At 41.6% G+C, this 143411-nt stretch overlaps 1 protein-coding gene and 1 non-coding gene across 4 annotated transcripts; one reads left to right on the forward strand and one right to left on the reverse strand.

Moving 5' to 3' along the window:
- Positions 1-20936: 20936 nt before the first annotated feature.
- On the reverse strand, positions 20937-110813 carry LOC105465631 (neutral cholesterol ester hydrolase 1). 3 transcript variants are annotated; one of them, XR_011619897.1, is made up of 6 exons: positions 110501-110813; positions 39934-40162; positions 37382-37451; positions 27494-27665; positions 24613-25676; positions 20937-21723 (listed from the first exon to the last, which is right to left on the reverse strand). XR_011619897.1 is itself a non-coding variant. In XM_011714167.3 (5 exons), exons 1-5 carry the CDS (start codon positions 110732-110734, stop codon positions 25059-25061), a joined length of 1323 nt encoding a protein of 440 aa, XP_011712469.3. In that variant the 5' UTR covers positions 110735-110813; the 3' UTR covers positions 22273-25058. The 3 variants fall into 3 exon arrangements, 2 of the variants coding, with proteins under 2 accessions (XP_011712469.3, XP_070947347.1); XM_011714167.3 differs by lacking the exon at positions 20937-21723 and having other exon boundaries at positions 22273-25676; XM_071091246.1 differs by lacking the exons at positions 20937-21723; positions 110501-110813 and adding an exon at positions 73021-73507 and having other exon boundaries at positions 22273-25676.
- LOC112423989 (U6 spliceosomal RNA) lies at positions 102017-102119 on the forward strand. Its single transcript, XR_003014595.1, has one exon. It is a non-coding gene; the product is annotated as a U6 spliceosomal RNA (small nuclear RNA).
- Positions 110814-143411: the final 32598 nt, after the last annotated feature.

Genomic DNA, 143411 nt, shown 5'->3' on the forward strand with positions numbered 1-143411 from the left:
TATGAGCCAATTCCTCAAAATAAATCTTTTTATTATACTAAGATAAATATCTCTCTCACACACACACACACACACACACACACACACACACCCCTGTTGGACCTGTTTTCTCTGAAGAACTGAGACTAAAACATATGTGATCTTGGATAAGCTGATTAATCTTTCAATTTCTGGATTCAAAAAGCACAAAATATTGCCAATCATTAGAGAAAATATTTGTGATGTACTTTATATGTATATATAGGCATCCAATATTTTAAATCTGTTATTGTTATTGTTTCCCTCAGGATTTAGAAAGCAATTGTTCCAAAAAATAATTATTTTGCTGTTTGTATTTTAGGTAACATAGAAAATAGTTTGTAAATGGAAGATGAGTCAAAGTAGCTTCAATGAAATATTTTTAAATATGTACAATGTTCTTTCAAAAGCCCTGAAGTGTATCTATAACTTTAAATAATAAAGTCTTGAAAATTAAACCAAACTTTGACATTAGTACTTTATATGCTCCATGTTGCTTCATTGTGTGCTTTGATTTTGAGACATCCTGAATCTTCACTAGGTTTCTGTTTTACCAAACTTGGCAAGCTAAGTCAAGGAGGAAAAGGACATGTCTCTCTATTGATGGACAATAAAGTGTTCCCTCTTGTTTACAGTACTCTTTCTCTATTAGGTCATGCCTATTTGGAGACTGAAAAAAACATGGTATTGAGACTACTTAGAGGGCATTTTAATTTGGCTACATAGAACTTCATGTGCTATTCGGGGCACACATTTATTATGGCCCCAGTGAATAGAACAAATACTGACCACGAGGACAAATAGAACATCATTTATCACATTACACTGGTATCCAACTCTCACTCAGCAGCAAAGCTGGAACAAATAATCCAAGCTTGATTATAATTGACCTGGCTACGGACTCAACCCTAGAAATGAATCTTGAGGGTAGCAGTCACTGAGCCCATGGAGGCAACAGGGCCAGACCCAAGTGAAGTTGTGAAGCCGTGAATGTTGCCTGTTGGTGACCTTCATCTCCTATTTGTATCCTATTTTCCTCCTTTCCAGGCCAACTTTTATTATGTACCTGGTTTCTTTTTTGTGATCTCTCAAAACGCTTTATTCCTGTTGCAGTTAAAGCTGATTTATATTTTGGAATCAGTGGCTTAATATTTTATCCTTTCAGTTGTATTTGTCTTTTAAACAAATTGGCAGCTATAGAGCAATGCCTAGCATAAAGATGCCAATTTGGAGACTTTTAGTTCTATCTCTGCCAATTAGTCAGTACATAGCCTTTCTGGGTCTCAGTTACTTCTCTGTAAAAATCAGGTCAATAAAAATTACCTCCCAAGTTATGGTGAAAATTAAATAATAACAACAGTAAAAAATGTTTGGTAGGATTTCTAGTTTCTGACGCAGCATGTAAGGAGGTTGGAAGACACCACTCTATCCTAACAACAAGTAAAAAGCTAAACTTAAAAATCAACAGCTCCTCCTAGATCCACCAGATAAGTGATGTCATAGGGAAAATCACTTCCCCCAAAATTGGAGTGACCAAGAGGTGTACAGAGAATCACAACACGGCAAACAGAAGCTTGCAAGTAGCCACCCTGCTGGAACCAAAGCCAGAGTAGGAAAAATCTGAACTGTAACTGACGAATTGCTGAAAGTTCAGTGTAGAGAACTGATACGGTTCAGCTGTGTCCCCACCCAGTCTCATCTTGAATTGTAGCTCCCATAAGCCCCACATATCATGGGAGGGACCCAGTGGGAGATAACTGAATCATTGGCAGGCGGTGGGGAGGTTTCTGTGCTGTTTTCCTGATAGTGAATAAGTCTCACAAGATCTGACGGTTTTATAAATGGTAGTTCCCCTGCACATGCTCTCTTGCCTGCCACCATGTAAGACATGCCTTTTTACCTCCTTCACCGTCTGCTGTGATTCTGAGGCCTCCCCAGCCATGTGAAACTGTGTCAGTTAAACTTATTTTTCTTTATAAATTACCCAGTCTTGGGTATGTGTTTATTAGCAGCATGAGAACTCACTAATACAACAACTTTGAGAATTAAAAACTCCAGAGGGACCCAGCTGGCAGGAGGGGGCCTACACTTTTGTTTGTCTCACCTGCAAGAGATCTATCAGGTCAGGAGAGTTAATATTAGAGAAAAATCCCCTTGTGATTCTGGCAGGAACAGGGGAGGTAAAGGAACCATTTTGAAATACACTAGAGCATTTTGTTCTTCTTAACAAGGTCTTTCCTCAGGATAAATAATTTAACGAGAGCCAAATCTGCGGGATTTTTATCAGAGCCTAACTGACCTGGAAGAAAGAAAATGCCCAACTCCAGACTGCTCTGGCCACCCTGTTCCACCAACGGAGAGGTGGGGAGGACTGAGAAGCATGCATGAAGTTCACAATCTAGAGGCATAGACTCACTAAAAGAGCCCAATCACAGGACTACAGAATGCTTCCTACCCCGCTTACACTTTACCACTACACTACTAAGGTCTTGCTTATAGCAGTTTCTTTCACCCAGTACTTAGTTTCTAGCTATCAAGAAAAAATTACACAACATACTAAAAAGCAAATAAAGAGTTTAAACAGGCAGAGCAAGCATCAAAACCAGAATCAGATATAGCAGGAATGTTGGAATTATCAGATAGTTAATTTAAAACAACTATGATTACTATGCCAAGAGCTCTAATGGATAAAGTACAAAGCATGCAAGAATAGATGGGCAATGCAAGCAGAGAGATGGATATTCTAAGAAAGAACCAAAAAGAAATACAAGATATCAAAACACTGTAACAGAAATTTTAAAAATGCTTTTGGTGGGCTTATTAGTAGACTGGACAAAGCAGAGAGAAGAATCTCTGAGTTTGAGGATATCTCAATACAAACCTCCAAACCTGAAAAGCAAAGAGAACAAAGACTGAAAAAAAGAGAATAGAATATCCAAGAACTGTGGGACAACTATAAAAGGTGTCACATATGATTAATAAGAGTCTCGGAAGGAGAAGAAAGATCAAACTACAGGACCCAGTTATATCTTGTCTATTGGAGGAACCAGCCCCCAGTATTTCAATGTACGTTCTTTTCTATTTTCCCTAAGCATTGGCTGGTCTGAGAAATAAAGGGAAAGAGTACAAAAGACAGAAATTTTAAAGCTGGGTGTCCGGGGGAGACATCACATGTTGACAGGTTCTGTGATGCCCCTGAGCTGCAAAACCAGTAAGTTTTTATTAGCGACTTTCAAAGGAGAGGAAGTATACGAATAAGGTGTGGGTCACAGAGATCACATGCTTCAAAGGCAATAAAATATCACAAGGCAAATGGGGGCAGAGCAAGATCACAAGACCAGGGTGAAATTTAGAATTACTAATGAGGTTCCATGTCCTGCTGTGCATGCATTGCCATTGATAAACATCTTAACAGGAAACAGGGTTCAAGAGCAGAGAACCAATCTGACTAAAATTCACCAGGCTGGAATTTCCTAATCCTAGCAAGCCTGAGGGCACTGCAGGAGACCAGGGCATATTTTATCCCTTATCTTCAACTGCATAAGACAGACACTCCCAGAGTGGCCATTTTCGAGGCCTCCTCCGGGAATGTATTCTTTTCCCAGGGCTGTTTCTTGCTGAGAAAAAGAATTCAGTGATATGTCTCCTATTTGCTTTTGCAAGAAGAGAAATATGACTCTGTTCTGCCAGACCCTGCAGGCAGTCAGACTTTATGGTTATCTCCCTTGTTCCCTGAAAATCGCTGTTATCCTCTTCTTTTCAAGGTGCCCAGATTTTCATATTGTTCAAACACACATGCTTTATAAACAATTTGTGCAGATAACACAATCCTCACAGGGTTCTGAGGTGACATACATCCTCAGCTTATAAAGATGATGGGATTAAGAGATTAAAGTAAAGACAGGCACAGGAAATTATAAGAGTATTGATTGGGGAAGTGAAAAATGTCCATGAAATCTTCACAATTTATGTTCAGAGATTGCAGTAAAGACAGGCGTAAGAAATTATAAAAGTATTAATTTGGGGTACTAATTAATGTCCATGAAATTTTCACTATTTATGTTCTTCTGCCATGGCTTCAACCACTCCCTTGGTTTGGGGTCCCTGACTTCCTGCAACACTTGTCTATAAGAAACTCACTTTAAATATAAAGGTAATATAGATTACAAGTAAGTGGATGCAGAAAGATATACCATGCTAATAATAATCAAAGGAAAGTAGGAGCACTATATTAATTTTAAACAGAGCAGACTTTAGAGCAAGGAAAGTTATCAGCAATAACTGATAGCAAAATATTAGCAGATTGCTAAGGAGTTTTGCATGTGTGTTCATGAGAGATATTGCTCTATAGTTTCCTTTAATGCCTTTGTCTAGTTTTGGTATTATGGTGATGCTGGCCTCATAGAATGAAATGGAAAGCTGGAGGTTGCAGTGAGCCAAGATCATGCCACTGCACTCCAGCCTCGGCAAAAAGAGGGAACCTCAGTCTAAAAAAATATATAAACAAATATTAGCAGATTGAATTCAACATTGTATAAAAAGAATTATAGGCTGGGCACAGTGGCTCACACCTCTAATCCCAGCACTTTGGGAGGCCGAGGCAGGCAGATCATGAAGTCAGGAGATCAAGACGATCCTGGCTAACATGGTGAAACCCTATCTCTACTAAAAATACAAAAAAAATAGCTGGGCATGGTGGCGGGCACCTGTAGTCCCAGCTACTCAGAAGGCTGAGGCAGGAGAATGGCATGAACCCAGGAGGCAGAGCTTGCAGTGAGCTGAGATCGTGCCACTGCGCTCCAGCCTGGGCAACAGAGCAAGACTCTGTCTCAAAAAAAAAAAAAAAAAAAAAGAATTATATATTACAACCAAGTGAGATTTATCCCAGGTGTGAAATATTGGTTCCACATTTAAAAATCAATTAATGGGGCCAGGCGCGATGGCTCATGCCTGCAATCACAGCACTTTGGGAGGTGAGGCAGGTGGATCACGAGGTCAGGAGTTTGAGACCAGTCAGGCAAACATGATGAAACCCTGTCTCTAAAAAAATACGCGTGCGCGCGCACACACACACACACACACACACACACACACTAGCTGGGTGTGGTGGTGCACACCTATAATCCCAGCTACTACAGAGGCAGAAGCAGGAGAATTGCTTAAACCCAGGAGGGTTTAAAATCATTTACTATGAAGAGACTTCAAAAAGTTCATAGAAAAATGGAATTTAAAGATAAAAACAAAAGGTAAACTTTATTTCTCAACATAAGCTACATCAAGGTCAAGGCATTTGTGTAACCAATAATACCCACCATTTAGCTCATCCCTAAAGAACTGAGGGTACTGATAATTTAACCATATAACCGTCACCATTTTTACATTATTAATTGAAGAAAAATGACTGCCCTTTACAGATTTTTTAAAGTTAGGAAATAAAAGAAGTCAGAAGGAACCAAGTCAGAACTCTAAGGTGGATGCCTAATGATTTCCCATTTAAACTCTCACAAAATTGCCCTTATTTAATGATAGTTATTCCTCTGAATAAGCAGGGGTATTGTTGTGGTGGAGAAGGACTTTCTGTTGAAACTTTCCTGGATATTTTTCTACTAAAGCTTTAGCTAACTTTCTCAAAACATTTTCATAATAAGCAGATGTTACCATTTTTTGGCCCTCCAGAAAGTCAACAAGCAGAATGCCCAGCACATCCCAAAGACTCTTGCCATGACCTTGGCCTTTGATCAGTCTGCTTGTGCTTTGACTGCAGCACTTTCACCTCTTGGTGGCCATTACCATGATTGTGCTTTGTCCTCAGGATCACACTGGTAAAGCCACAGTTCGTCTCCTATTACAATGCTTTGAAGAAATACTTCAGAATCTCGATCTCACTTTTAAAAAATTTCCATGGAAAGCTCTGCTCTGGTTTGCAGCTGATGCAGATGTTGCTTTTCTGGCCAGAAACATCTGTGGCTGATGGCACCTTTGCCCAAGTTTTGTTCGGGCCTGCTGGGCTCGTTCCACCCACTCGGCCTGGCAAGTTGCATTCAGCTCACGCTACCAGCCTGGACCTCACCCCTCCAAGGAGACTGCAAGTCTGGTGTGGAATGGTGAGGGGTGTGTGAGTGGGCGTGGGGTCTGGCCACTGCACAGTCAGACATGCTGTTGCTGCCATGGAGCAGGCAGCTCCAGGTACCAGCATGGGTGCAAGCTCTCACAGCCTGGGGCAAGGGGTCCAGATCCTCACTGGGTCCCTCTCTGGCCACTCGTTCTGATCTCCTGCTCTGCACCTATACTTAGCAGCTGCAGGGCACCGTGGTCCCCGGTGGTCCTGCCTGAGGGGCAGGTTGTGATGCAGGCGCTGACACCAGCTTGAGGTGGGGTAGGGGTGTGGCCAAACTGCTGTGGCTGTGCCCTGGCTCCAGGAAGGACTACATAGCTCACGGGAGGACCATGGCATCCCCAGCCCTGGCAGCAGCAGCAGGCCTCAATGTGAACAGCATGGGCAAGAGGGGCAGTGGTGGGGCACAACTCCTTGGGGACTTCCTGGGAGCCACTGCCACGCCCAATCATGCTGTTCTCCCACTGGCAGGTGGCTCAGCCAGCCCCATCATGGTGGCCCCTAGGGCGGCGGGCTCCTGGGGGACTCCCAGGGGCAGACTCCAGGGATTGTCTGCCTCCTCCCTGCACCCTCCCCACAGTGGTGACAGGCAAGAGTGGCAATGCAGGGCCAGGCATCCCACCACCACCACTGCTGCTCCTGCGGCCACTGCCCAAGCCTCCTCACTGCAGTCAACTGATGGCAGCTGCTGCGGGACGGCCCGCTGCTGCCATCACAATGGTTTTGGTACCCATTGAATGGAAAGTTTGCTCAACTTTAATTTTTCAGTCATTGTTGTGTAAACTAAACTAATCAAGATGTCTTTGGGGTCAGCTATTGTTCCTGCTGTTAAAATAGTCAGTCCTCTTCCACTGGGGCACACACAAGATTTTTTCTTTACAAACTGATGTGGATGGTCTGCAACTGTGGGCTTCATATTCAACACTGTAAACTACTAATTTCTTTGGGGGCATTGTCCCCATAAAATTTCCATGAAATATCAGTGATCTCACAATTCTTCCACCCAAACATTAACAGAAATTTGATATTTGTTCTTGCTTCAATTTTAGCAGAATTCATGTTGCTCTGACAGGGCCTCTTTTCCAACTGATATCTTATTCCTTCTTAGTGCCTCAAACTAGATCCTGTTTAGACATGTTATAACAAGTTAGTATGAGTTAATTTTGGTGCAAAAAAATTGAAATCCATGTGTAGTTTTTTTCATAAGATGCATTTCCCATAATATTTGTACAGTCCCTTCATTTATTTTGAAGTCTTGCATTGTGATGAACAGCTGCTTTCTTTTTTAGGGCATGACTCTTCCTGGAGAATACATTCACATTCATTTTCCACCTGGTGTTGCTCTTTTTGAAATTATTTTATGATTTCATATGCACTGATATGGGCATTCCCTATTAAATTTTCCATCTTCTGTGCCATGCTTCTATGTTGTTTTAGAGGCACAGCAATTCATTCCACATGCACTCATACACAGACCACAAATTTGCTGTAAACAGTACTGGAGAATGAACAGCAGCACTATTACATAAGTGTTTTCTTAGCCTACAGTGCACAGAATTATTTGTGAACCAGTCCGTAACTTTGCTGACTTCTTCGAGCAAATGTGGCATTAATTCATTAAGAGCTACTGGAGTTTCATCAGCTGGAAGGAATGCTGATGCAGATAAATAATGTGTTTTTAAATCGATGTTTTTGTCATTGCCGTATCATGTGGTCAATCCACTCATCTGAATTTTCTGCCAAACGCATTGGGCTGAATGGTAAAAGCATACTTCATTGGTGACACTCTGAAATTCACTTTTAGAGGCCTTGATTGCACCTAATTTCAAATCTGTCACTATGGTTTGGGGATTCAGTTAGAAATTGGGGATTTTGGGATTTTGACATTTGGGATGGTGGCATCTAGGATTGTGTTTTTTGGCATTACAATTGGCACCATCTCATTATCTGTGCTGGTGAACCGTAGGGTACAGAGCATGAGCTGTGGGTTCAGCCTACAGGCCCTGCAGGCTGGCTATCTTCTATTTGCCCTTCCAGATGCACCCCACAGTACTCTGCCCTGCTGTGGGCCCAGAATCTGACCGATATGACCTGCATGAACAAGTTACCCTAGTTTCTGTTTAGAACATGGAGGCAATGGCAAAAGAATGAAGTCAGAAAGAGAATGTATTACACCATTCTTGCATTGCTATAAAGAAATACCTGAGACAGAGTAATTTATAAGAAAAGGAGTTTTACTGGCTCAAGGTTCTGCAGGCTGTATAGAAAGCATAGTGGCATTTGTGTCTGGGGAGGTCTCTGGAAACTTACAATCTCAGCAGAAGGCCAAGAGGCAGAGAGCATGCCACATGGCAGGAGTAGGAGCATGTTTGGGGAGGTGCTACACACATTTTTTTTTTTTTTTTTTTTTGACACAGTCTCGCTCTGTTCCCCGGGCTGGAGTGCAGTGGTGTGATCTCGGCTCATTGCAACCTCTGCCTCCTGGGTTCAAGCAATTCTCCTGCCTCAGCCTCCTGAGTAGCTGGGATTACAAGCACCCACCAGCATGCCTGGCTAATTTTTGCATTTCGGGTAGAGATGAGGTTTCAGCATGTTGGTCAGGTGAGTCTCGAACTTCCGACCTCAGATGATCCGGCTGCCTCAGCCTCCCAAAGTGCTGGAATTACAGGCATGAGCCACCATGCCCAGCTGGTGCTACCCATTTTTAAACAACCAGATCTCACAAGAACTCACCCATTATCACGAGAATAAAATCAAGGGGATGGTGCTAAATCATTCATGAGAAATCCAAACCCATGATCCAGTCATCTTCTACCAGGCCCTACCTCCAACACTGGGGATTATAATTCAACCTGAGATGTGGTAGGGAAACATAACAAAACCATATCAGAGAATGAAGTTTGGAGAATCTGTTTTCATGCCTCTTTCTCTGTTGGTTCATACAGCTGCCTCCAGGCTTTCCTCACATAGCTACCCTCCTCTCTTAGAGTGGTGAATAATTCCCTTCTTTGTCTTACCAGGCCTCGATGAGGTAACAGCTGCCTGTTACTACTAGTCACAGAGCATCGTACTGCCTCTTGTTGGTTTCCTTAATTGTGCCCACATCTCTGCACAGAGTCCCTTTATTAAATGCTCCTCTTTGAGTTTGCCATCACTTTCCCGTCTGGACTTGACTTATGCACCTCGTGTGCAGGGAGAATACAATGCACCTCAGGTGGGCCTTTCTATCTTAGATCCTTAAAAAATTAGGCCAGGCGTGGTGGGTCATACCTGTAATCCCAGCACTTTGGGAGGCCAAGGCAGGTGGATCACTTGAGGTCAGCAGTTTGAGAGAAACCTGGCCAACATGGTGAAACTCCTCTCTACCAAAAAATACAAAAACTAGCCAGGCGGGGTGACATGCACCTGTAGTCCCAGCTACCCAGGAAGCTGAGGTGGGAGAATCACTTGAACTCAGGAGGTGGAGGTTGTAGTAAGCTGAGATGGCACCACTGTACTCCAGCCTGTGCGACAGAGTGAGAACCTGACTCAAAAAAAGAAAAAAAGAAAGAAAAATATCAAAAAGCCATAATAGAAATCATTTTCTACTCATTTTTTCTGAGTAATTCACCAAGTACTGTGTGACATTTTTTATAGCTCTAAACCATTTTATAAATGTTTACATACATTATTTCCACCAATCCTGTTTATGAAGCAGGTGATCATCAGTAGCAGCTTCACATAACACAGGGGCTCTCAGAATACAGCAGCATGGGTCAGCAATATCACTTGGGTCCTTGTTAAAATGTAAATCATTGAGTCCCACCCCAGACCTACTGAATCAGAAACTTTTGGGGTAGGGCTAACAATCTGTGTTTTAAGAAGCCCTCCAGAGGATTTGAAAAACCACTGATGTAACATGATTACATATGCATTTCTATGTGAGGAACCCCATCCACTACCCCCTAAAACTCCACCCCAATGCAAAGCAATATTTTTTAAAAATTCAGTCCAGTGAGTCTCAAACTGGGGTATATCAATACATCAGAATGACCGTTGGAACTTGTTCAGAATCCCAGTGCTCAGGCCCTAAACTGGACTCACTGAGTCAGAATCTCTGGGGCAGCATCTTACCTGTGAGAACCTCTGTGATATGGTTTGGCTGTGTCCCCACCCAAATCTCATCTTGAATTCTAGTTCCCATAATTCTCACATGTTTTGGGAGGGATCTTGTGGGAGATAATTGAATTATGGGGGTTGTTTCCCCCAAAACGTTCTAGTGGTAGTGAATAAATTTCACGAGATCTGATATTTTTATAAGGGGTTTCCCCTTTCACTTGGCTCTCACCATTTTCTCATGTCTGCTACCATATAAGATGTGCCTTTCACCTTCTGCCATGATTGCGAGGCCTACTCCAGTCACGTGGAACTGTGAGTCCTTTAAACTTCTTTTTTCTGTATAAATTACCTAGTTTCCTCTATGTCTTTATCAGCTATGTGAAAACAAACTAATACACTCTGCTTACTCCATCAGCTCGAGACACCTGAAATAGATTACAACAAGCCAGAAGGAAGAATGCACATCATCTAAAGGGTTAACTGGTTACCACTGAGGATTGGGAACAGAGGTTCTAGGGGAAGATCCAGTTGCTTACAACAGAAAACTCTCTCTTCCCGTTCCAAACCTGCAACAACCTGTAATCGGTCTGAAGGCAGCGCCCCACTTTCCTCAGAGTTGTTGCAGGTTTGGAACAGGGAAAGAGGGTTTTCTGTTCTTCATAGCTGGATCATGTTTGTGGCAACTTTGGATGCAGATAAGGGTATAATGTTTGATCTATTTTGAGCTGCCTGCCCACTCATGTCTCTCATTCTGAGACTACTACCAACCATATCTCCCACTAATTGGGCATATGAGCAGTACCCCAAGCCCCAGATGATTGCACCCAACCAATTTATTGGCTGGCTAGCAACCAATCAGATTCCCTCTCAAAAAAAAAAAAAAAATGCAGTAAGGCCTTGCTATTCAAAGTATGGTCAGCTGACCAGCAGCATTAGGGGAATCCCTGGGAGTTTATTAGAAAATTAGACTCTCTGGCCATCTAGACCTACTGAATTAGAATCTGCAATCTAACAAGGTCCCCAAGTAATTCATATGCCAGTTAACCTTTGAGAAACACTAAGTCTGGGCAGCATGGTGAGACGTTGTCTCTACAAAATAAAAATATTAGCTGGACTGTGGGGGAAGGCTGTAGTCCTAGTTACTTGGGAGGCTGAGGTGGGAAGATTGCTTGGGTCCAGGAGGTTGAGGCTGCAGTGAGCCATGATTGCACCACTGCACTCCAGTTTTGATGACAGAACCATACCCTGTTTCAAAACAAACAAACAACAACAACAAACACTGGCTTAAGAAACAGACATGATAAGTCAGTAGTAGGTTGCATACCCCATCCATGATTGGTTTGTTTTTATACATTTTCGATACATGGAGAGAAAGAGGAAATAGCCTGGGTTCTTGAATTTTCTGTATCAAGCCCTCTGAGGGGAAAGCTTTCCTTTATTTTGTGATCTTGGATGTCCAGGAGATTTTTGGTTGTATCCCTAAGATAAACCTCTCTCTACTTAAGCTATCTTGAGTAAGTGTTTTTTGCAAGAGATAGCTTGCCAAGTGATGAACTAAATCATGACTAAAAGAAAACTAAAATGGATATTTTGCCAGGCGCGGTGGCTCAAGCCTGTAATCCCAGCACTTTGGGAGGCCAAGACGGGCGGATCACGAGGTCAGGAGATCGAGACCATCCTGGCTAACACAGTGAAACCCCGTCTCTACTAAAAAATACAAAAAAATAGCCGGGCGAGGTGGCGGGCGCCTGTAGTCCCAGCTACTCGGGAGGCTGAGGCAGGAGAATGGCGCAAACCCGGGAGGCGGAGCTTGCAGTGAGCTGAGATCCAGCCACTGCACTCCAGCCTGGGCGACAGAGCCAGACTCCGTCTCAAAAAAAAAATAAAATAAAATAAAATAAAATAAAATGGATATTTTGAGTCCTTTTGTAGATTTTGTACAGAGTATTAGTTATGGGTAAACCAACTTTTCTTTCCCTTTTCAAAATAAGAAATAATGAATCGTCATGAAAAATTCAAAGCCAGGTAACAGGCGTGCACACTTGGCCAGCTACTGGGGAGGCTGAGGTGGGAGGTTCACTCAAGGCCACAGGTTTGAAGCTGTAGTGCACAATGATCATGCCGATGAATCATGACTGTGCTCCAGCCTGGGGAACATAGCCAGACACTGTCTCTAAAAAATTTTTTAATAAAAAATTCAAATGTTTCAGAGGGTAGCAAACTGGGGGAAAAAGTTTGTCTTCCCTTAGGATCTCTGTTCCCAGTCCTCAGAGGTAACAAATTAACAACTTTCTATATAACTTTTAATAATTTTCTTGATTTTTTTTTTTTTTTGACATGGAGTTTTGCTCTTGTTGCCCAGGGTGGAGTGCAATGACGTGATCTAGGCTCACCACAACCTCTGCCTCCCAGGCTCAAGCGATTCTCCTGCCTCAGCCTCCTGAGTAGCTGGGACTACAGGCATGTGCCACCACGCCTGGCTAATTTTGTATTTTTAGTAGAAACAGGGTTTCTTCATGTTGGTCAGGCTGGTCTTGAACTCCCAAAGTCAGGTGATCCACCTGCCTCGACTTCCCAAAGTGCTGGGATTACAGGCATGAGCCAGCATGCCCAGTCAATCTTTAATAATTTTCATACGCACCTCTAATATTTTCTTTTTTTCCCTTAGCCCCAATAAAAGAAAATCAGAAAGCAGATTATCTTATCATCAATACACATCTAGGGATATATATGATAATATCTAACATTTGAGTTTGCCTTAACTCAAACCTTTTTAAATTGCCTTTCTATGGCTTTATTTTTAATAGTCCTTAGAGACAAGTAGTAGGACAAACACTATTACTTTCATTGATTCGATATATGGTTACACTGATGTTTAAAGTCACATCCACAGTTCTCATTGAAGTTCATTAAATAAGTAGTTACATGAAAGTTCCTGCTGTATTGCTTTAAAATAATAGAGGACATTATTCAGTAGGTCACATGTCAGGATTTTCTTTTAGAATTTAGTGCTAAGGAAAGATGATCAATGGCCAGGCACGGTGGCTTATGCCTGTAATCCCAGCACTTTGGGAGGCCAAGGCGGGTGGATCACCTGAGGTCAGGAGTTTGAGACCAGTCTGACCAACATGTGGTGAAACCTCGTCTCTACTTAAAATATAAAAATTAGCCAGACATGGTGTCGCATGCCTATAATTCCAGCTACTCAGGAGGCTGAGGCAGGAGAATCGCTTGAACCTGTGAGGCAGAGGTTGCAGTGAGCCGAGATCACGTCACTGCACTCCAGCCTGCACGACAGAGTGAGGCTCTGTCTCAAAAAAAAAAAAAAAAAAAAAAAAAGAAGATGATTAACTCTGAGAAATTGGAAGAGTTCTTCCTGTCTAAAATAAAGACTGAGTCACTGACTATATTTTATACTTTCTGCCTTGACTGCCAGGGTCCTCAGGGTCAAACTGGAAGTTCAACCACAGAAACTGATTTTTCTAGTTAGCATATTTTTGTTCTTGTCTTTGGCTATGAGCCTGATATGGTTTGGCTCTGTGTCCCCACCCAAATCTCATTTTTAATTGTAATCCAAATTGTAATCCCCAGGTGTCGAGGGAGGGACCCGGTGGGAGGTGATTGGATCATGGGGGTGGTTCCCCCATGCTGTTCTCATGATCATAAGGGATTTCTCCCACAAGATCTGGTTGTTTGATAAGTGTGAGACTCTTCCCCTTTCGTGCTCTTCTCTCCCTCCTGACACCATGTAGGATGTGCCTTGTTTCCCCTTCACTTTCTGCCATGATTGTAAGTTTCCTGAGTCCTCCCCAGTCACTCAGAACTGTGAGTCAATTAATCCTCTTTTGTTCATAAATTACCCAGTCTCAGGTATTCTTTATCGCAGTGTGAAAGCGCACTAATACAGAGCTACTATTTCTGTGTCACAATTTCATTATATTTTTTGTTTAATTATAAGCTGTTTCAAGTATTTAGGGGGAGTAAGAAAGAGGTTTAGATAAAATGACTTTTAAAATGGGGAACACAAAGCACCAACAAAAACTTAAATGTACCGAGATATTTACTGGCAGAGCTGGAACTGGAATTATAGTTTCCCAAATTTTAGTTCATGACATTTCCTCTCTTCTACATGAAATGAATGGTGAGGTTTTCCTTCTTAATCATTTTATGTGTGTTTTTAAAAATATGGCAGTTCCACAAACATCACGGCTGGATGTTGTTTGCTGGAACCTGTGCCCCAGCTTTTGAAGGCCACCCCTCCCTGCCTTATTTGTTGTTTTCAAAAGCAGTTTTTCTATAATGCAGTGCTGGGTGCCTGGGGTTTGCCGGCAAACAGAACGAAAAGATAAAGGTCATACATTTCCTGCTATACTAAATGGTCCTTCAAAAATGCAGAACACCATTGTTCTGTTAGCCTTTCTGCAAAGGGATGGCAAATATCTACCTTGAATAGAAGCATGTTTAAAAAAAAAAAAAAACACTTTGGGAAGCAGAGAGGTGAATCATATTTCAACAAAGGATTAATGCAAGTCCTGTTTTGTTAGTTTTGAGAACTCAGTTATTTTTTTAATCAGGTAGTTATGAGAATTTTAAATTCTATTTTATAAAAAACAACCCAACTTAATCCTGTGATGAACTATGACTTTTATTGAGCTTTTACAAAAAGTACAAGAAAGCTATTGATAAATCTTTTCTTTTTTGTAAAAAAAAAAAAAAAAAGAGAGAGAGAGAGAAAGAAAAGAAAAGAAAAAGAATCCAGACAAAACACAAAACACAAACTGCAGCGTATGTGGGATGGCGAATGCCATTGACTGTCAAGGCGCCCTCTACTGGCAATGGCTTTAAGTTTTTAAACATCTATCGTATTGTGGGCTTTGGAATTTCATTCTTTAACCAAATGAGATTTTCAGTACATTAGTAGAAAGAAAACATATGCAGGAAAAAAAGCCCCAGATATTTTCTCTCAAGAATATAAATAAGCAAATATATACAAAAGTATCAGGCATTATTTTACATAGCCTGAAAACTATGCGTTAATTGTTAACAGGAAGAAGAATAATACAGTCAGTTGTTCATCAAAGATTTATTGAGTTCTTACAAGGGGCACCATGTCAGGCATTGGGGTCACAGAGGTGAGGCTGACGTGACCCCCACATCAAGGGTCCTACTCTTGTGAGGGAGTCAGACCTACCTGCAGACAATTAGCATGTCATGTGTGGAGTGCAATGTGAGACCTGAGGAACGACCCCTAAATCCTCCTGAGAAAGGAGTTAGGAAAGGCTCCTGGAGGAGGCTGGCAAAGAAATACAAGAACATACAAAGGCACTCTAAGGACAGGGAAGGGTGTTAGGTAAGAGAACATGATGTGTGTGCGGAACACAAGCAGAACCACGGTGATAAGTTCCGGGTTGGCTGGCTGTACACAGCACGATGTGTAGGGACGGCCAGGAGAGGATGCTATAGAGCAGCAGCTCTCAAACATTTCAGTCTCAAGACTTTACAATTTTAAACATTGTTGAGGACCCTTCCCCTCCCCCACGAAGTGCTTTTGTTTATGTGGGCTTCATTTATTGCTGTTTATTTTTATTTATTTATTTATTTATTTTGAGATGGACTCTGGCTCTGTTGCCCAGACTGGAGGGCAGTGGCGCGATCTCGGCTCACTGCAAGCTCCGGGTCCCGGGTTCACGCCATTCTCCTGCCTCAGACTCCTGAGTAGCTGGGACTACAGGCGCCCGCCACCAGGCCCGGCTAATTTTTTGTATTTTTGGAAGAGGAGGGGTTTCACCGTGTTAGTCAGGATGGTCTCCATCTCCTGACCTCGTGATCTGCTCGCCTCAGCCTCCCAAAGTGCTGGGATTACAGGCGTGAGCCACCGCACCCAGCCGATGTTTACTTTTAAGAAACTGTGGATGGGCATGGTGGCATGCGCCTGTAGTCCCAGCTACTTAGGAGGCTGCGGTGGAGGGATAACTGGAGCCCGGGAGGTGGAGGCTGTTTGCCAAGATTGTGGCCCTGCATGCTCCAGCCTGGGTAAGGGAAGAAGACCCTGGGGGCCGGGGAGGGGAAGGGAGGGAGGGAGGGAGGGAGGGAGGGAAAGGGATTAAAACTGGTAAGTTTGAATTGTAGTTATCAATGTATTTAATTACATGTTATCTTAAGCTCTATTTTATGAAAGATATCCTGAATTTCTCAAATACAAATTAGTGAAAAATGTGGCATTGTATTACATTTTTACAAGTTTTTTTTTTTTTTTTTTTTTTTTGAGATGGAGTCTTGCTCTGTTGCTAGGCTGGAGTGCAGTGGTGTGATCTCGGCTCACTGCAACCTCCGCCTCCTGAGTTCAAGTGATTCTCCTGCCTCAGTCTCCCGAGTAGCTGGGACTACGGTGTGCATCACTACGCCCAGCTAATTTTTGTATTTTTAGTAGAGACGAGGTTTATCCATGTTGGCCAGATTGGTCTCGTACTCCTGACTTCAGATCATCCACCCACCTCGGCCTCCCAAAGTGCTGGGATTACAGGCGTGAGCCACCACGTCTGGGCCTACAAATCTCTTTAATGTCCAGTTTAACTAGAGACAGCTGGATTCTCACACCTGCTTCTGCCTTGGATCTGTTGCAACATCACGTGTCTGTAGCTGCTGGAGGACTCCACTGTGCACTCATGAAAGAAAAAGTGACAAAGGCAAATAACATAGTATTATGAAAATAGTTTAGATTTTGTCGGCTCCCAAGGGGTCCCCAGACCATATGTAAGGAACTACTGCTGCAGAGGTGGGCAGGGGCTAGGTCACGAGGGAGAGCTGGGCATATAACATTAAGTGGCTTGAAACCTGCCAGCAGGCAAAAGGACTTGAAGCTGAGAAATATGTTTTCAGGTGTGAATTTTAATTCATCGTTTTTGCTGCTGTGGAGGGGATACATTTGAGGAACATGAAATTGAGGGAGACAAGAAAAGTAGTTAGAGAGTTATTGCAATTGATTGGGCAAGAAGTGATGACTCAAGTAAAACAGTGTGTCCAGGGATGGAAAAAAATAGGGAATGGTGTTGGGAAATATTTAGGAAGTAAAACTGATTGGGCTTGGTGATTGAAAGTTGAAGGACTGGAGGAAATAAATAAAACTTATAATTCTAGCTTGGGTAACTGAAGAGAAGGTGATACAATTAAATGACATAGGGACCATATAATGCCATGGTACTGCAGGGAAGAAGGTAATGAATGCATTTAGATTGAGGCTTGCTGCCCTGGTGGGCCTAAGTATGGTTCAGGAGAGGCATCTGGAAGGAGGGTGAATGTGTGAATCTGAATCTTGTGCATGCACATATTTATCATCAAACTTGAGTTTAGGGCCCTTTATCTGAATAGGCCCCTTTTATAGGGACACAGGATACTGCTTTTTAAAAACACACATAGGTAAAAATACTTTTTAACTCCAGTTAGTATCACTGACTCTTCCCACCACAACTTCTCCTCCATTGTGATTCCCCACGTTAGATGGCTTGGAGTGGCTACAGGCATTTTGGGGATCCCCTAAGGAAAAACTGAGCTAGGGATACATTTAGCTTGAGTTTAGGATGTATTTGTTACTTGCAGCTGCTTCGGTTAAGTTATTGCTGACTTATCCAGTAGAGGAACAGCTTCCAGGAAGCTCCCATCCTATACTCTGCTGAAGTAGAGGGTGTATGTATTGCAATAGGAACTTATTCAATGGCACCCAGCAAAAGACATTTCAGCAGAGTGTAACAAAAACAATGTTAGAAATGTTTGGGGTCAGAGTGAATCTGAAAAATTCTCTCAATCATTAGACATAAAAAATGTACAAAGAGAATTTTGTTCTTATCAATGACTAATCAAAGTGGAATTCTCTTCTGGAAAGAATTGTAGTGCATTAAAGATGGCTATAGGCCGGGTGCGGTGGCTCACGCCTGTAATCCCAGCACTTTGGGAGGTTAAGGTGGGTGGATCACAAGGTCAGGAGTTCAAATCAGCCTGGCCAACATGATGAAACCTCGTCTCTACTAAAAATACAAAAATTAGCTGGGCATGGTGGCACATGCCTGTAGTCCCAGCTACTCGGGAGGCTGAGGCAGGAGAATTGCTTGAATCCGGGAGGCAGAGGTTGCAGTGAGCTGAGATTGTGCCACTGCACTCCAGCCTGGGTGACAGAGTGAGACTCTGTCTCAAAAAAAAAAAAAAAAAAAAAGTCTTAATCACTCCCTCCATTGTGTGGTAGTGTCTGTTTCCCCTCTCCTTAAATCTGGGCTGGACCTGTAATTTGCTTTGATCAACTGAATATGGTGGAAGTGATGCTGAATAACTTCCATATCTGGACCTTAGAAGACAAAAAGCTTTTCGCTTTTGCACAATGAGAATGTTCTGTCTTGGAATCCAGATGCCATACTTTTAGAATTACAATTCAGAAGGGAAAGCCATGTAAAGGAGATCCAAGGCAGTCAACCAACAGTGAGCACCACTGCCAGCCTTGTAGTGAGCCATCATGGAGGTTCTAGCTCAGTGGGACTCCGAAGTTTGCAGTCCCAGGCAACACCAAGTTTAGCAGATAGTCTGCCAAGCTAAGCTTAGTCCACCCAGAATTCTGAGACAACAAATGACTGTTTTAAATTGCAAGTTGCATAATAATTTGTTGCTTGGCAATAGATAACAAAACCCCTATTGCATCATGTGTAATTTTAACAACTTCTTTGGTGTATGTGGTATGTGTGTACACACACAAAAATTTTTCTTTAATGGAAATCACATGAAGTAGAATTTTGTGATGTTGATATTTGTCAACTTTTAAAACAATAGACAATTCAGTGTTTGGGCCAGAAGGAAAATAAAAGTCAAAGGGGAGTTTTTTGTTGAGAGGACAAATTTGACTATATTTATAGAGCTAAGAGGAGGGAGTAAGTAGAAACAGAGAGTTAAAGGTACAGGAGAGAAGGGAGGTACTTTAGCAAGTCCTTGAGTGGGACAATAATGAATTGGATTAAGGACACAAATTGAAATACTGACTTTGTCCAGAAGGAAGTTAACTTCATTCTGTGAGAGTGGTGGAAATGACGTAAGCAGGAGAGATGTTACCCAGCTTAGTAAACCATTTATCTTAAAGTACAATACTTAAAATAACATTAACCTGCAGCTAAGCAAAATAAGTATTATTTCTTGATTTCATGAATTTAACTGGAACATAAAACATTTTCTCTATTAAAAAAAATGAAAAAAGAAAGAGAAAACCACATCTTAAAAGTGGTAGATTGCTGTTGGTCAGGCATGGTGGCTCACGCCTGTAATCTCAGCACTTTGGGAGACTGAGGTGGGAGGATCATGAGGTCAGGAGATCAACACCATCCTGGCTAACATGGTGAAACCCCATGTCTACTAAAAATACAAAAAATTAGCCAGGCGTGGTGGCGGGCGCCTGTAGTCCCAGCTACTTAGGAGGCTGAGGCAACAGAATGGTGTGAACCTGGGAGGCAAAGCTTGCAGTGAGCCGAGATGGTGCCACTTCACTCCAGCCTGGGCAACAGAGCGAGACTCCATCTAAAAAAAAAAAAAAAAAAAAGGTGGTAGATTGCTTTGTCTGGTTACAATTTCTCAAACTCTAAAATTGACTTCAGGCTAGACACAGTGGCTAACACTGTAACACTATAATCTCAGCACTTTGAGAGGCTAAGGTGGGAGTATTACTTGAGCCTAGGAGTTTGAGACCAGCCTGGGCTACATGGTGAGACCCCATATCTTTAAAAAAAAAAAAAAAAAATGCGGTGGAACACTTATAGAATGTTAGATAGGTCATTCTTTTAGTGCAGCTTACAATGGTTTATTCAACATAGCAAAAACTATCTGCTGAGAAAAATTTAGAACAGACTACAGTTGTGGAAAAAGCCAAAAGAACTTCATTCAAAAGCACTTTTTGCTTTAAAATTTGGTAGTTAAAAACAGGGCTTCCTTTCAGTTGTTTTTGTTTGGAAATATTTACTTTTTAGTCTTAATTATATTTAACATAACTTACTTCTAATTAAAAGAAGGGCAATAATACCCTAATTCTTATAAGTTTAATTTTTCTTGGTGAGGATTTATTCAAAATCAACTTTCTTTTTTTTTTTTTTTTTTGAGATGGAGTCTCGCTCTGTCACCCAGACTGGAGTGCAGTGGCATGATCTCGGCTCACTGCAAGCTCCGCCTCCCGGGTTCACGCCATTCTCCTGCCTCAGCCTCCGGAGTAGCTGGTTCTAGAGGCACCCGCCCCCACGCCCGGCTAATTTTTTGCATTTTTAGTAGAGACAGGGTTTCACCACGTTAGCCAGGATGGTCTCAATCTCCTGACCTCGTGATTTGCCCGCCTCAGCCTACCAAAGTGCTGGAATTACAGGCGTGAGCCACTGTGCCCGGCCTATTCAAAATCAACTTTAAAAAAACCACTCAGGCCAGCTGTGGTGGCTCACGCCTGTAATCCCAGCACTTTGGGAGGCTGAGGCAGGTGGATCACTTGAGGTCAGGAGTGAGACTAGCCTGGCCAACCTGGTGAAAACCCATCTGTACTAAAAATGCAAAAATAAGCTGGGCACAGTGGCACGTGCCTGTAATCCCAGCTACTTGGGATCCTGAGGCAGGAGAATCGCTTGAACCTGGGAGGCGGAGGTTGCAGTCAGCCGAGATCGTGCCACTGCACTCCAGCCTGGGTGACAGAGCGAGACTCAGACCATGTCCTCTCCCTCTTACTCTCCCAAAAAAGAGAAAAACATGGCAAATGGCAGTTACAGCGAAGCAACACACTCAGGAAGGAGGCTTCAAAATCATTTTTTCAAAGTCTACCGTGTGCCCTGTTCTAAGTGCTGAGAAAACAGGAATGGCCAAGAAAGACAAAGTTCCTGCCCTTGTGGAGCTTACAAATAAGCACGGGGAGAAAAGAAAACAAGCACATACAGACAGACATGATCATCAGAAGTGAGACGGAAAACAGCAACAATCAGTGTCGCAATCAGATGAGAGGGCTGGGGGATGGGGAGGGCGGTGGTGACTGGGAGGGTTGGGCAGATTGGCTGGCTGAGGTGGACTTCTCTGAGGCAGGGGCATTTAATCGAAAATGCCAATGAGCCAGCCATGAGAAAATCTGGGAGAGTAGCCTTTCAAACGAAGACACGTGCAAATGATGTCGCCAGCCTCTCTCACTCTGATGACACAAAATGTACGGACAGCACTGAGCTACCATGTGTCCCTATTAGAAATCATATTTACATTTTCAGTCTTTGGGATTTGAGGCATCTGGTACTGATATCCGTATCTTCTAGATGTTTCAATAGGGGGTCCATTAGAAAATCTGGGTTATAAAAAAATTAAAAACATAGGGGATAAAGAGAAAATGAAAATAACAAGAAAAGCAATATTAAAACATACATACAGTTTACATTTAAATGTCCCAAAGGAGATGTGTTGGAGCTGTTTGTGGATCCATCCAGCCAAATAAAACCACACACCAAGAGGTTCTGTTAGGGAAGATGAAAGTAACTATAACAGAATAGGAAAACCAAATTTACACACTTGTATGTGGATCATTTAGAATATAAACAATTTACTCTGAAAAAAAGTTTTATAAATCCCTATGGTATTGACATAAACTAGGCATAATAAACTCAAATGTGAAATCATTAGATTTATTTGTAATGACAGGGTCAGTTTGAGAACCTGTGTTCAGTGATAGTGATGCTTTGGATGAAACAATTCAGCTCAAACTCTTGGCATTATGATCATCCTTTCCTAATATGTGTCTCGAAGGTCCCCAAATAGTCCCAGGGCCTGCCTGGCTTTTATGAATACTCTAGCCAGTCCAAAGTAGGGCAACACATACTGTATCCAGACATGAAACGAATGTCATCAAGGAGGCCACTGAACCACCTTTAAAGGAAAGACAGCTGGAGTACTCCAGTGGGTAGAAGATTTGGAGATAATTGTGGCTAGCAATTTGGCATGCAGAAAGAAGAGAAAAGAACACTGTTTTCAAATGGGAAACAGAAAATGAGACGGGGAAATGAAAGCACATTCCCAGATGGAGCGATTTTATTTCCAAACATGATTCAGAACAGATATATGCTTTGCTACCTCCACACTGGATTTTCATTTTATAAAATATATTTGCTATTAAAATCATTCATAAAATCTACCTTCCCCTTCATAGTGGGAAATAAGCAAAGTCAAAGGTTAAAAGGTCATGCATAAAATAGATCCACCAAGATAATTATATAATAGTCTTAAGTTCTTCACAAATCAAGAAAACATTAATTTATACTTCACTATACAGCACTTCAAGGTTTTTCTTTATATATTAATGTTCATATTTCACAGACAATTTTACAAAAAGATTATCTTTTTTTCATAAAATAGGAAAACAAAGCCACAGTACTAAAAAAAAATCAATCTGCAGACTGTAAACATTTTTTATAAGAATAAACACTAAAAGAACAATGAAACTCAAGTGCTTTATCAGAAACAGTGGTTGACCTCTTTTTTCCTTTACTCCCTTTTCATCTGAGAGAGCCTTTTAGAGATCGGGAATCATTTGTTGCCTGTAATTACTATAGGCTTTGGCTCACAATTCTCGGGAAAAATATCAATTTAAGGAACCCTGTATATACATTTTATTTTCTTTTTCTTTGAGACAGACAACCTCAAAATAAGGTCCAAATATTGGTTCCTTCCAATATATGAGGAGGGTAGTTACCATAGAATAAGAACTAAAATCCCATTTTTTTTAGGAAAAAAAAAAGACCTTCAATGATGTAGGTGTCTGTGTATAAGGAACTACGACCTACCAAAAAACCACCACATAAGAAGAGGCCAATATAATTTGCCAGTCTGACAAGACAGTTGGTATTACAGGTGGAAGAGACCTCAAGGATCACATAATTCAGCTCTTTGATTTTAGGGGGAGGAAAGACGAGGCCCAGAGATGATAAGTGGCTTGCCTAAGTACATTAGCAAGTTAGCTTCAATGGTTATTTTTATACACACACAGGCACACATACATACTGTTGCACTGACTTCTGTTTTGTACATAAAATGCTACTGGCTCATACAATACATCAATAAGTATGCAAATTTTCATTTGTTATTTGATTGCTGGAAGTGGGAAATACTCATTCTTCCCAGGAGTGAAATGGTTCTACTTTCTCTCCGTGGTATACTGTATCATTACTCAGCTCTACTGCTGCTCTCTACAGCCCCTAACAGTAGCATAGATTGGGGAAGAAGGAAGGATGGCAGGAAGGCAGGCAGAGATCCTCAACTCAAATCAGAATTGGAGTGTCTTGTGTCAAAGATGTTCCCACTGGCAGTGAAGACTTTACATGAAGTTAAGCTTGAGCTGTTGAAACTTCCAGACCTGGCTGGAAGGAGGAAATGGGGGATCGAGGCACCACCAGGTACCAGTGTACGCCCTTCACTCAGAACATGAGTTGTGTTCCTCTGACCCTAAAAAGCAGAGATGAGCAGTGTGTGTCCTGCCTAAGCTACTGAACTATAAACTTAGATGACTTTACTAGGTGCAGTCATAGTTTTTAATTATCTTAACTTGTATATGCATATAAACATGAAAATATTTATGCCTATGTTATAGTAGTATTAATAGCTATTATATCATTTCCACAAAATTACATGTGGTTATAACTGTAGGGAAGATTTTAAAACCCTAAGGCAATTTTTTAAAAAATACCATTGTTTTCGATATTTATTATGGACATCTTTCTGAAAAACCTTAAGTCTAGCTATGTATATTAACATTAAATAACTTAAAAAAATAAACAATACATTATATTGTAGCAAAATAGCTCCATTTTAACGCCATATAAGTGAAAAAATTGAGTTTTCAAGAATAGACTAGACCTCTAAAGGTATTTTTCACAATTTTGAACTAATATTAAATATATTTTCTTTTTCGACTATGCCAAATATATTCACGCTGCTCTTGGTACTTTATGTCAGAAGTATTTTTATGTGAAACACTAGGTTGTTTCATTTGTCTGTTTTTACTTGCTCTATAATGAAAAGTTTACTCTAAATCTAAATAAATTTGCTCCCAAAGATCTCCCCACGGAGAAGGGGGACAGCATAACCAAAAAACAACAAAAACCTAATGATATACAGATATCCAGTGCATGCGACTTCATATTTTCTAATAATAGTAGTAGAAAGTAACTTTCAAGTATCCCTGTAATCCAACTGGACTTACAGATAGTGATCTCATAAAATGAATAGTATTCTAGAGGAAGGAAGTCCTTTAAGAAACTTGTTCTTCCTAGAAAATCTTTGCCAAAATTCCCATAGGAAACAAAACCATCCATTCACGAAAAAACAGAGGGTGCTTGGTCCCCTGCACTGACCTGAAAGCGCGCACATTTAACACTGCTCTGAACTCAAGGTTAACTCTAGCAGAATTGAGGAGTCCTTGTTTTCTTATCAGTCTGTCATCCAGAGCTGGAAGAACTGCTTCTAAAAAGAACGTCTTGATGAAGGCAGGACCCAAAGTTATTTCCAGTTCCTAGTCCTGCTTTCTGTAGCTGTAGGTATGAGTATAGTTGGCTAAAATAACAAGAACAGAGAGATTGGCCCACTCTGGGAACCAAATTCAGATGTTTTGCACTTAAGTTAGTCAAATTCATTTTTAAAAATTAGGTTATCATAAAGACTTCAGTTATGGAATAGAGACTCCACAACTCACATGTAGAGGGGGATGAGAGGAAGAATTAGTCGGCTAAAAAGTGCACGTCTTTCCAAAGCAGGTGTAGGAGGTCAAGAGGGTCTCGAGGCTTCTGGAAGTTTTGCTCCTTTACAGGTTTTGATCCAGCCACTTGATGTAACTATTCCTAGTCCGGATTCCCACTGAGAAATTGGTGGGCCAGCTAGTGAAAATCATACATCCGTGAAAGCCATCCTCAAAGTGATCCAGGGTCACTTCCACACCGGCACTCTCCAAACGCTTGGCATACATGATCCCATCGTCTCTGAGGACATCATGCTCACACGTCAGAATGTAGGTCTTTGGGAGGAGCTGCAGCACTGCCTGGTCTGCAATGAGTGGGGCAGAGCGGGCATCCAGCAACTGAGGAAGCTCCTGGACAATCCTGGCATTGCCTGTGGTCTGTACAACAGGCTTGTAGTTCTTTGTGAAGGATGCAGGCAGGAGGGATGTCCAGTTTAGACGGGCCCTGAGGGTAGCAGCCTCTTCCACATCAAGTGAAGTGTGATTGTTAATGATCATTGCCTGCACAAAGTCATAGTTGCCTTTGAAGTAGTCCACCCAATACTTCACCATGACATAGCGGGGCAGGATTGGCGTATTCACATTTTGCTGATAAGATGGTGTGTTAAAATCTAAAGCTTGAAGAACCGGATAAATTAAAGCTTGCAGTTTGAGCTTATTTTTTAGGCTGGCATCTTGAGTAAACTAGAGAAGAGGAAGCAAATGCATTATTTCATTCTGCCTGCCTTCTTTTATAGGAACCATACCCTATAGAGTAGCTTAATGTGTTGCTCTGAATCTGTCAATGGTATAAGTGTTACATTTCTACCAGGCACTGTATAAATAATATAGTTTTAAAAATGATTCTCCATCGTTACCATCACCACCCTATCAAGCTGCTAGATACTTAACTAAGAAAGGTATGATGTTTACAACTCATAGTTTTGAGTGAACCCTGTACTTGTATCTATCTTTAGGCAGTTAAGACACCTGGGTATTATGAATGGATAATGTATGAACCTTCTTTAATTTTTTATTCCCTACAAAACTCCCAAAAAAGGTCATGACTTCCTAGGGAGAAAAAAAATTAGTCCTACTCTTCCAGAAGAGAGGGGCAGAAAAAAGTTAAACAGATTATGAGACTCCTGAGTGTTTCAGTAGGACCTCAGGGTATGTCTTCTGGTAAGCATCTTCATGCTTGGTGAGAGAATTTAAACAGTTCTGGCAATGTACCCTCCATTCTACATAATGAGCATATGCCATAGAGTGAAGTTGTCATGGGAATGTGAATGAGTCCCCTACCTCAACAGATTTCAGTCCCCCCACGCCTCCCCATCGTGTTAATATTGCTCCATTTTGTAATTCTAGTGTGCAAAATTATGTATTTGTCCTGTAACATCTAAAAGAAAGCTAACGAGTCATGAAGCTTCATAGAAAACTAAATGATCTTCAAGGTAACTTTAGCCATACACTTCTGCTTCATACCTGGACTTTAGAAACCCAGGTGAGATGTGACTGCTTTCCAAAACATGAATGGTCAGTAAATAGTACTTTGAATATGTGCCAAAAATTGTATACACATCACCTCACCAAGTCCTTGCAACAGCCCTGCAATCAGATGACATCGTCCTCATTTTTCTGAGGCTCAGAGAAGTTAAGGGACTTATCCAGGGCCCCACAACACTCAAGGGTGAGTCCTGGGTTAGATTCCAGTGCTGTCTGGCTTGAAAGCCAAGTATGTTCTCTCCACTGAGCCAAGACTCTCTTGTGACCACATGTGGATGAAAACCTTGCCAATGCCAAATGGAAAATCAAGTTCTTGAATTACAACAAAAGAGTTAGAAACCAAGGTACCTCATAATTAGAATGACAGATGGTATTTGAGGACACCAAATGAAATTTGGAGGTGAGACGACAAAGATATCTTAAGTTATTTCATCCATAACAGGAAGAAAACGTGCTTTTTCCCAGCTGCCAAAAAAATTGGGGTGCTATTAGAGCTAGACATAGTTTTCAAAGAATTCAATCAGGTGAAACTCATAGTAACTTGTAAGATAATAGTTAAATGGCTGAATTGTTTAATTTTTTTTCTTTTGCATTAAGAAAAAGTTGGGGAAACAAATTTTAAGGTTTTAATGTGGCTCAAAGTTGTAAGGAATAATCTTAGGAACTGGAATTTAAGCAAAAATACTCTGCTTTGCAAGTCAAACATGAAAAAGGAGCAGGGGACACTTGAGTTCCATACATAGCCCTGAGAAGCAAGGGATGTCAGCCCTTCTCTAACACTGACTGTAATCAGGGACTTTACAAAGTCTCATAGGTGACACTTCCTCCAATGACCCATCTTTCTACTTCAGCAAGATCTCTGAGAGCTCTACAAGTGTAATCGCATGAACAATTTGGCCATCTAGTGACCAGCCCACCCAGCTATGCCTTTGCCACACATAATGGAGGGTGTGTTGGTCTGCTGGACCTTATCATGCACCACTCAATCCACCAGCACCTTAGGACAGTGGTGTTACCTGTTGTCCAAGGGCAGCAGCCAGATTTCCACCAGCACTGTCACCAGAAATGCAAATTCTGCCTGGATCAACCATATACTTCTGTAAGACTTCTGGCTTCAGGAAATACTTTGTGGCCCGTACAACATCATGAATTTGCTCAGGAAAATAAACCTTTGGAACTAGCCTGTATCTGTAAAAACAAAAGTTGTATTCATTTAAGGCCTTTGCCAAGTTTTGGGGACATTTAAAGTTTAGAGACAAACTGATTCTTTTAAATCTGGAAATAAATAGATAAGAAATTGATTCAATGGAATTACTGTATTCATATTACTGTATGAAAAAGAAAAAAATAATAAAATATAAATATAAACCATTTTCTTGCAAATCAAATACTTAATTTAAAATGTGATGATTTTGTATTAGTAATAGTACTATTTTTCTTTAAACTATCAGCCACCAAACCATACCTACTTACCACCAAGAACAACCAAAATAAAATTTCAAAGTAAAAGGTAAAAGGTGGACAGAGCTTCATTGCAAAGACATGGATAGCACCATAATAGATTTTAGAATTTTATTTCTGGAAGTCAGTGTTCCATTCATAATGTCTCTGGGTTAAAAGGTGACTTGGCAGCATTAACCACTTCATTGGTCTCTCATTTAATGGTCCATCATTTACTTCATGTAATAAAATTGTACTTCACTGGAGAGGTCCATACTAGCCTGACATTAAAACCAAGCAATGCATTCACTACCTGGAAGACTGTAACTAAAAGGCCAGTTGTTAACCTGCAAAAGGGAAGCTAAGTTTTCCAGACAGCCTAGAGCAGGCCCTCAGGGATACTTCTGGGGCTCCTCCAACTGGCTCCACTTTGCAAGATCAGAATCCTTTGGAATCCTATCTGTACACCTAGCAGAATTCATATCCCTTTAAGACTCCCAAAAAGCTCTGGTTTTGTCAAATGCCCCACCCATAATATTATCTTACACATCCACATTGGCAATCTTGGTTTAGAGTTCCCTTCCACTCCCTATTCTCCCCTTTTGCTTATTAATTCTCACTCATCTTTTAAGCCTTAACTGGAGGGTTTGGCCTCCTCTAGGTCACCTTCCTTGGTCATATCTCCACTTGCTTCTGGGCTTGAACTGGCTAATATTCCTTGATATTTCTATGTGCCAGGGTATGTCACTCACTGTTCTTACTGGTTTATTTGAAAAGTATTTGTGTTTTTCCTAAAGACTGTGTTCTCTGATATCAGGAACTATGTTTTATTCATTACTGTGTTTCCAGTATCTGCCAATGTGAGGGGCACATAATCATCCATCCAATAAATCTCTTTTGAGTATTAACATACCTTCGTTTTGCAAACGAAGAAACTAAGGCATACAAAAGTTACTTGATTTGTAAAAACTCAAAAACAGACCAAAATTAGGTAGGATAAAAGCTAATTACCTAATTAAAACCTAATAACAATCAGTGAAGACTCAAACTTTTGATTTCCATCTTACAATTAGCATACTTATTTTCACAAACTAATTTTTTCTAAGCTACTCTAAATAAGGACATTTATTTTCTACCATCTAAAATCCAGCCAACTGGACTGGGAGCGGTGGCTCACATCTGTAATCCCAGCACTTTGGGAGGCTGAGGTGGGTGGATCACTTGAGATCAGGAATTCAAGACCAGCCTGGCCAACGTAGTAAAACCCCGTTTCTAATAAAAATACAAAAAAAGGGCCAGATGTGGTGGTTCATGCCTGTAATCCCAGCACTTTGGGAGGCAGAAGCGGGCAGATCACCTGGGGTCAGGAGTTCGAGATCAGCCTGACCAACATGGCGAAAACTCATCTCTACTAACAATATAAAAATTAGCCAGGCATGGTGGTGGGTGCCTGTAATCCCAACTACTTGGGAGGCTGAGACAGGAGAATTGCTTGAACCCAGGAGGCGGAGGTTGCAGTGAGCCAAGATGGCACCACTGCACTCCAGCCTGGGTGATAGAACAAGACTCCATCTCAAAAAAAAAAAAAAAAAAAAAAAAATTAGCCGGGCATGGTGGTGTGCACCTGTAATCCCAGCTACTTGGGAGGCTGAGGCATGAGAATCACTTGAACCCAGGAGGTAGAGGTTGCAGTGAGCTGAGATCATGCCACTGCACTCCAGCATGGGTGAAAGAGTGAGACCATGTCTCAAAATAAAATAAAATCCTGCTAGGTAATTAAACATCTTGACATTCATAAATGGACAAATGTTTGAGAAATACATTGGTAAATAGTGAATGTGGATCTGGTCACTCTGGAATTACCACATTTTGAAACTAAATGCAATAAAAAAATTCCCTTAGTGGAGGTGGAGCTTGCAGTGAGCTGAGACTGCACCACTGCACTCCAGCCTGGGCGATAGAGTGAGACTCTGCCTCAAAAAAAAAAAAAAAAAAAAAAAAAAAAAAAAAAATCCCTTAGTGTTTGCCATATAGCAGATAAAATAAGCTTTCAGATTTCTTATTTTTCCATCTGGGGTGGTCAATTAATCATGCAAAATGTTTTTTTTTCCAGTTGATTTTTCACTATATATGAAAGCTGCTGCTATATAATTCCATTTGAGCAAAAAAGTAGAATTACACAATTTTGTCCACTACATGACATAATTTCATATGATTCTATTTACCTCTAGTTCTTGGGGTGGGGGGGTAGGGTCTCAATTTTTAATCTTCAGTATTACCAAGCTGAACTTTTAATAAAAACAAATGTACTTCATGACTCAAGTTGTAAAAACAAAAGTTATTTCATTTCAGCAATATCCCACATATCACAATAAACTGGTTGCCCAGGTGGTCAGAACATATCCACTAGTATCCATACATCAAATAAGTTGAGTTTTTAGATGTTATTTCAGAAAAGGTCTGAGAGACTTTGATCAAAGGAAACTGGTAATCTAAAAAAAAATGCTACTGCTCAATCTTCTCAATTAATAATTGGCTTATATAATAGGATAAACACACTTAAAAACAAATAGGTTATGATGCAAGAGGGTTCCTGGTACCATAAAGATCCATGGCCTAACCCCTCCCCTTATCTGATTTCATGCTGGAAACATTCTTCAGTTTTACTCAGTAAAAATGGACACTTTTGGCCAGGCGCTGTGGCTCACCAGCACTGGGAGCAGTGTAATCCCAGCACTTTGGGAGGCCAAGGTGGGCGGATCACGAAGTCAGGAGATCGAGACCATCCTGGCCAACATGGTGAAACTCCATCTCTCCTAAAAATACAAAAATTAGCTGGGCGTGGTGGCGGGTGCCTGTAGCTACCCGGGAGGCTGAGGCAGGAGAATTGCTTGAACCAGGGAGTCAGAGGTTGCAGTGAGCCAAGATCGCATCACTGCACTCCAGCCTGGTGACAGAGTGAGACTCTGTCTCAAAAAAAAAAAAAAAGGAGAAATTTTGTAGACTGGAGAATACCCTGAAAGTAGATATTTATTAGGTTACCTGGTATAAGATGAACTTTCGGTCGGCCGCGTTGGCTCACGCCTGTAATCCCAGCACTATGGGAGGCCGAGACGGGCGGATCACGAGGTCAGGAGATTGAGACCATCCTGGCTAACAGAGTGAAACCCCGTCTCTACTAAAAATACAAAAAAAAAAATTAGCCAGGCGAGGTGGCGGGCGCCTGTAGTCCCAGCTACTCGGGAGGCTGAGGCAGGAGAATGGCGAAACCTGGGAGGCGGAGCTTGCAGTGAGCCGAGATCGTGCCACTGCACTCCTGCCTGGGCGACAGAGCGAGACTCCGTCTCAAAAAAAAAAAAAAGGAACTTTCAAAGTAGTTTGAAATTCACCTAATAAGTATATCAAAACGTTGTAATATCTAGACACAGAAAGCCAAGGATCAGGAGGATATTCATGGGTGGTACAGCCAAATAACGCATACATAAATGTATCTGCTGTCTGCTGCTGGTGCTCAAAGTTACGTCCCTGCAAAGTAGTGAAAGAGGGTTCTGATATTCAATATTTAAAAACTGCAGATCTTAAAGCACCTGATACATAAATACCAAAGATGTCATATCATATTAATACTATGGATGCATATATATTCCTCAATTTGCCCAACTCACATCAGGGAGAGGATGACTCTGCAATGCCAAGTGGATTATCTATTTTTATCACTGCATGTACCTCCCACTAGAAGAATAAGCTTTGGTGTAAATTCAGGCATGAGGTTTAATCAAATTAATGTGTAGAGTCTATAAAAATGACCATATTCCTGCTGGGTGACGTACGTTGCCAAATGTTCTACAGATGTATGTCGCTCAAATCTCAAGCAAACTTCTGGGTTTAAGGATGAGAATGTGAGGCTCAAGGAAAATGTGTAACTTGTCTATAACAGCTAGAAGCGGCAGAACTGGGATCTGAACTCACAACTGACTTCAAACCTATGCCTCTCTTCCTTTAAAGCCCTGAATGACACCAATGTGTTAAGAGGGTTGAAATGCGCATTCTTCCTCAAAATAACCTAACCTGGAAGCCACGTGTAAAACCTTCTGCTATGGAAAGGACACCAAGTTTTCTTCATATAGTGCCAGTTAGGTGAAAGATACGTGCGGCATTCTGGAATAAAATTATACTCCTATCAGATTCAGCAGCAGAGAGGATAAGCCTCACTCCTTTTCCAGCTTTTTTACTTTTCACCATCACCCAAGAAAATCTCAACAGATTCATTTTGGGAACATAAAAAAGTTAATATTCCCCACTGTCTTGGGGATATTTTTAGTAGGGGATATCCAAAGCAAATCAATAATTAAAACCAGATTGTGCTCTCTGAGTGAGACAACTCCAGAGGGAAAATCTATTTACTCCGCTAACAGAAGCTTCCTTTCTACTGTTGCATCAAGAGGTTTAAAAAAAAAAAAAAAAGCTTCCTTTCTTCCCTGCCCCCTTTATTTTTATTTTTATTTTTTATTTTTTTGAGATGGAGTCTCACTCTGTTGCCCAGGCTGGAGAGCAGTGGCGCAATCTCGGCTCACTGCAAGTTCCGCCTCCTGGGTTCACACCATTCTCCCGCCTCAGCCTCCCAAGTAGCTGGGACTATAGGTGCCCACCACCACACCCAGCTAATTTTTTGTATTTTTAGTAGAGATGGGGTTTCACCGTGTTAGCCAGGATGGTCTCACTCTCCTGACCTCGTGATCCCCCACCTCAGCCTCCCAAAGTGCTGGAATTGCAGGTGTGAGCCACTGCGCCCAGCCCCCTGCCCCCTTTAAGGGACAGTCTTGCTCTGTCACCCAGGCTTGAGTGCAGTGACATCATCATAGCTCACTGCAGCCTCAAGCTCTGGACCATAAGCGATCCTCCCACCTCTGCCTCCCTAAGTGCTGGAATTACGGGTATGAGCCACTGCATCCCACCCAGAAGCTTCCTTTCCATTGAAGAGACATATAATAAAATTGTGCTCGAGGGGAAGGAATGTGGATGAATGATTGTTTCTCCAAAACTGCACCACTGCACTCCACCCTGGGCAACACAGTGAGACTCTGTCTCAAAAATAAATAAATAAAAAATAAATAAACTAGAGGTAAAAAGGTACTCAATTATAGTTAAACTGCACCAAAGTTTGTGAATATAAAATAAGGCCTTTCTAGATTATATAAATGAGGATACACCTGCGTACCTTAGATATAAGATAAACATTGTAATGTATTTAACAAATACTTATTGTGCAATTAATATGTAAAAATAGCATAGCGTTGTAGAAGCTGCTGAGTAGTAGGCATGGCTTTTACCTAGTTTTTGTAACTCAAGGACTTTACCTATTGGTTATTTGGTCTGTCTCCAGACCCTTGTGCCAGCATGAGTGACATGAATCATGGAGTCCCAACTCCTGGTGCTCATATGAGGTGATTACATTACCAAGGCTGCTGGAACTCCTGCCCACCAGCTTCCTCAGATAAGAACCTTCCCCAATGCCACAATCCACATGAAAGAATAGCAAAGCCATGACACCACTACCCACTCTAGAGGGCCTCAAGGCAAGGAACTGCTGGCTCTAGACAGCCTCTCTTCTAGAAGGTGGAGGTCCAGGAGAACCAAGGGTCCACCGTCCTCCTAAAGACTCTCAGAAACATCCACCCTTACTTCTGTTTTCCTCAGTTGTCCCTCCATCTGTCTTCTCTCACATTTCATTCCCTCACTGCTCTCTGCCTCCTCCCTCACCTCTCAAGCCCTCTTATTACACCACTTTGGTCTTCCATGACCAATCCACTTCTCTAATGAGGTTCTGCTCATCCTTAGGGGTTTGATCCAAGCATCACTTTCTTTAAGACACCATTTCTGACCCTTTAAATGAGGTAAGATCTTGCCTGTTAGATGCCTCTATTACTACTTGCCCTTCTACTTCCCATCACTTATCACACTTTTAACATTACTTATTCAAGGTCTTTTTCTTCTAGATCATAAACTCTATGGCAGGAATTAAGTCATTCTTACATTGTTATGTCACCAGAATTTAACACAGTAACTGACACAAAACAGGAATCCAATAAATATTTATGGAATAAAAGAAAGAAGAAAGAAGTGAGCCACTGAGATCCAGCTCTGAACATACTTTGCTTTTTTTTTGAGACAGGGTCTTGCTCTGTCACCTAGGCTAGAGTGCAGTGGTGCAATCTCAGCTCACTGCAGCCTTGACCTCCCATGCTCAAGCAATCTTTCCAACTCAGCCTCCCGAGTAGCTGGGACTACAGGCATGTACCACCATGCCTGGCTAATTGTTTTTTAACTTTTTTGTAGAGATGGGGTTTTGCTATATTGCCCAGGCTGGTATTGAACTCCCGGACTCAAGTGATCCACCTGCCTCAGCCTCCCAATGTGTTGGGATTACAGGTGTGAGCCACTACATCTGGCCTGAACATCGTTTCCAAGAGAAACATCATGATCATATAATGTTGGCTGTACCTCAACTACAGCATAGGTTATAAAGTGTCCTTGGGTAAGCCTGAATCCTGACAAGGATTACTATCTCACTATTTCTCCAGAAAAAAAAAAAAAAAAGTACTGTGAGTTCCAAACATGCTGATAAATAAATGTGTAAGTTGACCCTTTCATTCTATAGGCTAGATAGAGCAATAATCCTCCAGACTCATCTAGTGCTTTTGAATATCTGAACCCCTTTTATATCAATTGTCTAAAATGATTCTCGTGACAACTCTCTGCAGTCATTATCCCAACTCAGCATGCATTTACCTAGCATGCACACTCCAAGCCTTGCACTGGGTTCTGGAGATGCAAAGGAAGGAAGACGTGATTTCTGTTTCCAGGAGTTCACATTCTTTTGTTTTTGCTTTTTTTGTTTGTTTGTTTTGTTTTGTTTTGTTTTTGAGACCAAGTTTCGCTCTTGTTGCCCAGGCTGGAGTGCAATGGCGCGATCTCGGCTCACCGCAACCTCCACCTCCTGGGTTCAAGCGATTCTCCTACCTCAGCCTCCCGAGTAGCTGGGATTACAGGCATGCACCACCATGCCCAGCTAATTTTGTATTTTTAGTAGAGACGGGGTTTCTCCATGTTGATCAGGCTGGTCTCAAACTCCCAACCTCAGGTGGCCTCCCAAAGTGCTGGGATTACAGGCATGAGCACCACGCCCAGGCTTTGCTTTGTTTTTTGAAAAATAGGGTCTATGTTGCCTACGCTGGACTCAAACTCCTGGGCTCAAGTAATCCTTGTACCTCAGCCTCCCAAGTAAGGTGCACCACCATACCTCGCTCTTTTCCCAGTAGCTCACATTCTAAACATACAGGAAGGGTTCTCAACCCCATTTTGCACATGAGTTTAAGTGACCTGCTTGAGGTCACAGTCATGAGTGATGGAACTTGACTGCCGTACGCTGATGTCTCCCATCTGGATACCACGTTGTAAAGATTAAGAACACTGCAAAGTTAAAATCAAAGCAATTCCTTCTAAATTTTAGCCCTTTTCAAAAAAAATCTTCTTAAACATGTCTTATTCTTCTGTGTCTTATGATAAGCCTGACAATACCCATTTTACTTGAGACAGATGCTGATAAGGGGAGAAGGGAATGGAGGAACGGTTTAGGGCATGTGGCCAAATAGTGATATTGAACCCCAGAGGGTAAGCCCTGTGGTGAATGGAAAATCCGCATGATGCCAACTGAAACAGGCCCAGCTTCTCTCCTTTTCTCAGCCCTGCAAGGAGCTGGGGCTACACAAGAAACCAACTGAACGGCCCCTGAAGCTTGTTCCTCAACATCAAGCTGTACGGCCTTGTCTGCTTAAACATCCCCTGTGCTTTCCTCTGGCCAGCTGCCCAGGCCAGCTGCCCAAATCACTTCCTTGAAGGTTCCTGTATTACCAAACTGCACTGACAACACTTGAGTAATCTGGGAGGCCTCAAGGAGAGTCCGGAAAGGCCCAGGTGCGGTGGCTGCTTCCTCAGCAGATTTGGCTCCAGCTATCTGGACTCTAGGGCTTTTGGGTGACTCTAGGGCTTTTGGGTGACTCTAGAGCTTTTAGGTGGCTCTAGGGCTTTTGTCCACATGGTCAGAACTGTCTCAGTGACTCTGAGCAGTCCCTTCCAAGAGACTGCAGAACAGATCTGCTTAAATCTGGAGTAGGAGCAAGGAGGTGATGCACCATGAACAGGAGAGCAGCTGACAGAGAGGCAGAGGGAAGAGGAGAACTGAATGAGCCTGGGGCAAGGAAAAGTGGTTGATGTCATGGCCCTGCCACTCAGCATTATAAGCTTCCTTCAACAGTGGCTTGAAACTGGATCAGAAAGGTCCAGAGACCTCGGGAACTATCTCACTTACTCCCCTACCCCATCTATGTGACGAGCTAGCTATCTGGCCTTATGCACATTACTTAGCTTCTTGGGTCTCAATTTCCTCACTTATGAAAAAGATATCAAAATATCTTGGATGTTTTATATGAGAATGAAGATGCTTCATTCGTTCATTCCATATTTACTGAATGCTCACCATATGCCAGGAATATTTCCAGGCACTAAAGATTCAGCAATAAACAAAACAAACAACAATCCTGAAATGTTTGCCTTTATAAAATTCATATTGTCTATTTCCACTTATTACAATAAACATGTAATAAGTCAAATATGTGATTTGTTGGATATTGATGATAGCTTCGGAGAGAAATGAAACAGAGAAATGTGGGTTGCAATCTTACAAAGGCTTGTCATACAAAAGGCTTGGCTGAGAGGATGGTATCTAAACAAAGACCTAAAGTAGAAGAGACACATGTGCAAAGGCATTCGCACAGTGCCTGGCACAAAAAAGACAGCGTGATTTTTGTGTTTTATTATTATCATCATAATTGTTATAATTATTATTCACTTTCTTCTTAGTTGCCCAGAAAAGTGGCTTATACAGGACTGATAGAGACAACTCAAAACATTAATATTACTACTATTACTACTAACTACACCAAAAAAATTTGTTGAACACATATTTCTATTCCCAAAGTCCAAGTCACAGAACCTGACTCTAAGAGAGTAATTTTTTCAACTCTTGGCTGTAAAAGAGATTCTCTTAAAATCCTTACTACTTTTTAGATTTAAAAAGTTAGTATTAAACTTATATGTTGCAGGTAACTGATTGCATACTTCTCTAGGTTTTTAGTTAATCCTTTTTTCAGAAGTTTTCAGAACTAAATGTGAAAAGGTAATTTGAAGTGTTATAAAGCTAGTTCAATAAATTTTGTTATATCAGAAATCATTTTTCTGATTATGCTGAGTGTGATTTTGGGCAAATCACTTTGCCAACTCGAGACCTTTATTTTATACTTTATCACTTGTAAAACAAAGTAACAAAGTAATTCTAGATAACTAAACAAAGTTATCTAGAATTCCTTCATAAGAAAAGTTTTCTATGACTAGCATTAATTACTTACTCAATGGAGACAATGACAGCATTCAATTCCTCAGCCATTGCTGTACACAGCTCATCATAATACCTGATTTCTAAAAGACACAAAGGGAACAATTATTACAAAACAGGTCATTTAATACTGTTCACTCTTAAATTCTGCTAAGTGTTAATTGTTTTTAGGCTTGGAGCTAATACTGAAAACAAATAATAAAAACCAAATGTGAACAAGTGATAAGAGTTACATGTACATGTGAAAAATTAAATCTGATTTCTAATAACATGCAACTACTATAAATAACAGGAAATGCATAGTTTAGTTTTGAATATATTACCATCTAAATATTTATTTCATAATGGACTATATGAAATGCACCAAATTGATCCTGATTTTATAGCTCTTCAAATGTATATACCTTTCTAAAAAATCACAGCAAATAAGCAGTCTCTTCCTTAGAATCATGCAATTTTAGGCTGGGAGTGGTGGCTCAGGCCTGTAATAGCACTTCAGGAGGCTAAGGAAGGAGATCACTTAGGGTCAGAAGTTTGAGACCAGTCTGAGCAACATAGCCAGATGCTGCCTCTATTAAAAAATGTTTTTAAATTAGCCAGGCATAGTGGTGCACGCCTGCAGTCCCAGCTGCTTGGGAGGCTGAGGAACTTGAGCCCAAGGGTTTGACGTTACAATGAGCTGTGATAGTGCCACTGTACTCTGGCCTGGGTGACAGAGTGAGATCTTATGACTAAAAATAATAAACCAATTAAAAAATGTTTTGCTTTTTTAACACTTCATTTGCTGCAGTTTAATAAAGTGATCGGTTTGAAGAATATGGTATTCTCTTTAAATGAACACATTAAAAACCAGAATTTTAGAGAAGTCTTAGCATTTCTTAGAGGATCCAAAGGTCTGCAGTAACAGAACCAATTTAATATGTAAGAATTTAATCCTGCTGGGCGCGGTGGCTCACGCCTGTAATCCCAGCACTTCGGGAGGCTGAGGCTGGCAGATCACAAGGTCAGGAGACTGAGACCATCCTGGCTAACACAGTGAAACCCCGTCTCTACTAAAAATGCAAAAAATTAGCCGGGAGTGGTGACAGGCGCCTGTAGTCCCAGCTACTTGGGATGCTGAGGCAGGAGAATGGTGTGAACCCAGGAGGTAGAGCTTGCAGTGAGCCGAGATCGCGCCACTGCACTCCAGCCTGAGCGACAGAGCAACACTCTGTCTCAAATCCTTAGTTGCTCTCAGTAAATTGAGATCTATATTGTGCCAACTGAGAGACAAATATTTCCTTATTTACAGGGTTACCGAGGCAGTCTTAGAATCAGAAGTTTAAGAATTACATAGACACCTGTGACCTCCACCTGCTCAAGTTCTCCTCGGGCAGAAGTGATCAGTCAAAATTATGCAGAAAAGGCCAGGTTGACTCTTGTAATCCATCCCATTTCTGGCACCCATACTACCTGTCCTCCAGTACAGTGTTTCTCCTCGCAAGCGTCCAATGCTACAGACTCAATCTCTTTGAAGGCAGAAACTCCTTCTTATTCATTTTTGTATCCCAACACCCGAGCATACCTTAGACGGACCAGTGGTCCAGACTTGCCCACAACTGTTTGAGCTTTTGCACTGAAAGATCTGCAGCCCAGCAAACCCCTTGGTCTCAGGCAAACCTATATACTCATGAACAATTATTGAAAATGTGAAAAAAAAAATCACTGAATAAAAGAAAAAACAATGGATATGGAATTAAATAAGATTACTAGAAAAAGTTATACCTTTTGACCTTTGTTGCTTTAAAAAAAAATGACATAATGATAAAATCAACAAAACAAGTTGTCATTGCTTTTAAACTAAGGGGATGCCAAAAGCTCTGGACTGAAGATGAGGAAGTAGCTCTATGACCATTATTAGCAAAGACAAGGCCCCAACTTCCGCCTTGGGAGGCTCTCTTCTGGGCGGCTCTATTTGGCTGCCTGCCATTTTGAATGTGTTCTAGTCATGAAAATCATCCAAATCTAAAGAAAATATTCTTGAACTTTGCAATATTGTTTCCTTTGAATGGTTGCATACATTTTATATTTTAACCTTTGCTTTCATAAGCAGATAAAACATTAACATGTGTATTAAGGAATACCTGGTCTATTTCATAGAAATATATCTTCAAAACACAAGTTGGCAAAAGAGGCACAGATAATTCCCCATATGCATGCCTGGTGAAACTTCACCTTGTTTTGGTGCAGAAAGCTGTAACAGCACTGCACAATAAGTCTGTGATTTAGATCATAGGAAATATTTTAAAACAGTCTACCTGAATTAACAAACAAACCAACAAGCAAAGAACTTTTACATAGGATAACCATATAATTTATCACCCAAACCAGGACCCTTTTGAGAGTGAAAAGGGGGCACTAGTAATAATTTTGCTGAAATTAGGAGTAACAGGGAGTAACAGGGACCATCCAGGGGAACCAAGATAAATGGTCCCCTTCTTTCCCACTAAGAAAACCAAACTCAATTACACATCTCCCGCAAGGCCAACCAGAACAACAAACCATCTGAAGGTGACCAGGACGTACTTGCACTTGCCAAGGCCCAGCCTCCTCCGTGGATATAAACAACACTGCGTTTCAGCGGTTCTTCAGGCTTCGGAGGGCCTTCAAACACTCTGACTTCTACACCATCAAAGTCCGTGTCGGTCACCTTCACTTGGGCAGAAGACCATGCACTTTTTTTGCCAAAAGAAACAATGATAAAGTTCAGTGCCAGCAGGTGATGGCTCAGTCCCAGGTAGTGGATCAGGTTACTCTGCAGGGCGAGGGAGGAAATAAAGAGGGAGAGCGCATGTCAACTTGGCATCACCAGAGCTGCCCTCACCAACCGAGTGTCTGATTTCCTACAAGCAACTTCCACTGGACTGGAGGGCTCATTGAGCCCTTTTAATACAAAAACCAATTGTATTTACCTTTTGCTTTTGGAGTTGACAAAATATTTTCATACACGAGATCTCCTCAGGTATTATCAGTCCCATTTTATTTAGAAGGCTTAGAAAACAACTATGCTTGCTCATTTCATTTAAGTGGTAGTTCTGGGACTCAAACCTAAGATTAGGTTTGAATTCCCGGATTCAGTACCTTTTTTTCCTAAGTAAGTATATCACAGTTCCAATAACGTACTAGGAGTGAAGAAATAATATATTTTATTTCAATGCAAATAAGAGGAAAATTTTCTATTTACTATTTCTTTAAATTCCTTTGTAACTTATATATTTGAGTGTGTCTCATTATTTAATTTCTTTAAATTGCTTTGTAACTTCAATATATTTAATTGTATCTTTAAGTGTGTCTTGTCCTTTTGAAAGGAGTGTGTGAGAAAGAAGAAACATGGTCAACTGAGGCCCTGGCATTTAGAAGCAGATCAGCTCAGATATAACCAGAAGCTTTTTAGAAATGTGCAGCAAAGACTCTACTGCCTGATGGTGTCTTCCCTTCTGAACCCTCAGGGTATCAAGCTCTGCATTAAGTGTTCACAGAAAGTTATTTGGTTGCAGAAGGAACACAGCAAGGAGACCTAATTTACCCACCAAGCAAAGACACTTCTGAGTTTATTCCCTTCTCTCCACTTTCCCAAGTTCATCAGGAAGGGGAACAGCTGGAGAGTTAACAGTGCTCTTTTGTAGACTATGAAACAGAACACTGGTGATTAATGATCATAAGATCAAAGAAACAATGTTGCTAGCAGAAATCAGGACTATATGATGTCTGCAATATGGCACCTTACAGCTTCTCTGGCTGTGCACAGGGCACGACAGTACACCTTGAAGAGGGTCCCTGTGTGTTCACTGCCTCAGCCTTTGGGCAAATTCCTGAGCCCTTTACCCCAGTGTACCATATAGACATTATAACTGTGTGTGTATATATATATACACACACATATATATATCTCCTGTCATGAAAAGAGTTAGAAAGCACTATATTAAGAAAGCATTAGCAAGTGTTAATGAAAAACAAGAACAAGAGGCAATTAATCAAACAATGAACAGCTATTTCAGGAATTCTTTTAATATCATTTGCTGGCAAGTATAAGCAGCAGCAGAGCAAATGAATATTAAGAAAATTCAACTTCTACATGTGCCCTGACATCAACTGCCCAGTTTACTAACAAGTTAAAACTGTCCATGTTTTGATAGTAATTTATGCACGTGTACATGCACGTATGTGTGCACACATGTACCTGCACAGAGGATTCTAACCATCAACTTAAGTTCTTTGGTAAATTGGAAGAAGACAATCACCATTCGAGTTTTGTGATAAAATGTTAGTCTAATTTAGAGAATATTGAGATCTGCCAGGGAACAGCTAAGAATCACTGTATTTCCAAAGTTTCTAGAGTAGATATAATAAACCCTTGTTAACACCATTATCAATTAATAGGCAAGCTCCATTCCACTTGTCACAGGACAAGTAGTTTGACCGGCACGAAACGATGAAATATGAACAAAGAAATGGCAGACCTGGCTCTGTTATATTATCAACTGTACTTTTCTTTTTAATTAAATGAAGACTTTCTTAAACATCTGAGACAAATTATATGAGCTTCTTTAACTATATGAAGCTGTAAAACAAGTGAATTGTCTTTATATGACAGATATGAGAAGACTGTACATTTTACAAGAGAACCCGCCTCGAGTTTCCTTTATGTAATGCCTGCTTGAGTACATGCAGTTTTGACTCAATGTGTTCATACCTTTTCAGAAACATCTCTCCACATTAGCTTATGTTTTGCTTGCATTCACAGAATACCTAAAAAACCATCTGCATTGTTTACAATAGCAACACAGTGGTGTGGGGGTAGAAGTGCTGATTAGAAAAGGGACAATTTGGCTGGGTGCAGTGACTCATGCCTATAATCTCAGCACTATGGGAGGCCAAGGCAGGCAGATCATCTGAGGTCGGGAGCTTGCGACCAGCCTGGCCAACATGGTGAGACCCCATCTCTACTAAAAATATAAAAATTAGCTGGGGCCAGGCACAGTGGCTCACGCCTGTAATCCCAGCACTTTGGGAGGCCGAGATGGGCGGATCACGAGGTCAGGAGACAGAGACCATCCTGGCTAACACGGTGAAATCCTGACTCTACTAAAAATACACACAAAAAAATTATCTGGGCGTGGTGGCGGGTGCCTGTAGTCCCAGCTACTCAGGAGGCTGAGGCAGGAGAACGGCTTGAACCCGGGAGGGAGGCAGAGCTTGTAGTGAGCCGAGATTGCACCACTGCACTCCAGCCTGGGCGACAGAGTGCGACTCCATCTCAAAAAAATAAAATAAAATAAAATTAGCTGGGCATGGTGGCACATGCCTGTAATCCCAGCTACTTGGGAGGCTGAAGTAGGAGAATCACTCGAACCCAGGAGGCAGATGTTGCAGTGAGCCGAGATTGTACCACTGCACTCGAGCCTGGATGACAGAGCGAGACTCTGCCTCGAAAAAAAAAAAAAGGGGGGGGGGGGACAATTTGTTTATGCAGTGTAAAAGACAGGAATATGAATGGGTAGGTGGATGAGTAGAAAAAGAATTTAGAAAACTGCTATAAGAAAGACTGTGCTAATATTTACAATTGTATTGATAAATTAGAATTATACTACAGCCAATATTGAGACTGTCTGAAAACTTGAAAATGGATATGAACAGTAACCTGTTGTTAATTACTTTTCTTGTTACTATTATAAATAATAGCTATCACTGCCTGAGTGCCTACAGTGAGTGCGAGGGTAGGTTGCTGAATTCTGGCTACTATTCTGTGAGGTAAATACTACTATCTTGCTTACAGAGAGAAGAGAAGAGAAGCCTAGACATTAAGGAGCCAGTATAGAAGCTGGATTTCTAAAACCTTGAGGGGGCTGCAGGACTTACAGAATTGCCCTAGAAATGCTGGTGTAGATAAATGTGGGCCATGGAAGCTGCTCTGAGCCCTATCCAGTATGGGATAACATTTGCATGTCTATGTGATATCAATGATAAACTTGTGAATATTATCTAACTTTTTTTTTTCCCTCAAATACCGTTCCCTTAACTCTTCACATTACTCCCCTCCTACCATACTGCCCAGAAAATAAATTCAGTAGCCACACCTTTCTATAGTTGTTACTTCTTTGAAGGGATATGAGAAAAAAGCAAAGAAACAGGAGTGAGTTTCTTCCTTTGGATTTTTAAAAACCTGTATCTTCTTTTTTTGTTTGTTTTTTGTTTTTGTTTTTGAGATAGAGTCTTACTCTGTTACCCAGGCTGGAATGCAGTGGCGTGATGTCGGCTCACTGCAACCTCTGCCTCCCAGGTTCAAGCTATTCTTGTGTCTTAGCCTCCCAAGTAGCTGGGATTACAGGCATGCACCACCGCCTCTGGTTACATTTTGTATTTTTAGTAGATACAGGGTTTTGCCACGTTGGCCAGGCTGCTTTCAAACTCCTGGCCTCAAGTGATCCACCTGCCTCAGCCTCCCAAAATGCTGGGATTACAGGCACGAGCCACTGCGACTGGCTGAGAATCTTTTAAAAAATAGGCATTGATTTAGAGGATTACATGATGAATAAGTCTCCTAGAATAGAAAGTGATTTCCCAGGCTAGATGGTAGAAGAGAGGAAGAGAAAATGTTGCAGATATGAAGTGAGGGCTGTATGGATAAATATCTGGGAGCCAGTGAAAAAAGAACCCTGGGGTGCAACAACTCCCAGATAGGTCTGTGGAATCTGAAGCAGCTGACTGTGCCTCATGCCCAGACAGAACCCTGGAAAGCGGCAAGACCTTAGGGAAGAGTAGATGCAAGGTATGTCTAGAAAGATAGTGCCTCAAATGGCCTTAGAGCCCCAGGCTCCAGCTGGTGAAGGAAAAACAGAATGATTCTGCATGCCCAATGAAAGCATAAATGTAGCAGGCTCTGCATGAATGTCTTGCAGATGGACCTAAGACAATCTATCTTTTCTCCACAGCCCATTGTATGTACCCAAGAGTTCAATAAGAATATAAATGATCTGAAAGATCTAATGGATCTGAAAGATCGACTATCTTACAGATAAGAACAAAGGATATCTCAGGACAAACTGTAAAGATCAAACACCAAGGATCAGGTAGAACAGTGATGTGGGGTGAGGATGAGTGATATCCAGATGGCTTCCCCAAACCACAATGCCTCAGCACTGCAAAACCTAAAAGAAAATAGTGATGAGTGGGAATTCCTAAACTCACTGGGAATAAGTTTCTGCCTAAAGGATGTAGCCTTAAAATATGTATCAAGTTATATTTCCTTGAGCTTATGAAATCAGATTCAGATTCACACAAGTAACACTCTGGAAGTAACAAAGTTTCCTGAAACCTCTATTTCTTATATATATATATGTGTGTGTGTGTGTGTGCGCATATATATACATATATATGTGTGTGTGTGTGTATGTGTGTGTATATATATATTCTTTTTTTTTTTTTTTTGAGATGGAGTCTCGCTCTGTGGCCCATGCTGGAAAGCAGTGGCATGATCTTGGCTCACTGCAACCTTTGCCTCCCTGGTTGAAGCGATTCTCCTGCCTTAGCCTCACAGATAGCTGAGATTATAGGTGCCCACCACCACACCTGGCTAATTTTTGTTTTTTTTTTTTTTTTAGTAGATACAGGTTTCACTATGTTGCCTAGGCTGGTCTTGAACTCCTGACCTGAAGTGATCCACCCATCTTGGCCTCCCAAAGTGTTGGGATTACAGGTGTTAGCTACTGCACCCAGTCTCCTGAAACCTCTTTAGAAGTAGCAGAGAAACTCCAGGAGAACACAGAAGCAAGCCAAGTTTTAAGTGCAATGGGCTGTAAATTATTCCATCTTGGCTAAAGTAAGCTAGGGCAATGCTAGCGGTCTTAAAACTTGTCTCCATAACCATTCCAGCGTCTAGGGGAAGAATTCTGCCTAATGAGATGGAAGGGGATAAAGGTTACTCGTTACGCCTCAGTGGAACCAGACAAAGAAATACAGTGGGGCACTGGCTCCCTACCCAGGTCTGATGGCTGAAGATCAAATGACAAACAAGAATCAAAGGAAACCAAGCAAAACTGTGCTCTGCTTATGAATATATAAATTAGTTATGTTTATATATGGAGTTGTTCTGTCTTGATTAAGTCAACATATAAATTGTGAAGTATATCCTATGGGCAGATAACTTTGTAGGGGAGAAAGAGAATCATCGGAAACTTACAGTAATAGAGGAGAACCAAGGCTTGCAAATGAATAGCTGATGCTAGTTAGCTAAGCAGTAAGTGGTAAGAAAGGCCTAGATAAAGGGTTGCACAAGCTCAGAGAAGAAAGGAATCACCTCTGTCTGGGGATGAAATCCAGTAAGGTGTCTAGCCCTGAATTAGGTCTTAGAGGATGCCCCATCATAGGTATGGCTAACAAGGAAAAGGGCTGGAACTAAGGTGCAAGTATTGGAAAGTGGTTTGTTTTTGTTGTTGTTCTGTTTTTGTTTATTTGGCTTTTTTTGTTTGTTTCTTTTTTTTTTTTTTTTTTTTTTTTGAGACGGAGTCTCCCTCTGTCACCAGGCTGGAGTGCGATGGTGCGATCTTGGCTCACTGCAACCTCTGACTCCCTGTTTCAAGCGATTCTCCTGCCTCAGCCTCCCGAGTAGGTGGGATTACAGGCCCACGCCACCATGCCCAGCTAATTTTTATATTTTTAGTAGAGACGAGGTTTCACTATGCTGGCTAGGATGGTCTCAATCTCCTGACCTTATGATCCTCCTGCCTGGGCCTCCCAAAGTGCTGGGATTACAGGCATGAGCCACCGCACGTGGCCTGGAAAGTGTTTTAACTCAAACGCCTATGGGTAGGTAAGGTATACAAGCAAAATGGAGGCAAGAGGAGCATGGCAATAACAGACTCAATCTAAAGGAGGCATGTGTAGCACAGAAGTCAGCAGCATAGACTCCAGAGCCAGAGCACCTGGGCTAAAATCCAAGCTCCCTCACTTACCAGCACTGGGCCCCCGGGCAAATGATCAAACCTCTCTGTACCTCAATCTCCCATCCAAAAATGGAAGCAATTATACACATGACCTCAAAAGGTTGTTGTGAAGACTGGAAACTAAGGCACCTGGAACAGTGCCTGTCACATAAGAAGCCCTTTTTTTTTTTTTTTTTTTTTTTTTTTTCTTGAGAACGAGTCTCACTTTGTCTCCCAGGCTGGAGTGCGGTGGCGTGATCTCGGCTCACCGCAAGCTCCACCTCCCGGGTTCACGCCATTCTCCTGCCTCAGCCTCCCAGTAGCTGGGACTACAGGCGCCCGCCACCACGCCCGGCTAATTTTTTGTATTTTTAGTAGAGACGGGGTTTCACCGTGTTAGCCAGGATGGTCTCGATCTCCTGACCTCGTGATCCGCCCGCCTCGGCCTCCCAAAGTGCTGGGATTACAGGCGTGAGCCACCGCGCCGGGCCAAGAAGCCCTTTTGAGTCAGTTATCACCGATACTACACCTCTGCTCCAGAAAATCATTGCGTTAAAAAGTGAGCCCAGCGACAGATATTCCAGTGTTTCTAGGGAAGCTGAGACTATCATTTTTCCTATTATGCACATTTGTTATTAGTACCACATGGATTATCAAGTACTGAAATTGTTGCAGGTTAAAAAAGTGATCTTTAAAAAGCTTATTTATATGGTCATATTTAAGGGGAAGGAGGCAGCTAGGGAAGAACCAGCAGCACACTGATACCCCATACACATTAATGACTTTGCATCTGGTCAAGTTTCAACATGAGCCAGCAACATCAATACTTAAGCATCAATTCTAACTCGCTACCCAATTCGTTCTTCACATTTGAAGGTTTGTATTCTATGTCAGTGACTCTCCAATTTTTCCACTACGGTCATTTCATTCAGTCCATCAGCTTTTTAATTCTCTTTATATTTTGCTCTAATTGTGCCTATTATAAGAAAAAAAAATCTATAATCTCACGGACCATTTATTTAGCTGCATGAAAATATGAGAATTTAATTAAAATATTAATGTTTAATGTTCAATTAAGAGATGGACCTTAAAGTAGAGGTATGGAACCCAGCCTAGGAGAGAAAAGACAGAGGCTGTCCAAAGGGACTGCCTGGACACAGTACCAACAGAGGTGAATTGAGTGTTAATGAAGTAAAGATTCCAATTCACTCAAGTCACCTGAAAGTAACAGTTTCCTGAAACCTCTTTAGAAGTAGCTGGGAAATCCAGGAACACACAGAATTGTGTTAAGGGCCTTATGGGCTGCAAATTACCCTGTCTTGGTTAGCTGAAATAATCTAGAACAGTTCTAGAGGTCTTAAAACTTGCCTCCATAACCATTCCAGGATCTAGGGGAAGAATTCTGCCTAAGGAGATGGAAGGGGAATAAGGATACTCATTATGCCTCAGTGGAATGAGACAGTAAAATCTGGTGGCACACTGGCTCCCTACCCAGGTAGTTGGTTCACGTTGAAACTTGACCAGATGCTAACTTATTTATGTGTACGGAGTATCAGTGTGCTACTGGTTCTTCCCCAGCCTCCTGCCTCCCCTTTGATACATGATCAGAAGGCTGGAGAAGGAAAGAAGGTTGGGGAAAGGCAAACAGATGTTTCTGGTCATGGGGCAGTGTTCACGCTTTAGCCCTTTGCCCACCATGCTGACCTAGTAAGGACAGAAAGAGAACCTGCAAGGCATCAAAGTCCCCTTTCCCATTCTCAACTAGAATACAAGGTCGAAAACATACCTTCACTTGCTAAGGGCTAGATCTCTATTCCAACCCAACTCTGATCAAAGGACAGGGATGTTTGAGCACCATTTCTGGGAGGATTTAGGCCACACAGTAAATTCCACCAGAGAGGGAAAGTTAATTTGCTCAGGTAAAGTTGAATAAAATAAAAAAAATGGAAGCTTCGGAAACACCATCACTTAAAGAGCTGGTGAGCAGGACAGGAAGAACCAATCAATAAAAAACAAAAAAGGACAAGAGGGGGAGTGAGAAAAACAGAGAAAAGGGACAAATTGTTAGTGTGGCAACAGAAACAAGAAACCAGAGATATTAAGGGGGAAGAGATTTCAAGAAAGCAGGTTGTCAAATGTCTGCAGAGAGGCCAAGTAGGTCATTGGTGTTGGCTATGGGTTCACTGGTGAACCTATGAAAGACAGTCTCATCCAAGATATGGGGCTGAAAATCATATTGTAATGGCTTGCAAAGTGAGCAGGAGTTGAAGAAACAGAGAGAGTAAATGCAGACAGATTACGTCCACTGTTTGTAGAGATAAGGAAGGCACTAGAATAGTTGGGAGAGACTTGAGTGTGCTTCTTGGGAAACAGCTTGTCAAGAGAGAAAGAAAAACTTACAGAGGTAAAAAGAATTGAGTGAATTGAGATCCTAGAGGAAGGAGGACATAGGCTCTGGAAAGTAGATGGAAGGGAGAATTCATAACAGGAATTTATAGGGGGCAAGGAGGCAAAGTGAGAAGATATATCTCTAAACAGAACTTGATTTCTGTGGATGTCAGTTCTATCTTTGTCACAAAGAAGATAGTGACATTTTGGCCAGGCACGGTGGCTCAGGCCTGTAATCCCAGCACTTTGGTAGGCCGAGGGGGTGGATCATGAGGTCAGGAGATCGAGATCATCCTGGCCAACATGGTGAAACCCTGTCTCTACTAAAAAATACAAAAATTAGCCTGGCATGGTGATATGCACCTGTAATCCCAGCTACTCGGGAGGCTGAGGCAGGAGAATCGTTTGAACCCAGGAGGCAGAGATTGCAGTGAGCCGAGATTGCACCACTGCACTCCAGCCTGGCAACAAAGTGAGACTCCAGCCAAAAAAAGAAAAAAAAAAAGTGACTTTTCAAAGACTGCCCTCTTTGAAGGGAACCCATTGCAATCTGGCTTCCAGCCCCATCTCTCTGATGAAACTATCCTTATTAGACTCACCAATGACCCCTGACCACAATGCCAAAGCCGATGCCAATGACCTACTTGGCCTCACTGCAGATATTTGATAACTTGTGCTTTCTTGAAACTTTCTTCCCTCTTAACTTCTCCAGTTTCTTGTTTTCTTGCCACATTAACAATTAATCCCCCACTCCTCCTATTTTTTTTCTTTTTTTTTGGTCTTTTATTGATTGGTTCTTCCTCTCCTGACCACTGGCCCTTTAAATGATGATGTTCTCAAAACTTCCATTTATTACTTCATTCAACTTCACAATTCCTTCTTTCCTTGAGCAAGCCAATGTACTATCGTGGCAAATAGGAAGTATTTACCAGCAGACTACTAAATTCAAAGACTATGACCTGTATTCTATACTAATTTCTAGTCCCTGATCTATCTTTCTCAAGCTTCCACCCATATTTCCAACCATCTCCAGGATCTAATCTATAAGCTCCTCAAAATTAATATGGCCTACTCTCCCTTCTCCACTCCCAGAGCAATTAACAACATAAATTCTCAATTATCTGACCATAAGTCTAACTTCTAAGCTAGAAACCTTAATACCGTCCTCAGCTTCTTATCTCACATGATTTCCAATCACCTCATCAAACCCTATTAACTCCACCTGCCAATGTTTTCTGATCTAGTTCTACCCCTAGCTCCACCCCCGCTCTCGCTGCTGCCTTGGCTAAGATGCTCATTATTTTCTGCACTTGCCTGATAACTTGAATTCTAGATAACCCTCTTTCTCTATAACTTGCTGCATACTGCTGTCAGAGTTTCTACCCTGAAAGGCTGATCACATTACCTGCCTGCTTAAAAACTTCTGCTGACTTCCTGTTTCTTACAGGAAAAAAAGAAAAATCTAAAGTTGGCATTCCAGTCTGGTCCCACTCTACATTCCAACCTCATTTCTCACCCTACCCCTTGCAGTCAAGCATAACTTGCCTAACATTTTTCATTTTTTTTAACTTGCTATTCTCTTTGGCAATGCCCTTCACTGGTATGCTGAAATCAGCTTTTGCTGGGTTTCACAAACCAACTGATAAATTCACAGGAATTTTGCAAGTCAGTTTGTCAGAGGTATGTGAACCAGAGCATCTCTGTCTTGAATAGAGGATGGGTAAAATGAGTCTGAGACCTACTGGTGGGTCTGGAATTTTTGGGTTCTTGGTCTCACTGACTTCAAGAATGAAGCCATGGACCTTCGTGGTGAGTGTTACAGTTCTTAAAGGTGGCGCATCTGGAGTTGTTCAATCCTTCTGGTGGGTTTGTGGTCTCGCTGACTTCAGGAGTGAAGCTGCAGACCTTCACAGTGAGTGTTACAGCTCATAAAGGTGGCAGAGACCCAAAGAGTGAGCGGCACCAAGATTTATCATGAAGAGCGAAAGAACAAAGTTTCCAAAGCACAGAAAGGTACAGGAGCGGGTTGTCACTGCTAGATCAGGCAGCCTGCTTTTGTTTCCTTATCTGGCTCCACCCATATCCTGCTGATTGGTCCATTTTACAGAGAGCTGATTGGTCCATTTTACAGAGAGCTGATTGGTGCATTTACAATCCCTGAGCTAGACACAGGGTGCTGATTGGTGTGTTTACAAACCTTGAGTTAGACACAGGGTGCTGATTGATGTGTTTACAATTCTTGAGCTAGACACAAAGTGCTGATTGGTGCATTTACAATCCTCCAACTAGACATAAAAATTCTCCAAGTCCTCATCAGATTAGCTAGATACAGAGTGCTGATTGGTGCATTTACAATCCTCCAGCTAGACATAAAAATTCTCCAAGTCCTCATCAGATTAGCTAGATACAGAGTGCTGATTGGTGCATCCACAACCAGCTGCTGGCCTGGGTGCTAAGCCCCTCACTGCCCAGGGCCAGTGGCACTGGCTGGCTGCTCCGAGTGCAGGGCCCGCCAAGCCCGCACCCACCCGGAACTTGCACTGGCCCGCGAGTGCTATGCACAGCCCCGGTTCCACCGGCACCTCTCCCTCCACGCCACCCAACAAGCAGAGGAAGCTGGCTCCGGCCTTGGCCAGCCCAGAGAGGGGCTCCCACAGTGCAGTGGCGGACTGAAGGGCTCCTCAAGCATGGCCAGAGCAGACACTGAGGCCAAGGAGGTGCCGAGAGCAAGCGAGGGCTGCTAGCACATTGTCACCTCTCACTGGGCTGCATTCCCAGATGGTTAAGGCATTCTAAGTCACAGGATGAGATAGGAGGTCAGCACAAAATACAGGTCATAGAGACCTTGCTGATAAAACAGGTTGCAGTAAAGAAGCCAGCCAAAACCCACTAAAACCAAGATGGCAATGAGAGTGACCTCTGGTGGTCCTCACTGGTACACTCCCACCATCACCATGACAGTTTACATATGCCATGGCAATATCAGGAAGTTACCCTGTAAAAGGGGAGGCATGAATAATCTACCCTTGTTTAGCACATAATAACCATAAAAATGGGCAACCAGCAGCCCTTGGGGCTGCTCTGCCCCTGAGTAGCCATTCTTTATTTCTTTACTTTCCTAATAAACTTGCTTTCACTTTACAGACTTGCCCTGGATTCTTTCTAGAGTGAGATGCAAGAACCCTCTCTTGGAGTCTAGGTTGGGACACCTTTCTGGTAACAAGTTGACATTATGTCAGTGGCTTGAAATTGGCCAGGGTGGGAGTATTTACATCATGGAATCAGCAAGTGCTACAAATCAGGGTGTAGACTTGCTCAGGTTCCAGGCCTTTGGTGGATCCCCATCTGGCTAGGGATTTTTCCTACACCGGTCCTTCTTCCCTTATTTATTTTACTTAGCATTATTTTTGTAGAGGAAACCTTTTGTCCCACATGAGGGCATGCGTGGACCTAAAGGGTTCTATGGGAGCACAGTGGCACTCTCTACACACAGCAAAGCACTGGATGGAATTTTTTTTTTTTTTTTTTTTTTTTTTTTTTTTTTTTTGAGACAGAGTCTCGCTCTGTCACCCAGGCTGGAGTGCAGTGGCCGGATCTCAGCTCACTGCAAGCTCCGCCTCCCGGGTTTACGCCATTCTCCTGCCTCAGCCTCCCAAGTAGCTGGGACTATAGGTGCCCGCCACCTCGCCCGGCTAGTTTTTTGTATTTTTTTTAGTAGAGACGGGGTTTCACCGTGTTAGCCAGGATGGTCTCGATCTCCTGACCTCGTGATCCGCCCGTCTCGGCCTCTCAAAGTGCTGGGATTACAGGCTTGAGCCACCGCCCCCGGCCTGGATGGAATTATTAAGCCAACCTGTAAAGCACAAAATAAGTATGCAATAGTAGAACAAAAGGCAGATAAACGTGTAAAGGAATTGATCTAGGTAAGTTAATTTACTTAGGCCTCGGAACCTGGCTTTTAATCATCTGCACACAGGACTGCTCTCTCCAGGGGGCAACCATGTTAATTACCCACAAGATGTGTTGACTCAAAGCCTTTGTCATTAAATCTGTACTAAATAAATGCCTGTAGCACCAGCTTGTCAGGGCTGTGGCTGCTGACTCTTTACAGAACCCTCCTTGGTGTCTGTGAGCAGCCCGGTCCCCTAGCCAGGCAAAAAACCTGTGTCTGCATACATTTTTTCATCTGTCACTCAGCCACGGTCTGTGGGTCAGACCTAGCACATGAGTACATTTATTCTCAAACCTACATCATAAAACTAGAAGATTTTACATCTGAAATTAATGTTTAGCTTCCCATATTTACCCAAAGGGAAACTAAGGCCCAGAAAGGATTTGCAACTTTCCTGGGCTCAGTGCCTATGGCAGCATAGCTCTATGCTTGACCACTCTGGATCAAGCAGCCACCTCCCTCATTCCCCTTTCCTTCAGCTCTTCCTCAACAGCACATCACTCTCTTGAGCCTTCCCTGGTAATAATACAAGAGTTATTAAAAAATAATTTTTAGGCAGATAGAGAGGGTAAAAGGAGTTCTTGGTAAGGCTTTTTCCTTTAATAAAAGCAACCCCTGAACCATTTCTTTCTTTTTTTTTTTAGACTTTAAGTCCTAGGGTACATGTGTACAACAAGCAGGTTTGTTACATATGTATACATGTGCGATGTTGGTGTGCTGCACCCATTAACTCGTCATTAACATTAGGTATATCTCCTAATGCTATCCCTCCTTCCTCCCCCCACCCCATGACAGGCCCCTGTGGGTAATGTTCCCCACCCTGTGTCCAAGTGTTCTCATTGTTCAATTCCCACCTATGAGTGAGAACACGCAGTGTTTGCTTTTCTGTCCTTGCGATAGTTTGCTCAGAATGATGGTTTCCAGCTTCATCCATGTCCCTACAAAGGACATGAACTCATCCTTTTTTGTGGCTGCATAGTATTCCATGGTGTATATGTGCCACATTTTCTTAATCCAGTCTATCATTGATGGACATTTGGGTTGGTTCCAAGTCTTTGCTATTGTGAGTAGTGATGCAATAAACATATGTGTGCATATGTCTTTATAGCAGCATGATTTATAATCCTTTGGGTATATACCCAGTAATGGGATGGCTGGGTCAAATGGTATTTCAATTTCTAGATCCTTGAGGAATCGCCACACTGTCTTCCACATTGGTTAAACTAGTTTACACTCCCACCAACAGTGTAAAAGCTTTCCTATTTCTCCACATCCTCTCCAGCACCTGTTGTTCCCTGACTTTTTAATGATCGCCATTCTAACTGGTATGAGATGGTATCTCATTGTGGTTTTGATTTGCATTTCTCTGATGGCCAGTGATGATGAGCATTTTTTCACGTGTCTGTTGGCTGCATAAATGTCTCCTTTTGAGAAGTGTTTGTTCATATCCTTTGCCCACTTTTTGATGGGGTTGTTTTTTTCTTGTAAATTTGTTTAAGATCTTTATATATTCTAGATATTAGCCCTTTGTCAGATGGGAAGATTGCAAAAATTTTCTCCAATTCTGTAGGTTGCCTGTTCACTCTGATGGTAGTTTCTTTTGCTGTGCAGAAGCTCTTTATCTTAATTAGATCCCATTTGTCTACGTTGTCTTTTGTTGTTATTGCTTTGGGTGTTTTAGTCATGAAGCCCTTGCTCATGCCTATGTCCTGAATGGTATTGCCTAGGTTTTCTTCTAGGGTTTTTATGGTTTTAGGTCTAACATTTAAGTCTTTAATCCATCTAGAATTAATTTTTGTATAAGGTGTAAGGAAGGGATCCAGTTTTAGCTTTCTACATATGGCTAGCCAGTTTTCCCAGCACCATTTATTAAATAGGGAATCCTTTCCTCATTTCTTGTTTTTGTCAGGTTTGTCAAAGATCAGATGGTTGTAGATATGTAGTATTATTTCTGAGGGCTCTGTTCTGTTCCATTGGTCTATATCTCTGTTTTGGTACGAGTATCATGCTGTTTTGGTTACTGTAGCCTTGTAGTATAGTTTGAAGTCAGACAGTGTGATGACTCCAGTTTTGTTCTTTTGGTTTAGGATTGTCTTGGCAATGTGGGTTCTTTTATGGTTCTATATGAACTTTAAAGTAGTTTTTTCCAATTCTGTGTAGAAAGTCATTGGTAGCTTGATGGGGATGGCATTGAATCTATAAATTACCTTGAGCAGTATGGCCACTTTCACAACATTGATTCTTCCTATCCATGAGCATGGAATGTTCTTCCATTTGTGTCCTCTTTTATTTCGTTGAGCAGTAGTTTGTAGTTCTCCTCGAAGAGGTCCTTCACATCCCTTGGATTCCTAGGTAAGTTGGATTCCTAGGTATTTTATTCTCTTTGAAGCAATTGTGAATGGGATTTCACTCATGATTTGGCTCTCTGTCTGTTTTTGGTGTATAGGAATGCTTGTGATTTTTGCACATCGATTTTGTATCCTGAGACTTTGCTAAAGTTGCTTATCAGCTTAAGGAGATTTTGGGCTGAGATGATGGGGTTTTCTAAATATACAATCATGTCATCTGCGAACAGGGACACTTTGACTTCCTCTTTTCCTAATTGAATACCCTGTATTTCTTTCTCCTGCCTGATTGCCCTGGCCAGAACTTCCAAAACTATGTTGAATAGGAGTGATGAGAGAGGGCATCCCTGTCTTGTCCAGTTTTCAAAGGGAATGCTTCCAGTTTTTGCCCATTTAGTATGATATTGGCTGTAGGTTTGTCATAAAAATCTCTTATTATTTTGAGATACGTCACATCAATAACTAGTTTGAGAGTTTTTAGCATGAAGGGCTGTTGAATTTTGTCAAAGGCCTTTCCTGCATCTATTGAGATAATCATGTGGTTTTTGTCTTTAGTTCTGTTTATATGATGGATTATGTTTACTGATTCGCATATGTTGAACCAGCCTTGCATCCCAGGGATGAAGCCCACTTGATTGTGGTGATTAAGCTTTTTGATGTGCTGCTAGATTCAGTTTGCCAGTATTTCACTGAGGATTTTTCCATCGATGTTTATCAGGGATATTGGTCTAAAATTCTCTTTTTTTTTTTGTTGTGTCTCCACCAGGCTTTGGTATCAGGATGATGCTGACCTCATAAAATGAGTTAGGGAGGATTCCCTCTTTTTCTATTGATTGGAATAGTTTCAGAAGGAATGGCACCAGCTCCTCTTTGCACCTCTCATAGAATTTGGCTGTGGATCCGTCTGGTTCTGGACTTTTCTTGGTTGGTAGGTTCTTAATTATTGCCTCAATTTCAGAGCCTGTTATTGGTCTATTCAGTGATTCAACTTCTTCCTGGTTTAGACTTGGGAGGGTGTATCTGTCTGGGAATTTATACATTTCTTCTATATTTTCTAGTTTATTTGCGTAGAGGTATTTATAGTATTCTCTGATGGTAGTTTGTATTTCTGCGGGATTGGTGGTGATATCCCCTTTATCATTTTTTATTGCATCTATTTGATTCTTCTCTCTTTTCTTCTTTATTAGTCTTGCTAGTGGTCTATCAATCTTGTTGATCTTTTCAAAAAAGCAGCTCCTGGATTCATTGATTTTTTGGAGGGTTTTTTGTGTCTCTATCTCCTTCAGTTTTGCTCTGATCTTAGTTATTTCTTGCCTTCTGCTAGCTTTTTAATGTGTTTGCTCTTGCTTCTCTAGTTCTCTTAATTGTGATATTAGGGTGTCAATTTTAGATCTTTCCTGCTTTTTCTTGTGGGCATTTAGTGCTATAAATTTCCCTCTACACACTGCTTTAAATGTGTCCCAGAGATTCTGGTATGTTGTATCTTTGTTCTCATTAGTTTCAAAGAACATCTTTATTTCTGCCTTCATTTCGTTATGTACCCAGTAGTCATTCAGGAGCAGGTTGTTCAGTTTCCATGTTGTTGTGTGGTTTTGAGTGAGTTTCTTAATACTGAGTTCTAATTTGATTGCACTGTGGTCTGAGAGACAGTTTGTTATAATTTCTGTTCTTGTACATTTGCTGAGGAGTGCTTTACCTCCAACCATGTGGTCAAATTTGGAATAAGTGTGAAATGGTGCTGAGAAGAATGTATATTCTGTTGATTTGGGGTGGAGAGTTCTGTAGATGTCTATTAGGTCCACTTGGTGCAGAGTTGAGTTCAATTCCTGGATATCCTTGTTAACTTTCTATCTCGTTGATCTGTCTAATGTTGACAGTGGGGTGTTAAAGTCTCCCATTATTATTGTGTGGGAGTTTCAGTCTCTTTGTAGGTCTCTAAGGACTTGCTTTATGAATCTGGGTGCTCCTGTATTGGGTGCATATCTATTTAGGATAGTTAGCTCTTCTTGTTGAGTTGATCCCTTTACCATTATGTAATGGCCTTGTCTCTTTTGATCTTTGTTAGTTTAAAGTCTGTTTTATCAGAAACTAGCATTGCAACTCCTGCTTTTTTTGTTTTGTTTTGTTTTCCATTTGCTTGGTAGATCTTCCTCCATCACTTTATTTTAAGCCTATGTGTGTCTCTCCACGTGAGATGGGTCTCCTGAATACAGTACACTGATGGGTCTTGACTCTTTATCCAATTTGCTGGTCTGTGTCTTTTAATTGGGGCATTTAGCCCATTTACATTTAAGATTAATATTGTTATGTGTGAATTTGATCCTGTCATTATGATGTTAGCTGGTTATTTTGCTCGTTAGTTGATGCAGTTTCTTCCTAGCATTGATGGTCTTTACAATTTGGCATGTTTTCGCAGTGGCTGATACCGCTTATTCCTTTCCATGTTTAGTGCTTCCTTCAGGAGATGTAAGGCAGGCCTGGTGGTGACAAAATCTCTCAGCATTTGCTTGTCTGTAAAGCATTTTATTTCTCCTTTACTTATGAAGCTTAGTTTGGCTGGATATGAAATTCTGGGTTGAAAATTCTTTTCTTTAAGAATGTTGAATATTGGCCCCCACTCTCTTCTGGCTTGTGGAGTTTCCGCTGAGAGATCCGCTGTTAGTCTGACTGGTTTCCCTTTGTGGGTAACCCGACATTTCTCTCTGGCTGCCCTTAACATGTTTTCTTTCATTTCAACCTTGGTGAATCTGACAATTATGTGTCTTGGGGTTGCTCTTCGCGAGGAGTATCTTTGTGGCATTCTCTGTATTTCCTGAATTTGAATGTTGGCCTGCCTTGCTAGGTTAACGGAGTTCTGCTGGAAAATATCCTGAAGAGTGTTTTCCAACTTGGTTCCATTCTCCACGTCACTTTCAGGTACACCAATCAAATGTAGATTTAGTCTTTTCACATAGTACCATATTTCTTGGAGGCTTTGTTTATTTCTTTTTACTCTCTTTTCTCTAAACTTCTCTTCTCACTTCATTTCATTTATTTGATCTTCAATCACTGATACAATTTCTTCCACTTGGTCGAATCCGCTACTGAAGCTTGTGCATGCATCACGTAGTTCTCGTGCCACGGTTTTCAGCTCCATCGGGTCATTTAAGGTCTTCTCTACACTGTTTATTCTAGTTAGCCATTCATCTAATCTTTTTTCAAGGTTTTTAGCTTCTTTGTGATGGGTTCAAACTCCTCCTTTCACTCGAAGAAGTTTGTTATTACCGATTTTCTAAAGCCTTCTTCTCTCAACTCATCAAAGTCATTCTCCATCCAACTTTGTTCTGTTGCTGGCGAGGAGCTGCAATCCTTTGGAGGAGATGAAGCACTCTGATTTTTAGAATTTTCAGCTTTTCTGCTCTGGTTTCTCCCCATCTTTGTGGTTTTATCTACCTTTGGTCTTTAATGATGGTGACCTACAGATGGGGTTTTTGTGTGGATGTCCTTTTTGTTGTTGTTGATGCTATTCCTTTCTTTGTGTTAGTTTTCCTCCTAACAGTCAGGACCCTCAGCTGCAGGTCTGTTGGAGTTTGCTGGAGGTCCACTCCAGACCCTGTTCGCCTGGGTATCACCAGTGGAGGCTGCAGAACAACAAAGATTGCAGAACAGCAAAGATTGCAGAACAGCAAATGTTGCTGCCTGATCCTTCCTCTGGAAGCTTCATCTCAGAGGGGCACCGACTGGATGAGGTGTCAGTCGGCCCCTACTGGGAGGTGTCTCCCAGTTATGCTACTCGGGGGTCAGGGACCCACTTAAGGAGGCAGTCTGTCCATTCTCAGATCTCAAACTCTGTGCTGGGAGAACCACTACTCTCTTCAAAGCTGTCAGAAAGGGACGTTTAAGTCTGCAGAAGTTTCTACTGCCTTTTGTTAAGCTATGCCCTGCCCCCAGAGGTGTAATCTACAGGGGCAGGCAGGCCTTGTTGAGCTGCAGTGGGCTCCACCCAGTTCGAACTTCCCAGATGCTTTGTTTACTTAGTCAAGCCTCAGCAACGGCAGAGGCCCCTCCCCCAGCCTCGCTGCTGCCTCGCAGTTCGAACTGGGACTGCTGTGCTAACAGTGAGCAAGGCTCCGTGGGCGTGGGACCATCTGAGCCAGGTGCAGGATATAATCTCCTGGTGTGCTGTTTGCTAAGACCATTGGAAAAGTGCAGTATTAGGGCAAGAGTGTCCCAGTTTTCCAGGTCCCATCTGTCATGGCTTCCCTTGTCTAGGAAACAGAATTCCCTGACCCCTTGTGCTTCCCAGGTGACATGATGCCTCGCCCTGCTTCAGCTCACACTCCGTGGGCTGCACCCACTGTCCTGTACCCACTGTCCAACAAGTCCCAGTGAGATGAACCTGGTACTTTAGTTGGAAATGCAGAAATCGTCCGTTTTCGGCATCATTCACGCTGGGAGCCATAGACTGGAGCTGTTCCTATTCGGCCAACTTGGAACCTGAACCATTTCTTTTCTAACAGAAAAACAACTTGAAGAGCCAGTCTGGCAAGCTTTGATACACAAATACTGGCTATTAGAAATTGTCCACCCAATATGGTGACTCCTGCCTTCTTCTTGTCACGGGGTGTGCCAAGTGTCATGGCCACCTCCTGATAACACCATGTGTTCAGAACATCATGGCAACCTACATTTGCATATTAAAGGGCTAAGGTAGGAGGACCAGGTGTTTTGCAGGCTACATAAATGACACACCTGGTCAAACCAATCCCCTGGGCCCAATGCAAAGCAGACACTGCCTCCTCCAGCATCCCAATATAAGTAACCACCTTTCCGCCACATGCTGAGTTTCTCTTTTTTCTAATCCCCCCTCCCTTTGTCTCTGTATGGGGGAGCTGTTTTTCCCTTCCTTTCTTCTTGCCTAATAAACTCTCCACTCCTTAAAACCACTCCATGTGTGTCTGTGTCATTTTATCTAAACTGGCGCGAGACCAAGGACCCTGGTTTTCCTCCAGTCATCAGAGCCGTATCATTTTGGTGCATTGGCCAGGAATTCATTCATTGGAGCGGTGATTATGGAGCGAATCTCAACCTCAAATCTGTCCTTTAATCTCAAGGTATCCTGTTGCAAAACCTTCCTTCTTTCCTGCTTTCTCTGTCTGCAGTCTCTTACTCTCTGTGTGTTGAATGTGTGAGAATTTTTACAGCCTAGGGAAGTAATCCTGTTAGGTAAGATCAGGAAATGCTGTAGACCCGGGATATAGCTCAGAAAAATGCCATTTCAACCTTCTAGGAACAGAGTTCCCCTTTTCCATCTCCAACAGTGAGATTACTCTCTAGTAAGTCTCTGGGTAGCCCATGATATTTCTAAGCCAACATCGCCACCTAGTGGAAATAGAAATCCTCTTCATAAGACACATTGCTGGCCCTTTGTTGTACACTGCAGTCTCCTTTCACACCACTAAAAACCAGGCTTTAGGCTACTTCTGCAAACAGGAGAGCTCTCTTTTCAACAGTTAGGAGTAAGATGTCTTCTGTAGCCAAATTTTTGTCTCAATACTGTCCCATCAGCAAGGAAAATGGCCATTCGGTTCCTATGTTTTTTTAAGGTACCTACTCTGTCTCCAATTAAGACAGTACTTAATCAGTAAGGGGATTTTAAGTACGGAAGTTAACCAGAACCAGTTTTCTAGGGGTAAATGTTTTAGCATGGGGCAAAATAGCAGGCAATCTAGCACATTGCTCCATTAAAGACGGGGGCTCAAAGACAACACAGTCTCTCTGGAGACTGTGGGAGTCTCCAGAGAGACTTTTTTGGGGAGCCAGGCAGATCACACAGGTTTAGGAAGTCAAAGGGAAATCACAGAAGGCGGATGACCTAAGGTTGTGCAGGTAAAACATGGTTAGTCCCATCACTTAGTTCATCTGGTTCTATGGCTTGGAGGACCATGTCTTCAACCATGGGTGGCGTATTTAACTTGGTGCCAGAACCCAGGAGCCAGGGAGGGAAAACAGTTGAACACTCCCTGTCTTCTCCTCCACCCTAGGTCACACAGAAAGGAAGACTAAGAGGATGCTTTTATTCTCACTTCTTTTTCTAGATGGGTATCAGATTTTCTTCAGCTTGCATCCCTCTGGAGTGCACTCGACAGCACTGGAACATTTCCTTAACCTAAGGACTTTAAAGGGAAAAGCAATTCATTTTCTTTTATACAAGGGCATGGCATTTTTACTAAACCTTTGCCAAACGTTGTAAGATCAACCCAGCTCTTTTAGCAATCATATTGGGCAGTCCCAGGGAAAATAGTTCCCCAAAAGTTAAAGAAGCAACTTCCAGGGGAACCATCTGAGGATCCCCCTTATTTGGGGTCCCTTCAAGTTCCCTGCTCATGACAAAACCTTAGGCAAATAAAAGATGACGTAGGCCAATGTTCTCATGACCCTGATAGGTAAATAGAAGCTTTCCAAAATTTACCTCAGGTATTTCACCTCACATGCAGGGATGTTATTCTGCTCCTAAACCAGACCCTCACTGCAGCTGAAAAGCAGGTAGCTCTGCAAGCAGCACATAATTTCAGAGACGAGCAATATATCTCCTATAATATACCAAAAGGGAAGAAAGCAGGTAAGGAAAGCAAAAAAATAGCAGAAACACCATTCCCAATAGGGAGGGAAGCAGTTTCAGTAAATAACCTTAACTGGAACCCCAATAGCTCAGGAAACGAATGTAAAAGGAAGCCTTTTTTTTTTTTTTTTTTTTTTTAAGACACAGTCTAGCTCTGTTGCCCAGGCTGGAGTGCACTGGCGTGATCTCGGCTTACCGCAATCTCCGCCTCCCAGGTTCAAGCGATTCTCCTGCCTGAGCCTCCTAAGTAGTCAGGACTACAGGTGCGTGCCACCACACCCAGCTAATTTTTGTTATTTTTAGTATACAAAAAGTACTTTCTTCTCTCTCCAAGTGGAATATTACAATGATGGCTATAGCTTCAGCCTTCATCAGCAACCACGAGGAAAAGACAGAGGCCTTGGGTCTAATATCTTTGAGACACTGAATTGACACCAATGCTTCATTCGACTTCTCATTTTGTGAGAAAAATATTTAGAGAAGTATTTGGAGAAGTCCACTGTTAATGAGTTTTCTGTTACATGCAGGAAAACATGAAACTAATTGATACTAGGTAGATATAGAGAACGCACAGACATATATATTTTCACTCCAGAAAGCAGAGTGTGAGGAAGCTAAAGATAGCTAGGTATTAGGTCAGTGTAATGAAAAATGCAATGATGGAGCTTTACAAAAATGAATGGGCTTGCTAAAAACATAGCGACTTCTGTACTAGCAGTTCAGTAAAGTCTGCAGGGCAACATGCCAGCTACATTAAATGAGGTCTGCCTAGGAAGCAGTGGAAAAAAATATTATGTGAACTTCTAAGGGTTATTCATTTAATCTCTAAGATGCTATGGCTGAGTTTTTTAAAGAATAATTGTATTTGCCTATTTCATGTTATAGTAGGAATTTTCCCTAAGGAAGTAGAACTATTTTAGCTCAGAATGGTAATATTTCTTCTAAAACTTATCAGGAAACTAGAAGGAACGTTTTGTGGATGTAGCTTTCCTAAAGGTCATGCAGAACTTCCAGGTATTACAGATTTGGAAAGATGAATAATAGCCATTTCAGTGGTTATTGTTTTATTTTAATTTTTTAATTATTATTATTTTTTGAGATGGAGTTGCCCAGCCTGGAGTACAGTGGCACGATCTCAGCTCACTGCAACCTCCACCTCCTGGGTTCAAGTGATTCTCCTGTTTCAGTCTCCTGAGTAGCTGGGATTACAGGCACTTACCACCACACCCAGCTAATTTTTGTATTTTTAGTACACACGGGGTTTCACCATCTTGGTCAGGCTCGTCTCAAACTCCTGACCTTGGGTGATCCACCTGCCTTGGCCTCCTAGAGGGCTGGGATTACAGGTGTGAGCCACCGTGCCCAGCTCGTATCATTTTCGAAGGACTTGTATAGCGCACAGAATGGTTTCTAAATAATATCATCCATAATATTAGTTGATAGTCCCTTCATAATTCTAAATCCAGCATTTTTCAAAGCATTACCAATGAAGGGGAACTTTTAAGATGAAGCTAAATATATATATAAAAAAGAAAAGTGAATTACTGCAAATTACTATACATATTATAATTTGAAATTTTGTTAATATTGTCTAAGACAAATCATCCTTTTGGGATATTTTTTCTCCATACTATTCAAACTACCCTTCATCCTATAATGGCAGACATGGCCTAATGATTCTCATTTTTAATCAACAGTGTTGTCAGACATTTCAATGATTCTGAACGTAATATCATGACATTCAGGGCCAGAGACCAAGCATTCTCTACTTGCTCTCAGCTGAAAGCAAAGAGGTTCTCAAGAGCTGTCAGCCTTTCTCCTTTATGCTCTGAAAGCCTCCTAAACTTGTCAGTTTACTTCCATTACACTTTTATTGAAAACGATGAAAGAGAAAAGTTACTACAGTGTTTATACTTTTAAAGTGAATGTCTTTTGTAATAAGGTAGAAATATCACAGAACCGTGGAATGTTGGGATCGGAGGCATGTTTGGGATATCACCAAGTACAATAGCCACATCCTGCCTATGAGGAAAGCTGGAGGGGCTAAAGGACCTCTCAAAGCTACACATGTAGAGTCAGCAGCAGAGCAGATCTTAAAGCAGCAAGTGACTCTCATGGACATCAGAAATCACACTCTTGCTTAACATGCAAATGAATACAGCTATTTTTATAAAATACCCCCCGTATATTGGCAGTAATTCTAAATTCTAGTCATTTTTTAACCATTAGAGAATAAGATTAGAAGCCTCAGTAGTTAATGGTGATAATAATTTCCGTTTTATATGGGGTTTTATGGTTCACAAATATATTTTATAAAACAAGTTTGTAATATTTCATTTTCTCATATTGAAGGCTCTTAAAAGAAATAACCAAAAACCTATGTTATTAAAATTTCATATGTAAAATTATAGTCGAGAATAATGGAAGATTTTTCCCCTTATCTTTGCTCTCCTAGATAGTAACCAGATAAATGACTTCCCAGAGAAATGCATAGAGTCATATAAGATAAAACGTCTCTTTTCTCCATTTTACTCAGAGTTCGATGATGAACTATGACTGGATATTGAAATAATCATTCTTTTATCCTTTGTAGTAAGGCTTACTTTATCCAGTGGCAACATGATCAGACAAGCAGCTCTCAGATGTGACAATATTAAATTCAATCTTAGCAAGCAGCTTCTCAATTTCACACTTGTGGTAGCTGGATTGACCCAACTATTTTTTGGAGGTTAAGGGAAACTTTTACATTTACAGAACACCATCCTTCAGAAACCAGAACGTAGGATTTTGTTATCTCACAGAATTTTATGGAGATGGAAAGATCAGTTAGTATTTATTAAATTTTAGAACACAATCAGATGGAGGGTTTAGGAAGAAGTAGATATGATTCCCTAATAATTCACTTTGAGTTTTTCACTTTGATCCTCAAAAATGTGTGAAACTTGGGACTTTTACTTAGCATACCTTTTGGGTAAAATATTTTCATTGTGCCAGTTCCAGGCTCTTGGTTCTAACACAAAACCCCTGCTACACACACATATACACACACACACATATATATGATACCTGTATATACACCTGCTACATGTGTATACACCTATATATACACACCTATATACATATATACACTGTATATACTATATATACTATATATAGCATATATAGTGTATATATATAGCATTACTATATATACTATATATAGCATATATAGTGTATATATAGCATATATAGTATATATACACTACGTAATACACCTATATATACACGTAGCAGGTGTATATATAGGTGTATATATATTTACACATGCACATATCAGATGTATATAAATGTAGCATGTATAGATACACATACACACACGCAGACACATACTTGTTACATATATATTTACACATGCACATATCAGGTGTATATACATAGCATATATATACACACATGCACACAGGCACATACTTATTACAGATATATTTACAGATGAACATATCAGGTATATATACGTAGCATATACACATACACAGGTACACACATACTTGTTACATATATATTTACACATGCACATATCAGGTGTATATACGTAGCATATATACACACGCACACAGGCACACACATACTTATTACATATATATTTACACATGCACATATCAGGTGTATATACGTAGCATATATATACACACGTACACAGGCACACACATACTTCTTACATATATATTTACACATGCACATATCAGCTGTATATACGTAGCATATATATATACACACACACGCACACACAGGCACACACATACTTATTACATATATATTTACACATGCACAGAGGCACACACATACTTTTTACATATATATACAGTCAAGTGCTGCATGATGGCATTTTGCTCAAGAACAGATCGCATATATGAGGGTGGTTCCACAGATTCTGATGGAGCTAAAAACTCTTATAACCTAGTGGCATTGTTGTCATTGTGACATTGTAGTGCAATTACTTAATTTTTAAAACAAATTTAGTGTAACCTAAGTGTACAGTGTTTATAAAGCCTACAGTAATGCATTGTAATGTCCTAGGCCTTCACATTTGCTCACTACTCATTCACTGATTCACCCAGAGCAAATTCTACTCCTGCAAGCTCCATGGTAAGTGCCCTATACGGGGGTAGCATTTTTAAATCTTTTATATCATATTTCGCTGTACCTTTTCTATCTTTAGATACACAAATACTTACCATTGCATTGTAATTGCCTACAGTGTTGAGTACCAAGTTTCACCAAGTATTAGATATGCAAATACTTACCACTGCATTGTAATTGCCTACATGTTGAGTACCGTTTCACCAAGTTGGACAGGCTGGTTTCAAACGCCCGACCTCAGGTGATCTGCCTGCCTCAGCCTCCCAAAGTGCTGGGATTACAGGAGAGAGCCACCGCGCCCGGCCAGGAAGCTTTTTTAAATATGCGTTTTAGAAAGCCTACAGAAAACCAGGGCCAAACCTCTCAATTACTCTAAACTGTCTATAATAGACCAAAAACCAGATAAGAATCCTGTGGCCTTTATAGAAAGGCTGAGAGAGGCACTAACAGAACACTCCTCCTTTTTCATCCCCTGAGTCAGTGGAGGGACAGCTCATCCAGAAGGATAGGTTTATCACATAGGCAGCTCCCAATATTAGAAGAAAACTACAGAAGCAAACTATAGGACCAAATAGCACCTTAGAGAACCTCATGCAGGGGGCCACTTGGTCTTTTATAATAGGAACTAGGAGGAGGCCCAAAAGAAAGAGAAAGCTCAGGAGAAGGACAAAGGTTCCAGCAGCAGCTTTGCAGGCTTGCAAAGTCCAGGAGCCCCAAGATGCATCCGTTAGTTGCTATCAATGTGGCAGGCCAGGGTATTTTAAAGAGGAATGCCCAGGCAGCAAGACGAAGCCACCTCAACCCTGTCCAGCCTGTGGCAAAAGCCAATGGAGACAGAACTCTCCCCAGATACGGAGGTCACTGGGTTCAGGGCCAGTCTCGCAGATGGTCCCACAGGACCGGGGGCCCAAACCTCAGCTCCGGCGGCTCAAACTGCCGTCATAGCACAGGAGCTCCGGGTGATACTGGAAATTGAAGGAAAGGAACCAGACCTCCTTCTAAACACCAGGCCCACTCTCTCTCTTTTCTCCTCTCTAATCCAGGCCTCCTCTCTTCCTGTAGCACAACTGTAAGGGGCATTTCAGGAAAAACTCTAATCCAATATTTTTCTCAACCTTAGTTGTGGTCAGGAGAACCTATTTACACATGCTTCCAAGCCACTGTCATAATAGCTCTACTAGTCAGAAAAGCCTCCAAGTTAACCCAAGGAAATAATTTAACTGTTTACACCCCACATAATGTGGCAGGATCACTGTCCTCTAGGGGTAGCTCTTAGCCATCAAATAGCCGGTGAAGCAAGAAGTACCTAAAGCAGGAGCGGTATGTACTCTCCCGGAACACAAGCGCCCAACTGGCTGAGCTAATAGCTCTTACAAGAGCACCTAAATTAAGCAAGGGAAAGGTGGCTAACATTTATACTGACTCCAAGTATGCTTTCCTAACGTTCCATGCTCGTGCTGCCATTTGAAAGGAAAGGCATTTTCTTAACACTAATGTATCTCCTATCAAATATCACCAGGAAATTAGCAGGTTATCTTGTTTCTCTTCCATGAGAGACAGCAGGGATGTATTGTAGAGAACGTTGAAAGGGAACAGATAAGGTGGTCAAAGGAAATAGATTAGCTGATCAGGCAGCCATGCAAAGGCAAGGAAGCCTCAAGGCACTAACACATTTGAGCCCTTCTAATCTAGGAGGGCACCATTTTAAAAGAAATTAAACCTCAGTATTCCTTTGCAGAAACAGAACAGGCCACTTCTCAGCCCCATAGTTTTCAGCCCTCAGGATGCCTACAGTCAGGATGGCAAACTCTACTTGCCAGCCTGCAGCCAATGAAAGTCCTTAAAATCCTTCACCGAGCTTTTCACTTGGGAAAGGATAAAACTTATCAGTGTGTTCAGAGATTGTTTTCAGGCAGAAAACCTCTAAACTGGCTAAGCATGTAACCTCTCTCGCTCCCTTCCAACAAGAATTAACACAACCAGCAGAAGCCCAACCCCAGGAAATAAAACCTTTATTTAACCCAAGAAAGTTGGTATTAATAGAACATCTTAAGCTAAAAATTATAAAAGATAAGTGAGTGGGCTGGGCACTTTGGCTCACGCCTGTAATCCCAGCACTTTGGGAGGCCCAGGCAGGCAGATCATGAGGTCAGGAGTTCAAGATCAGCCTGGCCAACATGGTGAAACCCTGTCTCTACTCAAGATACAAAAGAAAATTAGATGGGTATGGTGGCACGTGCTGTAATCCCAGCTACTCAGGAGGCTGAGGCAGAAGAATCACTTGAACCCAGGAGGCGGAGGTTGCAGTGAGCCGAGATCGCACCATTGCACTCCAGCCTAGGCAACTGCGCGAGACTCTGTCTCAAAAAAAACAAAAGTGAGGGCTACTCATCTTACTCAGTCCCACCTTTCCCCCAACAGATACTTTTTTTCATTTCTACCCTTTCCTGTCAAAATTTGCTACCAAACAGTTGAACTTCTTTTTAAGGCATATTCGCAGGGAAATTTTAATTATACATGGGATTGCATTTGTAACTTTGTAAATCCCCAAAGGGAAATGTTATATCTTGGCAAGTAGTTTTAAATGAAAATTATTTACTATGCCACTCTTGTGGAAATTGTTATAGTCACGCTACTATTTGCAATAGAACTATATACACTGTGGCACCCACAATGTGGAATTCTGGTTGTAAAATTCTAATTGCTGTAATATTTTGCCTGATTATCATCCTTATAACAGGATTAATAATTGCAGGAGAAATTTAGTCAAGGTTATTTTGCCTATAGCAGGAGTAATAGTTACGGATAAAAAGCAAACATAAAAGTTTTACTATCATTAAGTTTAATAGGACTTTTTACTAAAGGTTGGTAATATAATGCACTCTAAGCTATGAAAAAAAGGTTATAAAGAAATAAATTTTATTTAAGAAAGGATTTTTGGGCCGGGCGCGGTGGCTCACGCCTGTAATCCCAGCACTTTGGGAGGCCGAGGCGGGCGGATCACGAGGTCAGGAGATCGAGACCAGCCTGGCTAACACGGTGAAACCCCGTCTCTACTTTAAAAATACAAAAAACTAGCCGGGCGAGGTGGCGGCGCCTGTAGTCCCAGCTACTAGGGAGGCTGAGGCAGGAGAATGGCGTCAACCCGGGAGGCGGAGCTTGCAGTGAGCTGAGATCTGGCCACTGCGCTCCAGCCTGGGCGACAGAGCGAGACTCCGTCTCAAAAAAAAAAAAAAAAAAAAAAGAAAGGATTTTTGTGTCCAGGTGCGATGGCTCACGCCTATAATCCCAGCACTTTGGGAGGCCAAGGAGGGTGGATCACTTGAGATCAGGAGTTTGAGACCAGCCTGGCCAACATGGTGAAATCCCAGCTCTACCAAAAATATAAAAATTAGCTGTGTGTTGGCCGGGCGCGGTGGCTCACGCCTGTAATCCCAGCACTTTGGGAGGCCGAGGCGGGCGGATCACAAGGTCAGGAGATCGAGACCACGGTGAAACCCCGTCTCTACTAAAAATACAAAAAAATTAGCCGGGCGCGGTTGTGGGCGTCTGTAGTCCCAGCTACTCCGGAGGCTGAGGCAGGAGAATGGCGTGAACCCGGGAGGCGGAGCTTGCAGTGAGCCGAGATCGCGCCACTGCACTCCAGCCTGGGCGACAAAGCCAGACTCAGTCTCAAAAAAAAAAAAAAAAAAAAAAAATTAGCTGTGTGGTGCCTGTAATCCCATGTACTCAGGGGAGGCTGAGGCAGAAGAATTGCTTGAACCTGGAAGGTGGAGGTTGCAGTGAGCTGAGATCACACCACTGCACTCCAGCCTGGGTGACAGAGCAAGATCCTGTCTCAAAAAAAAAAAAAAAAGAAAAGAAAAGAAAAAAAAGAGAAAAAGAAAGAAAGGATTTTGTGAGTTGATGGGTGCAGCAAACCAACATGGCACATGTATACCTATGTAACAAACCTGCATATTGTGTACATGTACCCTAGAACTTAAAGTATAATTTAAAAAATTTTTTTTCAAAAACAAAAAAAGGAAAGGATTTTGTATGGTAAATACTTGTCCTAAAAGGAAATGACTGATTTTTTAAAGAAAGGATGTTTAGAATGAGTCAGAAAAGTTTAAGTATGTTGTAAGAGGGTCTGTGAAAATCATGAAAAAATTTAATCATTAAAGGAAAGGATTGTCAAAATTAACGCTAAAGTTATTTTAGACATCCAGTAACGTATTTCTCCCAATCATATTGCAAGTTATAAAAATTGCCTAAGCCTAAAGTTATTCTCTAATGGCAAGTCAAGGGAGAAATGTATGCTTTTCTCAAGGAAAATGTTACTTTTATGTTAACGTTTCTGGTAATGTACAGCGACATCTAGTGGAGTCAATCCAGTATTGCACTCTATTGGTATATACTAATACGTACCAAACTCTTAACTGTCAGTTATGGTCTATAAGACCCCCACTAACGGTGGTAATCTTAATGCTTTTATTCTCACCCTATATTATAAACCTTCTTGTAAAACTTCTCTTTTCGCCTAGAAGCAATCAAACTCCAAATAGTACTGCGAGCAGAACCACACACGGACACGCCATTCTTCCAAGAATCCTTAGATCAACCTCAGGAGAAGACCCAATTGCTGCTCATCAGCATGCCCCTTTTTAGCAGGAAGTAGCCACAACGAATCATCAGCCAGCACCCCCTAACAGCAGCTAGCTTTGCTTCTCTTGAGGGGGGAAATAAGACAGGTGTTACTTAAAAATAATTTTTAGGCAGATAGAGAGGGTAAAAGGAGTTTTGGTAAGGCTCTTTCTTTTAATAAAAGCAAACCCCTAACCATTTCTTTTCTAACAGAAAAACAGCTTGAAGGGCCAGGCTGGCAAGCTTTGATACGCAAATGCAGCCCGTTAGGAATGGTCCACCCAATATGGCGACTCATGCCTTCTTCTTGTCATCACGTGTGCCAAGTGTCATGGCCACCTCCAGATAATACCATGTTTTCAGAACATCACGGCAACCCGTATTTGCATATTAAAAAGCTAAGGTGGGAGAGCCAGGTTTTTCACAGGCAACGTAAATAACAACCTGGTCAAACCAATCCCCTGGGCCCTACGCAAACCAGACACCACCTCCTCCAGCATCGCAATGTAAGCAGCCACTTTCCCGCCACACACGGGGTTTCTCTTTGTTCGAATCCCCCCCCCTCCCCGCGCCCCCCGTCTCTGTACCAGGGAGCTCTCTTCTTCTTCCTTCTTTCTTTCTTGCCTAATAAACTCTCCACTCCTTAAAACCACTCCACATGTGTCTGTGTCGTTTTATCTAAACTGGCACAAGACCAAGGATCCTAGTGTTCCTCCAGTCATCGGAGCCATATCATTTACACCTCTCTTGGTCCTATTCCTGTCTCACTCTCCATTGCCTTCCATATGCAGGCACATAAATATGAGACTTTTAAAAAATCAAGTTTGTGCTCACATCTTTGTTACCTACCACAACAACTAGATTCTGAGCTCCTTCGGAAAACTGGGTCTTGGAGGCCAAATTTTTTGCCAGTGCCTTATGTACACAAGGTCATAAACAAATACCCTTCCTGAGACTACCCAAGCTGCTAAAAGCCTCCCTTGATTGTCAGGACAGCAGCATTTGTTTTCATTTGAGTGTTCTAAGTAGCCGCTGACTAAAAGCATCAAAAAAGAATTAAACTTCTAAACAAAACCTCCCATACTCCCTTCTTTGATATGACAATTCAGAGCTTGTCCACTCACGCCCTGTGACTTCAGAAGTGTGTTACACAGGACACTCCAGAAGTTGGGTTAATCTGCTTTTTACGAAGTGCAGGAAGTGGCAAATTAGACACCACCTTTGAAAAAATGGTTTCTTAAATGGCACATAAACACAAAAGATACAAGGTGAATGATTTTTATAGATATCTGCAGATATCTGAAGAGCCAGATTCAGATGATAGTAAATTAAGTATCCTTTTGTACACATTCACATGGTGATCATGACAAGTTATTGCCTACTATTTAAAATACATAATAATAAACCATGTACTCTTTTGAATGGCCCTTTACAGTTGACCTTTTGAACTTTCACTTGTGTGAATGTCACAAGGACTTGTCATAGGAACAGCAGATGTTACATTCATTGTATGCTCATTTGGGTCTAAGAGAAGTAAATATTTTGATCAGGATCATAAAGCCCTAAGTGACAAAACAAGCGGTTGGGGGGGCAGCGGTGGGGGGAGGTTCACGACTGTAATCCTAGCACTTTGGGAGGCCGAAGCAGGCAGATCACCAGGTCAGGAGATCGAGACCATCCTGACTAACACAGTGAAACCCCGTCTCTACTAAAAATACAAAAAATTAGCTGGGCGTGGTGGTGGATGCCTGTAGTCCCAGCTACTGGGGAGACTGAGGCAGCAGAATGGCATGAACCCGGGAGGAGGAGCTTGTAGTGAGCTGAGATGGCATTGCTGCACTCCAGCCTGGACAACAGAGCAAGACTCTGTCTCAAAAAATAAAAATAAAAATAAAAATAAAAGCAAGCACCAGAACTCTCAGAAGTTCGACTGATCCTGACCCACTGCTCTGAATATTATCAATCAGAGCTCTGATTAAACAGAAACCTCTCCTATTACACAGGTTTTGCTGCATTTAAGATAAAAAGATTTAAAATCAGGGTAGGGAGGGGAAGTAGGTCATGAAATGTATCCCAAATTCTACCCCACTGGCAGCACATTCTCTCTGCCAGCTGATCTGCTGGGCTGGTTAGCAGGAACGGTTTGCCTACATAAACAGTGTCTGAGAAAATTAGCATCAGTACCAAAGTCTCTACAACCAGCAGTTTCAAGTTAATGCAGGTCAGTCCCTCCTTGGCCTGAGGCATTACAAGACAGGATGGCCTGCCAGTTCCAGAGGCAAGAAGGAAGTCACTGTGTGTTGGGACAGAATCTGGAATCACAAACAATGGGGCGTTTAAATCTACACCAGGAGCAGCTTCTTGTTTTAACAGATTCAGGACATTGGAACAAGTCACTCCTTCTAAACGTTTAGTCTATTAATAGATCCACAATTACAATAAACTTGTTTAATGTCTAACAAACTAAGTCTAAATCAAATATCTATACAACAATTGAGATCATTATATGGTCTTCCTGAGGAGAATATACAGATAAAATACTCCACCACAAGGAAAAGGGTCCATATTTATTTTTTACCTACTCATTCAAACATTATAAATTTAAAAAAAAAATTTATATATTAAATACACCTTAAAGGGGTACAACTGCAGGCTTCCTACCTGTGTATATTGTGTGGTGGTGAAGTCTGTGCACCCATCATCCGCATAGTGAACACTGTACCAAATAGGTCATTTTTCAAGCCTCACCCCTGCTTGAAATGCTTGTTCCCTGGTGCCAAAAAGAAATAGCACTTGAACATACATTTAATTTACTCAGCAAGGCCATTTTCACTTCCTGCAGAAAGGGTACGCTTGCCAGCAGTTTTGTCACGAGAGTACACCGAACAAAGGAGACAGGGTCATTTGTATCCTGACGCGTTCACCCTACTGCTGTGTCTGGTTTCCACTGGCTGGAACGGGACCTCACATTTGGTATTTGTCCCAATTGGCTAGCAACTTAGAAATTTTTAAAAGAGGCAAAGGCAGAGGAGAACAAAGGAAGAGGAAGTAACTTGTGGAATGCTGAGAAAGGTAAAAACACCTTTAAATAAGGAAGAGGGACAGCTATGACCTAATGCTTGCTTGGACCACTATAAACATGCCAGGGAAAATATTCAGGCTAAATTGTGGGAGCTAAGAACATGAAATATATTGATTTCTTTATTATGGTTAGCAGATACTTAAGAATGTTAGCACAGATCTTTGAATAAATTTTGCTTTTAAGAGAAGTTACTACTTATTCCTAATTAGATGGGGACGAAAGTCTTTGAAGACGAACCTCTACTTTACTTTTTACACCCCCATCCCCCACCTTTTATAGTCTCCAATGTCTATAATATTCCATTCTGTATGTCCCATACACCCATCATTTAGCTCCCACAAATTCATTCAGCAAACATTTGAGTGTTGCCCACCAGACACCTAAACAGGTACAGATAATACAGGGGTTATTAAGACATTATTTTAGCTAGATACTAAGGGTAAAGGTTCTTGGTGGAAATTTTCCTGTAACAAGAAACAACCCCTGAACCATCTCTTTTATAACAGAAAAGGTGACTTGAAGGGCCAGGCCAGCAAGCTTTGATATGCAAATGCCAGCCATTAGAAACTGGCTTCACTCAATATAGTGATTCCAGCCACCTTCTCCTTGTCACCAGTCGTGCCAAGTGTGATGGCCACCTCCAGATAACACCATGTGTTCAAACATCATAGACTCACCTTTGCATATTACTGGGCTAAGGTGGGAGGGCCAGGTTTTTTGTAGGCTACATCAATGACACACCTGGTCAAACCAATCTCCTGGGTTTTAAGAACTAATTCTTTTCTTATCTCTATTATTATCACTACTCAATCAAGTTTCCAGTCCAGGGCTACTCAAAGGATGGTCCAAAGACCGGCAGCATCTGAATGCAAATTATTGTGCCCTAACTTTGCATACTGAGTTAGAACCTCTGGGGCAGACCCAGGAGTTTCTCCAGGGGATTCTTTTGCACATTAGAGTTGAGAAACATCAGCCTAGTCAATTAAAGGTGTGAAAGAGACTCTTGTTAGGCAGTGTTTGATCTTACCAATTTTCTTTGCCAAGGTAATGGGTAAGGCATCTTGGGGTAACACTGCTAAGAGGATGACTTGTAGTGACGAAACTCGGGTAGAATGTATGAATCACAGCTGGTGGCCTCTCTCAGGCTTGAATGGTCCCTCCCCTGAACTCCTCACCCTTCAAGACACCACCTCTGTGAAGCTCCCCTCCGGCTACTACTCAATTCTCAATAGACAATTGACCTCTTCACGCTCTCCATGTCAAGTGGAAGGTTTGGTTTGTGTGCACCTTCCCTGTAAACTCACTGAGGACAGACACCAGGTTGGAGTCATCTCAGTATCCAGGCACCCAGGATGGTGGACAGCCATAAATTGATGGGGAGGAGCATGAGCCCTGCCCCAAATCTCAGGGGACCCACGAGGCATCTACTTTGGTGCCACATGACAGCCTCCTCTGGGGATGACACTGGCATCACAGGCCCACCCCTCCCCATCAGCCACTTTACACCCTTGCATTTCTCTAACCTGGCAGACTCAGGAAACAAGGGACCCACAGATTCAAGCCAGAAAGCTGTAGAGGGAATCATAGAATAAGTGGTGCACTGAGTGAAGACTGACAGCACATCAGAGTGGTCAGACAGCAGAGTGCCCTAGGCTGTGTAAAGAATTGTTGCGGGAAGTCAGGGACCCCAAACGGAGGGACCAGCTGGAGCCGTGGCAGAGGAACATAAATTGTGAAGATTTCATTTTAATATGGACATTTATCAGTCCCCAAATAATACTTTTACAATTTCTTATTCCTGTCTTACGTTAATCTCTTAATCCTGTTATCTTCATAAGCTGAGGATGTACGTCACCTCAGGACCACTGTGATAATTGTGTTAACTGTACAAATTGATTGTAAAACATGTGTGTTTGAACAATATGAAATCAGTGAACCTTGAAAAAGAAGAGAATAACTGAGTTTTAGGGAACAAGTGAAGACAACCATAAGGTCTGACTGCCTGTGGGGTCAGGCAAAAAGAGCCATATTTTTCTTCTTGCAGAGAGCCTATAAATGGACATGCAAGTAGGGAAGATATCGCTAAATTCTTTTCCTAGCTAGGAATATTAATATTAATACTCTGGGAAAGGAATGCATTCCTGGGGGGAGGTCTATAAATGGCCACTCTGGGAATGTCTGTCTTATGCAGTTGAGATAAGTACCGAGATATGCTCTGGTTTCCTGCAGTACCCTGAGGCTTATTAGGGTGGAGAAAAACTCCACCCTGGTAAATTTGTAGTCAGACCAGTTCTCTGCTCTTGAACCTTGTTTTCTGTTAAGATGTTTATCAAGACAATATGTGCACCACTGAACATAGACCCTTATCAGCAGTTCTGCTTTTGTTCTTTGCCTTGTGATCTTTGTTGGACCCTTATCAGTAGTTCTGCCTTTGCCATTTGTCCTGTTCCCTCAGAAGCATGTGACCTTTGTTAGACCCTTATTAGTAGTTCTGCTTTTTGCCCTTTGCAGCATGTGACCTATTCCCTGTTCTTACACCCCCTCCCCTTTTGAAACCCTTAATAAAAACTTGCTGGTTTGAGGCTCAGGTGGGCATCATGGTCCTACCAATATGTGATGTCACCCCCGGCGGCCCAGCTGTAAAATTCCTCTCTTTGTACTCTTTGTCTTTATTTCTCAGCCAGCCAACACTTATGGAAAATAGAAAGAACCTACACTGAAATATTGGGGGTGGGTTCCCTCAATATCTGGCACGCCAACATGGTTTTCTTTTTCCTAGGTGCATGTGGGAACCTGATTCCCTTTGGTAGGTGTGGAGAAACATTCATTGGTCCGGTCCACAGAAACGCTTGTTTGGCTCCCTGACGATTGGTGAGTTGTCTGTGTATTGTCCGGGGTAACTATGGGTCACACAGAGTCTAAACGTTATGCTTATCTCTGCTATATTAAACTCCTGTTAAAACAGGGGAGAGTTCAAGTGCCCATGGAAAATATGGTCACCCTATTCAGGACAGTGGAGGAACACTGTCCTTGGCTTCCTGAGAGGGGAATGTTAGATGTGGAACTATGGGATCGTGTTGGTGCAAAACTCCAGGAACTGGTCCCGACAGGAAATTATGTTCCCGTCACTGTTTAGGGTGATTGGGCCTTGGTACATGCCATCCTAATGCCATACCAATCTTGTGACCCCTGCAGTTACCACAGTTTTTTGAATCTGGTGACCCTCTACCTCTTCCTCAGCTTTCCTCTCCCACTCAGCCTGTTATCTGCTCAGCCTCTCCCTTCGCCTGCTCCTCCCTCACCTGACGATACTGAGGATTCAATATCTAACTCCGGTGACTTTGGCTTAATGTCACCCCTGGATGACCTTATTTATTTTCACAAAGAGCTGGTACTTGTAGCTCCCATGGCCCTGACTCGGACAGCCAGGGACCATATCTATGCTAACTCTTCACTCTTCAAACCTTTGCAGCCTTTGCCTCCGGAGCCATCTAATGGCTCTGGGACCAAACTACAATTTACCTGTAATTCTGCAGGCCCTCCCCAGTCCACCACAGCCCCTCACCCTCCTGTCATTTCAGTCCCTCCACCGGTCACTTTGCCATCCACTCTACCTTCTTCTCTGTACCCTTCTTCACTCATGGACACCCCTGCCACTCTGGTTGCACAGGATTGGGACAATAATTACCAGTATGCTTCTGCCTCTGCCTCTTCTGCTCCCCCAATGCCCCTTTCTCACGCTCTCATACTGGTCTGACCGCCTCAACCTCAGTTTCCCTTATCCACACATACTTTTCCTGTCACTTCTATGCCAACTCCGTCTCATGCGCCTGTTCTTGAAATTTCCATGCAATGCTTATTACGCCAGAACAAAGAAAGAAGTGGATCAGAGGTGTGGGTTTATCCAGTTGCACTAGAACCTCCCAATGCTCACGGGATACAAGTGCGTCGATATGCGCCGTTCAATCTTACCTTTATAAAATAATTCAAGGATGCTTGTACTCAGTATGTTCCTACTTCTCCATATGTTAAAATGGTATTACAGACTCTGCACTGAGGTTGTTTTGCTTCCTTTAAACTGGGATCTTTCGGCAAAAGCTGTTCTAACTCCATCTCAGCATTTACAATTTTGTACCTGATGGTCAGAGGAGGCGTGTCTGCAGGCTCAGCTAAATCGGGCTGATGGCATTCCAATTACTCAGGCTCAGCTCACAGGCTCCAATAATTACTTTGACACTACCGCCCAATTAGGCTTTGATGCTTTCACCACAGAACAAGTAACAAAGGCGTGTAGGCGAGCTTGGGATAAATTACAGACCAAGCTCCTGTTTCCTTTACTACTGTTAAACAGGGTCACAATGAACTGTATCCCGACTTTCTGGCTAAATTACAAGATGCTGTTGAAAAATCTGTCTCTGATGAGCGTGCTCAAAGTATTCTCCTTCATATGTTAGCTTTTGAGAATGTGAACCATGAGTGTAAAATGGTCATGCGCTCCATCCAACGACAAAATTTACCTGATCATGAGGTGTTGCCTGCATATATTAAAGCTTGTGAAGGCACTGGATCGGAGACTCACAAAGCTATTCTGTGGGCATGGGCCACCAAGGACGGCAACCAAACTGGCTCAACTGATTCTTTTCTTGGAGCCTGCTATAATTGTGGTCAACTTGGTCATGCTCGAAAAAATTGCAGTGTTAAAAACTTAAAGGCGGGCAAGCCGGCTCAACAAACATGGCCAAATGCTCCTGCTACTGTTTGCCCTCGTTGTCCTAAAGGTAAACATTGGGTAAACACCTGCTGCTCTAAGTCTGATATAAAACTAAAGTTATCACAGTTCATACTGGTCTCATTAATTCTGATTCCTTCGATGAGATTAAACTTATGGTGTCTGCCAAGGTTCCTGTTTCCATTCCAGCTGATGAGTCAATTGCTCAATTACTTTTACTACCTAATATTGTTTTAAACAAAGGAGATAAGACACAGGTCCCTGGGATGGGCTCCGGCAGTAAAAAAAAGTCGCTTATTGGATTAATATAATTTCCAAAATTCTCCCTAAATGAAGGCAAGCCAGGGTTATGGAAAAACGCCCAGACCAATACCTGAGAACCTGGAACAATTATAACGTGGGGAAGAGGGTATGCTTGTGTTTCACTAGGAGATCATCAGTCCCCTGTCTGGGTGCCCACTAGGAGACTTAAACTTCGTGTGAATACTGACAACGAAAACCACAGGGAAGAGACACTCACATCAGAGACCGCCCTCATACCTGGTGAGATTTGTGCCAACTCCTCAAAAACTGGCATGCCAAATCAAAATGGGTCTGGTTCGATACTCCCTAATGGCAACGGAGACCCCTCTAACTAATCCCACTTCTCTTAATTCCCTTTCTTTTTCTCCTTATGAACCTAAAACTCTCACCATTTCTATTAGCCTGAAAATAACATTCCCCTCTTCTCTTTCTCCTTCAGCACTGGATCTTGCTTACAATAGGTTTTATTTAATAATTCTCCTCTTTGTACTTTCTGTCTCACTATTTTCCCCTCAAACTGATTTACCTGCTACACAAAATTATTCTTATTGGGCTTATGTGCTTTTCCTCCACTTATTCGACCTCTCACCTGGATGGATGCTCCTGTGAAAATCTATACTAATGATAGTGTGTGGATGCCTGGAGCTACAGATGACCGTTGCCCTGCTCAACCAGGAGAAGAAGGCACTGCATTTAATGTTACTATGGGTTATAAATACCCTCCTCTGTGCCTCGGACATGCACCTGGTTGTATCCATCTAGAAACCCAAGTCTGGGCTGCTTAACTTCCAGAGAGATGGGGAACGGGGACATTTGGTCTCCAGCCTCTCCCTTTCTCCTTTAAGACAAATGAAAAGGGGAATAATAGGAGATACCCCATACTTTCAAATATGAATCTGTAGGAAAACCATGTCCTAAAAATTTTGAGGGCCCATCTAAAACTTTAATTTGGGAAGACTGTGTTAACTCACATGCAGTAGTATTAAAAAATGACTCATATGGTTTAGTAATAGACTGGGCACCAAAGGGCTATTTGAAAAACAATTGCTCCTCTGGCAGATGGGAATGCCTGGAGGCTACTTATTTTATTTTTTATAGGAAGGACGAGGATCATCATCCTACTTTGCATAGGAGGTTCAGCTCATTCTTTTCCTTAAAATGGGAAGATAAGGGCATTACTCCCCTGAGGCCTCGTATGATATTTCCCATTCTGAGCCCAGAACACCCAGAACTTTGGAAACTGGCTATGTGATCTACTTCCTATTCTTACACCCCCTCTTCTTTTGAAACTCTTAATAAAAAACTTGCTGGTTTGAGGCTCAGGTGGGTATCATGGTCCTACGGATATGTGATGTCACCCCCGGTGGCCCAGCTGTAAAATTCCTCTCTTTGTACTCTTTCTCTTTATTTCCCAGCCAGCCGACACTTAGGGAAAATAGAACCTATGTTGAAATATTGGGGGCGGGTTCCCCCAATAAAGAATGACTGACACTTAAAAATGACTAATGACTTTATTGACAGCCTGCCTAGCTTGGTGAAATGTCAAGTCCTTGCCCTCAAAAAGCTGTAGAAGAATTCCATGAGATTGAAGCCAAATGTGATGAGACATTTCAGCCTCTGGAAAAAAAAAAAAAGTATGACACTTATAAGCCTTTACTTACCAAGATACATGAACTCACTGGTGAAATAGAGGGGATATGCATGGACCCTAGAGGCTTGTGGCCCTGAGGAGGACCAAGAGGTACTGGGGGAGAAGAACGGGGAGGAAGAAGGGGAGGAGGAAAAAGTGAAGGTGGAGAGACATAGTGAGAATTTCCTACTCTGAGATGTCTGATGACACCAACAAATAAGAGGAGAGAGAAACTGATGATGAAGAAAACAAAGAACTAAAGTGTTTTTAAAAAATATTGGCAAGCTTTAAAAAGACTCAGTTTTTAATTAAAATACAATATAAGCCTATTCGGATGTTCTTTAAGTAAGGCAATCAGATCCTGTCTTGCCCCAAATTTTCAAATTTTCATTTTGAACACAATAAACATATCCAAAGGTGAAAATAACGAGTTTAACTTGAAACTATTGTTTCATGATCTCTTCTGTGAGGATTTGCAAATTGAGGCCTTTAAAGGATGCCAAGTAGATATGAGGAATGCCACTTCGAAACCCATACATCACACCATTACACTACACATGGAACACCCAAACCAAGACTGAACACATTCAGCTGTGAGCAGTGGCTCACACCTGTAATCCCAACACTTTGGGAGGCCGAGGCAGGTGGATCACCTGAGGTCAGGAGTTTGAGACCAGCCTGGACAACATGGTAAAACCCTGTCTCTACTAAAAATACCAAAAAAAAAAAAAAAAAAAATTAGCCAGGCGTAATGGCAGATGCCTTTAATCCCTGCTACTGGGGAGGCTGAAGCAGGAGAATCGCTTGAACCCACCCAGGAGGCAGAGGTTATAGTCAGGGGAGATTACACCACTACACTCCAGCCTGGGCAACAGAATGAGACTGTCTCAAAAAAAAAAAACAAAAAAACAAAAAAAGACTGAACAACACACCTTTTTCAAAGAAAAATTATGCCCCATAACTGAGCAGATAAACACATTCCCACTGCTTAACTCTCAAATTCCTTTAGCCCTGAATTTTCCTAGGGCAGAAAAAGCAGAACCCAAGGTAAACACTATCTTTCCTAATCCAGACATCAGCTTTACATTTCAGGGAATGCTGGAATAGACAGAGCCTGTGGTGGAGACCATGGCACTACTGTTAATGACCCCAGGAAAACTGCCATTTCAAGTTCTGAAGAAGGTTCCGAGTTTAGGGAAACAACATGTTGTCGAGGCCAAAGCAACTCCATCTTGGATGCTAATCTGTCATGTTGACTTATGATTAACCCTAGTCCTGGGAAGGCCTATAAGACTTCCAGTTTATCTACTGTTTACCGTAAATCCAGCCCTTAGGTCAGAACAACCTTAAAGTGACTGTACTTCAATTGTCCTACACATCATCTCTTCTGAATCACAAATACTCTTTCCCTATTATGTATAAGTCCTGGGTCTGGGGGGTAATGGCACAGGGATCCACCATCTCATCTTGCCACCACCTGAGACAGAGACATGGCTTCCATTCATAAGTGTCTATTAAATGATTAAATGGTTCTTTCTGAGAAACTGGATATGTCAGCCTCTTTCTTTGGTCCCTCAGCTTCCACAGACTTTGGGGGTAGGTTTGCACAGGCCTCCCCACTGCAGAACAATGCTTCAGTGATGTATAACCTGTATGTTATCTTCAACACTCCTATTTATTATTTATAATCTCATGTTTAGGTGTTTTCATAGTAGTGTCTATTTAGGAAAAACGAACAAAATGCGTAAGTATGAAATCATTGTACGTAGCATTTTAGAAGTATTAATGCTCTGGAGGAGACACAGAATGCAGCAAATTCTCTAAAGCAGGTGCATCCCATGTTGTTACGTCGTTTGATCCTTGTGAATGCTTTGTCATGTAGCTTTTAGAATATTACTGTGAAAATTATCAGTACTCTTCACTGAAATGAATGTTTGGGATAAATATGTACTTGAAGAACAAGTGTGTGCCCCTGTCACCAGCTAAAAAGTAGAAAGGATTTAAGCTTGCTTGCATTAGCTATGCTTTCATTATTTTGCTATGTGAGACATATTCAATATAAGATAGTTTGCCAGATAGTTACAGGATCATGCCTGTAAACCCAGTGCTTTAAGAAGGGGAGGCAGGAGAATCATTTGAGCCCAGGAGTTCAAGACAAGCCTGGGCAATATATTAAGTCCTCTGTCTCTACAAAAAAAAAAAAAAAATAGAATAAAATAAATCATCCAGGCATGGTGGCTCACACCCATAGTCCCAGCTACTCAGGAGGCTGAGACAGGAGAATTGCTTGAGTCTGGAAGTTGAAGTTATAGTGAGTCGTGATTACGCCACTGCCCTCCAGGCTGAGTGATAGAGCGAGACCCTGTCTCAAAAAACAAAATAAAGTAGTTAAGGATCAATCAGACTTGGGAAAATATAAACAAAGGTGTGCATAATCAAATTGAACTGCTTGATAGACTGGCATATAGCAGTTAAGAATTTTCAAGAAGAATATATCTAATGTAAAGACTCTTAGCTTCTTTGTAGGTTTTGAACTGTGTGTGACCCAGTGATCTGGTAAAGAAATATAAGCATACGGTTATTTACCACAATAGTTTTACTTAATATTATCAAACATTTTCCTCTTCTCATACCATGAATTCAGTTAACAAAGTGACTAAACATATTTTCTTTCTGGCAAAGCCTTGCTGAAAGTTACCATTTAATCATTCTTTATAATTTCTAATGAATAAGATTATTAAATAAAAATTAATGACGGAGTGAATGTTTACATGGGCAACTGTTCTGTCTTTGAAGCTAGGTGCCCATCCACATAGGTCATGAGGAAAACTATGTATTTGTTCACTGCTTCACCCTAACACTACAACCCCTTGCATACAGTGTATTCAACACACGCTTGTGGAACAATGAATATGGAATAAAGGAATGTCCATAATCACTTAAAAAAAAAAATATATATATATATATATATAGTACTTGAGAAAGAAATACAGTGGTGCTTCCCAAATATCTGAAACTATTTACTAAGACATGTATTGGTATGTCTTATAGTTAAGAGATTACTAAGACTAATTTTATTTTACCAAATACCCAAGAAGAAAATCTAACCTAGCAAATGGCACAAGATTGCAAACAAAAATTGGAAATGGCTTACTAAAGTGCAACTATACAGGCACTACACAAACTAAAACAACATAAACCTGGATGAAACAATCAAGTAAATCAATTCCTCAGGAGAGTTAATAACTCTATCTATATCTGATGAGTTTAGTTGTGAAATTAAGCCACACTGACGTAAGGAGCCAATCGAAAGGACACCATCTAGTCTTTGTGCAATTCTGTAGAGAAATCCTAGTAGTTGGAATTCACAGTTTAGCTGAGTATCATTAAAGACCCATCTTTTGGGCCAGGCACGATGGCTCACGCTTGTAATCCCAGCACTTTTGGAGGCTGAGGCAGGCAGATCACTTGAGGTCAGGAGTTCCAGACCAGCCTGGCCAACATGGTGAAACCTCATCTCTACTAAAAAAGCAAAAACTCGCCGGGCATGGTGCTGTGTGCCTGTAACCCCAGCTACTCGGGAGGCTGAGGCAGGAGAACTGCTTGAGCCTGGGAGGCAAGGTTGCAGTGAGCCGAGATTGTGCCACTGTACTCCAGCCTGGGTGACCAAGCAAGACTCTGTACCTGCCCCCCGCCAAAAAAAAAAAAAAAGACCCATCTTTGGGCCGGGCATGGTGGCTCACACCTTAATCCCAGCCCTTTGGGAGGCCAAGGCAGATGGACTGCCAGAGCTCAGAAGTTTGAGACCAGCCTGGGCAACACGATCAAACCCCATCTCTACTAAAAATACAAAAAGTTAGCCAGTTGTGGTGGGTATATGCCTGTGGTCCCAGCTACTTGGAAGGCTGAGATGGGAGGATGGCCTGAGCCTGGAAGGCAGAGGTTGCAGTGAACCAAGATCACACCACTGTACTTCAGCCTGGGACAACAGAGTGAGACCCCATCTCAAAAAAAAAAAAAGAGACCCATCTTCACTGGGCTCATAATGGGCTTCTCTTGACCTAATAATTCTCTCTAGTCTAGGTCTCAGCCTTCATTTCCTCATATATCTTTCTTCAATAAATCCCTTCCCTAAGGCTTCAATCTTAAACTGGATGCAAATGAAGTCGTGTAATTTTAAAACCCAAAGGGCCCACAAATATAGACTGTCTTCTTGGAAACTGATGCCCAGAGAGATGGGTGACAAGCTCTGAGTCACCCAGTTACAGACACGTTCAGACAAGAATCAGGGCAGCAGGTTCCTACTTCAAGATTCTTTCATTACATCTCGATTGAAAATAGTTCCAGTTTATCTCAATGCTTCTGCAACCTTAATTTTTTTTTCTCTTCCCCTTCATCAACTTAACTTTATACTTATTTTGATTTTTTTCTCTCACTTTTCTGTTCCATCTGTCCCCCCAGACCTAGAAGTAGAGCATCATTATAAATCCTCACCACCTGCAACCTTGTTAGACAAGTATGACGACCAGATCTCTAACCTCTCTTTGACATCTCTGGCTTTCCAGGCTTTTGTTGCCTTTTTACAAACTTAGAATTTTAGAATGTTAGAGCTGGAAGGAAAACTACAGGGAAGCCTCTCCCAAACATTCTATAGAACAGCAGATGGAGGAGACAACTTTGCAATGAGAGCAGGCTGAAGAGTTCTGAGATCTATGATTCACTCAGCTTGGGAAATGCTGCACGGCAATTCTCCTCTCAGAGATTCACAATGTATGTCAGCTTTTGAAACACACTGACAAGTCCTAGCAGGAGCAGAGAAATTTACTTCACTCTGCTTAAACTTTAGTCTTTTCACAACTCTTCACATCCCTTGAGACTGCTTTGGGAAGGCCTTGCCTAGCTCCCTTGTTTTACAGATGAAGACTGAGTCCATCCTTAACATGAGTAACCAATGTCCTGCTCTATATGTTGGGACCAGGGCTCCAACCCAGCTGAGTCCCAGCCCAGAGCATCCTCTTGAAGTATTTCTCCTCTGCTGGATCCAGTTCTTTCTGGTCTTCCACACACCAAATACCCAAGACTTCATCTGGTACTACACATAGTGTATTCACTTAGTGACTAGTGTTCAAATAGTGTGAACTAGGTTCACAAGGTGTCTATTCGTGTCGGGGACAGAATGGTGGATGCTTGCTCTTATTTCAGCTTGATCTCACATCCAATTATGTAAGACATAGGGCTGTACTGATTTTGCTTACATAAGTTCTATGTGATACTCGATACTGGGATGTGGACATGCAAAGCCATCCCAATGATCTGAGGGGTTCCAAGGGACTAAAGGAATAAGCCCAGAGTACCCTGAAGGAGATTTGAGGTTAAAGGCTCTTCAGATGGGCGTCCTAGGTTTTATGCGAAAAGTGGTGTGTGATCCTGGACCCTTCTAGAAATTTGGTAGTACATGCTAAACTTTCCACACTTCCTTTGCATTTTCTCCTAACTTCATAACCTACTTCCCTTTTTCTCGCTTTTCCTATTGTATTTCTCATACCAAGTTTTCCTAGTTGATTCTAGAGGCCTTAATATGCCAGGAATCAAGGTCTCTTCCCCATTTTTTCTAGAGGGAGGGAGAGCTAGGAAGAAGTAACATGAAAGGGTTTTAAGCAAGTGGAAAACATGCTTTGCCTAAAAAGAAGTGGGCTGGTATTTACACAAACTGCTTGCTGCTTTTCTGTTTGGGCATCTCCTGAACAACTGTATACTTAACGGAAAATAACGGTGAGAATTAAAGGGTGGGTGTCAGAAGCTTTCACTGATGAGAGATAGCCTGTACTCCTTTAATCCAACCAAATAGGCCTACTTGCCAAACATGCAACTTGGTTTTGTGGATGGTTATTTTATTCTCACCTCCTACCCATGCCACCCCCTTCCCTTAGCCCCCGGGTGATACTATTCTGACCCATTCTTCAAGGTACAGCTTTAATCTGAACCTTCACAACACCACCCTGGCTCAGTTTTCACCCCTCAGAGTTCACAGCCTTGATAACTGCACTGCCCATTTGAAAATTACTCACATACTGACGGCCTCCTAGCATCTCTAGGCTCATGTTCCTGTATTATTTTTGCTCGCTGTACAATATCTTTCATCTTCTCAAATAGATTCTGAATCTCTCAAGCACAGGAACCACATGGAACACTTGTGAAAATGAAAAGAATTCAATACATATTTGTTCATTACATGAAAGATTAAATGAGCTTCCTGTAGAATATAGGTCATAAACTCATGTCTTCAAGGGCCAGGGCAACTAATGGAAATGAGTAAAACAGGTGTAATATCAGGGAATAGGGAGTCTTGTGGTAAACTAGAGAAACAATACCCTCAGAAAGCAGCTGCTGCTCAGCCACAGGCAATTATGGGACATAGAGATGCTGGCCTAGTGTTGCCAGACGGCAATTTTTCAAGAGAAGTAGAAAGCCCAGATTTTGTGAAATACCTGTAACTTTCAGTGTTAGCAATGAGTTAAAAAATGTTTAATATGCAATGTCAGCCAAAAATAACATGTGCAGGTCAGTCTCTGGCTGTTTGAAAGTTTGATCACATCTTTTCATACAAACAATAATATGCATAATTGACAGTGTTCTAGCCCCTAACCTGGACAACAAACAGAACCAAGGCATAAAATTAGAAGTTTGATTGTTCAGTTTTAAATTTTAAATTATGTTAATGCATAGAAACAGTTTAATTAGAGAACAATGAAAATGGACATGGAGGCCGGGAACAGTGGCTCACGCCTGTAATCCCAGCACTTTGGGAGGCTGAGGCGGGTGGATCACCTGGGGTCAGAAGTTCGTGACCTACCTGACCAACATGGTGAAACTCCGTCTCTACTAAAAACATAAAAATTAGCATGGGGGTGGGTGCCTGTAATCCTAGCTAGTCAGGAGGCTGAGGCACAAGAATCGCTTGAATCTGGGAGGCAGAGGTTGCAGTGAGCCGAGATCGCATCAGTGCATTCCAGCCTGGGCAACAAGAGCGAAACTCCATCTAAAAAAAAAAAAAAAGAAAGAAAGAAAGAAAAAAGAAAATGGACATGGAGATTACGGAGACTCTAAAGAAATTTATTGGATCTTCTCAAGGACTACAGAGCTGATGCACTTGTTTCTTTTAAAGATTTCTTTTCCCTTCAAAACAGATTTTATTTTCCTTGATTTGAGTATAGTCTTGTCAGAGGTAATTATGGTCACTCTTGAGGGAAATAACAAAAGAAATGGAAGGATTAATTTTTCTGAGATCATTACTGGATTGGAGTTAGAAGATTAAAGGAAAATAGATTAATGAGATTATATCATATTTATATATAAATATATGTATTTTTAATATCTTTATATCTATATGAAAGTCTAAGCTGCCTAAATGCTGTCCTCCTCACCCTTCACCAGGATAGCACTATCTACACTCAAATACCAGGAAGTAGGCTATTTATAACTGGGTGTTATGATAGGTGTCCAGTACTGTGCTAAGGGTCACAGGCAATGTACAAGGTGTTGGCCCTTGTCCTTGGAGCTGACAGGTTAAACCGTTGGTGGTAACTTACAGACGCTCTGGACATGCAGGATTCTACAACCCAAGCAGGGCTGGAAGCAGACAATCCTCACGCACACTGAAAAACCAAAGCAACTTTCAGAGCACGTAAACATCTTCACCTTTGCAAACGAGCTGGGAATTCACATATGTGATCTCATGTGGCTACTAATGACTAAAGTTTTGTTTTAAACAGCAGAACTGTTTTCAGAGACTTTGGTTCACTCCTTGACTACCCTTAGCGGGGACAAATGCTCCTTGCCTGAAGCTGAATTTGATTTCTGGAAAAGTCAAAGTTCTTCTAGATAATAAGTTGTGGTAAAGCTGAGGATTTCACTTTGTTCATAGCAAGCAAGACTATAAAGCAATGAGACTGATATTCACATGTACCTCATAAAATGACTTGGAGTAACTTTTTTGGGGGGTGGGGGGTGGGAGGAACAGAGCTTCGCTCTTGTTGCGCAGGCTGGAGTGCAGTGGCGCCATCTCGGCTCACCGCAACCTCCGCCTCCCGGGTTCAAGCGAGTCTCCTGCCTCAGCCTCCCGAGTAGGTGGGACTACAGGCGTCCGCCTAATTTTTGTAGTTTTAGTAGAGACAGGCTTTCACCATATTGGCCAGGGTGGTCTCAGACTCCTGATCTCAGGTGATCCGCCCGACTTGGCCTCCCAAAGTGCTGGGATTACAGGCGTGAGCCACCGTGCCTGGCCCTTGTATTTCAAAATTAGCCGGGCGTGATGGCACCAGCCTGTAATCCCATTTACTTGGGAGGCTGAGGCAGGAGAACTGCTTGAGCTCAGGAGGCGGAGATTGCAATGAGCTGAGATCGCACCACTGCACTTCAGCCTGGAGTGACAGCCTGGGTGACAGAGCCAAACTCCACCTCCCCCTCCCCCTGCCCCCCAAAAAAATCCCCTGTATTTCCTTTTTCAGGGTAGTATAGTAAAATTGGAAAGACTGTGAGAGTAAAATAGACCATTTTATAATCTCTTTGTAGCCACTTGCCAGCTGTATGAGGTTGGGGAAAATATTTAAAACCTCTCAAGCATTTTTTTAAATGAACATTTCTTTAAGAATGTAGAGTATGAATGCAGGAATTATGCTTGCTTACTGCTCTTTCCCCAGAATAGTGCTGGTGCAAAGCGATATGCAATAAATATTCATTGAAGGAATGAACAAGAATTTTAATGTCAACTCTTTTCAAAGAGATTCCAATTAAACAAGGTAACCATTTAAGCTACTGAAGTAAAATCAATTACAATTGTTCTGGAAAAGCGTGTAGCACAACCAACATTCTTGCACATTGCTATTAGCCATATAAATTGGAAAATAACTTGGAAATATGTAATAGGACCTGCAAAAATATTTACAGCCTTTGATCTAGTAATTCTACTTTTTTGGAATTTTTTTGAGGAAAAAAATCCTAAGAAAGAGATTGCACAATATGTTCACTGTAACATTATTTATGGTAGCAAGTAACTAAACAGTCTAAATTTTTGGCAATAGGAGAATAGGTTTAAAAATGACACAAGCTCTAATGCATCCATTACAGAAGATGGAAATAATATGCAGTAATTTGACAAATCCTTCTGTTAGAATTCTAATATTAGTAGTGCATATTCAACCTAACAAAAACAAAACATATACACAAAAAGAAACAGGGTATTAAGCTGAGATTATAAGTGATTTATTTTCTATTTTCCAAAATTTCTATAGCATGATTATCTACCTTTCATAATAAAATAATTCAGTTCTAATTTGCCAAAGAAATTATGCTTCTGTGGGGAAATTTTTAAAGCAGCTATGACATCCAGGGATCGTGGAACTTAAACATTCTCTACTCCCTGACATCCACATACTGCCCAAACACCTTTACCTACTCATATTCCTATATTTTGCTTCTTTGTACACACTTTGCTTACACAACTTGTCTGTCTTGCCTGGGCAGTAGATACTTTCTTCAAACAGAGAGAGGGCTGGACAGTAGGATTCCATTTGTTACTGGAATTTCTTCTGCTTTCCCTCATGATCAAACCCCAGTCCATCCTTCAGTATCCATGTCAGACATCCCTTCCTCTGTGGTGCCCTATCCAACTCATCCCTCAGACCATCACTCCTGCCTTCGTGCTTTCTAGTTTAAGCTTCTACTTTTAAAACTTGTTGCATTATCATTATGAGCTTCTAGATATCTCCTTCATTTTTGTTCCCCTAGGTTTAGCACACACCTCTTACATAATTTGTGTTCAATATAATTGTGAAATGAATGAATGTATTGCTGTTTCTTTCCTTTCACCATTGCTGCTAAGTTCATGCCTTCTGAAGAAGCAGGCAGCTTATCCCTTACCACTTTCCACTTTCCTGCTTAGACTCTTCCAGGGCAAACGCAAGCACTTTTTTATTTATTTATTTATTTTCTTTTTGGAGACAGGGTCTTGCTTTGTCGCCCAGGCTGGAGTGCAATGGTGCAATCCCAGCCTCCCAAAGTGCTGGGATTAGAGGCATGGGCCATGGCGCCCGGCTGCAAGCACATTTTGTTGGTCAATTTCACGGATGCTGCCTTATTTAAGAAATGGGATGCAGAGACTACTTCCTGTCAAGGTGTTATCACCAATACCTTCTCTACTGTAAAAGCTGTCCAGGGACTTTCGTTCACTCATCAATCTATTCACTCACTCAGCAAATATGTGTTTACTTTGTGCCAGGTACTTTTAGGAGCTGGGCATACAGTGGGGAAGTCCACAGACAAGCCCCTCCCCTCCAGAGCTTTCAGCCAGGCAGTGGAGATGGAATTACTTAGGAGTAAACAAATCCCATGACAGAAAGAACTGGCAAACAAGGTTAAAGAAAGAACAGGGTGTTGGCTGGGTGAGGTGGCTCACGCCTGTAATCCCAGCACTTTGGGAGGCTGAGGCAGGTGGATCATGAATCAGGAGATTGAGACCATCCTGGCTAGCACAGTGAAACCCCATCTCTACTAAAAATACAAAAAAGTAGCCTGGTGTGTTGGCGGACGCCTGTGGTCCTAGCTGCTTGGGAGGCTGAGGGAGGAGAATGGCGTGAACCCGGGAAGTAGAGCTTGCAGTGAGCCAAGATCATGCCACTGCACTCCAGCTTGAGTGACAGAGCAAGACTCCGTCTCAAAAAAAAAAAAAAAGAACAAAAGAAAGAACAGGGGGTAGTGAGAGGAGATGAGAGGGAAACTAGACTGGGTAGTTAAAACAAGAGGTCACATTCTCTAACCATAGACCCACCCCTTTTGACAAACATGCAAGAAGCGTTTGTTTCCAATAAGGCACCATAGCTGCCAACAACTGCAGTGTTTGTTTCAAACTTTAAACAAAGAACGACCTTCTGAAATAATACATTAGGAACACAGCAAGAAAGACAGACTTAAAGAAGTTTTTGTTAAAGACAAAAAGCTACTAAAACCAAACAGAAGAAAAACCTCATTATTTTCAATCAAATTATATATTTGGCCACCAGGAGTTAAATGCTACTCTACTCTAAGGTTTGTAACAGAATATTTTTATTATATTTCCTTCTTCTTTTTTTATTTTTGAGTCAAAGTCTTGCTCTGTCACTCAGGCTGGAGTGCTGTGGCAGGATCATGGCTCACTGCAAGCTCCACCTCCCAGGTTCACGCCATTCTCCTTCAGCCTCCCAAGTAGCTGGGACCACAGGTGCATGTCACTACGCCAGGCTGATTTTTTTTTTTTTAAATTTTTTGTAGAGATAGGGGGCCCCACTGTGTTGCCCAGGCTGGTTTCAAACTCCCGGGCTCAAGTGACCCACCTGCCTCGGCCCCCCAGAGTGCTAGGATTACAGGTATGAGTCACCGTGCCTGGTCTAGAATATTTTCAGTAAATAGTTTCAAGTTTATTTCACCAAGTAGTACTTACTCTTGATATTGGTTGTGTGCTTTCATTATCCTATTATTGGCTTATTAAAAGTGACCCCAATTAAAGCAGTGAAATAGATCTAACAACACAAGGCAGGCTAGTCCCACCCATGGTTCAGTCATGTAAAGATCTCCTTCAAACTTTGATACTTTTGGAAACTCCACAGCGGTAGCTTCCTGTGTGTGCCATGCTCTTCCACCTCAGACTTTTGCACCTGCTGTTTTCACTTCCTGGAATGCTCTTCCTATTGAAAGAGTGCTGCTTCTCATCCATTCAGACCCAGCTCAGCCAGCACTTCCTCTGGGTTCCTCTGAGTTCCTCAGACTTACAGGGGCTTTCTCCGACCTGGCTCCCATAGCACCCACTTTGCACCACAAACTGAAGCCCTCAGCATATTTGTTTGAGATTGTCTACGTCTTGGTTTTTCAGAGTATGAGAAGCTCCAGGACTCTGCAGTGTCTGACATATTCTGGGTAACCAAAAAAATGTCTGCTGAAAATATGCTGGCACTTTAAAAAATGAATAATGCATCTTTTTCCTCCATAAACAGAAAGAGGAAGAGCTATAACAAAATATAAGACTATATGTTTAAGTATAGCTTCAATATCTATAAAAAGACTCTGAAAGTAAACCATGTGCACATAAAGCCACAAGGACCAATCTGTATTTCAGCAACTTTAATGATTACAGGTGTGTCAAATTTTAACATGCTACCCATGATTGCTTCCCAATCTTCTAAAGCCTGAATATGAAAAAACAAAACAAAACAAAAAAAAAAAAAAAAAAGGGAGGGGATGGTTAGAGTTGGGGATGAGACAAAGACATTTAACCACTCACAATACCGAAATGGAAATCCAACTCTTTGAAGCAGTTAAATTCTATTTTTTGCTCTCAAAACATGCTTTGAGAGAGACAGAAACCATGTTAATGATTTTGGAGTAATTGAACATCACTACCAGCGAGGTTCCTTCTGTAGACATGATCAATAATACTATCTTTCTTTTCATCCATGTATTAAGCTTCATTTAATTGAACAATTCAGAATTGGGCAATTTTAATTAGCTATGTGAGGAAATAAGACTGACACATTACTGGTTTTGGTCAGTAGAAACCTCTGGCTGCCAAGAACCAAATTTGGCACATGGAGTATCCTGTAAAATACTGACCCACTGTCCTTAACAAAAGTATAGTATGTGTATTTAATTCTTAAATGTTTTTATTTATTTATTTTTTTGAGACAGAGTCTCACTCTGTCACCCAGGCTGGGGCAGTGGCACAATCATAGCACACCCCAGCCTCAACTCCTGGATTCAATCGATCCTCCCCCCCGCCCAGTCTCCTGAGTAGCTAGGACTACAAGCACCTGCCACCACACCCGTCCAACTTTTGAAATTTTTTGTAGAGACGGGTCTCACCACCTTGGCCAGGATGGTCTCAAACTCCTGGGCTCAAGCAAACTTCCTGCCTCATCCTGCCCAAGCGTAAGCCACAGTGCCCAACCTGTATTTAAATGTTATACAATTTTAGAACTAATAGGATTTAATCTAAAATGGACTAAGTTTATTATTAATCTGATGAGAAACATTTTTTTGAGACAGACAGAAAAGGCTACTTAGCCTGCAAAGAGTCCAGATTGTAAAATATGTTTCCGCGTTGATGAACCAACTGACATTAATTTAGTTAGCTGGGGAAAGATATATATGTGTGTGTATATATATATATGTGTGTGTGTATATATATATGTGTGTGTGTGCGTGTGTGTGTGTGTGTGTATTTTACTATTTAGTTCATCAGTAATTTCCATCGGTAACTTCCACCTTGAATTTTAATCACAACCTATAAAGCATATTTTGACTATTTCTTGTCAGAAATGATAGCTCAATATCAACATTGCCAAAGTCAAAACGTCGGTTTGGAAGACATCGTTAACACCACTCCAACAGACAGGTTACAGGTCGAGACACTGAATGGAAAGGCACAGATGCCTGGAGTGCACTTGTGGAGTCCTGACAGGTCCATTGCAGTCCTCAGGTTCCTCAGCTTCTCAGGAGAGTTCATTACAGCCGGCCCCGCCCTGCTGGCAGTGCTCTGTCTGGGCTTCTCTGATGTCCTCTTCCCAGTTTTTTCTTGTTTTCCCAACTTCTGCTTTCTCCAAGGCTCCACCTCTTCTCGGCAGCTCTAACACTACTCTTCATTCAACACTGGCTCCTCAGGGGATTTCATGGATTTCCAGGGTTTCCCTTATCACTGACCTGCCAACAAATTTCTCCCTATTTCCTATATTTCCTTTACTTATTCATCTCATGTTTTTAGCACTGGATTGTAGCTCCAGGAGGACCAAGTGCTGCTTGTCTTGTGAATTGCAATATCCTAGTACTACCACATAATAATTGCTCAACTAACAAAAGATAGAGAGGCCATGGTAGATTTCCTCAAATATGGCGGTTAACTGAAGACACCTGTCTTTCATAAAGTCAGAAGCCAAAGTCATCTTTTCCATACTCATAGGCCAGATCTCGAAGCCCCAGAGTTGTCAATCATTTGAGCAAATCTAAAGCCCTTTGTTGAGGAAAATATCAACCCTGCTTGTAAGTACTTCTTCACATTGAGGCAAGATCACCCGCCATTAGGACTAGAATTCAAGTAAAGCACTTTAATTTTTATAACAAAATGTCATGTCAACAACTTTGCCTAAGGTACCTACAGTCTAAGGAATTCTTCACAGTTGACATAAAATTCTAAAATGAACTGATACCTTGGCAAAGCCCAGTGGAGCTCCTTGATATAAGACAGTGACTAAGAGGAGATTTCTGCAGCTTTTGGAGCACTACCTCCAGACAGATTACCTGGAGTGGAATTTTGGCTCTGCCACTTACGGGGTATGTGACTTGGGCAGATATTTAATTAACCTCTCTGTGCCTCAATTTCCTCATTTATAATTTAACAACAATAGTACTTATGTAACAAGGCTGGTATAAAGATTGGGTTAATATATTTAAATCATAATTAGAAAAACGAGCTAGCAGCTGGGCGTGATGATTCACATCTGTAGTCCCAGCACTCTGGGAGGCCAAGGTGGGTGGATCACTTGAGGTCAGGAGTTTGAGACCAGCCTGGCCAACATGGTGAAATGCTGTCTCTACTAAAAATGCAAAAATTAGCTGGGCGTGGTGGTGCACACCTGTAATCTCAGCTACTTGGGAGGCTGAGGCAGGAGAATCGCTTGAACCTAGTAGGACAAGGTTGCAATAAGCTGAGATAGTGCCACTGCACTCCAGCCTGGGTAACAGAGTGAGCCTCTGTGTCAAAAAAAAAAAAAGAAAAAAAAAAAAGAAAAAGAAAAATGAACTGGCTATGATGATGATGATGATGATTCATATATCCAATTAGAACATCAGCACACTAAATCCATGGACTCTAAAACTTTAACTTTAGGAAGAGGTTTTGAGTGCTTGTTATATGCCAAGCACTGGGTTAAGAAACTCATATACACAATTACATTTGATCCTTATAAGCCTTGAAGGAGGTACTGTCATTATCTTCATGTTCACAGATAAGATACTAACACTTACAGATGTTAAATAACCTGCCCAACTAGTCACAAGTGCTAAAGCCAGGATTTAAACCTAATAGCCATAACCAACAGCAGTCCATGTTAAGAAGCTCTACACCTACGCCAGGTGCGGTGGCTCATGCCTGTAATCCCAGTACTTTGGGAGGCCGAAACGGGCAATCACGAGGTCAGGAGATCGAGACTATCCTGGCTAACAAGGCGAAACCCCGTCTCTACTAAAAATACAAAAAGTTAGCCAGGCGTGGTGGCTGGCGCTGTAGTCCCAGCTACTCGGAAGGCTGAGGCAGGAGAATGGTGTGAACTCAGGAGGTGGAGCTTGCATTGAGCTGAGATCACGCCACTGCACTTCAGCCTGGGTGACAGAGCGAGACTCTGTCTCAAAACATAATAATAATAGTAATAATAATAATAATAATAATAATAAATCTATACCTGTATAGAAATCCCAAAACCTGAAAGCAATAGCAGATTGGCAAGAACAATGGTGACAATAAGAGAGAGAAAAAAAAAATTACCATTGTAGTTTAGTGTAGACAACTGACAAAAATAAGATTGGGACTAAATATATTTCTCGTGTGCCAAGTACTGGTCCAAGTGCTTTACATATTAACTAATGTTTGATGATGATGACAACAAACAATAAAACTTTATTCACATCTTATGCAATCTTCATAACTTTTCAGACTGAGCATTTTAATCACTTGCTAGATCAGTAAACAAACCCTTAGGTTATGTTCTCTGTTCAGGGCGACTAGTTGGGCAGGTTATTTAACATCTGTAAGTGTTAACATGACATTTTGTTATAAAAATTAAAGTGCTTTACTTGAATTCTAGTCCTAATGGCGGGTGATCTTGCCTCAATGTGTTGCCATGTTGCCCAGGCTGGTCTCGAACTCTTAAGCTCAGGCAATCCACCCGCCTTGGCCTCCAAAAGTGCTAGGGTTACAGGTGTGAGCCACAGCACCCAGCCTATATACATCTTTAAAGCAAATACTGAGGCCATTGGCTTGAGGTTGTCACTTTAACTAGAGCCCCTAGGTAAGCAGGCCAAAACCCAATTCAACATAAACAGTAAAATAAAACTTAAGCTTAACCTATCAGAAACCACTAACTGACCTCTAGCCACTGGATCATATCCAAATAAGGCAAAATGCCTAGCTGTAGCCAATCAAGTAATTTCTCTACCTCTCTTGGGTGTTTGGTCTATAGAATCTTGCTGTTCACCCTGCAGAGTGCAGCTCTCTTGGCTCAAATAAACTGTTATACTTTTTTTGTCTCAAGTTTCTTTTTTTAAAAACAGTATTAGCATCCTCCAGGACTAAAATTTGTAAACACATAATACACTTTTTCCCTATGTGATGCATTCTTAATGTGGATCATACAACTAGCCACAAAAGAGCTGAGAGTGGAGGGAGAAGAGGGAGAAGGGGAAGACAGAAGATTGAACGACCATAACAGGAGACTGCTGAATACAGCTGAAAGAGCTATGGGGTCCAGCAGACCTTGTTCACAGCCAACTCCACTAAGCAGGCCCATGTCTCTGAACAAGTTACTGAACTTTGTTGAGCCTCTATTTCCTTTCCTATAAAATGAGAACATTAACTACTATTTTATAAAGTGGTTGTGTTTATAATTCTGCAAATGCATCTATTACTATGTAGATATCTGCCAGCAATCTTATTGTTAAAAGCTGATCTTTTTCTAAAAGCAGAATTTTTTTTTTTTTTTTTTTGAGATGGAGTCTCACTCTGTCACCCAGGTTGGAGTACAGTGGCGTGATCTCGGCTCACTGCAAGCTCCGCCTCCCGGGTTCAAGCGATTCTCCTACCTCAGCCTTCCAAGTAGCTGCGATTACAGGCACCCGCCACCACGCCCGGCTAATTTTTGTATTTTTAGTAGAGACGGGGTTTCACCATGTTGGCCAGGCTGGTCTCGAACTCCTGATCTCAGGTGATACCCCTGCCTCAGCCTCCCAAAGTGCTGGGATTACAAGCGTGAGCCACTGCACCCGGCCTCTAAAAGCAGAATTGACTTGCTTTGCAAAGAAAGTTAAGGAAGCCTGGATAATTGCTGTCTGGCCTTGCCTCTCACAAACAAGGAAGAACTGTGTGCAGTGAAATGGAAGTGCCTGAAACCTTGGGACAAAGTGACTTTACCTTGGAAATGATGCATATACCAGAAACAGTGAGATAAACATCTTCCACTTTTTAAAAAGTAGATTTCAAAGAGTTCAAAGAAAGATAGTTTGAGTCTCAGGGCAGGGACAACATTATGGGACAGGCAGCTCAGAAAAGGGTCTCAGTCTCTCATGGGGTATTCATCAACTACCCTATGCAAGGGGAAAAAGAAAAGGCAGATGACTATCAAATACGGAAAATCACCAGTGTTCTTTTAAGGAGATGGCCTATAACTAACATTTAGTTAGAAACAGACACATAATTCACGACAAATTTGAAAACAAGCAAAAATCTATTAAAACATGAGGAAGTTAGAAACCCAGAAAACAGTGAGGCTTGCAAAACACAGTTGTGAAGGACAACACAAAACCATTTTTGTCTACGTTCAGAGTCAGAAGCGCGTGGAAGCACAGGGCCTGCCCCATGTGACAGACGCAGTAACACAGTGATAATGCAAGCAGAACCATGAATTCCTAATTTCTCTTTAGTTTCTCTATCACGAATGGTTTTCAAACAAAAACAAAAGTCCTAAAGCAGTAAGAGGAAAATTATGTCTATGATAGGTGAGAAAATTTATGATTTGGTGGGGGAGCCTGTACATAAGTAGCAACATAAGCAACATCTAAGGGCCATAAAAGAAAAACTAAACGCTAGCAGAGTGTTGAGAAAGAAATTAAGGCTGAGGCAGGGCAGTGAGAGGGAAGGAGATGGGGAAGTTCTCAAAAGAGATGATTTCTGAGTTGGTATTGAAAGATGTGTGGGATATTGGCCAAAGTAAAAGGGTGGGAGGGCATCTGGGACAGAGGGGACAACAGGAGAAGCGTAAGCAGATTCACGAGCTAAACTGTCATCTATGACACAGTGAGGCTGCAGTCAGCAAAATGGTGCCAGGTTGTAGCAAGCACCAAGTGCCAGCCAAAGAACTTAGCACTTTTATTCTACAGGGGATAGGAAGTGTGGGTGGGGTGGAGGAGTGGCAACTGGAGGATTAACAGTCAGACTGGAGCACTCAGGGCTGGTAACAATCATTTCACAACCTTGACGTGATTAGGTCTAATGTGTGCAAGTCAAATAAATGCAGCCTGAGCATCGTCCTGGTTTGACTGAGAATCATTCAGGTTTAAAACCATTGTCCTGAGCCAAGCATGGTGCCTCATACCCATAATCCCAGCACTTTGGGAGGCTGAGGCAGGAGAATCTCTTGAACCCGGGAGTTTAAGACCCACCCTGGCAATATAGGGAGACCTTGTCTCTACAAAAAATACAAAAATCAGCTGGGCATGGTGGTGCGTGCCTGTGGTCCCAGCTACTTGGGAGGCTGAGGTGGGAAGATTGCTTGAACCTGGGGAGGCAGAGGTTGCAATGAGCCAAGATCATGCCACTGCACCCCAGCCTGCGCCACAGAGACCCTGTCTCAAAACAAAGAAAAAAACACTGTTGACCTAGCATGATTATTAATAGCAGTCCCTGCTACTCTCAAAGATGTCCTGGTTTGGACAATAAATTATATGGCTACCTAAATACATGTAACTTGGGGACTATCTATCTGTGTTTAATATCAACGATAACAGACATACATTTTAAAGTTACAAACCAGGAAAAGGTAAGCTTCCCAACAGGTATTCTACCAATGGATTACAGGTGGGGCACTAGCTATCAATGTTTAAATATTTTATAGAGGTAAAAACTTAAAGCCATTTTGTCTAACTATACAGAGTTGAATAGTTGGCATCAGAGTTGGCATTCTATTTGAGAATCATTTGTGTAACTCTTTATAAATCTTGTGAATTCTGTTATTCAAGCTCATACAGATTCCCCCAAAATTGCTTCCAGAATCCCCAGTATACAACACAAATGTAACTGTTTCTGACACGAAAAATAGTAAGCAGCACTGATGTAGATTAATTGTGGAAGCTCAAAAAAAAAAAAAAGAAATCAGGACAAAAAATTCACTAGTGACTAAGTTATCATGAGTGTCCTCACAGCATAGCCCAGCAGGGAGGGCATGAAACTAAGAGACCATGAATTTCTATTGCAGTTTCCATTTCGCCAGTATAACTGATCACAGGTTTAAAAAAAAATTTTTTTTAAGAGACAGGGTCTTGCTCTGTCACCCAGGCTAGAGTGTAGTGGTGTGATCATACACCACAGCCTTTACCTCCTACGCTGAAGAGGTCCTCATTCTCCCCAGCAGCTGAGATTACGTGCCACCACATCCAGCTAATTATTTTTTGGCAGAGACAGTCTTACTTTGTTGCCAAGGCTGGTCTTGAACTCCTGGCCTCAAGGGGCCTCCTGCCTTGGGACTACAGGTGTGAGTCACTGTGCCTGGCCCTGATTATATGATCTTGATGATGTTCTTGACTCTTTCTGAACCTCAAGTTCCCTTAGCTGACAAATGGAAATAACAATGGCAACCAGTCATTTATTGAAAAAAAGAAAAGAGGTGATATTAGTAAAAACCTTCATAAAATCTAGAGTACTTTATAAACATGAGGTATGCTAAAAAGTTATGTTCTTTAAGGTCTCATTTCTCTCAGGGATAGCCTCTTTTTCCACTCGCCACTGGTGTCCCTCAGGGGCACCCTTGGTAGAATCCCCCAGATCTTTCTCTCACTCCAAACACCTTTGTTTCAACTACTTCTGCCACTATCCATTTGCTGACCACTCCCAAATCCATATCACCAGCCCAGCTCTGTCTCCTGAGCTCTGGATCTGTATATGCAGCTGTTTATGAACAGCTATCCTTGACTAGTCAGCTGACATTTCAAAACAGGGTCCCAAACTTTATACTTTCACCCCTAGGTCTGCTCTTGCTCCCAAATCAGGGTCATGGTCCCCATTCACCCAACTATTCCAGAATCTGTCCCAGGAGTCATCTTTGACTCCTTCCTTTCCACTGCTCCATACTCTCCCCTCCAACAGCAGCTCTGATCAGCTGTCTTCCAAATCAGTCCCACTTCATTAGTTCATGCTCTCACCTGAATTAGCATTTCCTAAATAGTCTTTTGCGTTTTTTTTTTTTTTTTTTAAGATGGAGTCTCCCTCTATTGCCCAAACTGGAGTGCAGTGGCACAATCTTGGTTCACTGCAACTTCCACCTCCTGGGTTCAAGCGATTCTCCTGCCTCAGCCTCCTGAGTAGCTGGCACTACAGGCGCACACCACCACGCCTGGCTAGTTTATATATATACTAAATATATATATATATATATTTAGTAGAGACGGGGTTTCACCATACGGGCCATGGCTGGTCTCAAACTTGTGACCTTGTGATCCGCCTGCCTAAGCCTCCAAAAGTGCTGGGATTACAGGCGTGAGCCACCGCGCCTGGCCCACTTTTGCTTTCTTACATTCCACTGTCTACACTGCCACTGTGAAGGACTATTCTAAAACACAGTTTTGAGCATGTGACTTCTCTGCTAGAAGACTTTCAGTTGCTCCTTTCTTGTCCACAGAGCTCTTCCTCACCTGACTGGTGCTTCCCTTCTGCCTCCCTCTCTGACCTTTGAACTTTAAGCTTCAGTCAGTCTAAACCACTTGTAGTTCCTCAGCTATACCATTCCCTCCCACTAGAACCTTCACATACTGCTGCTTCTGGCTGGAATGCCCCTTTCACCCTTCTCTTCTCTGGTTTCTATTATAAGGAAATCTAGCACAGATCTAAACTCCTGAGTTCAGGAGTAACACAGGCTGGAACTGAATTCAGGCTCTACCTCATATAAACTGTGTCACTTTAAGCAAGTCATTTTTCTTTGCATTTCAGTCTCCTCCTTTGTCACATTAAGAACACCTATACCATGGGCTAAACTAACTGCACACAAAGCACATAGCACAGTATCTGCCACAGAGTAAATGCTCACTATATGCTCAATAGATGTTATTTTTACTGTAAGCACTCAACCTTGACATCTCAGACTAGACACGTTTCCCCAGTCCCCAGGTCCACTTTAGATGTTTCTTCCAAGACTCTTGCAGCAACCCACAGATGCCTCTATCATAATTCAAGCACCCACCTTATCACTGGCAGTTGGTTTATCACCCCTCACTTGACTGTAAGCTTCTCAAGATTAGGTATCTGCCTTACACATTTCTGTTTTACCAGACCAGCCCCTTGCCTTTGTGTTCAGTTAATGTTTATTTAATACGTGATGACTTCCAGGGTTTTAATTTTATTAAACACTGAAAGACAGCTTGTTAAAATTTCATAATATAACACACCTTTGATTAGGCAGGCAATATAGTCCAGTTTTTCACTTGACAATTCAATTACAGGTAAGCACAGTGACTCATGCCTGTGATCCCAGCACTTTGGGAAGCCAAAGTGGGAGGATCACTTGAGCCCAGGAGTTTGAGAACAGCCTGGGCAACATAGCAAGACTTTGTCTTTCCTAAAAAAGAAAAAAAAAGCCAGGCATGGTGGCACGCACCTGTAGTCCCAGCTACTCAAGAGGCTGAGGCAGGAGTATCCCTTGAGCCCAGAAGTTCAAGGTTGCAGTGAGCTGTGATCACACCACTGCATCCCCACCTGGCTGACAGAGCGAGACCTTGTCTCTAAGAAAAAAATAAAAGGTAAAAAAAAAAAATAATAAAGTCAATTACATTTCTTCATTCTATACAAACATAAAATGAAGGAGAAGTGGTAGACAGTTCCCACATAATTTCATTTGGCAGCAAAAATAAATACATGGTGCTCACTTCAGCAGCATATATACTAAAATCAGAACAATTCAGAGAGGACCAGCATGCCTCCTGCAGAAGGATGACACATATTTGTGGTGTTACATATTTTCTTTTAAAAAGTAAATATGGCTGGGCGTGGTGGCTTACACCTGTAATCCCAGCACTTTAGAAGGCCGAGGTGGTTGGATCACCTAAGGCCAGCAGTTCGAGACCAGCCTGGCCAACATGGTGAAACCCTGTCCCTACAAAAATACAAAAAAAAAAAAAAAATTAGCCAGGCATGATGGCAGGTGCCTGTAATCCCAGCTACTCGGGAGGCTCAGGCAGGAGAATTGCTTGAACCTGGGAGGTGGAGGTTGCAGTGAGCCCAGATGGCACCATTGCACTCCCGCCTGGGTGACAGAGCGAGACTCCATCTCAAAAAAAAAAAAGTAAATATATGTTATTTTAAAAGAAGCAATTGTGCATAAAATGAACATTTAAGAATGATTAACTGTACTTTCACATCATAGAAATGTCTCAGATCAAGCTCAAATTGCATGGTAGAGATAGGATGTCCCATTAAAATAATGAGGGTATTTCTATGCTTAGGGCTATGTTTGTAGAAGTGCCAGAAAAAATAAAAAGGAAACTATAAATTGGGCATTATCTTACACACCTGGTAGCTGAATCAATCTGACCTTAATTTTTCATAGGTACTATCTGCAGAGACCAACTCAGGTTGTTCACCTGTCAGAACTAATACTGATTAAATAATGCCCCCGACACTATTCTTAAAACCTTTTGCTGCCATATGTTTAAAGAAAAATCCTAGCAAATCAGCTAAAAATTGTGGTTAGTGAAGTTACAATGTGCATGAAGAAATAGGCATCATCACAATTTCTGGACAATCATTATTTACTGATGTTTTAAAGTTAAATTTACCTGACAACAGTAAATATTCCAGTTCAAAACTGTTATGAAAGAGGTTAGCACGTTGGAATTCTGCAGTTTCCAGCTGAGCTGTCATTTAAACCACACCCACACAGCCCAAAAGCACATCATGCACAGAGAATTCAGGTGAGGTGACATTAAGTCTCAACAACTTTGGGGACATTTGGCATGATAAAAATCCTTGATCAACTAGTCCAAAAGCACTGTCACCCATAAGAAACAGGGGAACACGCAGCACAAATACCTATTTCAGCACTTCTTTTACATTATGTCACTGAAAAGATTCATAGTATAAGCAGTAGTAAGTTAGAGAATAATCAAGACAAGCCAGGCTCATGCTCCGAGCTCCCTTGGGACACCATTATTACCTTTAGTCACATTTTCCTTCCATCATTCAAATGCCCACCTTAACACCGGCAGTTGGTTTATCATCCCCCACTTGACTGTAAGCTTCTCAAGTTTAGGTATCTGCCCTACACATTTCTGTTTTGCCAGACCAGCTCCTCACCTTGGTGTTCATTTAATAAGTGACGACTTGCAGGGTTTTAATTTTATTAAACACTGAAAAAGAGCTTGTTAAAATTTCATAATATGACACACCTTAGATTAGGCAGGCAATATAGTCCGGTTTTTCACTTGAAAATTCAATTACAGGTAGGCACGGTGGCTCATGCCTGTGATCCCAGCACTTTGGGAAGCCAAAGCAGGAGGATCACTCTTCAGAAGAGTTTATCACTCTTCTAAACTATACATTCTAAACTCCCTCCTATGAGATTTTGTAACTACACCTGTTCTACACCTCTCAGCTCCTAGCTTTTTAATAGCTATATATTAACATGACTTCTCCATCCTACTAGACTGTGGTTTCTTCTAGGTCACTTTAGTGTCTCCCTAAAGCTTCATACAGGATTTCAATTCATGTTAAGTCTAGGTAACTGAGCACAAAGCATGGCACTATGATAGCTATATCAGGGGATCCGGTAAAGTCTTTTTAAAAGAAATTCGGTTTTCCTCATAAAGCAAATACTAAAATATACATTGATATGCATATGCACATCAATTCCACTTTAGAAATAGAAAAATTATCCCTGGGGGAAAAAGTTATTTTTTTAATACATTTTTTGTAGAGATGGGGAGGCTGGCACCGTCTCACTATGTTGCCCAGGCTGCTCTCGAACTCCTGACCTCAAGTTATTCTTGCACCTCAGCCTCTGTAAACTCAGCTGATAGCAATAACCTAAGCACATTCTGAGAATGACCCTGTAGGGCTGACACACCTAAATGTGTGTTCTGAGCTAGGGAGTCCCCAAGTGCCCAACCCAGTGATTTTTTCCTTATATATGATAAACATGTGAGCAATCCCCACCATGGAACATGGGATGTGTGGGGAAAAGAAAGAGAGATCAGCCTGTTACTGTGTCTATATAGAAAGAAGTAGACATAAGAGACTCCATTTTGTTCTGTATTTGAGATGCTGTTTAATCTGTGACCCTACCCCCAACCTCGTCCTTGTAAGAGACATGTGCTGTGGTGACTCAAGGTTTAATGGATTTTGGGCTGTGCAGGATGTGTCTTTGTTAAACAAGTGCCTGAAGGCAGCTTGCTCGTTAAAAGTCATCACCATTCTCTTAATTTCAACTACCCAGGGACACGTACACATACACGGCCAAAGGTCGCAGGGACCTCTGCCTAGGAAAGCTAGGTATTGTCCAAGGTTTCTCCCCATGTGATAGGCTGAAACAATGCTGCTAAAAGGTTTATGGAGATATTTACATATGCATATCAAGACATAGCATTTTCTTTTGAACTTATTCATGTCACAGAGATCTTTGTCCATATGTCTTACTGCTAATTTTCTCCCTTCGATGATCCTATTGTCCTGCCACTCCCTTATCTTTAAGATGATAAAGATAATTATCAATAAATACTAAGGGAACTCAGAGACCAGTGCCGGCTTGTCCTGCCACTCCCTTATCTTTAAGATGATAAAGATAATTATCAATAAATACTAAGGGAACTCAGAGACCAGTGCCGGCGTGGGTCCTCTGTAAGCTGAGCGCGGGTTCCCTGGGCCCACTTTTTCTTTCTCTATACTTTGTCTCTGTGTCTCATTTCTTCTCTCAAGTCTCTCGTTCCACCTAACGAGAAACACCCACAGGTGTGGAGGGGCAGGCCACCCCTTCAGGGATGTACAGGGGATCGGGGCCCTGAGTTTTGGGTTAAATGAAGGTTGCCAGGTGGAAGTCATTAGGGGGAGGACATCAAGTGACAATGCTATGTAAACTGCATGTTTGCAGGCCGTTGTGGTTTTCCTGCCCTGCCTGCCACCACTGTACTGCAGAAAGACAGATATGTTGTCCAGCCTGCTGCCAATGGTCCATTTCTATATATAAAGTAGTTCTTTTGTCCAGCCCACCACCACTGAACTCTTTCCCTTGTTTGTAAGCCCCTAATAAAACCCTATGTTTTGGCTGGGCACGGTGGCTCATGCCTGGAATCCCAGCATTTTAGGAGGCCAAGGCTGGTGGATCACCTGAGGTCAGGAGTTCAAAACTAGCCTGGCCAACATGGCGAAACCCCATCCTTACTAAGAAGTACAACAATTAGCCAGGCATGGTGGTATACACCTGTAATCCCAGCTACTCCGGAGGCTGAGGCACGAGAATCACTTGAACCCAGAGGTGGAGGTTGCAGTGAGCTGAGATCACGCCACCGCACTCCAGCCTGGGTGACAGAGTGAGACTCCATCTCAACAACAACAACAAAAAACATGTCTTGTCTGCAGGCTCTGGGAATCTTCTTCAGCCTCTTCAACCTGGTGCCTTCACTACTGAGGTTAATGGGGGTTTGGCGCAACAGTGTCCCAAAGTGCTGGGGTTACAGGCATGAGCTACCATGCCTGGATTAAAGAAGTTTTAAAATAATTTATTACTACATGTTCATTTTAGAAAATCTAGAATATACCAATATAAAAACTGAAGATACAACCTTATGGCCCAGAAGAAAAAATCATGTTTTAAATTATATCTTTCTGCTTTTTCTATACAAACATAGATACATGTTTTGATATATAAATAGTGTATACGCTATTTTGTAGCCTTTTCCTGCTTAACACATAGTATACATCTTTTGCAAGTCATTAAACATTTTACAACCTAAATTTTTTTAACTGCCTAGTATTCCCAAATATGAATTTACCATTATTTAGTCTTTTACTACTCTTAAATTTTTTCTTTTTTCTTTTCTTTTTTTTTTTTTTTTTGAGATAAAGTCTCACTCTGCAGCCCAGGCTAGAATGCAGTGGCACCTCAGCCTCCCAAGTAGCTGGAATTACAGGCGCGCGCCTGTAACTGAACTCCTGACCTCAGGTAATCTGCCCGCCTTGGCCTCCCAAAGTGCTAGGATTCCAGGCATGAGCCACCATGCCCGGCCTTCATTCGTTGAAATGGTGCTGCAAATAAAAGAAAAAAAGATTGCTGAATGTTCCTTCACGTTTATTATAAGTGGCAGTGCTTTTAGACTAGTTCAACAAGTTTTTGGTTTATCTTTGTCTTATGGTGCTGATGAACAAATTTTTTAATCCTGTAAAATGTTTCCATCTTTATAGCTAGAGGTTTGCCTATATCCATCATTACTTACCATAAATTCTATCTTAGAGGGATTATGGGGTCAAAAAATAAACACACTGCTAAGGCTTCTGATGGATATTGTCAAACCGTTCTACAAAAACGTGGTTCTAACATATATTTTCTCCAGCAGTGTACACTTCTCAGTATTTTAACCTGCACTGAGATTACCATTTAAAAAAAAAAAAAAATCTGTCTGCATAGCATTTAGAAATCAGCCTTCAGGACTTCCCCAGACTCTCTTCTTTTGTTCCTCTAGTCTCCTGCTGCCTGGTCATCTAAATTACACCTCTGCCCTTCACAGAGCTCCTTTTGTTCGTGCTTTTCCACTGCTCACGTCTTCTGGTGGCTTTGCTATAACACTGAAATTTGCCTAGCTAGTATTTTATCCCCTTAGGGCCAAAGTATCAACTAATCTGATGAACTAATCCATGCTAATGCAAAGGGGCTCATTTTCAGCAACACGTATGCAATATAACATGCAGTTTCAGGAAAATATATTGTCTACAACAGCAATGCCTTTTATCTTATAGAGCATTGGTTCTCAAGTTTTGCTGCAATTAAGATCATCTGGGGAACTTTTCTTTTATTATTATTAGTATTATTATTATTGAGACGGAGTCTCGCACTGTTGCCCAGGCTGGAGTGCAGTGGCGATCTCGGCTCACTGCAAGCTCCGCCTCCCGGGTTCACACCGTTCTCCTGCCTCAGCCTCCCCAGTAGCTGGGACTACAGGCGCCCGCCACCACGCCAGGCTAATTTTTTTGTATTTTCAGTAGAGACGGGGTTTCATCGTATTAGCCAGGATGGTCTCGTGATCCACCTGCCTTGGCCTCCCAAAGTGCTGGGATTACAGGCGTGAGCCACTGCGCCCGGCCGGAACTTTTCTTAAACACTGCTAAGAACATTCATCTCCCAGAGATTCTAAGTTTGGTATGTGGTGTAACCTGAGCATCAAGTGTTTTTTTTTTTTGTTTGTTTGTTTGTTTTGTTTTAAACAGTTCTTAGGTGATTCTAACAGCATTTGTGTTTGAGATGAGTCAGAGAGAGCCTAAGTAGTTTCTCCTTAGGGACTATGGGGAACCCCAACGAAGAAAAGCGCAATGAACATAATCTCAATCATCTGACTCACTGTACAAGATAAAGGAGATAAAGAGTAGTAAAGGGTGAAGTATTTGCCAATGACAACAGAATAACATTCACATTTCTTGATGGTAGGCGGCTGACGCTGTGTTAGGAAATAGGCTGAGCTTAATCTCTCAAACAGCTTCAATAGATTTTGTAATTGAGCCAATCAATTCGAACTAAAATTATTTGAGTAACGAGGTTGACATCATGCTATTTATTTACTTATTTATTGATTTGAGACAGAGTTTCACTCTTGTTGCCCAGGCTGGAGTGCAGTGGCGCGATCTCGACTCACCGCAACCTCCGCTTCCCAGATTCAAGCGATTCTTCTGCCTCAGTCTCCCAAGTAGCTGGAACTACAGGCACCTGCCACCAGGCCTGGCTAATTTTTTGTATTTTTAGTAGAGACGAGGTTTCACTTTGTTGGTGAGGCTGCTGGTCTCGAACTCCTGACCTCGTGATCTCCCTGCCTTGGTCTCCCAAAGTGCTGGGATTACAGGTGCGAGCCACCGCGCCAGGCCATGACACCATGCAATTTAGTAGTAGCGCTCCAGGTTTCAACTATATAAATTATTTCCAGTTTATATTTATTTTATTGCTTCAAAAAAGGTGAGCATTCTTATAGATGTTCCCACAATCCACAATGAACCCTTTGGGACAACTAGAAGACTCACTACAAGTACCAGGCACTTAAATACATTACTAGACCTTACAGCAAAGCTACAAGGCAGATATTGCCCTGTTTTACAGGGCAAGCTCAGGAAGATTTGAGGTGACACTGGTAAATTGCTTTATTGGGTAGAATATGTTTCCATCTGAATAATGATCTTTCTGATATTTCACAATTTAGAAGAGAAGTGGTAAGAGCCATTTCTCTGCAAATCCACTCCTGAGCCACAGTGTCAGGTGAGAACACTGGTTACCTCATCTATTACTGACTTCAGGTTACACCCACTATCATTCTCAAGCGCCACCTGAGGGTATACTCTGTGGCGGACCTTACACAGCCTTGTCCTTGATAGGTTGGCAAGCCTAGCTGGGAAAGAAAAGCTTTTCTCCAAACCTAGCTTGTCCGAGATTACTTATGATGGAAAAGACTTCTTTGGTGACCTGAAAACTAAGAATAATCTCTGCAACCAACACAGGAGTTTGATCTTTTTCCTGTTTTCCTATGTTTAAGCTATTGTAGAAGACTATTAGCCCACCCAGGTAAACACCAAGTAAACATCACTGTTCCTCAATCTTTGAAGGGTATTACTTTCAAATTACATAATTTCATGGGGGAGGAGAGGGATTGCAGGGCTTCCTACACCAAGACTGACTTTATTGACACCAGTGCTAAAGAAGGGGATGATCATTTTCACCATGTCAACATTATAGGAAGCAGGAGGAAAGGAAGGGGGGCAGAGGTCTATAGTTTCATAGACCTTTCGTAAGAGAGAAAAAGAGCTTTGGAGGTGAGAATGTGGCTGAATTCAGGAAAAGCAAATCCATGTTAGGAATGTGCTACAATAGCTACAATACCCTAGTAAGGGGACTTTTCACAGGATAAAGTCCCACAGATTATGTAATCCTACACATAGTGAATGGACAGGGAACAGGAATATAAACCCTCTGGGAAAATCATGATTTTTTAAAAATCAGCTTTCTCAGGTTGAAATGATTTTTTTTCCTCTTTCTCTAGTTGTCATTTCTGAAAGAAGGAGTTTATAAAAATATTCTAAGATTAAAGCCCAAGGTTGTGAGGAGGGAGGAGGCTTAGTTTTGGAGAAGGTTAGAGTTTAGATAGAGCAGGCTGCTCAGAAATACTGTCCAATCAGAGGGCTCAGCCTTGGCTGCAGACTGTAGTTTAGATTTTAGATTCTCTGACACTAAAAATAATGCCTCTTACCATGGAATAAACCAGAGACAGTTACATTTTCCTGTCCATGGGAGGAATGAACACACACCCATGATACAGTGGAGAGAAATGCTACCCTCTCGGGTTAAGGCAGGTAACCTCACTCAGGAAAAGGTTATCTAACAGCCAAGGACATAAAATAAATGCTGTAGGGCAAGCAGAAAACATGCATCATGCAAACCAGGGCTGCCGCCTCCTCACCTCCTTTCAGCCAGCCCAGCCTCCCAGTCCCCGTTCCTGGGCTGAGCTGAGATCTGCCTCAGGTGAAACGCCTCCTCACCTCCTTTCGGCCAGCCCAGCCTCCCAGTCCCCTTTCTTGGGCTGAACTGAGATCTGCCTCGGGTGAAACGAGAAATCCCTCAAGTGCTTGGATGGAGAGCCCTGCCTGCTGTGTCCCGGAACGGAGCCCTCCACAGACTGGGGATACTGGGAGACTGCCCTTGCCTGCTTCTGCTTCTAAGGTGGCTGCATTCCCAGGAACCAGAGCCTGCTTTTCCCGAGCTCTCCTAAAAACATTTAACTCACTCTCTGCCGGCCCCTATGGGAGAAAGACAGTGTGGAGAAGAGTGTTTTATAAAATGCTGAAGGATTTGCCTTTTGACGTTGCAAACCAAGGAAGAGGAAGATATTTAGGACAGACGAAGGTTTAAACAGTTGTCATATTCCATTCAAGCACTTCTTCCCTGTCACAAACGCAGACGGGGAAATGCAGACCTAGCCCGCTGCTGGCAAGGAGGCGAATGCGATACCCTGAAAATTCCCGATTGGACCACCTTAAAAAGCGATAGCCTCAATGCATTAGGAAAAACCTGCGTTTTCGTGGAACCCGGCAGAGGAATTTTGTATCCCCTTCAAATATTGCGTAAGAGGAGGAAGAGAGAAGCAGCGCTGGGCTGCACCTCACCACTTGCTGTGCACCCCGGAAAGTGGCGTCCAGCAGCATCAGCTTCCAGGGGTCGGACACAGAGCCGGGCAGCGGGATGTACACGTAATAGGCGGCCAGCGCCACCAGGGCGGTGAGCAGGACACAGGACGACCTCATCTTCCCCCGGCTCGGCTCGCCAGCGGGTTGGCAAAGAGGAAAGGACGATGCCACCCGGGGACCTCCGGCAAGTTTCTGCCCGCGGCAGCTGCTCATTCACGCGTTTCTTATAAGCCCAGGAGCCAATCAGAGGCTGCGTCGGGAGGAAGTTGGAGCGCGGACGTGCCCCCTCTACGGTGTCCTTGCAAAGTGTGGCAGTCACTCCAGGTTTGAGGAAGGCGCTGTCGCTGCGGTGGCGGTAGCACAGCGGACCCTGGAGGACACTGGTTTGTACTGCATGCGTGTGAGGATGGCTTTGCTCCTGGAGGGTCTCAAATGGAAAATAGTTTCAGTGTGACGAGTCTCTGGACAAAGCAAGTGGGTCATTCTGACTCAGAGTACTGAGAAAGGAAATAAAAATTCTGTTTTCTGGAGCCAGACTTGGAGTGGTTTGTAAATTCTAGCTGATATATGGCAAAAGAAGATATTAAATTCTTCTGGCTCAAGCAATGAAAGACATCTAGCACCCACGTCTTGTTTCTAAATCCCATGCTCCAATAAAAGGAACCGCGGCTTTTTGACACCACCTCTGGAGAAAAGGCTGATACCAGGGCTGGTGCTGTAAAGTACAAGATGAACCTATTGTGCTAGAGATGCGGAAGCGCTCAAAAAATGATAGGAACTGGTCAAAGGTCCACAGCTGCCAACTTGAAGAGTCTTCTAGTGGCTAAACCTGGGATAATTTTACCATCAATATGAATCATCATAATGGATTATAACCCATTAATTAAAATAAAACTCAGCAATCTATATTAATATAAATAAATGAGGAAAGAAGAAAGGCTTTTCTTAAAATAGAATGCCAACTAGTAACCACGGAAAATTATAAATGAATGCTAAAACTAGAGGGTAAAAATTTGACACAGAATTTTGGTTCTTCATCGGAAGATCTCTCCACAAATTACTACAAAGGGAAAAAATAAAACTTTTTATTGGAGAAAATTGTGGATATCACCTAAAAAAATCTTTCAGTGGGTCAATGGTAGCAGAAATACATTTAAACCCAGATTTCTTGTTAATGATTGGGGGTGAAGAGGGGTGGGTGAGTACTGAATGGGAGAGAGAAAACTTCACTAGCAAAATTTCAACCAGAAATCCAGAAGGAAAACATTTAAAGACCTGTTTCAAGAAAGTGGTAGGATGACAACTCCAAACTTATTGATGAAGGTCTTAAAACACCTCATATATATAATTATGCATCTTAAGATAGTAATTTTAATTTAATCTAATCAATAGAAGTGAAATAACCATAAATTTGGTTCTGATAATGATATTTTTAGGAAACAGTTGGCTTCCTCTTCAAAGTTGAAGGAAAACTGGTAAGAAGGGCACACTTTCATGGTATTTCAAACAAGTTCTCTCTCTGTTTTTTTTGGGGGGGTTGTTTTTGTTGTTTTTTTTTTGTTTGTTTGTTTGTTTTGTTTTGTTTTTGAGATGGAGTCTTGCTCTTGTCGCCCAGGCTGGAGCGCAATGGCATTAGCTCACTGCAACCTCCGCCTCCCAGGTTCAAGCAATTCTCCTGCCTCAGCCTCCCGAGTAGCTGGGATTACAGGTGCCCACCACCACATCCAACTAATTTTTGTATTTTTAGTAGAGATGGGGTTTCACCATGTTGGCCAGGCTGGTCTCGAACTCCTGACCTCGTGATCTGCCCGCCCTGGCTCCCCAAAGTGCTGGGATTACAGGCATGAGCCACTGCTTTTAAGTTACTGGTTAAGCTCATAATTCTAGACAGATAGGAATGTTTATGTTTAGGTTTGTGTGTGAGTATATGTGCAGAAAATTAGAAGCTAATCCTTTTTTTTTTGAAATGGAGTCTCTCTCTTGTTGCCCAGGCTGGAGTGCAATGGCGCAGTCTTGGCTCACTGCAACCTCTGCCTCCAGGGTTCAAGCCATTCTCCTGCCTCAGCCTCCCAAGTAGCCAGGATTACCGGTGTCCTCCACCACGCCCGGCTAATTTTGTATTTTTAGTAGATACAGGGTTTCACCATGTTGGCCAGGCTGGTCTTGAACTCCTGACTTCAGGTGATCTGCCCACCTCAGCCTCCCAAAGTGCTGGGATTACAGCTGTGAACTACCATGCCCAGCCAGAAGCTAATCTTTATGGGTGATCAGAAATAATCCTGGAGATATAAACCAAGCTGACTACTGGATTTAGTTACATTACTTGCTTTCAGGAAATCTGCAAAATAAATTCAAGTTTTATTTAGTCGACAATATTTTTCTCCTAGATTTTGACTATATGTTCATGAAAACATAGATCTTAGAGCTAATGAAAAAACCGAACCGAACCAAAAACAAACAAGCAAACAAATCCAAAAATCCCCACACCTAACTCAGCTTTCCCTCTTCCACTGGCAGTAACACTCTCAGTGTTATAGATGAGCCTCTTGAGGATTAGCACAGCCAAGCAGCTTGTTCATATTCCTCTAGTTTGTAAGTGACAGTAGCAATATTTATTTCTGCCTCTCAGTGAAGTGTGACTTCGCTTAAGCAGTACACTAAGAGATAGAAACTAAGAAAGAACAAAGAAACTGCAGTAATTCTCAGATCAGAAATCTGAGAGCCTCTGTAGATCTGAGAGTTTTTTTTAATGAGACTAATTTGAGATAAACATAAACACCTTCATCACTTGTTGTTAATACTTCATTCATTCAGCAAACATACCTGGCCCGCATTGGGAAATAAAGAAGTTGTGTAAGGTCTCTACTTACCTTAGGTCTCTCTACTCTTTGTTTGTATATGCTTGGAGGGTGGGAGGGTTCAGGGGAGGATATAAGCAAGATACAAAAGGAAGAGCCAAACAATAAAGAAACAAACAAAAATTAATAAGCAACATGCATTAATTTGCCTTGCTATGAAGTAATTCTATGGTAAGCACTTTGAATATATTCACTAATTTAGCTTCATAACGATTCTACGAAGTAGGTACCATTGTTACTCTAAAAGCAGACACTGAAAGATGAAGTGCTTTGCCCAAGCCATCCAGCTGGTATGTGAGCCCAGAGTCTGAGCCTAGCGCTCATGTGCTTTACCACTCAGCTCTACTGCTAAGTGGTTAAAAATGAAGAGAAAACGGCTGGGCATGGTGGCTCATGCCTGTAATCCCAGCACTTTGGGAGGCCAAGATGGGCAGATCACCTGAGGTTGGGAGTTCGAGACCCACCTGGCCAACATGGGGAAACCCTGCCTCTACTAAAACTACAAAAATTAGCTGAGCGTGGTGGTGGGCGCCTGTAATCCCAGCTACTTGGGGGGCTGAGGCAGGAGAATTGCTTGAACCTGAGAGGCGTAGGTTGCAGTGAGCCGAGATTGCAGCATTGCACTCTAGCCTGGGCAACAAGAGTGAAACTATATCTCAGAAAAAATAAAAAAGAAGAAGAAGAAGAGAAAACAGAACAGGGTGTCTGGGAGCTGCTTTAACTTGGGTGAGAAAGGGGCCTCTTTAAGGAGATGCCATTTGAGCTGAGATCTGCATAACAGGAGAAGACTGCCATGCAGGGTTGTGGCGGTGCAGGGAACAGGTGCAGAGGCTCTAAGGTGCTAACCCCATCAAGGAACGCTAACAGCTAGTGAGGCAGGAGTAGTGTGGAAGAGGTGGCGGGACAGGCTCAGTCACAGAGGTAGTATAGGTGCAGAAAAGCAGATCATTTAGGACCACATAGGCCGTGTTAAGGAGTTTGAATATTCTGGTGCAATGGGAAGCAATTGGAGGTTTTGTAACAGGGAAGTGACGTGATCTTATCTATTCATATATTTAAAAAGGAGCACAACAGCTGCCATGTGGAGAAGACCTGTCAGGTGGCTTTTGCAGTAATCCAGATGAGATACGATGGTGGCCTGGAGCCACAGTTAGTTTAACAATGGATTCAAGGGGACAGATTTGGGGTATATTTTAGAGATGGGGGAGATAAGACATACTCATAAATTATGAACGATGACAAAAAGAGTCAAAATACTGTGCTTCTATGGCAATAAGGTATAGTTTGAGTGCAGCAATTGACTTTTCCGTTTTTATGGAATTGTCTTAGATTAATTTTTATTAGCATCTAAATATACGACACAGCAATATCATTGCTTAACAAAATCTTTACTTTTATCACTTGAAATAATTTTCCCAAAGTGCCATATATTACACCATGTAAAGTGGTTTTCTTCATCCAAGACAAGCAGAACTTTAGTTCAACATTTATTGAGTTTTGCTATCTGTAAGGCATTGTGGTAGATGTTGTCATGATGAAAATATAGTTCTTTTCCCTGTGAAAAAGTGCTCTAGTTAGAGAGAAAGTCAGGTAAGTAGATAGTTTCAAATATGTACAAAGTTCAGAGATGTAACACAGAAGAAGTCAAAATTAATTCTGTTCCAGAAAAATGAAGAATAAGAAATACTCAAAAAATACTCAAAAATGGCGATGACTGAACAAGTTTTGCAGGCTGAAAAGGAGTGTGTGTACAGGCAGACAATAAGTGAGACCATCCCAAGCAGAAAGAAGAGATTATATGGGAATTCTGAAGTGTGATGGGAGCAGAGAACTACATGTAGTTCAATATTTCTGGAGCATCAGATGCAGGGAGGTGGAGCGTAATGAGAGTATAACCTGAGAGTTAGAGATCACATAATGGAGGGCCTCCTACATATGTTACATCATTGAGGAGTTTGAACATTATCGTTTAGGCAGTGGGGAGGCGTTGAAGGGTGTGCATTAGATCACTCTGGTAGAGGGTATGTTTGTGGGGAGAGAATGAAGCAGTTGGGAGGATGTTGCTTTTTTGTTTGTTTTTGTTTTGCTTTTTGGTTTGTTTTTTTGGAGATGGAGTCTCGCTCTGTTGCCCACATTGGAGTGCAGTGGCGTGATCTCGGCTCACTGCAACGTCCACTTCCCAGGTTCAAGCAATTCTCCTGCCTCGGCCTCCTGAGTAGCTATGACTACAGGTGCACGCTGCCATGCCTGGCTAATTTTTGTTGTTGTTGTTGTTGTATTTTAGTAGAGACGGGGTTTCACTGTGTTGCCCAGGCTGGTCTCGAACTCCTGAGCTCAGGCAATCCATCCACATCAGCTTCCCAAAGTGCTAGGATTACAGGCATGAGCCACTGCGCCCGGTCAAGGATGTTGCTTTCAAGGTGTCCAAGATAGAGATGGTATTAGCATAAACTTGTATCAGGTGATGAAAATGAGAACAAAGAGTCAAAAGATACGTGAGAGGTAGAATCGAGAGGACTTGTAAAGGGAGAGTAAAGGAGTCAAGATGAATTTCCAGGTCACTTGCTGAAGCAGATGGGAGAATGGTGTTGTCTTTTCAGAGATAAAAAATGGTAAAGGGTGAAAGATTTAAGGGGAAATGATAAATTCAGCTTGGAAGAGTTAGGTTTGAGGTATCTATAAAAGATTTAAGTGGAGACAGTGCATAGGCTCCCAGACACAAGCTGGAGGTGTAAATGTTAATCTTCAGCCTGTAACTGAAGCCATGACAATGAATGAGACAGAAGCTCTGTGTGTCTGTGTCTGTGTGGGTGTGCACGCGTGCACGCGCACGCGGAAGGATCTAGGGTTGGTCAGAAGAAAAGCAGGCCAGAGGGCGTTGGCATATACTGGTTAGGAGAAGGAGAAGGAAAAGTTGACAAGAGGCCAAGAGGAAGTGGTCAGAGAGGGGTCTGTCTGAACTAGAGGCATGGAGCAGTGGTGAATACAGAGAGGCAAGGAAATCATTGAGAAGTTAAATTGACGGAATTTCCTAATTGGATTCTTGAAAGGGAGAGGGAGAGAATGGAGCCAGTAATGTCTTCAAAGTTTCTGGTTTGGGCAGTGTCATTAACTGGCATAAGAAATATCAGAGACAAAGCAGGTGAGGGGATAAAAGAATGGGTTTAGGCCGGGCATGGTGGCTCACACCTGTAATCCCAGCACTTTGGGACGCTGAGGCGGGTGGATCACAAGGTCAGGAGATCAAGACCAGCCTGGCCAACATGGTGAAACCCCATCTCTACTAAAAAATACAAAAATTAGCTGGGTGTGGTGATGCATCCCTGTAATCCCAGCTGCTCAGGAGGCTGAGGCAGGAGAATCACTTGAACCCAGGAGGCGGAGGTTGCAGTGAGTCAAGATCGCGCCACTGCACTCCAGCAAGACTCCATCTCAAAAAATTTAAAAAAAAATATGAGTTGAGTCATTGAGTCATGTGATGTGCTCCAGGTAAAGTACCCTGATGGAGATGTCCAGTAGACCATTGAATTTAGAGGTTGGACCCTTACAGGAGGTGTCAGGGCTATACTTGGAAACAGCCAAGATGGGTAACCCAAGTATCATAACATATTAAACTACTTATACAAACTATATAATGCAAAGTGTATGATACAAGTATATTACCAGGGACACATGATGTATCAAACCCTGAAACAAAGCATCAAGCCATTAATATAAACTATGTAAGTATAAAATACAAAGACTGATACAAAGTAATAAAAGTCTTTAAACTCTTTTTGGTCTACTCTGCATTGTATTCAGCAACATTCTCTGGTCTAAATGCAATGTTGACATTTAATTAAGGTCTAAATCACTACATGATATGTTTCAAAAAATGGCTTGTCAATGACTACCTTTATGTGTCTGCTCATTTTGCATAACGCCCTCTACTGGTTATGGTTTGAAGCTCATACTTGATCTTGCCAACCAAAACGGTATTATACTCACTTAACAGAGAAAATCTAGGGTTGTGTTCAAAGAATAAAATGAATATTTTCTCTCTTTTTTGAAACCAACCTGTTATATCGTCACCCCAGAGATTTATGAGTTTATAAAAAAATTCATCCTGGATCAGCCCGGACCAGGCTGAATTTTTCCTGGAGTCGGCTCATGGCAACTCCAGGAAAACCACAGTGTTGCTTCCTGAACTGGAGTATCATATTGCTTCCTCCTCCCACCATAAACACACATTGCAGGGACCACTCCTGGTACCTCACCTCCCAGTTTCCTGCATCTTGCCCTCAGTGATTAGTTTAGTTTCATTTGACTGCTGTAACAAAGTACCACAGACTTGGTAGCTTAAAACAACAGACATATAGTTATCTTAAAGTTCTGGAGGCTAAAATCAAGGTGTTGATTTTAGGCGTTGGTATGGCCAATGTGTTGACAGGGACTAAGGGAGGATTCTTCCTTGCCTCATCCTAGCTTTGGAGGTTGCTGGAAATCCTTGGTGTTCCTGGGCTTGTAAATGCCCCCAGTCTCTGCCTCTGTCGTCCCATGGCTGTCTTCTCTGTGTGTTGGTCTTTCTATCTGTTCTCCTCTTAGAAAGACATCACTCATAGAGGCAGATCTCTTGAGGTCAGGAGTTCATGACCAGCCTACCCAATGTGGTGAAACCCTATCTCCACTAAAAATACAAAAAATTAGCTGGATGTGGTGGCAGGCACCTGAAATCCCAGCTACTCGGGAGGCAGAGGCAGGAGAATCACTTGAACCTGGGAGGCAGAGGTTGCAGTGAGCTGAGATTGTGCCATTGCACTCCAGCTCGGGTGACAAGAGTGAGACTTTGTCTCAAAAAAAAAAAAAAGAGCAAAGAAATGAAAGAATGGCTACTCCATAGGCAGAGCAATGGGTTGCTTGACCAAGTACACTTAGAGTTATTTCTTGATTATATGCTAAACAAGGGGTGGATTATTCATGAGTTTTCTGGGAAAGGGGTGGGCAATTCCTAGAACTGAGGATTCCTCCCCATTTTAGACCAAAGAGGGTAACTTCCTGACATTGCCATGGCATCTGTAAACTGTCATGGCGCTGGTGGGAGTGTCTTTTAGCATTCTAATGTCTTATAATTAGCATATAATGAGCAGTGAGGATGACCAGAGGTCACTTTCCTTGCCACCTTGGTTTTGGTGGGTTTTGGCCAGCTTCTTTACTGCATTGTGTTTTATCAGCAGGGTCTTTGTGACCTATTGTTGGGAAAAAAGCTGAGTATTGGGAAGAAAGCTGAGGCAGGGCTTGCATGTCTGACATAAGGTCCCCTGGAATGGGTCTAGACTTGCTGGCTCCTTGCTTCTAGCCCTCCTAGGCTCCTAGATCCATTGTATTCCCATTATCTCAAGTAGCAGAACATGTTCCATATAAATGCTAAACCGTCACCACTGTAGATCATGTGCCTGCCCTTTTGACCTCCACATTCTCACCACCTGTTTCTTTATTGGATTACCAATAAATAGCGTGGGCTCCCAGCCCTCAGGGCCTTCGTAGCCTCCACAGTCGCAATGGTCCCCTGGTCCCACTTTACTTCTCAAACTTTTTCTCAGTCCTTTGACTCCACTGGACTTTGTCACCCCCACGACCTGGTGTTGGGTCTGATCACCCCAACATTCCTGGCACCCAATGTGGGATGACAAAGCCCCTGGTGAAGGAATGCTAAAGTGTGTGAAAGCGGAGGATGCATCATCAAAGGACACCCGAGGACGTCTAAAAGAAGCTCAGTGGGAAAGCTGAGCACTCGGAAGAATCAGGGTAACAATGGGACAAAGTGAAAGCAGACATTCTGCTTATTTAAATTTCTTAAGGCATTTATTACGAAGAGGGGGAGTGATATTTAGTAATTTGTTATCACTCTTTAGTGCAGTAAAGCAGTTTTGCCCATGGTTCCCAGAACAAGGGACTATGGAGTTGGATGAATGGGAGAGAATTGGCAGAGATTTTAAAAAAGCATATAAAGATGGAGCAAAATTTCCAGTCTTGGTTTGGTCAATGTGGGCACTAATAAAAGTAGCTCTTGAGCCATTTCAAAGCAGACGACGAGGCAGATTCAGATGCAGAAGAGGACAAGTGTGAAAAACTAACTTCAGATTCTGAATGTGAGGAACAGGAAATGGAGGAAAATAAAAGAAAGGGAAACTGAAACTGAAAAACGTATGTTTTACCAGCCTGTTGCCTCTACCTGCTGAATTAAGTGAAAGGCCACCTCCTGTCTCTCCCCTTAATGGGTGAGAAGATGAATTAGCTACAAAACTTACTGCTCCCATAGTTGCAACATTAAAACCTGGAGCAATTGGTGGTGCTATACAAAATTCTATTCAAAAGGCTAGAGCCAAGGGAGAACTTGAAGCATGGGAATTTCCGGTAACTATAATCCAGCAGGGAGAACAGAATATAGCTAATTGGACCACCTTTCCTTTTGAGATGCTCTCCTACCCAGCTTACCCCCATGCAATACAATCTCCAAGCCTTGGCTCCTTGGCCAGGGCCTTAGAACTGATAACTCAGTACTTTAACAACTGCAACTGGGTCTACAACAACATAATAGATCAGGATGAAAATGAATTTAGTAAATCAAAGGGAGGCGCATATTCCTATAGTGGCAAATGGGGGCAATGAGCAAACATCCTTCCACTGTGTTTCCAAAATCCATCTACAAAGGAGAAAGAAAAAGAGATATACAAGTAGTTAAAGAAAAAACAGTATACCCTATTCCTTTAAAAGCCAGGTTAAATTTAAAACCTATAATTGATAATTGAGGGTCTTCTCCCTGACCCTATAATACTCCAATACTACCTTGTTGTCAGTGTAAACAAGGGTGTAGCCCAAAAGCACTGAGACCACTGAAAACCAGTAGCCTTCCTATCAAAAATCCTTAACCCAGTAACCCGTGGATGGCCCAAATGCATGCCATTGGTAGTGGCAACTGCTTTGCTAACAGAAGAAAGTAGAAAAATAACCTTTAGAGGAAACCTTATTGTGAGCACACCTCACCAGTTCAGAGCTATCCTAAGAAAAGAAAGCAAAAAGGTAGCTTACTAACTCAAAAATCTTAAAGTATGGGGCAATTCTGTTAGAAAAAGGTGATTTAATATTAGCCACTGAAAATTCCCTTAACCCAGCAGGTTTCCTAACAAGGGATTTAAATCTTACTTACCATACAAAGGTCCGACCAGACCTAGGAGGAACTCCCTTCAGGACAGGAGGATAGATGTCTTCTCCCAGGTGATTGACAGGAAAAAACCACAACGGGTATTCAGTAATTGATAGGGAGAGTCTTATAGAGACAGAGTTAGAAAAATTGCCTAATAATTGGTCTGCTCAAATGTGCGAGCTGTTTGCACTCAGCCAAGCCTTAAAGTACTTACAGAATAAAAAACTCTATCTTAATCCTGACACAAAAGGTTACCTACACCCTCTCTGAGATAAATTTGCCTAAGAATTGTTGTGGAGTGCATCTTGATGGGGCAGCTGGGTTGTTATGAAATACTCAGGAACCCAGCCCAGCTCTAGAACTTGCCTCTGACCCCAAAGGCAATGTTGGGCATGCTGGTAAAGGACCACTAGAATTCAGCAGCCCAAACCCCTTTCTTTGTGGTCAAGAAAGGTGGGAACACAGCTGCAGAACTGCTACATCAGTAAGCATAATGAATCCGATAAGCAGAGGTCCATGGGTGGTTACACACCCTGGAAGGGAATAAGGATTAGGTCCATAGAGGACACTCTAGGACTAATGCTCATCAGAAAATGACTAGGGTGCTGGCATCCTTATGTTCTTTTTTTCAGATGGGAAACGTTCCCCACAAGGCAAAAACGCCCCTAAGATATATTCTGGAGAATTCGGCCCAGTCAGAGTGTATGCACCTTTTTCCCTCTCAGATTAGAAACAAATTAAAATAGACCTAGGTAAATTCTCAGCTAATCCTCATGGCTCTATTGATGTTTTACAAGGGTTGGGACAACCCTTTAATCTGACATGGAGATATATAATGTTACTGCTAGATCAGACACTAACTCCAAATGAGAGAAGTGCTGCCATAACTGCAGTCCAAGAGTTTGGTGATCTCTGGTATCTCAGTCAGGTCAATAATAGGATGACAACAGAGGAAAGAGAACAATTCCCCACAGGCTAGCAGGCAGCTCCCAGTGTAGACCCTCACTGGGACACAGAATCAGAACACGGAGATTGGTGCTGCAGACATTTGCTAACATGCGTGCTCGAAGGACTAAGGAAAACTAGGCAGAGGCCTATAAATTATTCAGTGATGTCCACTATAACACAAGGAAAGGAAGAAAATCCTACTGTCTTTCTGGAGAGACTAAGGGAGGCATTGAGGAAGCATACCTCTCTGTCACCTGACTCTATTGGAGGCCAACTAATCTTAAAGGGTAAGTTTATCACTCAGTCAGCTGCAGACGTTAGAAAACACTTCAAAAGTCCACCTCAGGCCTGGAGCAAAACTTAGAAACCCTATAGAACTTGGCAACCTCGGTTTTTTATAATAGAGATCAGGAGGAGCAGGTGGAACGGGACAAACAGGATTTTTTAAAAAGGCCACCACTTTAGTCTTGGCCCTCAGACAAGCGGACTTTGGAGGCTCTGGGAAAGGGAAAGGCTGGGCAAATTGAATGCCTAATAGGGCTTACTTCCAGTGCAGTCTACAAGGACACTTTTAAAAAGGTGTCTGAATAGAAATAGGCCCCCCTCATCCATGCCCCTTATGTCAAGGGAATCACTGGAAGGCCCACTGCCCCAGGAGACAAACGTCCTCTGAGTCAGAAGCCACTAACCAGATGATCCAACAGCAGGACTGAGAGTGCCTGGAGCAAGCACCAGCCCATGCCATCACCCTCACAGAGCCCTGGGTATGCTTGACCATTGAGGACCAAGAGGTTAACTGTCTCCTGGACACTGGCACAGCCTTCTCAGTCTCACTGTCCTGTACCGGACAACTGTCCTCCAGATCTGTCACTATCCGAGGGGTCCTAGGACAGGCAGTCACTAGATACCTCTCCCAACCACTAAGTTGTGACTGGGGAACTTTACTCTTTTCACATGCCTTTCTAATTATGCCTGAAAGCCCTACTCCTTTGTTAGGGAGAGACATCCTAGCAAAAGCAGGGGCCGTTATACACTAGAATTAGGAGAAGGAAAAAGGGTAAATATTTATACAGACTCTAAATATGCTTACCTAGTCCTCCATGCCCACACAGCAATATGGAGCGAAAGGGAATTCCTAATTTCTGAGGGAACACCTATCAAACATCAGGAAGCCATTAGGCCCCAAAATTCTCCTTGCCTCTGAATCTACTTCCTCCAATCCCTGCCTAAAGATAATTTTATGGGGAAGAGGATTTGCTTGTGTCTCTCCAGGTGACAATCAGGTGCCTGTGTGGGTGCCCACCAAACATCTGAAGATCTATCATGAGCCACAGCATCTAGTGGACCCACCTGAACAGCACAAATTGAAGGTTTGAAAAGCCTCAATTTGCTTTCCCTGTGCCTTCTGTTAGAAGGGGTCTGTTTCTCATTATCTGTGGCCTCCTGGCTACAGCCACAAAAGTTTTTGCTTCTGTTTCAGTAGATTTACTAACATGGGGGTGGGGGTATGCTTGTGTTTTTGGAGGAGATTAACAAACCGTGTGGATGCCCTCAAGATGTCTATGACCATAGAACAGGAGATAGGAGTGACCCATGGATCGCAACCATGGACCGGGTTCCCCCAGTATGAGCCATGAGCCAGTTGAATCTGAATGTGAAGATGGAACAAGGACCGACTGGAGTCACAATGCTTAACGGACCGATGCCTTCTGACTCAGCTCTTCTCTACCCTGAATAAAGAGACCCTAATAGTTAGGAAGGAATGTCATCACTCCTATTCAGCATGACGAAGTTACAGAAGACGGACCTGCATCCTTCTGCAACCCCTAGGATTAAAGGTCCTCTTGTAAAAGGGAAAGGGGGGGTATATGGGAAGCATTCAAACCAGAGTGATTCCAGTTTGAAAAATTGCTAAGAAAAATGAAGTTGGATCACCAACCGGCAATTAAGGGCTGCACAGCCTACAATTGCCTTGCTTAATTAAAAGAAGCCACCTTTTATGCTAGTAATAATGATAGTAACAATGATACCTTCTCTTTTACAAAAAAGAGAAGGGGGACATGTTGGGAAAAAGCTGAGTGTTGGGAAGAAAGCTGAGGCAGGGCTTGCATGTCTGACATAATGTCCCCTGGAATGGGTCTAGACTTGCTGGCTCCTTGCTTCTAGCCCTCCTAGGCTCCTAGATCGATTGTATTCCCATGATCTCAAGTACCAGAATATGTTCCTTATAAATGCTAAACCGTCACAGCTGTAGATCATGCACCTGCCTTTTTGACCTACACATTCTCACCACCTGTTTCTTTGTTGGATTACCAACAGTGTGGACTCCCAGAGCTTGGGGCCTTTGCAGCCTCCACAGTCCCGATGGCCCCCAGTCCCACTTTACTTCTCAAACTGTCTTTTTCTCAATCCTTTGACTCTGCCCGATTTCATCACCCCCACGACCTGGTGTTAGGTCTGATCACCCCAACAACCCATATTTTGTGCTACCCTCTTATCTCATCCTATGACAAAGAATGCCTAACCTCCTGGGAAGGCAGCCCAGTAGGTCTCAGCCTTATTTTTCTCAGTCCTTATTCAAGATGGAGTTGCTGTGGTTCAAATGCCTCTGACACTCAGAGCTTTGTTGTTGAAAATTGAATTATATAGTGTACTTTTGCTTTTCTCTTATTGAAAAATAATCCTACTCTGTTATTTTTTGTAAGGTTTTGAGGTAATTTAAAATTCCACCTCTCTCCATCAGAGAGACAGGGACTCTTGTCCCTTTTATTCATTGCTATATCATGGATGTCTAGAATATTGCCTGCACATGGTAGGTGCTTAAATAATATTTTGAATAAATTAATACTATGAAGCATTGGTAAATTCACTCAATTTTAATGAATGAATTAAATATCTTCAAATTTAATGATAATTGTCTTTATTCAGATTTCTGAACAATATATTTAGAGAAATAACTTTACAGAAAAAGACAAGTGAAGAAAAAGAATAAGAAGAAAAGCAATGGATAAGCAGGAAAAGAGAATAAAAAGGAAAAATTTTAAACTCCTATTAACTCCCCCAGAAATATTGATTTTATTGATTATTGTTTAATAGGTGAGCCATCTGACTCTGCGTATGCCTTGTAGTGAAAATGTTTGGGACATATGAATGAGATATTTTTTTACATATACATCATAGTGGGCATTGGCATACCTGTGGCCTCTCAGAATCTTTTGAACACTCTTTCTAAATGTTGGTAACTTCCTATACTGCAAATGCTAGCTCTGCAAGCAGGATGCTATAAATCTCACTTTCCCAGTCTCTCTCTCAGAACCCAGCATGTCCCCTGGACCTTGACTTAGTAGAATTCAAGTAAGATTTGACTCCAAAGGAAACACTGTGATTTCGCAGAGTCTGTCAAAGGTGCAGAGTCTGATCAAGAGGTACAAAACTCTCAGCAGCATCAGAAGCAAAAGGTCCTGGCGGAATAGTCTGTGTTCACTGTTCCCAGAGGCTCTGTGTACAGTCTCATGATGGCTTTAGGGAGTGCATGATTGTCCCTATGATTTTTTGTTAAAACTTGCTTAAGTTGCCAGGCATGGTGGCTCATGCCTTTAATCCTAGCACTTTGGGAGGCCGAGAAGGGTGGATCGCCTGAGGTCAGGAGTTCGAGACCAGCCTGGCCAACATGGCGAAACCTCATCTCTGCTAAAAATACAAAAATTAGCCAGGCATGGCAGTACATGCCTGTAATCTTAGCTACTTGGGAGGCTGAGGCAGGAGAATCACTTGAACCCAGGAGGTGGAGGTTGCAGTGAGCCAAGATCATGCCATTACACTCCAGCCTGGACAACAGAGCCAAACTCTGTCTAAAAAAAAACAAACAAACAAACAAAAAAAAAACTTGCTACAGTTATTTGGTTCTGTTGTTTATAACCAAAAGCCCTGAGATAACCATTCACAGTATAAATTCACACTGATGATTTTTAATGTTTTGTAAATCCAGCCCATTTAATATATTTGGATTCCTTTGAATAGACAGGAATTACAACATAGATACATTTGTTCTTTCTCCTTTCTATTCATCTGCAGGTCTACATCATTGCATTTCCATAATTAATGAATGCATAGGCCTAACATAAAATACAAAGTATTACATATGCACAAAATAAAAATATATACGGAACCTGATGCATATTTTTGTTCATATTTTCTAAGAAGACAAAATAAACACAATGGTGAGGCATTGCTAGGAACTCACAGAATTGCAAAATAGGGTTGTGAAAGGCAGCTAAGAGAACAGGAAAGATCACCAGCATCTAGTCCTAGTTCAGTTATGGACCAATCATGTGATCTTGGGCCTCCTGGACCTCAGTTTCCTCATATGCAAATGGTAGGGTTGTGCTAATAATAATAGCTATTATTTATTGAGCACGTGCTTTGCCAGGCAAGTTAAAAGAGAGGTAAGTAATGTTATTATCCCAAACTAAGAGGAGGAATGAGAGGTGAAGTAACTTGCCCAAAGTCACTGTTAGACAGTGCAGAGCTGGGCTATGGACCCAGACATATTGCTACCAAAGTTTTATTCCTGAACATTTAGAGTGATTCCATATCTTTGCTATTGTGCATAGTATTGGAATAAACAACCACTAGGATTTTTTAAATACTTGCAGACAGATATTTAAGTTCAAATGCTCTTATTGTGCACTTGGATGCCACAACAATGTTAAATTCCTATTAAAGTTTCTAAATACTTGTCAATTTCTGTACTCGTGAACTGGTAACAATTTGCATACTGATTCTGGTCTATAGATCATACTTTGAATGGTACTGTTATTAAAATACTTAAAGTTATTGCATAGTATGAAGAAAAACTAATTTGTTAACAATTCTGTTGGGGATATAAGACAGCCCTGTTCAAGGGCCGTCTACTCTCCATTCAGTGGCTGTACTAATCTTACTGCCTTGAGAAACAAGGCAAACTCTGCTGTAAGTATACTATACTTTGTTATAAAATCAGCTCCTCATACCATGTTACTGATTATAGAACTGTTACAATTGTAGAACCAAACTTTATCTTATTCTCTGGCATATAATCACTCATCAGAAAGTCTTCCATTTTTGTTTGCCCTGTATCTCACATACACACCTTCTTTTTTCTTTTTCTTTTTAAAACTTTTTTTATAACCATATTTTAATTTTAATTTTTTTTTTTTTGAGACGGAGTCTTGCTCTGTTGCCCAGGCTGGAGTGTGGTGGCACGATCTTGGCTCACTGCAAGCTCCATCTGCCAGGTTCACGCCATTCTCCTTCCTCAGCCTCCCGAATAGCTGGGACTACAGGTGCCTGCCACCACGACCCGCTAATTTTTTATGTATTTTTTGTAGAGACAGGGTTTCACCACATTGTCCAGGATGGTCGTGATCTCTTCACCTCATGATCTGCCTGCCTCAGCCTCCCAAAGTGCTGGGATTACAGGTGTGAGCCACCGCACCCGGCCTTTAAAAAAATGTTCAATAGAGACAAGATCTTGCTATGTTGCTCAGGCTGGTTTCAAACTCCTGAACTCAAGCAACCCTTCTGCCTCAGCTTCCCAAAGTGTTGAGATTACAGGCATGAGCCACCAGGCCCAGCTACTTTCTTTTTTATTGCCATTACCCTTGTTCATGTTCATAGGCTTATGAGTCCTATACTATTACAAAGATCATCGTGATAGTCTCTTTGTTACGAGTGTTTGCTTCATTTTCTTTTTTTCTTTATTTTTTTCGAGATGGAGTCTCACTCTGTTGCCCAGGCTGGAGTGCAATGGTGCAGTCTCGGCTCATTGCAACCTCCGCCTCCCAGGTTCAAGCGATTCTCCTGCCTCAGCCTACTGAGTAGCTGGAACTACAGGCATGTGCCACCATGCCTGGCTAATTTTTTGTATTTTTAGTAGAGACAGGGTTTCACCATGTTAGCCAGGATGGTCGTGATCTCCTGACCTCGTGATCCACTCACCTGGGCCTCTCAAAGTGCTGGAATTGCAAGCATGAGCCACTGCGCCCGGCCTGCTTCCTTTTCTTCATTTAGAAGATGAAGTGAGCAGAGACTGATGTCAATGCATTCTCTAGCTCTAACATTCCATGATTTATCCCCACTGTGCTTATTGATTCTGCTTTGATCTGCCCAAGGACCGAAGTTCCACATCAGTGTCTATGCCACAAAAAATTCATAGGAAAGGCAATACAGCCTGGAGGTCAGCAGCTCAGATTTGAAAGGTACAAGCAGGTCCAATATGCTGACAATCCAGAATCTGTAATCTTGAGTAATCTGCATTGACATTTTTTGTTTTTTACATTTAGAATTATAACCCTATAGGTAACTAATATTTCTGTAATCATATTAATATAATTAATATTAGTATAATTTAGGATTAATGTAATAAATCCTAAATCAATTCTATTAATATTAATATAATTAATATTTCTATAATCCTAATATTTAAGATATTAATCATAAATATTAATTAGGATTAATATTTCTCAATCCTAAACAGAATGAGAAATAATGAGAATAGTGTAGAAATAACAAAAATCACAAATTTAGGCCGGGTGCTGTGACTCACACCTGTAATTCCAGCACTTTGGGAAGCTGAGGTGGGCAGATCACTTGAGATCAGGAGTTTGAGACCAGCCTGGCCAACATGGTGAAACCCCGTCTCTACTAAAAACACAAAAATTAGCTGGGTGTGGTGGTGGCTGCCTGTAGTTTCACCTACTAGGGAGGGTGAGGCAGGAGAATCACTTGAACCCAGGAGGCAGAGGTTGAAGTGAGCCAAGATTGTGCCACTGCACTCCAGCATGGTGACAGACGGAGACTGTCTCAAAAGCAAAAACAAAAACATCACAAATTGAAATCGGTGTTATTAATACTTTTTAACTGCTTGAGGTATAAAAGTAACAATAAGTTTTATAATCAATATGTTTGTATTTTTTAGCTGGTTAGATGTGTATATAATATTTAAGATAACCTGTAAGACTTGCGATTTTAATAATTATGAAACGTATGTGCTTCAATGTTTACATTAATCAATAATGTTTAAATTTAATTTGTTTTTAGTATCACGTAGTAACTCATGTTTGGATACTTAATGGAATGAATTATCATTACCCAAAGTACATCTAGGAGCGAGAGTTCCTTTCTTTGAAAAGCTCCAGGATATTGAAGACCCTATCAACAGCCCCATTTCCCTTGTTTTCCCTCAAGGAAGTAAACCATTTTGTGCTTCAGAAGCACTGGAAGGAAGAAGAAGGAGAGGGCTAACACAGATTCTGAGGTGAAGATAGATTCTGATCTGACTTCCAGTGTATTTTTCCTGAAGCATGTTGAAGGCAGATGTGAGAGTGATGGGAATCCCTGATCACTCCCACATAGCACTCCAGGAGAAGGAAGAAACTCTCAGTGAGGGTAGCTTGGTGATGCTTGGGAACTGAACAAGCGTCCTGGATTTGGGAAATAAGATACTCTTACTTGAGCTTCAAGTGAAAGCAATAGAGGTGGCTGCCTGCTAACAATTTATGAAGCATTGACAATACTTCAGAGGTGGTCAAAATTGACTAAAGACCAGAGTCCTTTCTCCTAAATTTTTTGGATTGTACATCACGCCACAGATTTTTTATGATCCTAGAAAGAAGGTGGGACCTGCCTGCACTATCTTCACTCCTTTAGAAATCAACTATGGTGGTTTAAATTTCCCACTGATCCTGATGAGTAGCCCATATAGGTAAACATTAGAAAACTACAGAAAATGAGGTTTTTCTGGACCCAGTATTGTGGAGCAGATTTTCACCCTTTATAAATGTGGTGGAGCCCTGCACACTTTGACTCAGTCTAAGCTATTCAGGGTCTATGAGAAAGGGAGAGCAGGCTGGTCACGGTGGCTCACGTCTGTAATCCCAGACTTTGGGAGGCCAAGGCAGGTAGATCACCTGAGGTCAGGAGACCAGCCTGGCCAACATGGAGAAACCCCGTCTCTGCTAAAAATACAATAATTAGCTGGGCGTGGTGGTGGATGCCTGTAATCCAGGCTACTCAGGAGGCTGAGGCAGGAGAATCGTTTGAACCTGGGAGGCAGAGGTTGCAGTGAGCCGAGATCATGCCATTGCACTCCAGCCTGGGCGACAAGGGTTAAACTTAGTCTCAAAAAGAAAAAAAAAAAAAAAGAAAGGGAGAGCATCTTGGGACACCTCATACCTAGCAGTACCTGTCCATATGAGAGAAATATAAAAAGGACCACCAGGTGAAGCAGGTGGAGGCAAAGTCCAGGAATGTGCCTTAAGTCAAAGAGAAACCATCTATGGTTTCTAACCTAGCCATCTATGGTTTCTATCTATGGTTTCTAACCAACTAGAACCTAGCCCTTCATTTCTATGGCGTAGGAAACAAAGCTGAGGCCTAAGTCACCTTTTCCTGATTCAATAAGAGGAATTGTGCCACAATAATATGTAATTTGTTCTGTCTTGAGGAATTTTAAAGTGCACTAAAGAAATCAAGCCAGAACTTGCTCAAGGATAGTTTGAAGTCTGTTTTACTTAAAATTATTTTCTCTGTGATAATGTTGTTACACATAAATTTTGATTTTTCTCTAGAGACCTAAGATAGTACTAATAAAATAGTATTTTCATTACAGCCCTAACAAGATAATGGAATAGACTAATAGACTGTCCACTCAAAGCTTTTTCTTTGAGATTTTCACAATTATTTGTAAAGTTTATGTGTAGATGATGATTAGTATTATTTTGAAATTTCAGATAAGCATTGTGGTCTCTACCTTAAAGTATTCCAAGACTTTTTAAAGGAAATGGTTCTTTCAACTTATGTTCCTTATTTTCATAGCATTAAAATATGTTTGTTCATTCTGCTTGGGGAAAGGTTAGTAAAAGACCTTCAAAATTCATGGGAAGGTTGTTGGATATATGTCACTGGCCTCCAAGAGGAAGTCTAAGGCTTAATGAAGAAAATGGCACAATTTGGGCTGTTTTGTTTTTCCAAGTTTTAAATTATAAAAGTAATCCATGTTCACAATTTTAAAAAACGAAGCAACATAGAAATGGTGTTCAGAGGTATCTACTACTAACAGTTGGTAGGACATTCTTGGCTTTTAATTTTACTTTGGTGTTCTCGGTGTGGTGATTTTTTTTTTCTTTTTTGTAGGGAGAGGGTCTTGTGTTGCCTAGCTGGTCTCAAGTTCTTGGCTTTAAGCCATCCTCCTGCCTTGGCCTCCTGAAGTTCTGGGATAATCAGTGTGAGCCACTGCACCTGGTGAGGAGCAGTGATTTAATATACACCAATTCCTTGATTAGTCACATTCATGAAAAAAAGATAAGACAACAACAAAAATGATTTTAATTAGGAAAAATGAAACAACAGAATTTGAAAATATTGATAACATCTTATACGTAAAAGTTTCATTTGCTCTTCAAAAGAAAGGAAGCATGCAAAATGTTGTTAAAAATTAAAGGAAATTACACTTAATGAAGGAGAAAATAGATTAATATTTTAATAGCCGCTACAAAATAAGTTCAACTGTGTGTGAAAGAGAAGGTAAAAATAATAAGAGATAAAGCATTAGTTATTTTTTTTTTTCCTGACCACATCTGTGACTATATCAAGCATTACAACCTTCACATTAGTATGCACTAGGGGAACTTTTTTTTTTTTTTTTTTTTTTTTTGAGACGGAATCTCACTCTGTCGCCCAGGCTGGAGTGCAGTGGCCAGATCTCAGCTCACTGCAAGCTCCGCCTCCCGAGTTTACACCATTCTGCTGCCGCCTCAGCCTCCCAAGTAGCTGGGACTACAGGCGCCCACCACCTCGCCCGGCTAGTTTTTTGTGTTTTTTTTTTTAGTAGAGACGGGGTTTCACCGTGTTAGCCAGGATGGTCTCGATCTCCTGACCTCGTGATCTGCCCTTCTCGGCCTCCCAAAGTAGGAGAACATTTTCTTTGTCATATATATTAACATAGAATTACTTCTCTATCATGAATGGTATCATGCTCTATGGTATTGCCTTGTGCACTCCAGTTGTACAGAAAAGAAAGCAGCATGATTGGATTTAAATTGTCTAGATCAGGCTATATCAGTTTGTTTTGTCATTTTATCCCCAGTGCTTAACATAGTGCCTGGCTTAGAAGTACCTAGTAAATATTTGCCAAGTAAGTGATCATAGTAAGAGCATTTATTGAGTGCTTTCTAGGCGTCAGGCACGGTTCTAAGCACTGTTCTAATCAACACTATTTCATACAATCCTCACGTAACCCTACAAATTATTTCATAAGGTACCCATTTGTTCATTCTCTCTAGGGTAAAGGTTAAAAACTTTTAGAATCATGACAATTTTAGGTTTCCACTAACTCACTCCTATTGTCCAAAATATGGAATTTATGTCTTTCTGTGACCCTCTGGTGCTTGGCAAATCACACCTTGTTTGCTTGTTTGCTTGTTTTTTGCAGTTTTAAAACTGCTGTAAACACTCTCATATGTCTTTTCATAGATGGTTTCTCTAGGGTAAGTATCAAGGTTGTAGGATAGGTGTATGCCAGATCTATTCCCCAAGAAGTTGAAGAATTTTCTATCTGCCAACAATGTATAAAGGTTCTGATTTTTCCACATCCTTACCAAATATTTTTCAATTTTTATAAATTAAAAACAATAGCTTCTTTAATTTTATCCATTCTAGAGTGTGTATAGTGCTAGCTCATTTGTGTTCATTTGCATTTTGCTGATGATTAATGACTTTGAACATGTTTTCAGGTGCTTATTGGCCATAGTTTATATTCTGTCATGAAGCATCTATTCAAAACTTTTATCCATTGTTTATTAGCTTTTTGTTATTTTGTATTGGGGTATATAATAATTTTGTTATTGGGGTACAAGAAATCTAGACAGAGATATACATATATATCTATATATATCATTTTCTATATGATCTATATCCCATAAATATCTATAACTATATATCTAGATTTGTATCTCCTAGATATATGTTGAAGATATATATGTGTATGTGTAAAACATGTGCATACCTATATGTTTTGTAAATTTTTGTTTCAGTCTGTGGACTGCATAATTTATTTTCTTAGTGGTTTCTTTATTTGAAATTATGATGAGGCCTAATTTATCAGTTTTTTCTTTCATGGTTATTGCTTTCTGTGACTTTTCTAAGAAATCTTTGCCCAGACTCAAGTTATGGAGATATTTTCCTATTTTTCTTCCAAAGCCTTTACAATTTGGCTTTCACGTTTAGGTCTATAATCTATCTCAAATTCATCTATATGTATGGTGTGAGATAAGAGTTGAGATTCATTCTTTGTGAATATTTCTTTCTTTCCATGCCATTTGTCAAAACAACTCTCCTTTCCCCACTGGATTGCTTTGGTGCCTTTATAAGAAGTCAGAAGGTTGTATAAGGGTAGGAGTCTTCAGACATTCTATTTGTTTTATCTATTTGTTGATCCTTATGCTAGTACAACACTATCTTGACTAGTGTAGCTTTACGTTAAGTCTTGAAGTCAGGTAATGGAAGTCCTCTTTATTCTGTTTCAAGATTACTTTGGCTATTCTAGGTCTTCTGCTTTTCAACAAATTTTAAAGTCATCTTGTCAATTTCGACAAAAAGTGTATTGAGATCCTGATTGGGATTTATTCTATCCCCCAAATTGTGTTTGATATTTTAACAATATTGAATTTTACAATCCCTGACTATGGTATATCTCTCCAATTTTTCAGGTCTTTAATATCTCTCAGTAATGTTTTCTAGTTTTCAGTGTAGAGCGTTAGCATTTCTTTTGTTAAATTAATTCCCAAGTATATTATGGTTTTGGTTTTCGTTTTTGTGATAGGGTCTCACTCTGTCACTCAGGCTGGAGTGCGGTGGTGCAATCATGGCTCACTGAAGCCTCTACTTCCTGGGTTCAAGCAATCCTCCCACCTCAGCCTCTCTAGTAGCTGGGATTACAAGAGTAAGCCACCACTCCCACTAATGTTTGTTTTTGTTGTTGTTGTTGTTGTTGTTAAGACAGGGTTTTACCATGTTGCCCAGGCTGGTCTTGAATTCCTGGGCTCAAGTGATACTCCCAGTTCCCACCCTCCCAAAATACTGGGATTACAGGCATGAGCCACAGTGCCCGGTCATATTATATTTTTTGATGAATTATAAATGAAGTTGTTACCTAATTTCATTTTTCAATTGATGATTGCTATATTTTAAAAAATCATTGATTTTTGTATATTATTTTTGCATTCTGCAACCTTACTAAACTCAAATATTTCTAAGGGTAGTTTTGTAGATTCCTTAGAATTTTCTCTGAACTGGTTAGATCATCTGCAAATTCAAGCAGTGTTCCTACTTTCCCTCTGAACTTTAGATCTTTTCTTTGTTTTTCATTCTTTATTGCAATGAATAGGACCTTCAATAAGATGTTGAATGGAGGTAGTGAGAATGTGCATTTTTGACTTGTTCATTAAATATTTCACTATTAAATGGGATATTGGCAGTGTTTTTCACAGAAGACATGTTGAGAAAATTCTCTTCTATTTCTAGCTTGCTGAGAATTTTTAATCATGAATGTTTACTTGTTTTTGAATAGACGATTTTTTAGAGCAATTTCAGGTTCACAGCAATAATGGGCAGAAAGTACAGAGATGTGCCATATACCTCCTGCCTATCCCCCAGGTGCATAGGTTCCCCATTATCAACATCCCCTAAAAGAGTGGTACATTTGTTACAATGAAATGCAACACTGACACATGATTATTACCTAAAATCCATAATTTACATTAAGGTTCATTGTTGGTATTACACAGTCTATTGGTCTGGATAAACTTATAAGGGCATGCACCATTACAGTATCATGCAGAGTTGTTTCATCGCCCTAAAAATCCTCTGTGTTCCACCTATTCTTCGCTCTCTCTCCCCTAACCCCAGGCAACCACTGATCTTTTTAGTCTCCATAGGGTGTTTATTTTTATTACATCATTTTTATACTTCTACTGAAATGATCACAAGGTCTTTTTCTCCTTACTCTGTTAATACAGTGTGTTACATTGATTAGATTTTGAATGGAATATACCCTATTTGATCATAATGGATGATCTTTTTTACATATTGCTGAATTTGATCCAAAAGTACTTTGTTAACTTTGTTATTTAGTAATTTATTATTAATTTTTTTGAGACAGAGTTTCACTCTTGTTGCCAGGCTGGAGTGCAATGGCACAATCTCCCTCACTGCAACCTCTGCCTCCCGGGTTCAAGCAATTCTCTTGCCTCAGCCTCCCGAGTAGCTGGAATTACAGGCATGCGCCACCACACCCAGCTTATTTTGTATTTTTAGTAGAGATGGGATTTCTCCATGTTGGTCAGGCTGGTCTCGAACTCCCAACCTCAGGTGATCCACCTGCCTCAGCCTCCCAACGTGCTGGGATTACAGGCATGAGCCACCATGCCCGGCCTTGTTAACTTTTATGTTTCAGCTACCTTCAGAAGGGATATTGAGGTGGTGTTTGTTTCTGTAGTGTTCTTTTCTCAGGATTTTGTATTGGTATATTACTAAGCTCATAAAACAAATGGTCACTTCTCTTTTATTTTCTGAATTAGTTTATATAAAGATAGTGTTAAATATTTCTTAACTATTTCATATAGTTCCCTATGAAATCTGTTTTTTTTTTTGTGAGGTTAATTAATTCCATTTTTAAAACAGGTATAGAGCTATTCAGTTTTTCTATTTATTTTTGTGAAACTTTTGGGTATATCTTTCAAACAGTGTTCACTTTATCTAAGTTGCCAATTCGTTGGCATAACACTGTTATTATTTTTTTTAATATCTGCAGAATCTGAGCCGTGCACAGTGGCTCACATCTGTATTCCCAGCACTTTGAGAGGCTGCAGTGAGAGGGGCCCAGGAGTTTGAGGCTAGCCTGGGCAAGAAAGCGAGATGCCATCTCTACAAAAGTAAAACAATTAGGCCGGGTGCAGTGGCTCACGCCTCTAATCCCAGCACACTGGGAGGCTTAGGTGGGCGTATCACCTGAGGTTAGGAGTTCGAGACCAATCTAGCCAACACAGTGAAACCCTGTCTTTACTAAAAACACAAACATTAGCCGGGCATGGTGGCAGGCACCTGTAATCCCAGCTACTTGGGAGGCTGAGGCAGGAGAATCACTTGAGCCTGGGAGGCGGAGGTTGCAGTGAGCTGAGATCACGCCACTGCACTCCAGCCTGGGCAACAGAGCAAGATTCTTGAGAAAAACAAACAAACAAACAAACAAACAAACAAAACACACAGTTAAAGATTGTTGCCCCTGTAGTCCCAGGTTCTTAGGAGGCTGAGGCAGGAGGATGGTTTGAGCCCCAGAGTTCAGGGCTACAGTGAGCTATGAGTACACCATTATTATGCTTCAGCCTGAGCAACAGAGGGAGACCTAGTCTCTTAAAAAAAAATTCTGTAGAATCTGTTGTGATAACCCAACCTTTCTGCTAATATTATTCATTTCTGTTCCTTTTTTTTTTTTTTTTTTTTTAGAATCATGGTCTCCCTTTTGTCACTCAGGATGGATGGAGTGCAGTGGCATGAACATGGCTCACTGTAGCTTCGACCTCCTGGGTTCAAGCAATTCTCCCACTTCAGCCTCCCAATGAGCTGCGACTACAGGTGTGAGTCACTGTGCCCGAGGTCCTTGATCAATTTAACTTGAGGATTATAAATTTTGTTGATCTTTTCAAAGACTAACTTTTGGTTTTCTTAATTTTCTCATTTTTTGTCTCTTTTCTGTCTCATTGATTTCTGCCCTTTTCTTGCTTTTATTTTAGGTTTTCTTTGCTATTGTTTTCCTCTCTCCTTAAGGTAGAACCTGAAGTTACTGATTCTCGATTTTTTTCTTTTTAAATTTTCATATAAACATTTAAAGCTAAAAAATGTTCCTCTAAGTACTGCTTAAGCTGTACCCCACAATTTTAATGTTTTAGTTTTTACTATTCACCTAGAAATGTTTTCTAGTGATTTCTTCTTTTACCCATGGCTTTTATAAATGGGTTGTTCAATTTCTAAATATCTGGGAATTTCTTCGGCATCTATTATTCATTTCTAATTTAGTTTCAATGTGGTTAGACAACATACTCTGTATGATTTCAGTTTTTAAAATCTGAGACATGTTTCATGGTCCAGAGTATGGTTTACCCTTAAAACATGTACTATATGTCCCTGAAAAAAAATACATATTCTGCAATTGCTAGGTGAGTGGTTAATAGGTTGTTCAGGTTATCTTTCTCATTACTGATTTTATTTAGTTTTTCTATCAAGTAATGAAAAACAGGTCTGCCAGGAGTGGTGGCTCACTCCTGTAATCTCAGCACTTTGGGAGGCTGAGGTGGGTAGATCATGAGGTCAGGAGTTCGAGACCAGACTGGCCAACATGGAGAAACCCCGTCTCTACTAAAAATACAAAAAATAGCCAGGCGTGGTGGTGCATGCCTGTAATCCCAGCTACTCGGGAGGCTGAGGGAGAAGAATTGCTTGAACCTGGGAGGCAGAGGTTGCAGTGAGCCAAGATTGCACCATTGCACTCCAGCCTGGACGATAGAGCCAGACTCTGTCTCAAAAAAAAAAAAAAGAAAAAAAAAAAAAGAAAAGAAAAACAGGTCTTAAAATCTCCAGGTATAATTGTGAAATTATCTATTTCTCCATTTAGTGATATCAATTTGGCTTTCATATATTTTGAAGTGGGCATACAGTCCAGATCAAATATCCACAATTAATTGATGGTCTAGGTTCCATTTTTATTTCAACTGCACTAGCAACTCCATTTTTCAATTCATTTGAACTGTAACAATTTTATTGCTAAGTAAATCAGGGTATTCAAATTATTGTCATAGAAAATACTATTCTACAAAGATGGAGTTACTGTCATAATTAAACTGGCCAACATTATCACTTTGGGATACCTCACATGTTTGAAAGTTACTTGATGGTGTGGAAGAGGCAATTTATAGATGTAGATTTATGTATAATTTATGAAAGCATAGGTTGTAAGAAAATGGATTTTTTGATATGGATAATTGCCTACATTCATAAACAATGGCAAGTCTTAATTGAATTAGTTTAGTAGCATCAGCATTAACCTTCTTCCACTGATAGCTGGGCTGGCTATGGTACAAAAATCATGTCATTCTTAAGTAAGATACTCAAATGTCAATTAAAGATGTAAATTTATTAATTTTGGAAATACGCCACTTCATCCATCATACCTAGTAAGAAACAAAAGGAAAATTTGTCATAAATAATGGATTAGATAAAACTAAAAATAATAGAAACTTTACTATCTTTGGAAAAAGCACCACTGATATTATAATAAGAATAAAATTATTTATGTATTAATTCATTCCCTCGTTATTTCAGCACTATCTGAGTGCCTTGTATCTGTCAGGCACTGTGGACAAAATAGTTAACAAAAAGACATTGTCCCTACTTTCATGTGGCTTAGATAGTGAAAGAGACAAACATTAATCTAGTAATTACATCAAGTACCACAGAAGAGATACTCATGGTGCTGGGGGGTGTGAGTGAGGGTTCTGATAACGTGAGTAGTTAGAAAAGACCTTTCAAAGAGTTGGAAGTGGCCGGGCGCGGTGGCTCACGCCTGTAATCCCAGCACTTTGGGAGGCCGAGGCGGGCGGATCACAAGGTCAGGAGATCGAGACCACGGTGAAACCCCGTCTCTACTAAAAATACAAAAAATTAGCCGGGCGCGGTTGTGGGCGCCTGTAGTCCCAGCTACTCGGGAGGCTGAGGCAGGAGAATGGCGTGAACCCGGGAGGCGGAGCTTGCAGTGAGCCGAGATCGCGCCACTGCACTCCAGCCTGGGCTGGGCGACAGAGCGAGACTCCGTCTCAAAAAAAAAAAAAAAAAAAAAAACAAAGAGTTGGAAGTGAGCCCGCACTAAAAGATGAGTAGCAGTTACCTACTCTAGGTTAAAGGAATGGGGATTAGAAGGGTAGGTAGAGAGAAGAGCAGGTGCAAAAACTGCTTAGAAGGAAGGCAGGTATAGTTAGACCTAAGAGAAAGGAAGTAAACATAGTATAAGATGACATTGGAGAAGCAGATAGAGGTCAGACTATGCAGGCCCAGTAGGATTGAAGTGTTTTAAGGAGATGATGACATAATCTGTTTAGACTTGCATTATGTTACTCTGAATGCAGGCTAGAGAATGGATCAGATGAAGGCAATATGAATTCTTGGACATCAGTTACAATGCTATTCTTGGAACAAATTTTGAGACTACTATGTGTCAGGAATGTGCCATGTTGCTAAGTGCTGGAGGTATGGAGATACCTTGGTGAATAAGACCAAAAAGGTTCTTATATAACTGAAACCATCTTAATTATTTCAAAGGCAAAACATATATGTATTATGAATAAAGATATCGGTACTTTTATATGTACAATATAAAATATAAACATCTATAATAAGAAGACTAGACTAATGGAAATACAACTTTTGATCTTGGTTTTGTCAGTAACTAGTTATCTGACCTTGGCAAAGGAGTGTAACCTCTATATTGCGGGCCTTGGTAAAATTCATCTGTTAAATAGAGAAAGAGGCTAAGGACCTGAGATTTTATTTTCCTCTCGTATCTGAAATTTTACTAATCAAATTACATAATTTGAAATAATAGCTTTGTCATATTTGGAAACCTCTTGCTCCCTCAAAGAAAGCTAATTCTATTCTTCCAAATGAAACTTTAAGTGCTAAATTTGTAGTCTTGCAAATCTGTGTCAAGTGATTTATAGCCTAATGGTTCAAATGAATAAAGTAACAATTCCTATACTAATTTACTGACTATTGAAGTGTGCAAAATAGCTTCTTCTGGCTCACTGTGATTATAATTTCTAAAGCTTATTTTATAGGCACAGATGACAGGTTAGAAGATGTAACCAACTTGGAAATATGACATTTTAATTGGAAAATGTTAATAATTCCAAAGAAGGACAGAACTCCATGATTATTCACTAAAGCTTTTGAAATAATAATCTTAAATAATAAATTCTTGGGGGTTACTGAATGTTTGTAGTTGTACCTAGTGTGGCATTATGTACAGCTATGTACTTAATGAATGTGTTGCAGGGTAGGGATGGCAATATAAAAGGAGAAAAACAATTACATGAGATCTAGGTGACATTACAATGTTAATATTTAGGTAAAGTAAAACATTTAATCCTTTGATGAAAGATTTAAATTTACCATAAAACGGTGTTACTGCTTGATTATATAATAGTTCATATTTGGAAGTAAAATCTATAAATTATATTTTATTGTAAATTTAGGTAATAAAAACAAAGCCCACCACAATAATTGTTGCTTAGATCATCTTGGTAAGAAAGTTAATAATTTTTCAAATGTACCAGTTCTCATTAGTAGACTAGAACAAACTATAAGGGTGTGAGAAATCTTGTTTACTCCGATTTATTGAATGATTGTACTGGCAGTGTGCACATTTGTGAACGAGATTGGTAGGGAGGAGGGTAGATACACCATATCACATACTAACTTTCCTAAACTCGCCATTCTCTGCTTCCCTGAGGGAGTATAGATGAAAAAAGGAAAGATGGATATGGAGGAGAGAGGGGAGAGAGGAAAGGAAATATGAATACAGAGGAAAGAGTAAACTGGAAGAGGAACAAAGGTGAGATGGGGATCCCGAAGGATGGTCCAGAGTGTCAGCAAATCCGGTTGGAGATGCAGATGGAGAAGCTGCTCCTCCACAAGAAGTTCCATCCTCCACATCAAAAATTATTGTATTACATGGGGGAAAATATGTCATATTCTTCAATATACTAAGTACTTCAATTCCTTTGTTATTTTGTGTCTAAAACGTGTTCATTCAGCATCTTAGGTATTGTAGATTACATTTTTTTTATAGTTCTCGCATTCAACGAACTGGTCACTGTGATTACATTATAAATGTGTGTGTATATACATATATGTGTGTGTGTGTATATATATATCCCATACAAGCTTTAAACAGGTTTTGTCCCCTTGACATATGAATTCAATAATTATAATACTTCCAGTGAAGGGACCTGGAGGAAGAGGCTAACATTTAACATAAGGAATCTTGGCTAGGATCTGTGCTGGAAGGGCACAGAAGACTGGCCAAGGGCCACAGCAAGCAGTACACGTCTTCCAGACAGGAGGAGACAGCTTAGGTGCAGCAAGGATTCCTGAAAAGAGAAGAGGGTTTAGTAAGAACGTCTGAATTGGAAAAAAAAAAAAAAAAAAAGAATGATTAGATTTGGTATAGAAGAAGGAACTATTCCTCTTGGTGAGAAAATAATTCAATGATGGGTCAGGCTCGGTGGCTCATGCCTGTAATCCCAGCACTCTGGGAGGCCGAGGTGGGCAGATCACAAGGTCAGCTGTTCGAAACCAGGCTTGCCAACATGGTGAAATTCCATCTCTACTAAAAAAACAAAAACAAAAAAAACAAAAAAAAAACCCAAAAAACTAGCCGGGCGTGGTGGCGGGCGCCTGTAGTCCCAGCTACTCAGGAGGCTGAGGCAGGAGAATTGCTTGAACCTGGGAGGCAGAGGTTGCCGTGAGCTGAGTTCTTGCCACTACACTCCAGCGTGGGCAACAGAGTGAGACTCCATCTCAAAAAAAAAAAAAAATTCAGTGGTGGTCTTTCCTGTGTCAGCCTTGGTGTAGCGGGGACAGGTGTTGTATTGGATAGGGTAGGGTGGGGAAAGAGAAATAGCAGCATAGGTGCCATTGCTCCTGTGGTCAGGGGTGGGAAGGCAGTGTAGAGAGCCACCATTTCCATCAGGCAATTACAGGTCAGCTGAGATAACATAGCAGTAAGAGTAGTAGCAACCATAATAGCAGTGGAAGTAATGGGAATATTAACAGCTAACATCTATTGAATATTTACTATGTGCCACGATGTTTCAATTATCTATATTAACGCCTTCAATTCTCATAACAATACTTTGAGATAAGTACTATCGTATCCTTTACAGAAGAACAAACTGAGGCATAGGGATGTAAAACAACTTGCTTAAGGTCACATGGCTAGGAAATGAAAAAGCCAGGTCTGAAACCCAGGGAATCAGGCTCCCTATTCTAAAGCTATAGAGCCTCTCAAGCAGACGGGGGAAGCCTATTGTAGAGAAGTGTTCGGGGACCCCAAGGTGTGAAATCTCTGCAAAGTGATGGTGGCCCAAGGAGAAGAGTCCCACTTGAGAATGACAGCATGCAAGTCAAAGTGTCTCTATCTGGTAGTTGCACTGCAGAAGAGGATGGCTAAGACAAAAAACCAGGGAAACAAAGAAGTAGTGGGGAACTGTTCACGCTAAGAGACAAGAAGCTCTTCGTCTGCACAGAGAGAAGTAAACAGTGTTGGTAGCTACTTCCAGGCAATTTGCATAAGCAATCTTGGAAAATTGACTTGGAAGAAATCAGGTTTCAGCAATTAAGCTATGGGGATTTAAGAGAGAAACACTGGCTTGCATTATTTTAAGCCACATTCCTTGAATATTACCCCCAGTTATACTCTGGATATTTGACCCGCCAAACCTCATGTTGAATTGATCTCCAGTGTTAGAGGTGGCACTAATGGGAGGTGTTTGAGTTATGGGGGAGATCTCGCATGAATGGCTTGGTGATGTCCTTGGAGTAATGAATGAGTTCTAGCTCTATTAGTTCCTGTAAGAATTGGTTGTTTAGAACAGTCTGAGTCAGGTGTGGTGGCTCATGCCTGTAGTCCCAGCTACTCAGAACTCTGAGGCAGGTGAGCCTGGAGTTTGAGGTTACAGTGAGCTGTGATTAGCACTCCAGTCTGAGCAACAGAATGAGACCTTGTTTCTGAAAATAAGAATCTGTCCTCTGGCACCTCCCTGCTTTCACTCTTGCCTCCTCTCTCACCATGTGATGCCTCTGCACAAACCAGCTCCCCTTCCATTTCTACCATGCATGGAGGCTTCCAGAGGCCTCACCAGAAGCAGATGCTGGCACTGTGCTTCTTATACAGCCTGTAGAACCATAAGCTGTGAGGCCGGCAGCGGTGGCTCAGGCCTATAATCCCAGCACCTTGGGAGGCTGAGGCGGGCAGATCACTTGAGGTCAGGAGTTTGAGACCAGCTTGGGCAACATGGTGAAACCCCATCTCTACTAAAAATACAAACATTAGCCAGGTGTGGTGGCATGTGCCTGTAATCTTAGCTACTCGGGAGGCTGAGACAGGAGAATTCCTTAAACCCAGGAAATGGAGGTTGCAATGAGTCAAGATCACACCATTGCACTCCAGCCTGGATGACAGAGCCAGACTCCATCTTAAAAACAACAACAAAAAATTGTTTTAGAGTGGGGTCTCACTGTGTCACCTAGGCTGGAGAGCAGTGGTGCAATCATGGCTCACAGCAGCCTTGAACTCCTGGGCCCAAGTGATCCTCCCACTTCAGCCTCCTGAGTAGCTGAGATTACAGGCACATGCCACTGTGGCCAGCTAGTTATCCCTTTATAGAAATGAAATGGGCTAAGATACCCTGTAATCATGGGGAAACAGTTACCACATTTTCTTTTTTTTTTTTTGTGAGACGGAGTCTCGCTCTGTCGCCCAGGCTAGAGTACAGTGGCGCGATCTCGGCTCACTGCAAGCTCCACCTCCTAGGCTCACGCCATTCTCCTGCCTCAGCCTCCCAAGTAGCTGGGACTACAGGTGCCCGCCACCATGCCTGGCTAATTTTTTGTATTTTTAGTAGAGACGGGGTTTCACATTGTTAGTCAGGATGGTCTCGATCTCCTGACCATGTGATCCACCCGCCTCGGCCTCCCAAAGTGCTGCGATTACAGGCGTAAGCCACCCCGCCCGGCCCAGTTACCACATATTTTT

The sequence above is a fragment of the Macaca nemestrina genome, chromosome 2 (genome assembly GCF_043159975.1).
Source record: "Macaca nemestrina isolate mMacNem1 chromosome 2, mMacNem.hap1, whole genome shotgun sequence".
Lineage (NCBI taxonomy): Eukaryota > Metazoa > Chordata > Mammalia > Primates > Cercopithecidae > Macaca > Macaca nemestrina.

What these genes read in the sequence shown, in the direction of transcription:
- LOC105465631 (XM_011714167.3), bottom strand. Translation starts at nt 110,734, where the DNA reads ATGAGCAGCTGCCGCGGGCAGAAACTTGCCGGAGGTCCCCGGGTGGCA. An exon ending in GCTGTCATTGTCTCCATTGA is followed by an intron (nt 27,666 to 37,381) that starts GTAAGTAATTAA and finishes TTGTTTTTACAG; the next exon opens with ATACAGGCTAGTTCCAAAGG. An exon ending in CTGCTGCCCTTGGACAACAG is followed by an intron (nt 25,677 to 27,493) that starts GTAACACCACTG and finishes CCTCTTCTCTAG; the next exon opens with TTTACTCAAGATGCCAGCCT.